General features: G+C 48.7%; 3 protein-coding genes across 5 annotated transcripts; 1 reads left to right on the top strand and 2 right to left on the bottom strand.

The window, feature by feature from the left end:
- Window positions 1–23,770: 23,770 nt before the first annotated feature.
- BEND4 (BEN domain containing 4) lies at window positions 23,771–56,198 on the top strand. 2 transcript variants are annotated; one of them, XM_077301830.1, is made up of 5 exons: window positions 23,771–25,020; window positions 39,593–40,156; window positions 43,014–43,105; window positions 45,037–45,206; window positions 51,561–56,198. In XM_077301830.1, the coding sequence occupies exons 1-5, from the start codon at window positions 24,537–24,539 to the stop codon at window positions 51,568–51,570; spliced, it is 1,320 nt and encodes a 439-aa protein (XP_077157945.1). In that variant the 5' UTR covers window positions 23,771–24,536; the 3' UTR covers window positions 51,571–56,198. The 2 variants fall into 2 exon arrangements, with proteins under 2 accessions (XP_077157945.1, XP_077157944.1); XM_077301829.1 differs by having other exon boundaries at window positions 45,037–45,277.
- A 12,480-nt stretch (window positions 56,199–68,678) lies between these two features.
- Window positions 68,679–99,249, bottom strand: SLC30A9 (solute carrier family 30 member 9). The gene is made up of 18 exons (XM_077301828.1): window positions 98,953–99,249; window positions 94,204–94,380; window positions 89,716–89,772; window positions 87,681–87,780; window positions 86,233–86,325; window positions 85,956–86,038; window positions 83,428–83,486; window positions 81,729–81,796; window positions 80,398–80,500; window positions 77,269–77,324; window positions 76,580–76,715; window positions 74,889–74,928; window positions 73,852–73,923; window positions 72,852–72,959; window positions 71,992–72,157; window positions 71,491–71,620; window positions 69,918–70,031; window positions 68,679–69,018 (listed from the first exon to the last, which is right to left on the bottom strand). The coding sequence occupies exons 1-18, from the start codon at window positions 99,068–99,070 to the stop codon at window positions 68,974–68,976; spliced, it is 1,725 nt and encodes a 574-aa protein (XP_077157943.1). The 5' UTR covers window positions 99,071–99,249; the 3' UTR covers window positions 68,679–68,973.
- A 15,730-nt stretch (window positions 99,250–114,979) lies between these two features.
- TMEM33 (transmembrane protein 33) lies at window positions 114,980–127,501 on the bottom strand. Of its 2 annotated transcripts, none has more exons than XM_077301777.1 (7): window positions 127,154–127,501; window positions 124,278–124,372; window positions 122,855–123,042; window positions 121,944–122,011; window positions 120,098–120,234; window positions 117,549–117,632; window positions 114,980–115,421 (listed from the first exon to the last, which is right to left on the bottom strand). In XM_077301777.1, exons 1-7 carry the CDS (start codon window positions 127,484–127,486, stop codon window positions 115,292–115,294), a joined length of 1,035 nt encoding a protein of 344 aa, XP_077157892.1. In that variant the 5' UTR covers window positions 127,487–127,501; the 3' UTR covers window positions 114,980–115,291. The 2 variants fall into 2 exon arrangements, with proteins under 2 accessions (XP_077157892.1, XP_077157893.1); XM_077301778.1 differs by having other exon boundaries at window positions 120,098–120,231.
- Between the last annotated feature and the right edge of the window lie 14,955 nt (window positions 127,502–142,456).

The raw sequence follows: 142,456 nt of genomic DNA, 5'->3' as shown, positions 1-142,456 counted from the left end.
CTCAGATGAGTTTAATTTAAAGCAGAATTTATTTGATCTAGCCTGTTTCAGACAGATACTGCACAAGCAAAACAGACTGTTTGATTTGAGATGTCACAAAGAGGAGACATCACTGTTTTAGGAGAAATCAGACAATATCGATACTCGCTAAATATGAGCATTCTTTTGTTCCTTCACTGTTGATACATCAGGTTATAGGTAGAGTGTGCAAACAGGGTTTTAGGGACATAAACCTGGAACTGCACTTCTTTGAGGGGGGGGCAAGGATCAGAAACAGAAATTCATACTGGCAAGACAGGCGAGGAGAGAGTCCTAGCTATTTAATTGTTCTGCATTCATTCTGCTTGTTGTTCTGTTTTAGAGGCAAGCAGGGAGGAAGTAGGCTCAAAGGAGCAGGAAGCCTCCAGCTGAGCCAATCAAGTCACAGGACAAAGAATTGTGAAGATTCTGGGGGGAGGGGAAGCCATGACAATCACATCCCTGTAAATTCAGTTGTATTCATTCTGATCTCCTATAACAAGCCACACCTGTCTAATGAAGGTTCATGGTATTAGTCGCAGTAGTAGATTTATTCAATCAATTTGACCCATATATTTGATTGATGATTGATTGATTGATTGATTTTCCCACCACTCTCGACATGCAGCTCATGGTGGGTTATAAAATTGATGCCCAATAACAATATAGGTAAAGGTAAAGGTATCCCCTGTGCAAGCACTGGGTCATGTCTGACCCTTGGGGTGACGCCCTCTAGCGTTTTCATGGCAGACTCAATACGGGGTGGTTTGCCAGTGCCTTCCCCAGTCATTACTGTTTACCCCCCAGCAAGCTGGGTACTCATTTTACCGACCTCGGAAGGATGGAAGGCTGAGTCAACCTTGAGCCGGCTGTTGGGATTGAACTCCCAGCCTCATGGGCAGACAGGTTCAGACAGCATTTCTGCTGCCTTACCACCCTGTGCCACAAGAGGCTCTTTCCAATAACAATATAAACCCCAATAAAACCCCCCAATAAAATATAGATAATACTTATGGAAAACTAATAGCCATATAAAATTAATAATAAAGAATAATCATTAGGATAGGATACAAAAATATTACTTACGAAAAGAATAAGAATATTGCCACAATATTAAAACAGGTAAGAATCAAAAATAGATACATTATTGACCACAAAAGGATATTTACTGGTTGATCATATTTTGATCTATATGGGAAAGGTTTTTGGTAGGCTTTTAATGCTGTCGTTGAGTGTTTCTGGATCCTTCTCCATAAATAAATTCCCCCCATGTCCACCTTCAGCATGATAGATTTAACGCTGGAGGGCTTTTCAGAGTTTTCTAAATATAATTTCTGTAGGACTGTTAAAAAATCTGCAAAGGAAAATATTGTCATGCCCATCTTGACAGCGAAATCACCATTTCCCTAGCCTCTGTTCTAAGAATTCAGCGAGACACAGCCAGAAATCAATAAAAACACAAATTGCTCCATCAATAAGTGCATTCATTTATACTCTTCAAGGTTATCTCTGCAGTGCCTTGTGCAGAAGCGCATTTTCTCTGTCATGCATATTAAACCAGGCAGAGTTATGGAAAGGAAACCCTGCCTATCAGGACAAATCTAGCCTAGCACATCCAATATCAGGATGTGCTTGGGGTTTAATTCCCTCTCCACATGCATGTATTTAGCCACGTCCCCCTAAAAAGGGCAGTATTTCGAAACACGGGCAGACTGTTTGATTAGAACTTCTTATCCGCCTCCTTCCATGTAAATAATCAATAGATTTCGAGCTCAACGTGTAATTAGCATGCTATGGGTCGATGTTGGCTTCGCTCGCTCCTTGACACGTCGGATCCAGCCTGTCAATGCAAATGAATATTTCTCAGCCCCTCACTCTTGTGTAGGAATTTCCCCCATAGGCCCAAAAGAGAGAGAGCAGAAAACAATGATTCACAAGTGTGGCCACGTTAAAGCAAAATATGAAAGGATGCAAATCAAGATTTACTTGCCTTGTTAAGGTCCTGGCCAACAAAATATCATGGTGGGTGGAAGACACCTCCAATGTTTTGAGTAAAGCAGAACCCCTTTCCCCTCTCCAGTATAAAGAGAATAAGGAGGTCAAATATTCACATATTCATACTGATTGGTGGCTGCAACACAATCTACCATGTACCCTGTAGTCGCACAAGACCGTACTGGGAAGGGAGCAGGGCCAAGAAGTACATGTGGGAGGTGCTTATGCATAGTGACCACCCCCTGGAACCACGGCTGGTTTGATGCTCATAAAAGTCAATCCATGGCAGCCACCTGAACAGTCCTGATGTAGAGACTCCGGTTCCCAGGGGCACTCCACACAACCCATACAGCCCTCATCTTGGCAGCCTAAAGAAACCTGATCATCGGCAGGGTTGCCAGGGCAACCAAATCAATATCCACACTCGTGTGAGAAGATAAAATCTTGCAAGAGTTTGGGAAGCCTTCTAGGCCATGATTGGCTGGCTTGCATCACTGTTGTCAAGAGAGCCAGAGGGAAGAGGGAGAGAAGGGTTACCTGGGTGAGGTGAGGGAGGTGATGGACCAGTAAGACAGGAGCTTCATTTCGCCCCGTGATGTACAACTGACCCAGAACATATAGCCAATGTTTCTTAAGGACGCTTGAAGAATGGACAGCACTCATGAATAAGCTTTCATGTACCTTTTCTGGCTTTGAGGCCTAGCACTAAAAACAGTTTGTAAAAAAATAAATTCTATTTTGTATATCCTATTGCATTTTCAGACAACTTCTGCTGCCCGCGTTGAAAGCCTGTGGACAGTCTAACTTCCTGTTGGATGATCAATGTGCCCTCGGACTCTTTCCCACTCCCCGATCCAAATTAAACTGAATTCACGTGATCAGATTTTGGGGTTTCAAACTCAACGTGTAATTAGCATGCTGTAGGGGGATGTTTACTTAGTATGCAAAATCCACTGCAAACCCGCCTTGACTAATTTCAGAAGAGGATTCAGCCACGTCTTTGGGGACCCAAAAGTGCAGTCCTGTGCAGAGGAAGTCCTTTTTTCTTTTCTTTTTTTACAGTTTGCAGCAAGATGCCCCTATTAAAAATTTATGCATGAGTTATCAACTCATGGTCCAAGGTGAAAATAACATAGTATTATAAGTACTGTAGATCAGGGTTAGTCAACCTGTGGTCCTCCAGATGTTCATGGACTACAATTCCCATGAGCCCCTGCCAGTAAATGCTGGCAGGGGCTCATGTGAATTGTAGTCCATGAACATCTGGAGGGCCACAGGTCGACTCCCCCTGCTGTAAGGTAAAGGTAAAGGTATCCCCTGTGCAAGCACTGGATCATGTCTGACCCTTGGGGTGACACCCTCCAGCGTTTTCATGGCAGACTCAATACGGGGTGGTTTGCCATTCCCTTCCCCAGTCATTACCGTTTACCCCCCAGCAAGCTGGGTAATCATTTCACCGACCTCGGAAGGATGGAAGGCTGAGTCGGCTTTGAGCCGGCTGCTGGGATCGAACTCCCAGCCTCATGGGCAGAGCTTTCAGACTGCATGTCTGCTGCCTTACCACTCTGCGCCACAAGAGGCTCATCCCCCTGCTTTAGATTGCATATTTACTCTATGGTTTGCTTCTTTGTTTTCTTGGTAGCAACTGCAGAACTGACTGATCTCTCTTCCCCATCACAGAGTGTTCTACTAAAACAACTGTTATTTTGAGGCCCTTATTCTCTTGTATGGAAATAGTCATCTTGTGACCACCGCAATCATCTAACAGCTTCTCTCCACCCCGCTTTGGATTACAAAGTTTTTAGCAAGAAATCCTAGAGCCAGGTGATTAACTCTGATTGTAAAAAGTCCTTCATGTAATAATGATCAAAATTGTTGGTTCTCTTAAGAATTGCAAACGGCTCTTATCTAACAACATTACAATCTTTTTCCCCCCGCTTCCATTTGACAATTGTTGGTTATTATTTTATCAATTTGACCTGGTAGGTGCATCACACTGATATTCTGTCTTAGAACTGCATTACTTGGGCTCTTTCCTTGCTAGACTCTGTGCTGGGGTTAGACCTACTGCCTGTTTTCTCCCTGAGAATTAAAATCCATTAAGTGGAATTAAAATGATATATGTCTGATGGGACAGGACAAGTGGCACACAGCAACACAGACACCGTCACTGAAAGTGCTTTTATTATTATTACTAGCCGAAGAGCCTGCTCCATGCATAAATGTAGCAGGCATTAGCAGGGCAGTGTTTGGTGGAGGGAGGCAGGGCCAGGCAGGTGAAGTGGGCAGCAGTCTCCCGGGCCCTCCAGAACCATACCTGGCTAAAGCAGGGTGGGGACAGCGGCACGGTGTGGGTGGGCAGTCCTCGGGCGGGCTGACAGCAGCAGAAGGAGCACAGGCCGATGGGAGGGTAGCCGGAGATGGCGTGGGCCACGAGGTGCGGGAGCTGATTGTCCCCAGCGGCCCCTTGTGGCGTCCACCTCGAGTGGCGGGCGGGTCTGTGAGGCAGCGGAGCTCGCGGTCACTGCTGCCTCTTTGGTTTCCCTGCCAGCTCGGGTGCATCACCAGGGGCTCTTCCTAGGGCCACCTCCTAGGGCCAGCTCTGGTGGCAGCCCCTGGTGGCAGCAGCGCCTCGTAGCCTCCACCAGCCGCATTGGGCGTGTGAAACGGCAGCCTGTGCTCACCTCGGTGGCTGGTGGTGTGTGTGTGGGCATGAGGTGGTGCGCACCTTGCATCCAGGTTCTGGGGCAGGCACTCCAGGGGCCGGCCCAATCCGGATTGGCCCATGCAGGCAGAAGTGCAGGCCGGACCCCCAGAGGTGTCCCAGACAGCACTCCTCCTAAGATGGCTTTTCACAAATATTAGAGCCAGCTTATGGTTAAGATTATTGATGAAATCCTGAATCATTTTTAAAAGTGGAAAGTGGCTAGTCTCTTTGACTGTAGGAAGCGAACAAAACATGCAGGACTCCAGCAGTGTTAACAGACCTGGGTTTTAAAGTTATTGTACCTGCAATCCTAAGATAACTGTTACAGGAGTGACTCACATTGGATAAAATGGGATTTAACTCTGAGTAGACCTGTTCAGAATTGCTTCCTTAGTCACATCACGAAAATTAGGTGGGATAATTAAATGCCACACTGGCATCTTGGGCTTTAATAGCAGTCTATCAGGAAAACAAATGTGTTCATTTATGAACATCTCGTACTATAGTATTAATTAAAACACCCAAATCAATGTGCAGGAATATATAATAATAAAATTAAAAGACAGCATAAAACTAATATTAAGAGTCACCCAAATAACTGAATCCTGAGTACTCCAAAATTTGGTGAAGCTTAAGAGTAACGTAAAAGGGAAATAACTTTGCAAAAATATCGGTCTTCATTCATAGTATTTCGGCATAATAAATGTAAAGATAATGTCTAGCCATATAATTTGTTCACTGTAATTTGTAGTGCAGTCCTAAACAGAGTTCAGTCCATGGAAGGTAATGGACTTTGAAGGATTTGACTCTGCTTAGAATGGCACTATTAATATACCAGAATCCAAATAAAGAATAATTATACTTTTCAACAATAACAACAACAAACCCAGTACAGATCTTTGTTAAGGAACGTTGGCAAAATAAGGTGATCTTAACAACAAAGCACCTGATTAGATTTGATCTCTCTCCTTTAGGGCATCAGATCGGAAGCAAAAAAACTGCTCAACTTTCATATTGCAGACTTTTTAGGGGGTTCAGTGAGGAATCTGTTTTCAGCAAGGGCTCCCCCTATCCCCCCACCTCAAGAAAGATTGGTAGATAAATTCAAAATCTGGCCAGGAGGAGAAAGGGATGCGTTCAAACATCCCCCCAGGATCAATCATCCATTGATTTTAGTGGCAGTGAGCTCTGCTCCAGGGTCATATTTAGGCTACAAACTGCTGTTATTTTTATACTAGTCTAAATGTCATGATTTCTGTCACACACAAAAAAGTCTGTGAGGAACTAGAGAATCTAAAATCTCTAACTTCCTCACAGTATTATGGTTCCACAGGGGAAAGGGAATAACAAACGTGAAACCAGTTTACACATGGATGATGAAGACCGGCCCAAAATCCACAGCAAAGGAAGCAAAACTGTTGGCAAATAAATCTAACAATGGGTACCATCAAAAATTGTCAGAGCTAGCGGAGCTAAGTGCTTAGTTAGCCTTTCTTCCAAAGGACCTTCGTCCCTATCCCTCCCCCACCCCCTGGCAAAAAATGATATTTCAGAGGCAATGAATGACCCGGTAGCTCTGTTTTCAAGGACATCTCCCAGTTTCAATTTTATTTTATTTTGCCTTGGTATCACCTCAGAAATGCCAGAGAGACAGAACTGCTGATGATCAAGCCAGACAGCAGCAATCAGTCTCCATCCATATGTCTTCATAGCACTCAAGCTACCTTCAAATTGACCCATCTGGTTTGAAATCTTAGGACAAGGGGAGGAAACAATCATATTTAGAACTGAGATAAAAGGTAAAGGTATCCCCTGTGCAAGCACCGGGTCATGTCTGACCCTTGGGGTGACACCCTATAACGTTTTCATGGCAGACTCAATAGGGGGTGGTTTGCCAGTGCTTTCCCCAGTTATTACTGTTTACCCCCCAGCAAGCTGGGTACTCATTTTACCAACCTCGGAAGGATGGAAGGCTGAGTCAACCTTGAGCCGGCTGCTGGGATCAAACCCCCAGCCTCATGGGCAGAGATTTCAGACTGCATGTCTGCTGTCTTACCACTCTGCGCCACAAAAGGCTCATTAGAACTGAGATAGCACATCCCAAATGGTCCAAGTTCTATACAGTTTATTGTTTTTGTTGGCTATGTCTTTAGCCTGCTGGTTTCCCAAGGAGCTCATGGGGAGAAGGGAGGGGGTCTTTCATTTGGTCTTCTCACCCGCCCTGTGAAGTAGGTTAGGCTATGCTGGCAGGGTCTCATGGGAACTGTAGCCCATGGACATCTGGAGAGCCACAGTTTGGCCACCCCTTGGCTATGAGAACATTTTTCTTGGGGCTATGCTTGTTAGTATCCTTCCAGTGTGGCATAGTGCTTAAGAACCATGGACTCTAATCTAAAGAACTGGGTTTGATATCCTTCACAGGAACCTTGCTGGGTGACCTTGGGCCAGTCACAGTTCTCTCAGATCTCTCTCTTCCCCTCCCTATCTCACAAGGTGCCTGTTGTGGGGAGAGGAAGGGCAGGAGGTAGTAAGTTGCTTTGAGGCTCCTTAAGGTAGAGAAAAGTGGAATGTACCCCCAATTTCTTCTTTGTCATCCTATTACAAGTTGAAGGAGCAGGAATGAAGACCCTTGGCTTGCCTAAGGCCAGCTTGGAAGCTCACATCTGTGTGGCAAATTTCCTCTGTTTGCCACTTGTCTTGAGCACCCTATGAGGTCGTCACAACTCGGCTGTGACTTGACATCCCATTCCACCGCACTGCTCAATCTAAATAGCAATCTGGAATGCTTAAAATGGATCCTGACTTGATAACACATCTGTCTGACAGAAATTAGCCTGGGGTTGGAGAACATGATGTATTCCTGGGCTGTGACAATTGCTCTTTTTTAGGATGGAATTTTCCACAGAGATTTTGGAAAGCTGCACAGTACAGAAGAAGCAGAAAAAGAAGAAAAAGAATGAGGAAGAGGTGGAAGACAGTTGGAGTTTATACCCCACTTTTCACGACCTGAAGAAACTTCAAAATGGCTTCCAATCACCTTCCCTTCCTCTCCCTGTGTAGTTGGTGAGGATGATTGAGAGAGCTGTGACTAGCCCAAGGTCACCCAACTGGCTGCATGTGGGGAAATCAAATTCGGCTTTTCAGATTAGAGGTCGCCAATCTTAACCACACCACCACGCTGGCTCCCAAAAGATTATCCAGGGCTACCACTGGTTAGTCAAGGTCACTACAATCTACTCTGACTGGCAGCTGCTCTCCATGGTCTTTTACATGATATTGGCCAGTTTGGTGTAGTGGTTAGGAGTGCGGACTTCTAATCTGTCATGCCAGGTTCGATTCTGCGCTCCCCCACATGCAAGCAGCTGGGTGACCTTGGGCTTGCCACGGCACTGATAAAACTGTCCTGAACAAGCAGTGATATCAGGGCTCTCCCAGCCTCACCCACCTCACAGAATGTCTGTTGTGGGGAGAGGAAAGGGAAGGTGATTGTAAGCCACTTTGAGCCTCCTTTGGGTAGAGAAAAGCAGCATATTAGAACCAACTCTTCTTCTTCTTCAATTCCCAATTTTTTTGAGTACTTACTGGTTTGCAATATTTTGAATTATAGTATGGTTCTGGGTTTTTAAGTGTTTTTGTATCCGGATCTGCTATTACAGTCCATCTCCAGAAGACCAAGATCAGGTCCCTGTAGAAAATGCTGCTTTGGAGGGTGGACTCTATAGGATTATGCCCCCCCCAACCTCACACTCCCCAATTTCCACCCCCAACACCTCCAGGAATCTCCCAACCCAGGGCTGCCAACCCTAGGCACCAAGTAAAGATATAACACGGTCCCCCCCAAAAGCCCTCCCCCCACCACACCTGGTCTGACGTTTATGGCAAAGCTTTACAAAAACTCCAGAGGAGCTGCCATTTCCACTGTGACGTGAATGGGTTACAACTGATTGGTTTTGCCGTGGCATTTTTGAAGTGACATTCCAGCATACCGTAAGCAGAACCTTCAATTAAGTCAAGCGCACAAAGGCATAACTATAGACCACTCTGCAAGCAGACTTTACTCAAAACAAGCCCAGAACAGAGCTGGCTGCCTTTCGTTTGTTTTAATTGGGGTGACATTCGGAAAGGGACCATTTGAAAACCCACAGGTTGCTCTTGTGTTCTGTTTTCCTTTTCTTCTTCTTCTTGTGACCTCACTAAGGCAGGGATGAAACACATTTCAAAGTACAGCTATCAATTCATTTACAAGTAATTATAACAGCCAAACAGTGCAGTAAACGGATCCACCAGTTGTTTTGTTTTTTTCCCCCTCCCTCCCTTTTTAAATATATATTTGGGTTGAAGCTTTCTGATGTTCGCCAGGTGAATTCCATGCATAATGTAAGACTGCAAATGCTGTTTGCATAATAAGCTATTTTCTATCATGGAAGCAGAAACGTTTTATCACTATAGAGAAAACTCAGATTATGAATACATTTCCCATACAGAGGGGTTGATTTATGTGAAAATTACCAATCAAAGCAGAGTCTAGCCATCAATAAAAATGTTTACTCCAATTTAAGGATCTCGTAACACTGGAAATAAATATTTTCCCCCACCCCCACTAAATGCAGGGATTTTAATAGGATGCAATCTGCAAAATGCAACTGCTAAGTGTTCTTACGGTTCAGAGCCGTTTTGCATGTGGCACAAAAACCCAGCACAGAATATCTGTATTAATTTTATCACCAAGCATAGATTTCCACCCTCATGAATATACTGAAATGCTGGGCGGAGCCCCAAAGCAGGCACACACCTGGGTTGTCATTCCAGGTGACTATACATCAACTTCACCCTTTCTTCCAGCTTGGTGTGGTGGTTAAGAGTGGAGAACTGGGTTGGATTCCCTGCTCCACCTCCACATGCAGCCAGCTGGGTGATCTTGGGGGAGGAAGGGAAAGGTGTTTGTCAACCACTTTGAGATACCTGAGGATGCAAAAAAGTGGGGCTTAAAAACCAACTCTTCTTCTACATGGAGGAGTTTTCCAAAGGATTCTAAAGAAGAGACCCATGTTCAGATCCATGTGGCAATGGGTCAGAAAGCTCAGCCCAGACCTCTCATTTCACTGACTAGCGTTTCCCACAAGAAATATTTGAGAGCAATGTCTCAAGAAGTATTGAGATCTGGAGTTTGACACCTTCATCTCACTTATGGTCTACAAGGCAGAAGGTATTAAGTCTCAAAATGGCTTACAGTCGCATTCCCTTTCCTCTCTCTACAACAGATACCCTGCAAGGTAGGTGGGGATGAAAGAGCTCTGACAAAACTGCTCTGGAAGAACAGCTCTAACAGGACTAGCTCAAAGACACCCAGCTGTCTGCATGTGGAGGAATCAGGAATCAAACCCAGCTCTCCAGATCAGAGGCCATTGCTCTTAAACACTACACCAAGCTGACTCTCATAACACAGCCTCAAAATAATTAAATCATTAAACAGTAACTATTAAAACTTGGCCAGGACATAAAAATGTTTAGTAGGCTGTGAGTCTCGTAAACCAGGCTAGTAACAGGCTGTAAAAACACATTTTAAAGATCAGCTCTTGAAGGAGGAGGAGGAGGAGGAGGAGAAGAAGAAGAAGAAGAACTAGAGTTCCTCTCCCCACAACAGACACCCTGTGAGGTGGGTGAGGCTGAGAGAGCCCTGATATTACTGCTCAGTCAAAACAGCTTTATCAGTGCTGTGGTGAGCCCAAGGTCACCCAGCTGACTGCATGTGGGAGAGTGCAGAATCCAACCCAGCTCACCAGATTAAAAGCTGCCGCTCCTAACCACTACACCAAATTGGCTTAGAGGGATAACTTAAAAAAATTGAGAAAGGCTGGGTTGAAACAAAAGAAATGCTTTAGCACCCAGAGGGCAGTAAAAAAGATGCTGGGTGAGCCTCAAGGGGAAGAGCAACCCACAGGTGAGAAGCCACCACCAAAACAGTCCTGTCACTCATGGCCACCTCACACCTGCATGCAGGACATAAAGAGTGGGTCTTGCTTGGCCAGGAAAGCAGAGCAGGCTGGGAAAGTTAACTCTTTCCTTCCCCAGCATTGCAGCCCAGATCCTTTCCCACAAACCAGCCCCCTCCACGATCCCTCCTTGCTGCTAAATCCAACGCCGTATGCCCCCAAGAATCACTTGGCCCGTCGTTTCGCTTTGAGTTCTCCTCTGCTGCGACCACCGGTACCCCCAGAGAGCGACCTGCTCTCACTGACAGGGCTCTGCCGCTTCACCCTCCCATCTCCAACACCACGCTGCAGAGAGGCCGCTTCTGTGAAAGGCAGCGGTTTCTCCGGAAAGGTCAAGGGAACGTGTAGCGCTGGCCATTAATCAATCCGTCCTCTACTCTCTAATTATCTTGACTGGCTTCACGGAATGAAGTGTTGGTTACAGATTATCTATATATTTATTCCCTGTCTTGGCTGCTGCCGCCTCTCTTGGAGATCAGGGGAGACATTTCCGCAGCCAGCTGTTCGGCTGGATCACTCCCCTCCTGTGACAGCGATGGGGCTGCTGGATTATCCACTGGGGCAAAGAGTTTTGCTAACTGAACCGGGGCTTGAACCAGACCATCTGGCACCAGGTTCATATCCAGGGGAGGCTCGAGCATTCGTTGTTTGGGTTCACTTTCTGCTCGCCGGTTGCAAGCAGGGAGCCAGTTTGAAAAAATTAGCCTCAAACCATAGAGTTTTGCCCAAAACCCAGAGTGTCACTTCCAATGGCCCGTGCTGACATCACTTCCGGGTGACATTGGCACATTGGGATGTTTTTCCTGTTCCCAGTGAGGGGGGGGGGTTCAAGGGGGCGAGGATTGCCATGAAAGCCATTGTTTGGGGGGATTTCCTCCTGCTTTCTCCAAACCCCAGCAGCAGTCTGGCATCTCTACCAGGAAGGAATCTGGGACTGAAAGATGACATCACTCATGACAGCCACAGTGTCAAGTGTGGGGACCTGGGATTGGCCGGACCACAAAAGGGGATGGCAGACCTGATTTTAGCAGCAAAAAGGGACACACAGCAGAGAAGCAAATTGTTCATCCCCACCGCCCTCAGCTTGCAGCCTCACAGGACACTGTGGGAATGCTGACCCAGAAGTGCCCTCTGCTGACCCCTAAATGATGCTGTTTTTGGCAGAGCTTAGATGTGCAAAGGGGTGAAACATCAAGCTGCTTAAAGAATCAAATACTTTTATTTAGAAGTGAAACAACTTTTTGTATAGAAGGAGAGATAACTAACTGTTATTTTGTTGCCTGCAGCCACTGAGTCGTTCAACTGCTGTTCAGGAGGCAAGCAGGGAGGAAGTATGCTCAAAAAGCAGGAAGTCTCTAATGAACCAATCAGGACACAAGAAGAGATTATTTGAAAACTATCAGGGGGTTCCTAATCTAACTATGCTAAATGCACATCTCCCCCAATGCCTCCTGCATGATATGCTGTTTTATGCTGTTGAAACATGCACACCAACGATCTCGCCTATTCCAACAGCTGTGTCACACCCAAAAAAAAAAGCAGAACTATTCCCTGAGCCAGCAAAGCTCAGAAAACCCTCAAGGAGGGGGAGCTGCAGGGCAGAAAGCTCACCCTGGGAGTATAGAACACCTCAACCAAACCCAGCACTGGAGTCTTCAAAAGAGCTCACCCTGAACAGTACTGCTCCCTTGCCCCCCAGCATCCAAAGAGCCCAGTGTGAGCCAAACCTCAGAGCTCCACCAGAGATGAGAGGGATGCCTCCTGTGGAGAGGCAAGTCCCCCTGCTGAGACTTAAGAGCCCAGTAGCCTTACCTTGAAATCTGAGCTTCTGTCTTCTGAGTCATCCACGTCTGTTCTCAAGTCTGCCTGCAAAGAAAAGTGCTCAAAGAGAGAAGCTATAATGTGCAATGAGTCCCATGCATGGGAAGCGCTCTGCTCCCCACAAGCCACTTCTGCTGTTGAAATGGGAGAAATGAAACCCACACACACACACCCTCCCCTCTTACTAGATAATTTAAAGTGGTTCCCTGCCTAAAAACAGAGGCTGTACACTATCGTGCTTCGTTTGACTCTCAGTCGTAAGTATCAGGAAAAAGAATTCATTGCCTACTGAAGCCGTAAGAGGACATCCATATTTGGAGAGTCCATCTGGGTAATATTTTCTCTGAAGACACCTCCTGGGGAGGGAGAGCTCTACCACATGTGCCTGTCTGGAGAGTTTGGGATCCTGACCTTTCTGTGCACATCTGCCAGCCCTAACTCAGGAACTGGGCTGACCAGTCGTCTGGTGGGGAGTGGGCAAGCTAAAACTAGCCCCCAGATGAACTTCGGATGGGTTCTACAATCAGTGTTGTGATAGGGTTACCCATGCACAGCCATGGAGCTGAATGGGAGGTGGTGTCGGAGAAGCACACATTTAGGTCTTTGGGGTGTGCATCTGTACACTTCCTTGTCCAGCTAAGGTGGAGTGACACACAGAGGTCTTGCTTTCAGATACGCCTGTTCCTTTAGAGCAGGGGTAGTCAACCTGTGGTCCTCCAGATGTTCATGGACTACAATTCCCATGAGCCCCTGCCAGCGGTTGCTGGCAGGGGCTCATGGGAATTGTAGTCCATGAACATCTGGAGAGCCGTAGTTTGGCTGCTCCTGATATAACTGAAGGTGATGCCAGCATGCGGATACCCAAGCAGTTTTAAGACTACATCAAGCCTCGCCCACCCCAAAAATCAATAGCAAACCCTTGCCGCTCATAACGGCTTCTTGCCCAGTCAAGTGACTCTTACTTTCTCTGGCCAGTTTTTAATTTTTTTAAAGCATTATTCTCCCCTCTCTCTGTCTCCTCGTCCCTAGCCTAGTAGGCTACTAGTTTCTAACTTATCTTCTCACATTGCTGTGTTCTGTGTTCCTTGCTGCACAAAAGTGCCCAGGAATTAGTATTCATCGTTGGCACATGGTTGATCGCCTTGCGGAACAACAGGCAGCTCGTTACACAGATGCCAGATGTCACAATAACCACCAATTCCAGAGTTAATTTGTTTGCCATATGCAAAGGACATCGTCATCATAGTTGTTCTGTCATACAACACACAGACGCCAGCTGACGGGAGGTGGCACGTTTATGGGGGTGTTGTAATGGTTTTCTCAAAGGTAATGTGAGTAGATTCTTTGCTCAGGGTTTCTACATCAGCCTGGACCACTGGGGGAGGATGGGGGGGGGGGTTCCAGAGCCAACCAGGCAAACCCCTGGAGATTTGGAGGTGGATCTTGGGAAAGACAGGGGCCTCAGTGGTGTTCAAGGCCATAGAGTCCACCCTCCACAGCGTCCAGTTTCTCCAGGGGAACTGATCTCTGTTGTCTGGAAATGAGCTGTAATTCTGGGGGATCCCCAGGCCCCATCTGGAGGCTGGCACGACGTCGCCAACATCCAGCATTCAAGCAGCAAACTGGTAGCTACATCTTCCATTTTAAGCCACTAGCTGAGGAATCGCAGAAAGTGGATTCCCCCAACTAAAAAGTGCAAGCTAGAGGAGAGCATCCAGCAAGCCACACATAAAGGAAATGTGTGGAGCCGAAGAAGTGCTATCTCCACTTCCAATTCCTGCCCTTGCACCTGCCTCCCTTCTCCCAGGGATGTTTTTTTTTTTAAGCAAACTGTCTGGAGAAACGAATTGGCATTAAATTGTGCAGGCAAAGCAAAAATAATTCCCCCAGTTAAAACACAAAGCATGCCTCTCTAAAGTCCCCCCCCCAAATCAGGAACAAGATTCATTTTTTAAAAGATTCAAAGGCTTATGATTCTATAAGGGGTGGAATTATAAAAAGCACCATGCATCTATGATTAGATGCATAGGTATTTCAATGAAGAAGTTTTACCTTAAAAAAAATTAGCTGCCACCGCAAGCCCTTTAAAACATGGGGATAGGTGATTGGCTGCCTGGCTTAATTGACATGCGGAGGAGAGTCATGTGTAAAGCATGCCATTTCAAGCAGGCATGCGGAGAGCTAAGAAGCGCAAGAAGGCGGCAGATGAAAGCGAGAGAGCCAGAAGGTAAGGAATGGCCGGAGATGAGTTATTTTTTAACGTTACGCCAGGTGGCGTAAAACTCTTTTTTTTAATGCGCAGAACTGCCCTAGTTATTTCTTAATAGCTTCTGGGCAGAGAGAAAGTGACTAATCCATTCCATGGCAACCCAGGATCTGAACCCAGGTCTCCCTGGTCTCTCCATTATAAACCATTATATCAGCATTTTTTTATCATTCAATGTTAGCAGCCACAAACATCTGGGAAAGGCCGTGTAACCCCTGGGGAGCTCTTGCAGAACCCGAGGGTTTCCCCGGCACCCCAGTAGGGAATCCCTTTGCTACACCATGTTTGCACTGTAACAATCCTCTGGCTCTGGGAGGCCTTCTCTTTAGACACGATGGCGGCTGCAGAAAAGTGTTTGCCACTGTCGTCATTCCATACCTGCTGTTGTGTATGCATGGATTTGCCACATGGATCGGGTGATTTCCCTCCTGAAGAAGCACCAAGCAGCAATTGAGGAGCCAAGCAGCTGCACTACCGACATCCTTATGTTACCCAAATGAGGCGGTGTGCCAGGAGCCAATGAAGGACACAACGGGGAGATTCCAGACATGGGCAAGCACTATATTGCGATGACAGAGAACTCAGCAACAACGGCCAGCAAATTCCATTAGTAAGGCACAAACAAGAAAAAGAATTGGGGTTTTGTCCCCCACTTTCAACTTCCTAAGGGAGTCTCAAAGTGGTTTACAATCGCCTTCCCTTACTCTCCCCATAATAGAGACCCTGTGAAGTAGGTAAGACTGAGAGAGCCCTGAGAGAACTGTGATTAGCCCAAGGTCACCCAGCTGGTTGCTTGGGGAGGACTGGGGAATCAGACCAGGTTCTGCAGATTACAGGCAGGCAGGCTCTTAACCATGACACCAAGTTTTTATACGTTGTAACAAACAACTTTTTAGCCATGCACAGATGTCTGTTGATTACGGCGTACCTTCTTATCAGTATAAGTACATTCAGTTAAATGTCAGGGATAAATATGCTGTGTGATTAGGTGGCATATTTATGGTTTTCTGAAGACTTCACACAAACAAACTCTGTTCCACTTCCAGAAAATTATAGCTCTGCAAAAGTACTTCCTTTATGGACAGTTTTGCTTACTCAGCTAAATGTTTTGCCCGAGAGTCCCGGATCTCATGTCCCCCTAACCCACTTGGCCTCCTCCTGTTTTGACAGCAGTGACCTTTTACATAGTTACTGAAACCAATCCAAACTGAAGGAAAGCTATAAACCCAAGCTATGCACTCACAATAACGGCCTTCAGTGTGCGACCTTGCATATCACTAACAACATATGAATGAGCTGGTTCACACGCTAAGTGCCTCACATGTTATTACTGATAACCTGTGGAATGCCCACACTGCTTGTACCTGGGCCTTACCCTTGACTGCCTAAAACAAGCTCTGCCTCTGGGATCTCAGAAGCCACCTGCCATGGATAGACTTCGCCAGCAGTTTTATAGAGCTCCTGCAAATGTTGCCCCTTCAAGCCTACAGGGAAGCCTGGGGTTCCTGCAGTTCTATCAGAATCCACAACTGAGAGATGTCCCTTCCACAGATCTTCGCCTTCCAACTCCGCCACTGTCTGACATTTTAAGAAAGTTCATTTTGGCTCATCCTCTTCGCTCTCCACCACGCCATCCTCCCTTCAGCCAAGTCCAACTCTCAAGGCCCCAAGCTGCGTTTCATTCACTGTCCTTAAATACAATAGGCTTTTCCCGTATGTTCACAACTGGATCCCTTAAAATATTCATATCCCCCCCACATCTGGTGCCGGGATCATTACTTCTCCCTGCATAGACTTCTATTTTTCAATAATTCATTCCCCCACACATGCGCTCCCAAGGGGACCCTCTTCTCCTTTCTTCTGCATGTCACAGTCTTTAGAAATGTGCATCCGCTGTTTCTCCTTCCATTATTCTCCCTTGCTTTCGTTTACGCCATTTCAGACAGCTACAGTTTTTGCCGAGCCACCCAAGTTTAAGCACACGGTGAGTTATATTTAGTCGGCTTAGCACCCTCCTGTGCCACTGACAGATATATGCCCTGCTCATCAACGAGGAGGGGAACCGTTAAAGATACCACCTCTGTGATTCCTGAGATGTCTCCACTGGACAACTTCCCATACATGAACACCACATTCACCCGTGCAAGGGAATGAGGAAGGAGAATGAACGACGGCACTTCAGACCACATCTCTGAGTCTGAATGAATTAGCATTACAAAAACATTCCATGCAAATGTGTACAAACACGGCACAGGCAAGGAGACCAGACTGGACCCTTTTCTCTTAGCTTTCTGAGCCGGGTTTCGAAGGGGCTTTCTACTTATGCCTCCCCAAATGTGGGATCCTCCATGATCCTCCCCCACCTTCTGCTCTCTCAACCCCACCTATTTCACAGGATGTCCTGCAGAAAGTATAGGCGATTATAAAACACTTTGAGGCCTACTGGGAGGGTGGACTCCAGGATGTTCTGCTCTGCTGAGGGCCCTCCCTTCCCCAAACCCTGCCTTCTCCCACTCCAGGTATTTCCCAACCCAAAGCTGGCAACTGTGCGGATAAAATGGAGACAGGGAGAACGGTGCTGTAAGCCTCGCTGAATCTCCATTGGTTCCAGATCATAACCTTCCGAGCTAATGGCTCCTGTGAAGGATCCAGTTGTTGTCACATCTGGAGTCCCCAATGAAGTCAACATCAGAAACAAACACAGGTCAATCCCGTCCCCTGGGAGAAGACAACGCGACAGAATGGCTGCCTCGATCTCATTTCCTTGTTAAGTTAATTATCATAATTGAGGGCCGGTTTATCCAGCGTGCTGCGCTGGGATGGTGCTGGTCTGTTGAGAGATTCTGGCCTGGGGGGGGGGTGTTTTGCGGTCCTCTTCTCCTTTGGATCCTTTTCTGTTTTGTCCCACGATTCATTAACACAAGCCGCCTTAGCTGGGCATCAGTTAACAAGCTGAAGTTAAGGGTTTGGGAATGAGAAATGCAGCCATTAAGTCTGCTCGAAGAGCACCTTTGATTACGGTGCCATTGATCAGGTTGCCAAATCTAACATTGATGGGGAAGGGGAGGGGGAGGGGGAGAGGAGTGCATTTGCCCTCCCTACCCCATTGCAAATTGCAAAGGGAGGAGAGACTTAGCCCAGGCAGAGAGGTAGAGATTAATTGCTTTTGTTCTGGGGAGGGCCCCCCCCACCTCTTTTGCTGTGTGCTTTGAGTACTGCACCTTCAGACGCTGAAACATTTCATGATTGATAGCCCATGTCTAGACTGGGTATTTTTCGATCTGCGACAAACATGTTCTTCTTCATCATATTTTTGAGAAGGAGGAGGAGGAGCTACGGCGGTGCAGCTGTCTTTCCAGGTTCTCCTTTTCCTTCTTCTATTCTTTCTTTCATTTTAAAAAAAGATTTCTTGTAAAAAATTATGCTCATTTCATGGAAGCAAAATATACCAGGTTGAACATGAAATGTCATTTTCTTTACAATAGCCCACCCCTGTGTATAAATGTTTTATTTGGTGTAGTGGTTAGGAGTGCGGACTTCTCATCTGGTGAGCCGGGTTTGATTTCCCACTCTCCCACATGCAGCCAGCTGGGTGACCTTGGGCTGGCCACAGCACTGATAAAGCTGTTCTGACAGAGCAGTGATATCAGGGCTCTCTCAGCCTCACCTACCTCACAGGGTGTCTGTTGTGGGGAGAGGAAAGGGAAGGTGATTGTAAGCCGGTTTGAGACTCCTTCTAGTAGAGAAAAGCTGCATGTAACTACTACTACACACAGTTTTATGCACCCAACCAGGGAGGTATTCATTCATTCATTCATTCATTCATTCTCCTGGGCTCAGAGTAGTTTACACCAACGTTTGAGATGCACTAAAAGAGAAAAACACAACTGCGAATGTACATATCCAATGGTATAACTTGTAACAGTAGAACAGTTAACATTTAACAGTTCAGCATTCTGACTTATTATCAACAATTGTGTTATTATTAACTGCACCATAGTTCAGCACTTCATCTGCAGGGTGCCGTTTGTGGTGGGAGAAGCCTCAGTGGCTCTGGTTGGTGGAGTGTATTCATTGGTCTCCACTGAAGGCTTGGTGGAAGAGCTCCATTTTGCAGGCCCTGCAGAACTGTTGATATGGGACATCTGGTGCACCTCCTGAAACGGATATGAATACAGTCCAGAGTCCTGCCCCTGGGAGCACATCAGAAAAGGCCAGAAAAGTTGAGTAGGCTGAGGCAGAGACCACGGTGCCCCACAGGGGCCCAGCCAGTGACTGCGAAGCCGGCAGAGGGTGAAGAACCAGCCACGCTGCCTCCTAGGCCGTGGCAGAGGCTGCAGTGCCCCCCAGGGGCCCAGCCATCACCTGCAACACTGGCAAGGGACCAGAAGGCGGCCCCACTGCCTCTGAAGCCGAGGCTGCCCCACCCCCTGGAAGCCCAGCCAACATCTTCAATGCTGGTGGGGGCGAGGAGGTGGCTGTGCTGCTTCCCGAGTCCAAGGAAGAGGCCGCCAAAGGTAAACATGAAGGGAAACAGGAAGGGAAAGAGAATGGAGTCCGTGCACATGTGTGTGTTTGCAGGGGAGGGGCCCTGACCAAGTAGCCCCAGAGTAGATGAGTCCCACAGACCCTCTGAGAGTCAGGCTGTCAGGATAATTTTTTTAAAACTCCGGCAGGGCACTGATCTCTTCTAGGAGCTCGTTCCACCAGGTGGGAGCCAGGACAGAGCAAACCCTGGCCCTGGTCAGGTCATAGACGCCTTGATGGCAATTACCAGAACCTTCAACCTTTAATTTTCCTCACAGCAGTGATCCCAGTGAGGAACATTAGACTAAAAGCAACTGATCTGAGGTCATAGGATTCCCAGGCTCACTGAGAATTCACATCCGCCCCTCCTGGATCCTAATCCAACTCCCTAACCATGAGGCAGTGCAATTTTATGACCGTCCACCCCTTTGTCCAGTGAGTGCCCAGCATGATGTACCCTGTGAGGTGGGTTAGGGTGCACATAAATGGCCCAAGCTAACCCAAGCAGGCTTCGCGGCAAAGCAGAAAATCCGATCCAGGTCCTTCAGACCCTAGCCCAGGGATTCCCAACCAGGGGTCCTGGAGTCAAGCGAGAGTCACTTCCCCTGTTGCTCTACAGGCTGTCCCTTTCTGCACCACATCTGTGAAGGGACATGGCACCACTTCTGGGTGGCCCACTTGAGGCCTGAAAAATACTTCAAGGGATCCTCCGTGGTCAAACAGAGTATCATGTCCAGATCATGGGAAGTGATGATACTGCTTTGCTCTGCTCTGGTTCGGCCTCACTTGGAGTTCTGTGTTCAGTTTGGGGCACCCCAGTTGAAGAGGAATGTAGACAAACTGAAGCGTGTCCAGAGGAGGGGAACAAAGATGGTGAGGGGTTAGGAGACCAAGATGTATGAAGAAAGGTTGGGGGAGCTTGGTCTGTTTAGCCTAGAGAGGAGACGACTGAGAGGGGATCTGATAACCTTCTTCAAGTATTTAAAAGGCTGCCATATGGAGGATGGAGCAGTTGTTCTCTCTTGCCCCGGAGGAACGGACCAGAACCAATGGGATGAAATTAATTCAAAAGAAATTTTGTCTCAACATCGGGAAGAAGTTCCTGACAGTTAGAGCGGTTCCTCAGTGGAACAGGCTTCCTCGGGAGGTGGTGGGTTCTCCATCCTTGGAAATGTTTAAACAGAGGCTGAAAGCCATCTGACGGAGAGGCTGATTCTGTGAAGATTCAAGGGGGTGGCAGGTTACAGTGGGTGAGCGATAGGGTTGTGAGTGTCCTGCAAAGTGCAGGGGGTTGGACTAGATGACCCAGGAGGTCCCTTCCAACTCTATGATTCTAAAAGGCTGAAAAAGTCTGCTCTATGCAGTATGCACAGACACCTCACTCCCCAGGCTGAACACTGAAGGCTACAAGGAATGACCAGAATTTGCTTCCAACTCCATGTGGTAATTCCCCCCCCCCAACCACCCACCCAAATCAGTGGGACTCTAACTAGTTCCTGGTGCTCATCTTTTGATTTGCCTCTAACTCTTCCGTCACGATGCTGAACACTGTAACCCTGGCCAAGCACTTCACATTGAGCATTCATCCAGACAATGAAGCAAAATTACAGGTGTAGCATCTACTGATTCCAAGTATCACCCTTCATGCATTTTTACTGACTGAGCTTTCAAGTTAGTTCTTTCTAATTATCTCCCCCCCCCCCCCTTTTCCCTTTCAGCCTGGGAGAATAACATGTGCACGCCAGAAACCCAGAACTGTAGCTGTTGATCTTGGATATGTGAAGCAATGGAGCATCCATGTTCAAAGGCAATATACCTTACCATGGCAGGTACCGGGGGGGGGGGGGGAAACAATCCTGAAAACTTCCCAGAGGCTCCTGTTTGATTGCTCCACACACAAGGCAGCCTGACCAGGGTTTCTATGTAGAAGGCTGCCAGACAATCCTACAAAACTACACACACACTATGCAATCAATCAATGGCCTCTAGACAATAGAGTGGTGATTAATAAGCATAATCCTTATCCATAGTTTCTGATATATAAGAGTGAAACTGGCTCCAGGGTGGAGCCATTCCGGCTGCCCGAGGTGGAATAGGACCAATCAGGGTGCAGCCAGTGAAGGACTCCTGATTGGCCCACCCCAGACGGCTCCCATCTGTGCTGCTCTTGGGGCCGGGAAGGCCTTTTGCCGCATCATCACAAGAGGCCTTCCTGGGCCCAGGGAAAGCTCTCTGCCAGCTATGCCGGGGGGGGGGGGGCACTCTGCTGCCCCTGAGCCTGGGAAGGGCTCTCACCGTGTTTGCGACGCAGCGAGAGCCCTCTCCCCAGTTCCTCTCGCCAGGGAGCTGTTCTCCACGGCCCAGCTCTCCTTCTGCCGCTGCCACCGGGCCCCGGACGCCAGGAACAGGTAGGCAGGGGAGGAGGGGGCTCTTCTTCTCTTCCCCTTATCCCCTTTCAAAGCCCATTTTTCTAAAATGAGCTTTGAAGCTAGTAAATAAATAAAATAAAATCTATTTGTAAGAGGCAACGCATGCCCACTTGACAAATGAAACCAGCCAGCAGGAGAAGTGTGGGAACTATAGCATATATTCAGCTGTCCTTTCACGGACTGTAAGTTCAGGGGGGGTAGCTGTGTCAGCCTGGAGCAGAAGGGCGAAGTTTGAGTCCAGTGGCACCTTTGAGACCAACAAATCTTTGTTCAAGGTATGAGCTTTCCTGCATTCTTTATCAGAGAGTGAAACAGAATAGCCTCAATCATTACATATAAGGAGAGAGGGGGCTGGAGGGGGTGTAATTGCCAGGAAGGGCTAGCTAGAGTCAAGATGCATGAGTAACCGGGTGATAATAGCTGAGAGGATTAAGGCAGTTGTCAAGATCTGTGAATGGCCGTAAATCAGCATACAAATGCCAGAGCTAATGAACAGATGTGAGAAAAGTCTGAGTCCAGCAAGGTCAACCAAATTCAACTCTGGGAACCAGCAGGAACTGAGAGACTGAGCATGTGCTAGCATGTTCCTTCAGCTACAGATTTCCTTAAATGGTACTCGTAACTAAGGGAGGTTAGTTGATAAAGGTATCCCCTGTGCAAACACCGAGTTCTTGCCGGACTCAATACAGGGTGGTTTGCCATTTCCTTCCCCAGTCATTACCGTTTTACCCCCCAGCAAGCTGGCTACTCATTTTACTGACTTTAGAAGGATGGAAGGCTGAGTCAACCTTGAGCCAGCTGCTGGGATTGAATTCCCAGCCTCATGGGCAGAGCTTTCAGACTGCATGTCTGCTGCCTTACCACCCTGTGCCACAAGAGCAGGGATAGTCAAACTGCGGCCCTCCAGATGTCCATAGACTACAATTCCCATGAGCCCCTGCCAGCATTTGCTGGCAGGGGCTCATGGGAATTGTAGTCCATGGACATCTGGAGGGCCGCAGTTTGACTACCCCTGCACAAGAGGATCAGTTAGTTATCAGGAAGGGCTTGTTAGAGTTCAGATGCAAAAGTAATCAAGCTATAAATACAACTAAGATTGGAAGAGCGCATTTGGTAAGATGTGAAAATAGCAGCAAATTGGCATACAGATGATAAATGAATTAACAGATGTGAGAGCTGAGTCAGACCCCCCCCCTTAAAAAAAAAGACCAACAGATTAAATTACTGGGCATAAGTGAGAAATGAATGATTTAGCATGTGTAGTGAGATAAGATGACCAGGGAGCCCAGGGAGTTCCACTGTCCTGGGTGTTGTACCACCTTGACAAATTGTTGACTGCCTTAGCCAAATTGTTGACTGCCTTAGCCAAATTGTTGACTGCCTTAGCCAAGCATGGTGAAACTTTTCTTGCAGTAAGAGGTGGCCAAAGCAAAACAGTCAGGAGACCCACCTAAGGCACTATGGCATTAACTTTTACAGTAGATCATAAACAGCTTCTGTGTGCAAAATACCTTTTGATTACACCACTTTTTACACATGGCTCTTTACACAGAATATGTCACCACGGGACAGAAATGCAAGAACTAAATACGAAACTGCAGGACATAAAAGCAGACGATTTGCTCCAGGGTCCCCTCCCTCGCTTCGGTCTAAATTGTCTCCAACTCCTTCCCCGCCGCGCCTCCTTGCGAGCTCTGACGTCTCTGGTCTGCCCCCGGCCTGCTCGCACCCGTTTCCTTTCAGGGCCCAGGGACACGTGTGCGTGTGAACGGGGGGGGGGAGAGGCCACCGTCTCGCAGAGCAGCCAGGCCAGCGATGTTTTCTGCCAACAACGACCGTCGATCTGCCAACGAGCCGTCTCTCGCATCCCTGCAAATGTGACGCGCCTGAATTGCAGCCGCCGCCTCGCCCGTTCTCGCTCGTGCATCACGAGCTGGGCGCGCTAATCGGCCCTGACGGCCGCCCTGGACGCCCAACCGCGCGCCCGCGGGCCCAGGCTTCGGCGCGGCGTTAATCAAGCGACCGGCGGAGGCGCTGCCTGGGGCGGCTGGCCCAGGGAGGCGGGGACGGACGGGGGGCGGCAATGAGGCGGCCTGCAAGAGGGACCCTGCCCGAGCGCCCAGGGGAAAGGAGTCCGTCGACGGCGCCCTGGGAGGGAGGGAGGCTCCCGCCCCCCGGGAAGCGCCTGCATGGGAGCGCCGCGGCTCCTGTTCTGCACGCCTCGGGCAAGACGCTTGGGCCGCCGAAGCGCGCGAGGCATGGCGCGCGGCAGGCGCGAGCGGTCAAACTTGAAGAGTTCGCCGCTCTTCGAAGTTCTGCGGCGGGGGAGGCTCTCCGTGTTCGCAGGAGGGAGAGACGATCCTCCGCGCCTCGTCCTCGTCGGGCCGTACTGGGGCCCCGCGGCTAGGATCCCGCGCAGCGCCTTCCTCGCCAGGAGCCTCCCCTCCCTCCTTGGCACCGGAGCCCGCCGCGGGAGGCGCCCTGAGCCGCGGCTCGGCCCCGCCCTCCCTCCTCTTCGCGGCGCTCCCGCCTCCCCCTGCTGGCCCGCTCCCATTAGCGGCGCGGCCTGGGGGGGCTCCCCGGCCGGCGCCTCGCCTCCCTTCTCCCTCCAGGCATTGGCGCGGCCGCCTGTCAATCAGGCGCGCGCACACCCCGAGCCCCGCAAACACGCCTCCCCCAGCGCCGCCGCGCCACGGGGCTGAGCCAAGCGGGGCCACCATCGAGCGCCGCGCAGCAGCCGAGCCGGGCGGGAGGGAGGGAGAGCGGGCGGCCGGAGCGCGATGCTGATGGAGGAGGCGGTGGCGGCGGCGATGCAGGCGGCCGAGGAGGGCCCCAGCGCGGCCAAGGTCTACAAGCAGCAGCGCAGCCCCTACAGCGTCCTCAAGACCTTCCCCAGCAGCCGGAGACCGGCGCTCAGCAAGCGCTACGAGAGACCCACCATGGTGGACATCCCGCAGGTCCGCCCGGGCGTCGGGCAGCCGCCGCCGCCGCATCCCTTCCACCAGCAGCAGCCGCCGCCAGCTGTCGCCTCGTCGTCCTCCCTCGGCGAGCACCAGCTGCCTTACCCGGCGCACAGCTCCTTCCCCGGCGGCGGCGGCGGCGGCAGAGGCTCGCACGGCCCCCCGCCCCGGACGCCGGCGTCGCAGCTGGGACCTCAGTCGGCGCCGGCCGCCTCGTCCTCCTCGGGCAGGTACGGCCACGGCCACCAGGGGACGGCGAGCAGCAGCACCGAGGGAGGCGGCGGCGGCTTGGAGCTCAGCGCAGGTACCGGCGGGGGGGGGGGGGGGAGGGAAGGGGGCGGAAATCTGTGCCCGAGAAGGAGAAAGAGTTTCGGCCGAGCCCGCGTTTTGCACGGCAACTGGCCTCGCCCGCTGGGCGGGGACTCCCATTGGCGACGCGCGCCCGAGCATGTGCAGAGTGCGTCGGGGCCTCTTGGAGAAGAGCGCTTGCCCTCGTGCTCTCTTGAACGCCGGGATCCCCCGAGATGCCTTTGGAAGCCCCGCCGCCATTAATATCCTGATGATTCGGGCGGGGGGGGGGACTGCTGTGGCACAGACCGCAGCTGCCAGTGTGTTTCTTGGGGAAGGTGCGATTCGAAGCCAGCGCTTTCTAGCTCACCCTTAGGGTTGCCGCCTCTGGATTGGGAAATACCTGGGGACTTTGGGGATGGAGGCAGGATTTAGGGCACTTAGGGATGAGTGTAATGCATCCCTTTTCTTCAGGGCAGCTGATCAGTCGCCTGGAGGCTGGCATCCCTGCTTACCGTTAGCCAGTTGGGAGCACCTGAAGTGGTTCTTCTCTGTACAGAAACTACCTGTTGGTGAACTGGGGCCCTTTGTCAATAGTGTTGTCAGGAGAGGGCAGTAGACGAGTTGGTTGTGGTTTAGCCAGGCTGGTCAAACTGTGGTCTGTTTACCTGCTGCTAAAGAACATGGATGTCCTTGCGTCGTTCAGGAGTTGAACTAGATGACCCTTGAGGTCCCTTCCAGCTCTGTTTCTCTGTCTCTGAATAAGCACCAGGAATGAAGTTCTACAAATTGTGTGTTTGGGGAGGAGGGGGAGTCAAAGTCAAACAAGTATCTGTTTGTGCAGAACAGGTGTATTTGACTGAAGTAACCCCAGCAAATGTTCCCAGGGAGGGAGAGTTTGAACGGCCCACCTTAAATGTCTTGGTCAAAAGACAGGAGGGGTCTCTGCCCTCCAAACCCTTGAGTAGCTGATATTGTGGGCATTCCTCAAGACTCAGGGTCATGGCTGGAGAGGGAACTCTCTTGGGGGGGGGGCTGGATTTCTTCAGAACAATCTTGTGGGGAAATTTAGGCTACGAGGCTGGGCCAAGGTCACCCAATTGAACTGGGAGGCCTTCAAACAGGCCTCCCTAATTCAAAACTCTGCACTTCCCCAGAGCTCATTTTTAGTGCTGTGGCCGACTGGGAAGGTGTCGTGGTAAGAAAGAGCAAGCCTCTGAACATGCAGAGTCCCTAGCTGCTGAACAAGCAGCGGCAGGTGCACCACCACTTAGGAAGCATTTCCAAGCCAAAGAGGATTGGTTTTGAGGTAGGCTTGTACCCTGGCATGCCTTGTTTCTGGAGGTAAACAATGGAAACTGAAGAGCGACACAGTGGAGGATGCGATTCCCAGGCTGTCTGTGGGGGGGGGGGAGCAGAAGCCCCCCCCCATGGGATGCTTCAAAGAGGCGATGTGGGAAATGTGCCTTGTTGTAGAGATCCGTCTTTGGCAGTCCTGGGGCCAAAACTGGCCTCTTCCTCCATGTAGGTGCAGCCTTCTCCTAGATCCTAGTCCAGGGTGAAGCAACCGGGCTTTGTAAAGGAGAATTCCTCTGTAGCATTTATCTACTTACCTATCTCTATCATCTATCATCTATGTATCTGGAGTATGTTGTGTAGCCAGGAGATCCAAGGGTTGTCTGGCAACCAGGCAAGCAGTGTTTGGAGAAGAACTAGCACCCAAATTCGTGGGGGTCTCCCATCCAAGTACTAGCCAAAATCAGCCGTGCTTAGTGTCTGAGATCTGATGGGACCAAGCTTGCCGGGGCTATCCTGGTGAGGGCCTTCTGTAGCATCAGGACTTCCTGGTAAGAATGGAGGGGGGATCACTATCCATACCATCCGTGGAAGCTCGAGCAGGGGGGTTAGTTCCAGCCTTTGTGCTGGGAAGAGCGGTCTCTTCTACTGTTTAGAAAAAGCCCTTCGCAGAGGGGCTCATGGTAATTGTAGTCCATGCACATCTGCAGAGCCACAGTTTGGCCACACCCAGTATGATTCTCCAATGTTTTGAATTGGTGGGGTGGGTGTAGCAGCCAAACCATTGCACTGAAATCTGGGCTGCTTGGGTTCAAGTCCTCCCTTTTGCCATGGCAGTGTGCTGAGCCAGTCAGTCACTCTCAGGCTCACAGGGTCGTTGTGAGGATAAAATAGAGGGGAGAACCGTGTTGGCTGCTTTGGGTCCCCATTGGGAAGATGACAAGGGATCGATTAATTTAATCAGCATGTCCAACAAAGGTCTTTACCTCTTCAGTCCATCTTTTGCAGGGATGGATCCTTGTGCATAGATCTGTGGATTGGGGCAGTCCTCTGATGAAGGTGTCAAGATTAGAAAGGGGCACCTGGCTCTCCCTCATAACATCCACAAGTCAGGGGGCTGCATTACTCACCTTATGACAGGTGAAATGTGTGTCTGTCTCACCCCTTGGAACTTTGCATCTTCCCTTCTGGTGTCTTGGGCCTTCCCCAAAGACCAACAGACCCCTGGAGAACCACCGGGCCACATCCTTTATGTGAAGAATCTATCCCATCCTCTAGATTAGGGGTGGCCAAACAGTGGCTCTTCAGATGTCCATGGACTACATTTACCATGAGCCCCTGCCAGTATAGTACTGGCAGGGACTCATGGTAATTGTAGTCCATGGACATCTGGTGAGCCTCCGTTTGGCCACCCCTACTCCTGTATGGTTAAGGTTTCTTGTACTGCTTCCAAATCTACTTAGAGACTGAGAATCTTCTCCCCAGTCTCTGATTTGGACAAAGTCTAGTCTAGTTCATCTGCTGTTTCTCTTCAAACAGATTTGGGAGTGAATTCTGCTGAAAGGACACAGAACCAAACCTTCCAACATGCACATTCCTTCTACAGCTCAACACTCGTGAAATCTGTGCTAGGTCAGAGGACACATGGTTTATGCATTCCGTTGTTATCATTACGCCCCCCTCCCCAAGGAGTTCACGGTGGTTCTGTCTTAAACAATAGCCTTGCAAGGTAGGTTGGCCTAAAAGCGAGCAATTAATCCAAGGTCACCCCCCAGTGAGCTTCGTGGATGGATTAGAACCTGAGGCTCCCCACGTCTCACTCCACACTCCAACGATGCTTATTGCACCCATCCCATTTTGCCTGCTGAACACCTCAGATTCAAGCCAGCATCTCTAGTTCACAGGTTAAAAGATTTAGAAAAGACCTCTGCCTGAGAGCCCCCAGCTTTGTTCACAGTAGACTGTTGCAAGCCACAGATATACAAATGGTCAGCCTTGGCAGAGGACAAGCAGGGCCAGGAATCAGCATTAGAGCCTCTGCTTGGTACGCAGAAGGTCCCAGGTCCAGTCCATGGATCAGGTGGCAGGTAAAAGACCTCCGCCTGGGAGCCTGGAGAACCGCTGACATTCTGAATAGACAACACTGACCACGATAGACCAAGGGTCCAATTCATAGAACCATAGAGTTGGAAAGACCCATGCAGGCCATCTAGTCCATCCCCTGCTCAATGCGGGATCAGCCTAAAGCATCTGTGATAAATATCTGTGCAACTTCTGCTTGCAGACCGCCTATGAGGGGGAGCTCACCACCTCCTTAGGCAGCCGACTCCACTGCTGAACTACTCTAGCTATCTAGCCAGTACCATTTTGCATGTAGTTTAAACCCATTACTGCTGGTCCTAGCCTCTGCTGCCAACAGGACCGCTCCCTGCCCTCCTCCAAGTGACAGCCTTACTTAAGGACAGCAATCGTGTCCCCTCTCAACCTCCTTTTCTCCAGGCTGAACATTCCCAAGTCCCTCAGCCTTTCCTCACAGGGCTTGGTCCCCAGGCCCCAGATCATCCTCGTCACTCTCCTCTGCACCATTTTTAGTGTATGGGAGCTTCATCTGGACATGTGGCAGCAGTGGCCATTTGGTTTCCTGGTAGGGACAGTCTCCTTATTTTTGTATTATCCAGCAGAGAAAGTCCTGCTCTTGTTTTGATCTTTGACCCTTCGTTACTTTGTTCAGAATTTTCATTGAAGGCATTTTTATCTTCTCCGTCATCCTCTTTCCCAAATGGGTTCTGTGTTCAAGACGCTTGTTTTTTCCGTTTTCTTCTGTCTCTGGTTGACTCAGCCTTCCATCCTTCCGAGGTCGGTAAAATGAGTACCCAGCTTGCTGGGGGGTAAACGGTAATGACTGGGGAAGGCACTGGCAAACCACCCCGTATTGAGTCTGCCATGAAAACGCTGGAGAGCGTCACCCCAAGGGTCAGACATGACTTGGTGCTTGCACAGGGGATATCTTTACCTTTACCTCTGTCTCCGGATTTTTCAGAAGAGCAACACGTACTCTTTGCCACTCCCCAAAATAGCAGCGCCGATGGGGTTACGGAGCTTAGGGCAAGAAGAGGCATGAGAATGAGAAGCCACCTTTCAGATCATTATTGAGAAACCAGGACCAAAAAGCCTCCTTAACTCCGCATACAGATCTGTTTCGATTTCCTTCTTATGAAATAAATATCTCAAAAACAAAATCTCCAGGGTGGTATTTTATTGTAGACTGCGATGAAGATCAGATCAAAATATTTTTTCCCTCCTTCTCTCGGAAGGTATGGAACCTCCTAAGATGCTGAACGCATCTCTCCCTCCCCTCTCCCCCCCCCCCCCATGGCTTGGTATTAGATCACACGTAGTTCTTGATACGCTGCCTAAATTTGGCACTAGGAAATGGGAAATTGCATCTTTAAGCAGACTACAATCAAAAATGAATTACAATAAATCCTATATAATTGCATAGGTCATTCTCTTTAATGAGATTTTATTAACCTGACTGTCAAGCTTTTGAGTCAGGCAGATATTTTATCTTCTTCAACTGATAAAAGTGTCAGCTATAAACCACCGTATAAATATTCATAAATCTACACAACTCTGGCAGCCTATCAGCATCATTCTTTTGGACATTAAAAGCATTCTAATTACTTTCTGTCTAGCAGAGCTGAAAGGCTGCCTGTTATACTATGTGCTTGGCGGGCCTGATTGCCTTTGTTTGCCACTGCAAATAACAGCACCCCCCACTCCTAGACTGAAGGCCCAAGGAGATAGTTTGGGGAGGGGGGGTTGGCTGCTGGGGCTGAAGACAGGGACACCAGCAGCTGCATAGGGCATCCTGGGACTACTCAATTTATGTATTTGGGGGGTGGGGAGGCAGGGATGAAAGTGGGGTCTGGTGGTTTTGCTGGCATTTCCCCCTCCCTTCCTCCCCCCCCCCAGCGAATGTGATGTGCTCCTCTAGGGAGGCTTTCACACGTGGTGCATGGGGCAGGGAGGGTGAGACGTGGGGTGGTGAGGGTCACTTCCCGAAGCAACCTCAGGGCGCTGGTGTGGAAAATTTTTGCTCATTCGCTTTCAAACCCATGCCCCCTCCCAGACAGAGAACGTGGGCAGCTCACAGCCCACACGACACAGCCCCGAAACGTAAAATAGATTGTGAAAAACTGATAAGTACAAATGAATGCAATAAAAACGGCATTCTAATGAAAACTCAGCCGTTTGTCAGCTGTGGAATCAATCTGGCCAGCCAGCCGGCACATCCATCCTTTTTTGTTAATTAAAACAAGGCAGCTTTGCATGCCCTAGGCGGCCTTCATAGATCCTACAGGGCACAAACCTGGTTCCATAGGGCAGGGGCAGCCACCAAAAAGGCCCTGTGATGAAGACTGGAGGGGACGGGGGCGGAGTCATATTGAGAGAAGCAGTTCCAAAGCTACCATGTAGTCAGGGCCAGCCATGCAGAGGCTTGGTGTCGTGGTTAGGAGTGCGGACTTCTAATCTGGCATGCCGGGGTTGAATCTGCATTCCCCCACATGCAGCCAGCTGGGTGACCTTGGGCTCTCTCAGCCTCACCCACCTCACAGGGTGTCTGTTGTGGGGAGAGGAAAGGGAAGGCGACTGTAAGCCACTTTGAGACTCCTTTTGGTAGAGAAAAGCGGCATATAAAAACCAACTCCTCCTCCTCCTTCTTCTCCCCATCCTGATCATTGATTGGCTAGAAGTACAGGCAGGAAAGAGCCACACATGTCTAACTTGCATAGGCTTCTTTCGTTTTCATGTGTCCAGATGTATGCTTGCCAAGCCACAGCTCCTATGAAGAAGAAGAAAAAGAAAAGTTGGTTCTTATATGCCACTTTTCCCTACCCGAAGGAGGCTCAAAGTGGCTTACAGTCGCCTTCCCATTCCTCTCCCCACAACAGACACCCTGTGGGATGGGTGAGGCTGAGAGAGCCCTGATATCACTGCTCGGTCAGAACAGCTTTATCAGTGCCGTGGCGAGCCCAAGGTGACCCAGCTGGCTGCATGTGGGGGAGTGCAGAATCAAACCTGGCATGCCAGATTAGAAGTCCGCACTCCTAACAAGTACACCAAACTGGCTCTGAAGAGGAGCTGTTTCTTGGACACAGCCTGTGTTTGGGGTAGGCCTTCTGATGGTAGGGAGATGCATGTAAACCCAAGACTCTCATTCAGAGGATACATGCCACAAATTTGCATGAACCACTCTCAGGTCATGGCCCTACCTATTAGGTCCCTGGTCATTTTCTTACAATATATCTCCACAGGATTTTGGTTTAAGAGTTGTTCCTGCTCCATAAGGGATTGTTTTTGTGAGAGGGACAAACTCTCCATGTCCCAAAGCACTGATAGTGCCAAATGTTTATGTTTAGAGTCCTTGGATTCCAGAACCTTTCTGGACTTGTTCTGGAGTTGCATGTGGTGATATTCATGACTCGGCGCTTTCTCCTGAGGTGGTAGGCTCTGTAAACATATTTTTAGATCTAAATGAAAACAGGCCCCTTCTTCTTCCAGTTGTAATCTCTGCCCTCTCTTTGAAAACTGTTTAGAGCCCTGCTTTCCACCCCACCCACCCCCCAACTTGGGTGTCATTCTGCTGCGTACTTGCCATGTCTATTATATAAACGGCTTTCCAAAACACGGATCTGTATTTTACTTCGATGCCCTCCGGGGAACTCAGATCATTTGGACACAGGAGAGGGTATTATACTCTTTCATTATCAAAACATGTTTTCCAGGGTGGGGAATGCCCTTCAGAAGACATTTAACTGTCTGGTAAATAGGATTGGGTACGGAATGTGATTGCTTTAGAAGCTCCAACTAACGTCAGATATAGAGAGGCAAGCTAAGAGCAGGATGTATTGGGAAAGCTTTTTCATGGGGGAAGGTGTGTGATACCTGCCGGAAAAGGGGTACAAATGTTCCAGCCGCCGTGTTTGTCTTTCCAGAGCAATGAGAAGGAAGGGATGGCTGGGTACCAATGAGATGCATTAATGAGGCTAAATATTTTAATCACTTTCACAAACAACATAGGACAGGGGCCGGTAGCAGAAAAAACGCCCGCTGAGAGAGCGCAAGAAATAGAGGGAGAGGGTGTGTTTATGGAATTCACAAGGCGTCTCAGGCCGCAGCCATCTCTTGCAGTAGGCGAAATCCTTTGAAGGAGAGGGGCTAACGTCCACTTTGGGTGAAGCCCTTCCTTCTTCCCACATGCAGGAGGTGAACAGGATTGCGCCTTCTGGAGAGCCAACATGCTGTAGTGGTGAAGAGTGGCAGCTTCTAACCTGGAGATCCAAGGTTGATTCCCCACTCCTCTGCATGCAGCCAGCTGGGCCAGTCTCAGCTCTCTCAGAGCTCTCTCAGCCTCACATACCTGGCTGTGGAAGGGAAAGGAAGGCAACTGTAAGCCTCTTTGAGACACAGGAGGTCCTGCTGGGTGACTTTGGGTCCTCTACAGTTCTTTCAGAGCTCTCTCAGTCCCACGTATCTAACAGTGTCTGTTGTGAAGAGAGGAAGAGAAGGTGATTGTCAGCCACTGTGAGACACATGAGGCCTGCCTGGGTGACCTTGGACCAGCCGCTGTTCTCTGAACTCTCTTGGCTCCATTAACCTCACAGGGTGTTTGTTGTGGGGAAAGGAAAGGAAGGCAATTGCAAGCCACTTCTTTAGGTAGTGAAAAACAGCTTTTCTTCTGGCCTTCCTGGGCACACCTTTCCTACTTCCAATAGCTCTGAATATCCCCACACGGCCATAGCATAAAATTAAAATAGAATCAGTCAATAAAACCTCAATAAAACAAGTTTTAAACTGATTAACAAAACCCTCCTCCCCTCCTGCCTCCGTTCACCATTCAGGGTTGTTTATTTGTTGGTGGGGAGAGCCAGGATGGAAGAAAAAAGGAGAGAAAGGGGCAGAGAAAGGAAAGAGGGCACCCTATCAGATCATGGCCGCCGTGGCTACCACCATAGGCCTGGCCTAAGAGTGTCATTTTGCAGGCCCTGCAGAACTTTTGACAGTTGGTGTACTCATGTGACAGAAGCCGAAATCTTTCTCCTCAGTAGGGTCCTAAAGGGGCTTGTTTCTTTCCCTTCTCCTCCATTTTATCCTCACAACAACCCTGGAAGGTAGGTTAAGCTGAGATTGTGTGACTGATTCAAGGTCACCTGGCCAGCTTCCATGGCAACGGGAGGATTTGAATCCCAGTTTGGGGTGGGACGGGTACACCCGGTATGTGAGTAGAAGAATGAGCCTTTTATAAACTCGTAGGGAAACAATCTGTGTGGTACATCTTTGCTCTGTCCTTCCTTCTGGGTGACTTCCCCAGCTCTTCCTTTCCTCTGTTTTATCCTTACAACAGCCCTGTGTGGTAGATTAGATGGATGGTGATGGGCTGAAGGTCAGCTGATCCATTCTGTGGCAGAGTAGGGATTTGCACTTGGATCCCCAGAGCCACCTGTCCTTCAACCAGGACACTACTTGGTTCCCATCCAAACCTCTGAAATCAACCACTGAGTGAGAATGTTAAAGGATATTCTTCTGCTCCTCTCCATTCTCTTTCTGCCCAAATACAGGCTCCCAATACAGAAGTAAAAAGAATGTCAATCGCTCTTAAAAAAGAAGTCTTGCCAAAGTTATCGGCTGCAGGCAAGAGGCAGGACCTGTTCCACAAAAAACATTCATGCCCTAAAGCTGTTATCGTTGACAAGCCTGATGAATAGACATGCAGCATAAAATAACCCTATAAGGTAGGCCAGAGTTATGAAGTGCATATTACAGAACAGGGCCCAGGGCTGCACGTCGGAGGTTCCGTGACCAAGCAGAAATTTGAACTGGGAACTTCCTGGTTAAGGCACTGCACTAGCCGTCTTCTGATTCGCTGATACTGCTGAATGGAGTCTGTCTTCTTTTAGGCATGAGAACCTGCTTACCTGATAGTACCCTACCAGCCACTGAGGCTGAATTCTGCTGTGGACGATGCTATTTGTGTGCACGTTGCATTTAAGAGCCAAGTGCTGCTCTAGCAGCTTCTTAGGTGAGCATGCAATCTGAAGCCAAATGCACGCGTTGTCGGGGAGTGCGCTTTTTAAGGCTCATGTACAGAGAAGGGCATGGACTCTACCCCCCTCCCTGTGAGATGTGTCAGCGGCCTTCACAATGCTTGAGCAGCATTCCATGGGAAACACTTTGTGTGGTCACCCATTGCATGTGTTTCCTGATGTGCAAAAAAGCCAGGGAATGCGACTTTCTTCCTCCTAATGTGCAGAGCTTTCTTCTCTCTTAGGGAGGGGCGATATCCAGAGATGAAGTGGTCTGTATAACTTTAGGCTGCTGGTGGAGGACTTTCCCTGCATGGAAAAGTGTAGTGAGACAGAAACAGGGATTTCAGCCTAGCCTAGACAGGCTGGAACATACAGTCCTCCAAATGCACATAGCCAGTGAGCACCGTCAATAGACCACATCAAATATTTTTTTTCTGCATGCTTTGATCAGATCCTTGGGCCAGTGAAACTTCACTTGGTGGCTGAAAAGTTTTGAGTTCAATAAATGTCTGAAGAACCCTGTGTGCACATGAAAGCTTACACCTTGAATAAAACTTGGTTGCTCTTAGAGGTGCCACTGGATGCAAACTTTGTTCGGCAGCTTCAGACCAGCACGGCTACCCACCTGGATCCTTTTGCTCTGTGGGTCACTCATATGTCGTTCCCCCGAAGAGCAATGATTTTGGAACAAGAGCAGTGCTTAACAGTTCTCCAACATCTTCCTCTGAGGCCTCATTCCCTCATGATTTGGCAAGGGGGGGAGGGGTAGTCCGTGCAGGACCTTTTCCACAGTGGCATGAAGACTTGGTGATGCTCTCTGCTAGGGCGTTGCACTGTGCCTGACCTCTCCTGGCTTTCCAGCACCGAAGAAAGGCCAAAAGGCTTTGGGATATTCTGATTGAATTCTTGCATGGCGGTAGGGTTGTGGGTGGTGTCCGAATCGTCCTGGAACGGCCGATTCGGACACCGCCATGCACAACCCCAGTGGTGATAAGGGTGACTCCTGCTCCTGTTAGCTGCTCTTTTCCTCTGTAGCATTGATAGTTGTTTTGGTGGGATTTACATTTTGAGTTATTTATTAGCTGCCTCATACATTGCGTTGCCTGAAAGGCTGGGCAGAAATATTGTTACTAAATCCACTTCTGGTCTTCATTCAAGTGTTGTCTCTGGTGGGGGAAGGGGGGGGGGATAGGGAAGGGATAGAAAAGGAAAGGAACGTCTGTACATAGAGGCTCTTCCTGATTAAAATGCACCCAGTAAATACAGCTTCAGGTCCAGAATCTGATTATAGGATTAACACGACTGAAAAACTGCCGTGCATTTGAATCACAAAGTTCCAATCAATATCCTCCCTTTGATATTTTTTTTCAAAAGCGGAGCGGGGTGGGTGACGGCAACCTTTAGACTGAAGCCTCTGCTTTAAATTTCATGATCCTTTTATCGTTTAATCCGAGCGTTCGCAGGGTCCCTAGCTCATTTGGCGTGAGTTTCTGTCCGGGCAGTGCCGAGGCGCTCAAGGAAGCGGGCGTCCGCATAATGTGTCACAGACAGGGGTATAAAGCTGTCTGGTCTCATTTGGTGAGCATGACTGACCCGGCTGCACAACCAGAGCATGCTGTTGCTGGAGGAGGCGAGGCTGTGTGCAGTCCAAGAGACAGACAGAGAGAGACCCTCCTTGCAGAGGAAGCTGGGCTGCAGCACTGTCCTGGTAGCCTCTGCATGATGTGATTCACACCCACATTGTTAGTGTCCTCTTTGATTGGTGGGGCCAGGCCTCAATACCTCTGTGGGGGGAGGGCATTCCTGCAGATCGCCCCCCCCCCCTCCTCAGATCTTAGATCCAAATAACTTCTTTGGGCAGGAAGAAAAGAAGAGCTATTTGTTGGGGGGTTTTCGCACCCTGATGTCACTACCCAAGGTAGTCTCAAAGCAGCTTACTACTGCCTTCCCTTCCTCTCCTCACCACAGACACCCTGCGAAGTAGGTGGGACAGAGAGAGCTCCCAAAGGACTGTGACTGACCCATGGTCACCCAGTTGGCTCCATGGGGAGGCAGAGTTGGTAATCAAACCTGGTTCTCCAAACTGGAGACCGCCACTCATGACTACTACACCAAGCTGGCTCTCAAGAAAGAGTTAAGCAGGCCCAAGGAGTAGCAGCAAAGGGGTCTTAGGTCAAGCTACTTGCTGCATTGAGGATCCCTCCCTAGTGGAGAAAGCAGAAGGCACCATTTGAGGCTACATCGTAGTCCCCGGTAGCAGTGTCCCCCACCCTTTACATTCTGTGTAGCTGCTCTTCACAGGCATCTGGCAGGCAATGGGGAAAGGAACAGGACACCTTTTTAAAAAGCTTCTGTCCTTCACAGCCCTCCGTTTCTAACATTTATCTGGCTTTCCAGATTAACTTCCAGGGTGCAGCGTGCAAGGGGTTCACCTCAAGAGGTGGCAAAGAAAAGCAAGATGCCATTCTGTATTTTCCTTTTTAGGACACCTTTCTCGCTGGCACTGCAGACTAATTAGAAAACATTAGAAAGCCAACAGCTTTGAAGGTACATGGGACTTTTCTGGCCCTTTCGGTCTAGGATTTGGAGATTTGGAGGGAGAAAGAGTGTGCCTGGTGTCTTGGGAGCTGTTCATGGTGCTGAAATGCCCCGGGCTGATCAGAAGCTCCCTGACATCTGCGCCAAAGTAAAAACCATGGGAGGCTGCCTTTGGGAAGAGAGGAGGAGTGGGGGGTGGGAATGGAGCTAGCAGAGGCATTTGCAGGGTTGTGAGCTGTGGCATCCAGCAGGGGTAGCAATTTGGAAATAGCTACTAAGAAGATTAAACATGTCTTAGAGCCACCATGAGGTAGTGGTTAAGAGTGGCGCCTTCTCATCTGGAGCAGGGCTAGTCAACCTGTGGTCCACCAGATGTCCATGGACTACAATTCCCTTGAGCCCCTGCCAGCATTTGCTGGCAGGGGCTTATGGGAATTGTAGTCCATGGACATCTGGAGGACCACAGGTTGACTAGCCCTGATCTGGAGGACCAGGTTTGATTTCCCCACCCCACCCCACCCCAGTCACAGTTCCCTGGGAGGTAGGTCAGGCTGAAAGACTGGCCCAAGGTCACCCATTGACCTTCCATGTCGCAAGGGGGGATTCGAACCCAGGCTTTCCAGATTCATCTTGTTGCACACAAAAAGGGGTGCTCCCTGCTCTCCTAGCCAAACAGAGCAGAAGGAGGAGAAACCATTTGAGTAGGAAAAGGGTTAAAATATATCTTGCTAGCAAAGGGAAGAAAAAGTAACTTTACAGTCAGGCAAAAAACAATTTTTCCTCGACAGAACGATGATAACTGCTTTGTTTTATCCCTTCTGTTCCACTCCTTGCCCCCGTGTCTCATTGGATTGGATACAAAGTTAGGGCATAACCCGAGTTAACTATGCATGCATGAGTTTCTGCATTACATCAGCTCATTTAGGATTGGCCCCTGATCTCGTGTGTTCCTTCTCTCCATGCTGTCTGTCTTGTGCCGGGAAGACAGCCAAACCTGGGTGCGGCCTCCCCCATCCCACGCTGGGAAGTCTACAGCTTTATACAAGTGAAGTCATTCCCATGATGGGAGGAATTCTCTACATGTTCTTATATCTTACATCCTACAGGGCCTCCAATTCCAGTCTGACACTCTTAACTGCTATGCCACAAAGATCCGTGACCTTCCCCTGCACTTGGGTGGTGTACAGATTCTACCATCCATACAGAATTAGCAGCTTACACCCTGCTTTTCACTACCTGAAGGAGCCACAAGCACACTTCCCCTCCTCTGCTCACAACAGACACCTTGTGAGGTTGTTGGGGCTGAGAGAGCTCTGAGAGAACTGTGATTGGCCCAAGGTCACCCAGCTGGCTGCATGTGGAGGAGGAGTGGGAATTCAAACCGGGTTCTCCAGATTAGAGTCTGTCCCTCCTAAACACACTTGACAAATTAGGAACCGCTACAGGGCATCATTCTACATGTGTTCTACATGCCAGTTTGGCTACCATGTGGTCGACCTGCATGCAAATACAGTGCCCTGCCTCTCCATTGAGATCTGAAATTTGTCCTGATGACAGACCGAAGTAAGATGTGAGCTGAAGGACCCTTCCTACTAATGGTGAGTTGCAGAAGAAGAAGGTTTGCTGATCCCCCCCCCCCTGGGGCTCTCTGATCCTGGGGGGGCCTACTGAGCAAAGAGGACACGATGGGAGAAGGAGACACAGACATGTAGCTTCTATAACAAGGGTGGCCAAACTGTGGCTCTCCAGATGGCCATGGACTACAATCCCCATGAGTTCCTGCCAGCTGGCTCATGGGAATTGTAGTCCTTGGACATCTGGGCAGCTAGATTGGCCACGTCTGCTATAAGATTTTTATTTTGTTTGTTTCCCTGAGGGCTGTGTTACCATAACTTAGCAAATCTTGAGAGCTGAGTGTCAGCATTAGTGAGAGCCAGCCTGGTGTAGTCGTTAAGAGTGACGGCATGTCACTGGATTTGATTCCCCACTCTTTCTCCACAGGCTAGCAGCTGGGTGACCTTGGGCTAGTCACAGTTCTCTCAGAGCTCTCTAAGCCCCACTTACCTCACAGGGGGTCTGTTGTGGGGGGAGGAAGGGAAGGTGATTGTAACCTGCTTTGAGACTCCTGGTAGTAAAAATCAGGTTACAAAAACAGCTCTTCTTCTATTCCGGGGACTTGGTGGGAAATAATGGAGTGTGTTTCCTTCCTTATCACTTCCTCAATCCCATTTACTTTTCTCTAAGAGGCTCTTAAAAAGGGGCTGTATCTGCCTGCCTTCCACGCCTGGTTTGAATAAAGTCAGTAAATGAATGAAAGCAGGACAATAGTCATTGTAGAGCATCCCCTTCCTTACATCAGTGAACTGCAGGGCACACTCAGGTTACTGGGACTCACTTCTCCCAGGCCTGGCAGATCTCTGAGATCCCACCAGATCTTGGAAGCCAAGCAGGGCCAACCCTGGCTAGTACTTGGATGGGAGGCCTCCAAGGATTTGGGTGGTAGTTCCACCAAGGAACACCAGGGGTCCTCATGACACGGAGGCAGGCAGTGGCCAACCAGCTCTGAACATCCCTTGCCTGGCTGCTAAATGATCCTCAAATCCCCCAGCTCCACTACCCACGCCGTAGGAGAGAGAGACCACTAAAGCCCTCCTTCCGTTGCAGAGAGCCGGATGATCCTGGATGCCTTCGCCCAGCAGTGCAGCCGGGTTCTCAGTCTCCTCAACTGCGGCGGGAAGTTGCTGGACGCTGGTCGGTCCCAGTCGTTGATTTCCTGCATCAAGCAGGAGGGAGCCGGCTTCGGCGAAAGGCCAGAGCCCTGTCAGCTTGGCAAGATGGTCCACAGTCAGACCTCAGACCACTTAGACCTCGAGCTGCAGTACCTCCAAAAGAAACAGCAGACCTCGGCCTTCCTGAGAGTCTTCACCGATTCCCTTCAGAACTATTTGCTTTCCGGAAGCTTTCCCTCCCAGAACGCTTCCTCGGCGAGCGACTTTGGCCATCTGGCAGACGTGGACCCGCTTTCTACCTCTCCGGTGCACACTTTAGGGGGATGGACGTCCCCGGCGACCTCGGAATCCCACGGTCACCCATCGTCTTCTACTCTTCCGGAGGAGGAGGAAGAGGAGGAGGAAGGCTACTGTCCTCGTTGCCAAGAACTGGAGCAGGAGGTGATCTCACTGCAACAAGAGAACGAGGAACTTCGAAGGAACCTGGAGAGCATACCAGGTAAGCTCACGTCCCTTTGAAACCTTCACTGTGTGAGATGTTATCAGACAACAGCCCAGATGCCTAACCTGTAAGTCCCACTGGGATGGAGAGATCTTGTGTTTTGCCAACAGACAGACATTGCTGCCCGTCAGAGGTTCTGGGGGTTGCAGGGATTTTTCTTTCTCACCAGGGAAACCTGGGCATTGAGAGGGGGGCAAGAAGCTCTAGCAAAGAGCCGCCAGGACCCTCATCCGCACGTCTTGGGGGAGGCTGCAAGGTTTATCTTGGTTTAACATGCAAATGTGAACACAGAGTTGTGTATTGTGATGTAAATGGCCCAGCCTCTCGGAAGCTAAGGAGGATCAGCCTTGGCCAGCATTTGGATGGGAGACCCCCCAGCGAATGCCAGGGTTGCTATGCAGAGGCAGGGAATGCCAACCCCACCCCCCACTCTCATCCCCAGAGTAAGTCAGATGTGACTCAATAGCAAAAAGCCACAACAACAGACTTTTCAGTTTGGTGTTGTGGTTAGGAGTGTGAACTTCTAATTGGGCGAGCCAGGTTCGATTCTGCGCTCCCCCACATGCAGCCAGCTGGGTGACCTTGGGCTTGCCACAGCACTGATAAAGCTGTCCTGACCAAGCAGGAATATCAGGGCTCTCTCAGCCTCACCCACCTCACAGGGTGTCTTTTGTGGAGAGAGGAAAGGGAAGGCAACTGTAAGCCACTTTGAGACTCCTTTTGGTAGAGAAAAGCGGCATATAAGATCCAACTCTTCTTGTTGAGATCCTCACTCACTGCACCTGGTATGAAGGGAGATGCAGTGGAAACCCTGCTCACAAGTTACAGTGAATGTGTATACAGTTCCTGGGCGTAGCACACTTGATTTCTCTTTATGCGTGGCTTGGGCAAGGCTCCTACTACATTCGACTCCTGTACAGCTCAATAAACGTGTGATTTAAACTCCATGCTTATCCAAACGTTGGTCCTTGGGTCAACTTGTAGTGCTCCTGGCATATTTCTAGGTACACTGGGAACCTAAAGGTTGAGCTGCAAGAAATTTGTTTTAATTTTAAAATCCAAATATTTATTGTTCAAAAGCCACCACTCTCAGCTCATGCAAAGTGCATTCTCATGTGTTTAGCATGTCTTGTCAGATTGGGGGTTTGTTTCCCTCTTTGGTTGTTTGGTGTTGTGGCTTCTAATCTGGTGGGCCAGGTTTGATTCCCCATGCCTCCTCCGCATGCAGCCCATAGGGTGACCTTGAGCTGGTCACAGTTCTCTCAGAGCTCTCTCAGCCCCACCTTCCTCTCAGGGTGTCTGTTGTGGGGAGAGGAAGGGAAGGCAATTGTAAGCTGCTTTGAGTCTCCTTTGGGCAGTGAAAAGCGGGATAAAAAACCACATAGAAGATGCCAGTGTTCCTCTCCTTATTTCCTTAACACTGGCATGAAAGAAATGACCGTTCGGTCTGCGGTCTCACTCTTATTACAAAGTGTTAATTCCCGTGCTGTGCCTTCACTGTCAGACAGGCCTTTGAAAGAGGGAAATACTAGAAAAAACGTGGGTATCTTTCAGGTGTAAAGATGACAAAGCATGGCATGTTCCTTGCAGACAGAACAGCCCATGAGCCTGCCCTATACTGAGTCTGACCCTCGGTCCTTTGAAGTCAGGCTGTCGACTCTGAATGGCAGCAGCCCTCCAAGGCCTCAAGCTGAGATCTTTCACGTCCCCTACCCCCAGATCTTTGAACTGGTCATACTGGGGACTGAGAACCTGGGACCTTCTGCATGACAAGCAGATGTTCTACCTCTGAGCCACGGCCCCTCCCTAATGCGATGCATGAATATGCACTGAAGCAGGTTTGCAGGGCTGCAGGTCCCAGAGCACAGACTGGGGTCAGTATATTCCAGAAAGTACACTGGGTGAGTTCACAGGGGAAGCATTCAGCTAAATTCTTTCCACTCTGATGATTTAGCATCATAGTGGCCTCGTGTACAGCACAGCATAGGTACAGCAGACCAGGTGGGAAGCTGCTGGCTGGCCGGCTGCTGAAGATTCAGCCATGCGCATCCTCAAAGATCCAGGGAGGGAGCGCAAGAGAGGGTGACTTTTACAGGACCTAGAGAGGCTCTGTCCATTCACCTGGTTGGGTCTATCTATGCAAAGAGAATCAGATCCAGTCCTGTCCTTTAGCTTGGGAATGGGAGAGAAGCAAATGTAATGTATTACCAGATAATTAGATATTAAAAAGGCTTTAATAGCTTGGAATAAATTTTGTTCTGTTTCTCAGAATTAGATCTCATTAAAGAAAACATTGGCATTCCTTGTATCAGGGACAGAAGCAGAATCTAATACATGGAAGAGCTGTTTTTTATACCCTATTTTTGTCTACCCAAAGCAACGGGGCTTCCAGTCTCCCTCCCTCCCTTCCTCTCCCCACAACAGACACCCTGTGAGGTACGTGAGGCTGAGAGATTTCTGTGACTGCACCAAGTAGGGTTGGGCACTTTGGCATCCGAAGCGTCTGTTCTCGCCTGAAGCAGCCAGCACCACACCACAGGGAGGCGCGGCATGCCGGTTAGCACGCAGAGCTCTGTGCCTGTGTTTGCGCCAACCGGCGCACCATTGCCCGCACCTTCCCTCCCCCCCTTGGCTGCACAGTGCTGGCTGCTTCGGGTGGGAACAGCTGCTTCGGATGCTGAAACACCCAACCCTAGCACCAAGGTCTCCCAGCTGGCCACCTGTGGAGCAGTGGGGAATCAAACCCAGTTCTCCAGATTAGAGGCTGCCACTCTTAACCACTACACCACGCTGACTTGCCTGGGTATAAAAAGTCAGATGCCCATGTGCAATAACTCATGTCTTTTTCACACAGTGCCCTGCCAGACTGTTTTAGATTACTTGAAGACTGTTCTTCAGCATCACAACCAGCTTATGATGCCACAGCCTGTGGACCAGCCGGCAGAGGTAATACAGGCCGGAGAGAAGAAGCGCCTTTTCTTTTGACAGGGAAATAAAGTAATATGCTCTGGCAAATAAAGGGGTGTGGCATTTAAGACAGGAAGTCTTAATTCCTCACATGTGGTGTCAGGGCACTTAAAGGCTGCTAGGGCTGCTGGTCTATGGCCATTTTCCTGGATCAAAACAGGCCTGGCTCCTGGAGAAGACCCGCTTAGGAACTCCCCCATTTATTGGGTGATATGACCATATATATTCATGTTGACCCCCCCCCCCCCAATGGCCAATTATGGGCCTGGGTGGGAAAGGGAGGGGCCCCAGGTGGGCGTGTCCACAGCTATGTTTCACATGCGTATTCTGAGGAATGTTTCAGGAATTTCTCAAAAAAGTTGAGAAAGGCTGAGTTAGAGTTTCACTGTGGAAAAGGGAGGCAGATGAATTTTATTTATTATTGGATTTTTATACTGCCCTTTCCCCATAAGGGCTCAGGGCTATTTACAATATGGGTTATTAAAAGACATAGATTAAATCTAAATTAAATTATTTGTTAGCCCTGAACCTCCTGTCCAAAGTTCTCTTTGTGAACTCTCTCTGCCCCATGTGTGAATCCAAAGCACCTTTACTTTGGAGAGCTGGAGAATTAAGCTCCTATCAAGTCCTGGCAAGATCCACTGGCAGGCATGGTAGTGTTTGCATTCATGCCAAGTTCATGCATAGTAACATGACTTTTGGGTCTTCTTTGACTTTGTTTTTATTGGCTGCAGAGCTTTTCCCTGTGAACATACAACACCGTGAGATTCTGAGTGCGTTAAACAAAAGGTAGTATGTTAATTATGTAAATAGGTTATTTTAAAAAGGTGACTTCTGAGGGAGCAAGCTGTCAGCTGCCACGAAAAGGCCTGTTTGATCACACTCTTCAAAAGAAATGTTTACACATTTTAATAGATTAAGAGAGAAGATTATATTTAAATAGTTTTCCCCATCGCTGGATCTTGACACTTTTTAATCTTACCTGTGAAAGTAATTTATAAATAACTTCTTTCTCTATAAAGGTGTTCTCTGTAAAGGTGTTTCGTTATAAAGGTGTTCATTACCCCACACTGGTTCCTGTTTTAGAAAATGCACATGTAATTTTAATACATTGCACATTCTCAGTATGAGCAATTCCTTGTCCATGTCAGCCTGTGTTTCCCTGTCAGCAATACAATGTGAATTTCGTGACTTATATAACTTATATCTAAAAGGTCAGGACAAGTCTCTTGCATTGCTTTCTTTAATCTTCTAGTGCTTACCAACACATCACAGTGGATAGAGTGACAAGCCTGTTTCGAATATGTCTTCCTCAGTACAGTTTCATTGGACATACAGGAGTCAAAAACAATTTTTAAGCAGCTCCCCTGTCTTCTGGGACTTTTCATGGCGAAAGCTCTGTGCTGTTTAAAAATTGTGTTTCACTCCTGTATGTCCAATGAAACTGTACTGAGGAAGACATTTTTGAAACAGGCTTGTCACCCTATCTACTGTGATGTGAAACTGTACTGAGGAAGACATATTCGAAACAGGCTTGTCACCCACTGTGATGTGTTGGTAAGCACTAGAAGATTAAAGAAAGCCATGCAAGAGACTTGAGGAAGACATATTCAAAATAGGCTTTTCTCCCTTTCTACCATGATGTGTTGTCCTGTTGGGTATAAGTTATATAAGTTACAGAGTTCACAATGTCTTGCCTACATGGGTCTTTTTTAGTACTGTGCTTAGCTTGTATCCCACCTGTGTCTGTGTTTCACTGTCAGCATTTCACAGCTGCTTAACTTAAAAAGAATTCTTTTATGTGGCTGCTGACAACGACTTCTCCACTCGTCAGCCTTTTTAAAAAAAATGAAATAATGAGGAACACACAAAAAAATTGTTTGCTCTTGTTGCTGATGTCATTGCTCCAGGGCAGCAAACAGTTGCTGAACAATTACCCCGTCTACATCACTAGCAAACAGTGGGACGAGGCCGTGAACTCCTCCAAGAAAGACGGGCGGCGGCTTCTCCGATACCTCATCCGCTTTGTCTTCACCACCGATGAGCTTAAGTACTCATGCGGCCTTGGAAAAAGGAAAAGGTCAGTGCAGTCAGGAGACCCGGGTCCTGAAAGACGTCCTCTGGATCCAGTTAAAGTAACATGTCTCAGAGGTACTGCATCTTTTCACTCGGTGTCCACCATACGCAATCTCATTTCACCACATCAGCTCTCTCTGGCTTTAATAAAAACCTGTTTCGGTCCCCGTAGGGAGCTTGCTGCGGAAACCGCGGGTTGTGGGGGGTTCAGGCCGGTCTCAGATTACAGATTGGTTGAATAATTTGCTTTATAAGAATGGTTTTAGGTAAGCTCAGATTTTTGTGCTAGAGATTTAGTGATGGAGCCAGTGGAGGGCAGGAAACTCAGTGGGGTATAGTGCTGTAGAGCAGGGATAGTCAACCTGCAAATGCTGGCAGGGGGCTCATGGGAATTGTAGTCCATGGACATCTGGAGGACCACAGGTTGACTAACCCTGCTGTAGAGTTCATTCTCCAAAACATCCATTTTTGCCAGGGCAGCTAATCTCTGTAGTCTGGAGATGAGCAGAAATTCCGAGGAATCCTCAGCTCCCACCTGGAGGCTGGCATCCCTTATTTTAAGACTGAGCCTTTGAGGGCAGGATCCTGATCCTGTCAGATACTGGAAGCTAAGCAGGGCTGACCTGGCGAGTAATAATAAACACCTTTATTTTTCTAGCCCACCCTTTCTAGTTGGCTAGTATTTGGATGGGAGACCCTGAAGGATTTGGGTGGTAATTCCTCCAAGGAACAATAGGGGTCATGATGCAGAATCAGGCAATGGTCAACCAGCTTCAAACATCTCTTGCCTGGGGGTTGGACAATCCTCTGGTCTCCTGGCTACGCAACACACACCATGCGATAAACAAATGAGGGCCAGAAAGGGAGAATATCATCAATAAAATAATAAGAAAAAAACCATGAACACTTGAAGCTGCCTTCCAGCAAAGTCAGTATTGTCAACCCAGACTGGCAGCAGCTCTCCAGGACCTCAGGAAGTGGTCTTTCACATCACCTACTGCCAGATCTTTTTAGCTGGAGATGTCAGGGATTGAACCTTGGACCTTCTGCATGCCAAGCAAATACTCTTCCACTGAGCCATACCAAGTTTCCCAAGATTCCTTGGAGGACATGCCCAATTTCCCAAGATTCCTTAGTGAGAAGGTCAGTAATGATATAGAAGCTCCCAAAAACTGGATGCTCCATTACCATGACTAACAGCCATTCTCCTGCAATTCACAACTCCAGGGAAATAATTACATCATCTCAATTGAGGGTATCCACATTAGGCTTGGGCACTTCGGTGGTTGAAGCACCGAACCCTAATCCACACAGTCCCCAGCCAGGATTGTGTTGTGGTTAAGAGTGGCAGGCTTTGATGAGGAGAACTGGGTTTGATTTCCCTCCTCCACGTGAAGCCTGCTAAGTGACCTTGGGCCAGTAACAGTTCTCTCAGAGCACGCAGCCCCACCTGCCTCACAAAGTTGACTGTTAATTTCAGGTGGGTCGCCGTGCTGGTCTGAAGCAGCAGAACAGCGTTTGAGTCCAGTGGTCCCTCTAAGACCAACAAAGTTTTATATGGAAGCACACTTCTTCAGATATAATGCCTCCCTTCTCCACCAATATTTGGTGGAGAAAATTCTGTTCCATTATACTTGAAGAAGTGTGCTTGCACCGAAAAGTTTATCTGGTCCACTTAATATTTCTGGTAAGGCCTTGGAGGAGGAGCTGGTCTCATGGCTTAAGTGCCACTCAGCGTTTAACACCCACTCAGGACAGCTGTCCCACCCCTGAATGCCTCATCCTCCAACCAGCTTGCCTGTCTGTCCAGTGGCCAACCAATCACCTTCCGTCCCCCACCCGACCACCCCCTCCTCCTTCCATTTCCCTGAGGCTCAGAGGCTGCAGATCCCTGCCACGTGAGAGCTGCCCCTGCCAGTGCGTTCCCTAAGAGCTGCCTGCAGCCTTTCCAGGTCCTGGAGGAGGCCGTCCACAGAGTTCTTCCACTCCACCCCCTTAATCTAGCGCCCATTGTATTCCTGAATGCAGTGGGCTAGGGCCCTAGTACCATGAATAAAGCTTTGCCACAGGACTCAAATTTTGTTCCAGCATTGAATATTATGAGAGGGAAAAAAGGCAATTATAAGCCACTTTGAGACTCCCTAGGACAGAAGAAAAGCAGGGTATAAGACCAAATCTTCCATACAATTTAATAGAGAAGAGGAGGCAATCTTTAATATTTTCATTTTCTCTCATTATTACAAAAGAAAAATCATATACATGTTCCTTTAGTCCAAGGTACTGTAGATCAAAAGCTACTTTGATTAAAATTGGCCGATCAATTGACATAACTAAAACTTAAATTACATGCAAAAATATTCTTTAAACCTAGTTTAAATTAGATTGATCTGATGGTTTTACAAGTTTGCAGCCCTGCTTTGGACATGAAGACTATTCCGAATTAGGTCATTCTGGTTTTCCTTTTAATTAATACTTAATACCTGCTTAAACAAAATATGGTCTTTACTGAAACTGGGGAGACGTCTCATTAAAGAAAATAAACTAGAATCATTTCTGAATCCCATTTTGGAGAGACGGAAAAGGAGTCGCAATCTATTTCAATTACGAATAAGCTTGCACTAATAATGATGGAATTTCATGACCCCAGCTGAGCTGTAGTGTACATAATTAGCTTCCATTTGATCAGCGGGGTTTGAACGCGCCTCATGCTGTGGATGCAGATGTACATTTCCCTCACTCACACATGCGCAAGTCCACTTCCATGCACAGATACCCTTTACCTGTTTGGGGCCTATAAGTGTTAGAGCAGGGGTGGGCAAACTGTGGCCCTCCAGATGTCCATGGGCTACAATTCTCATGGGAATTGTAGTCCATGGACATCTGGAGGGCCATAGTTTGCCCGCCTGTGTTAGAGGGTTGTTGCTTTTTTAACACTACATTGAAGTTATTTCCGTCTTCATGCCCTTGCATGTTTGTGTAAGTTCTGAGATGGGATACGCTAAAGCAGGGGTAATCAAACTGCGGCCCTCCAGATGTCCATGGACTACAATTCCCAGGAGCCCCTGCCAGCGAATGCTGGCAGGGGCTTCTGGGAATTGTAGTCCATGGACATCTGAAGGGTCGCAGTTTGACTACCCCTGCGCTAAAGGTATGCGAAGCACCACATTTTTCAAGGCAATTTTTAAATTATTCCTAGTTGCTGCCTCATCAGGACAGGAATTGGGTGTAATGCCATAAACATAGATGCATACATCACAGCTGATTGAAGGTGACCCCAGCAAGGGGCTTTCAAGGCATGTGAGAAGCAGAGGTGGCTTAGCATCACCTTCCCCAGCACAGCCCTCCTTGGCAGTCTCCCATCCAAATGCTGAGATCGGGTGAGATTGGACTATACCACATTGCTTTCCTTCCTAGAAGGATGGCAAGGAGCTCTTCTAATGAAAAATTACACTCCTGGCCCCCAAATTGGCCTCAGCCAGGACGAGAGCCTTCTTGGACCTGGCTCCAGCCTACCTGAATGCTCTGCCAAATGAGATCAGAGCCCTGGGAGACCTTGAACGCTTCCACCAGGGCTGTGGTTGAGGCCAAGAGTCAATGTTATATAGTTTCCTGGCCTCCCTGTCTGCAACCCATCCAGCTAAATTCCATCTGAACAAATATTTTATGACTCCTCCCTCTCTTTTCTCCCAGCTGGGGAAGGAGTCAGCTTTGTATCAACTGTTTTTAATATTTTTGAAAACCTTAATATTTAAAGCCTAATTTTCTTACTTTCTTTTATTTATTTGTATTTATTGTTGTACTTATAGACCGCAACTATCGGCCTGGCCGGTTTACATAAAAACATAGACCTAAAAGCACAAGCCCCAATTAATGTATTTTAATCTTTTTATAAGCCAACCTGAGCCTCCAGGGAAGGGTGGGGGATACATGCAAAAAGGAAAATGAATAAATCCACTAGCTGCAGTTTAGCTCTGGGTGCTTAAAGCAGAGATGCGTGTCCAGCAGGGGACACTGTTAAGATGGGGACACCTCCATGTGTGTCTTAACTTTAGCTGCAACAGAAAAGCCAGATTTAGCATGCTAGACCAACCTTTTTCAACCTCTTGACCATGGAAACGTCCCCAGAAGTGTTGTCAGCTGATCACGCCTCCCTGCCACGCCCACCAGAAGTTACATATCACCAGAAGTGACATCACCACCCGTGTGAACAGGCAGGCTTAAGAAGGTCCCCCTTCCCAGGCACAGAAACCATGAGAGAACTCACCCTCAAGAGTGGAAGCAACTGGTTTCCTAGCTTGTGGCCAAGTTCATCAAGGCAGGAGGGGAAATGCCATGAGCCCCTGGGGGTCCACAGTCCCCGATTGGGAATCCTTGCAATAGACTGAGGCATTTATGAAGCTTTGCTAGTCACAGGTGTGCTCAGTAAAGGAACAAAATACAGCATTCAGATATAAAGAGTTAAGAAAGCCATTAGCCATGGCCCTGCAAACGCCAGTTTTATAATGGGCAGAAACTTAGGGCATGCAAATGGAACCTGGGAGTCTTAGCCAGAAGTGATGTTCTGATGGAGGGTGTCTAAATGTCCCCCTGGTGGCTTCTTGTGACCAGCCAGTACTTTCCATGATTGGCAAGTTGCTGGCTGAAATGGATGGGCCATCGGGTTCTGTACCTCTTGCATTGTCTTGTGAGGACATTGTTATGCCAGAGGACTTTTGCCCACATGACTTGGGCAAGGCTTCGAATAGGTTCCAAGGCTTCGAATAGGTTCGCACAGCAGGCAGGGCCTAGGCAATCACCTTAGGCTTGAGAGAGTTGTTCTTGTTGCTTTGTAGGGATGGAGGGTGGGCAGGCAGCTGGCAAGCCAGTCAGCAACCCCCGGGGCTGCATTCAATGAAATCAGGAAGTGTCATTTTGAAGAGCCCCTTTCTCTGTGGTCTGCTAATTTGGGTCAGCCTGAATGTCTGCAAAGGCACAAACTGGATGCAGATAAATCTGCATCGTGATACAGAACTTACTCTATACTGTGTAGATAAAGAGTTTTCATTCAGACAGAGTGCCCATCCCAAACAACTTTCTCAGGGCACAGATGAAGTTGTACATACATAAGACTTTGTTTCCAGCCATAGGCCATTACAATGCAATGCAATCAATATCATATCAGTTGATGAAGTTGTAGTGGGTCTGGAGTGGGCTGTTGTCTGCCACCCACTGTCACAGAATATATATATTTAAAAATACTGCATCAAGGAGGTTGATACGTGTCATGAGCTGGGTGGACCAGGCTAGCTCAATTTGGTCAGATCTCAGAAGCTAAGCAGGGTCAGTCTTGGTTAGTATTTGGACGGGAGACCACCGAAGAGGTCCAAGATTGCTACTTAGAGACAGGCAATGGCAAACCACTTCTCTTGCCTTGAAAAGCTTATGGGCAACTTGACTGCCATTTCCACCACCTAGTTGATACTATACTTGTAGGAAACAGGCATGGGAGCAAAGTGCATCTTTGTCATTTGTTTTGGTTCATGGCCAAATCACAAACCAATACAAACTGGGTGGTTGTTCATGTCGTTCCTTCACAATGCTTGGAAGCCATTGATCTCTGTGGTCCTTCCATGTTCAGGGGCCAGACTCAGTACATGCTGACAGCCTGTCGAAACTCAAAAAGAGCACAGACCTATAGCACTAAGGGGAGAATTCAGCTTTCAGGCAGTTTGGTGTTTGTGGGCTGGTCTGTTTCTAACCCTCACAACTGCAATGCTTTGCTTGAAATTGTGTGGGTGATGCCTGCTCAGATCTCATAAGCCACTTTCACTGTTTGAGGGGAGTCTTCAACAGCCATCACCCATCCAGGCCCCTCCCCGTGAGAGCAAAACTAGCCTAAGTTGTGTCCAGTAAAAACCAGGTTCATTCTACTTGAAGGTATGCAGAGAGCAAGTTTTCAGCTTTGCTTGGTGTAGAACTTGCCTTTTCCCAGGTGCAGATGCCCTTGACCGCAGTTCAAGCGCACTATTTCCACTCCTTTTGCTTGTTGCACGTTTAGCCGGGTCCTTCAACATCCCATGTGCCTCATTACCTTTCTTCTTCCGTCACTAACCACACGTCATCTAGCAGTCGGAGCTATGCACAGCCATCGTATGCACATCCTTTCAGTTTGCATATATGGCAGTTTCATAACAGACCCAGGCAAGGCGCCATCATTTCCAGTGGCGGCATCAGTTGCATGTGTTAAAGGACAAATGTGCCTCAGCAGCTTTGGGGCATCCCTATAAGGGCTTGCCTGTAAGGCCCAGTCTAGAAGAGCTGAGCGACTTTTTGTTGGCTGGTGAAACAAGTTGATGAACGCCATTTTTCCCCCTGGCAGAATTCATTAGGATGCACTGCACTTCCAATCCTGATTGGTGGATGCCTTCTGAAGAACAGATAAACAAGGTCTTTAGCGACGCTGTGGGACACGCCCGGCAAGGTCGGGCGGTGGGGACGTTCCTCCACAATGGCAACTCCTATTACGACGGGATTGACCAGCACAGCTCGCAAGACGACCTCTTCAGCAGAGGGGTCCACGACGGATCCGGTGACTGATGACGGAGGGGAAGGGAACTTGTGTTTGCGTGAGAGGCAGTGAAAGAGTCCATGCATTCGGTGTCCTGTTTTCGATGTGACTTGAGAATCCAAAGCATGTTCAAAGTCGTATTTCATCCAGGGCCTTCCTGTGAAATTCCATGGTGTGTAAACAGCCAGCCCTGGTTTCCATGTCACAGGTCCAGTCCATTTTCTGTGCTGTCTTTCTTGGGAGGGAGGGGAGCTTACGTGGCTTGATGCTCATCTGTATTGTTTTTAAATACCTCTATTTTAAGAAGGGGAGGGGGGTTGGGCAACAGGCTTGAGCTTTGCTCGCTGAAGTCTAGTTTTCTGAGAGCGGGGTGATACGTTCCTTCATGCGAGCCCCTCTCTGTACTCTGAAGTGGTACAGCCCAAACATCACACTTGCCTTCTCCTCTTCTGTTTGGGAGAACTAGGCCCGTTTTGTAATGAGAATTGCTTTTCATGTGTCAATTCTTAACAGGCCTTCAATACAATTGCCAAATCTGCAATCCTTTTCCCCCTCTCTTGCACACACACTAGAAATATTACTTTTCCCTTTAGAATAAGCTTGTATACAATTTCAGGATGGAACAAAGTAATTGTTCCTTTATACTCTGCTAGGAACATGTAATCATATATTTCATTAAAATGGGGAAGGTATTGAAATCAGAGACTGTTCTGACACTAGAAGTTCTTTGTCTTTCGCTAATGCCGTGTTTATTTTTGTCACTTCAATGACTAGAATTAGCTGCTACTGGATGCTGTTCCAGGAGATGACTGGTTACATTCCAAGTTCGCTCTGTTGCTTTAAAATATAAGCCCGGTTGGCCATTCATTTATTGTTTTTACAGGCCAGAGTTCAACCTGAACTAGAGCTTGGCCCCATTGGCTCCCATCCTGGATTTGATCCCGGGAGACAAGATTGAAGTACAGGGCTTTTCAGTTAGGCTGAGTCTGCTCCTCAGAGCTCTCAGCCAATCACTTTTCTTAGCAAGCAAATGAGATAAATGAAGGTGAAAGGAATGGTCTGTTACGGCAGACCCTCAAATAGACAGGGGCTGACCTAGGCCAGCAAGTGCTCTATGTAAGAGTGCCAGGTCCAGGCAGAATTTGTGGGTGGAGCCTGAAGAGGGCATGGTTTGGGGAGGGGAGAGACTTCATTGGGGTATAACACCCTAGAGCAGGGGTAGTCAACCTGTGGTCCTCCAGATGTTCATGGACTACAATTCCCATGAGCCCCTGCCAGAAAATGCACAGGTTGACTACCCCTGCCCTAGAGTCCACCTTTTGAGCGGTTGTTTTCTGCAGGTGAACATCCCCATCGTCTGGAGAGCAGCTGTAACCCCAGGAGACCTCCAGCCGCCACCTGGAGGTTAGCAACCACATGGCTCCAGACTCAGAGAATTTTTGTTTTTGAGGCAGAAATTTAACATTGGGGAACAATTCAAGAATTTGTTCTACATAAGGTCTTTAGAAGGTCTAGTGCGGACGCTCCTGTTATTGTCCCAGAAAGAAAACAACCCGATAGCGTGGTACTTCTCTACAAGTATCCTGAAAAATTAACAGGCTTTTATTGTTGTTATTACTACTTCAGGAATATTTCACGTTCTTCCTTTTTACTGCGTTTGGCAGGCCGCGTCTTCCAATCGAGTTGTGGATGTCGACACAGCCTGGTCTGGAGGTACCTGCTGCCTGTTTGGCAGACATGTTTGCACTATTTTATTTATCCCACCCTCTCACCCCTGCTCAGGGCAGGGTCATAGTATCTTTTCTAAAAACTGAAACTAAAAAGGGGAGGCATCTGTCTATCACAGCCTCTCTCAACTTGTTTACCCTTGAGAACCCCCTGAAACATTCTTCAGCTTTCGAGAAACCCCAGAAGTGGCGCCGTTGTGCAGAATACGGTTGGGAAGCATAGTTGTGTACACATAGTTGTGTAAGCTGCTGCGTGAGCCTCTGGGAAAGGGTGAGGTATAAATGCTAAATAAAATAAAACCTAGAAAGAGAATATTTTCTTCAGCTTTTTAAAAAGAGCCCAAAAGAGGACAGATGCCAAAAAAAGGAGGACATGTTCTCTAAAAAAAGGACATCTGCTAACCCTAAGTTAATAGATGCATGTATGGTATATCTCTCCAGTTGCATATAATTTTCCTAGGATTTTATTGAATGAGGACGTGACCATACAATAGCTAAGTGTTTTTTAGTCCTGGGGGCTTTGATTGGGCAGTGAAGCAGATGTTCATTTCTTCACCATGCAAGTCATGTGGGACAAAGAAAATTTACCTCAGCTGAGTCATGACCTTTAAACGCTTTCTTCAAGTAAATGCCACCTCTGTCTTTTCATGTTCGTGATATCCCCTGGCATTACCACAAGAAGGCCCAAGGAAAAGTTAGATAAGCATCCTTCCAAAATTACTGTTCTAGCTGTTCAGTGTTGTACTTAATAACATGCGCACATTGAATATCTCAGTGCCAGGGGCAGCGCAGGTGTTGCCGGTGTATGTTTTCTGTGGTGACCCTAGCCGCTGTACTCGGTACAATGTGTCAGATAGAATGCATGAGCCCATGTTCATCCACTGTAAAGTCTCACAACAGTGTATGTTTTGTACAACAAGTATGACATAAAAATGTTTCAGTGTATGAAGTAAAAACACGTGGTTTAAATTATGCACACAAGGATTCATAGTAGACCTCACTAAAAGCAATACCGCTTGGGTTTGTGCTAGGCCTATGGATGGAGCCTCGACAGATTTAGGTGGGAAAGGAAATCCCAGGTTTCTGTCTTGGCCCCTCTCAGACTTGCTAGGAAAGCACGGGAGTTGCTTCGGTACGTTCTGATCCCAGAGAAACCTCCAGGAGTATGCAGCACACAGGTCACTCAAGGGAGATTATTCCTTTGCCTAACAGGGCTATCCATGCCCAAGGAGAGAGGATTCTAGCAGCAGCAGAGTTGGTTTTTATACCTTACTTTTCACTATCCAAAGGAATCTCAAAGAAGGTCACAATCGCCTTCCCTTCCTCTCCCCACAACAGACACCCTGTGAGGCAAGTAGGGCTGAGAGAGCTTGGAGAGAACTGTGTCTGGCCCAAGGTCACCTAGCTGGTTGCATGTGGATGAGTGGGGAATCAAACCTTGAGATTAAAGTTGTCTGCTCTTACACCACCACGCTGGCCCTCAAGGGACCATCACACGCTCATAATGCAGAAGTTTCCCCTCCGCTGATGTCAGCTACCTAATTTAGAGTCTCTCTCATGGGGTACAGAAAGACATATTACAACATAATACAAGGATCAATTTGAGGAATCCCTTCTGCTGTCATGTTATAGCAGCCTGGCAGGCCCTCCAGTGGTCAGATGAGGAAGTTTAGAATGTGGCTTTCCCCCCATTCTGCCCCTAACTTCAACCACCTAGGAAGGAGAGGCACCAGAATTCCTCCACATAGCATAGCTCTTGAGATAGCACTAAACTAGTACATTCGTTAAGGGGATTGTTGACTCCTGCCAATTGGAGGAAATTAATTCAAAAGAAATTCCATCTCAACATTCGGAAGAAGTTCCTGACAGAGTGGTTTCTCAGTAGAACAGGCTTCCTCGGGAGGTGGTGGGTTCTCCATCTTTGGAAATTTTTAAACAGAGGCTACATAGCTATCTGATGGAGAGTCTTATTCTGTGAAGGCTCAAGGGGGTCGCAGGTTACAGTGGATGAGCGATTGGGATGTGAGTGTCCTGCATAGTGCAGGGGGTTGGACTAGATGACCCAGGAGGTCCCTTCCAACTCTATGATTCTATGATAAACCTCAAACCTACAGAATAAGCCCGACCGCAAATCACATGTACACGGACCAATATTTTATTCTTCAGCAGCTTGCAGCACTTTAAGGTGCTGAAGAAAAACATTTTAGACAATGGGATGGATTTTTACAAAGCCCAAGGGTTGGACCATTTCAAAAGCTAGCACAAATGCTAGACTTCAAGATAGATGGGAATCAGATTTCAGACACGTTAGGTCCAGGCATTTTCTATGAAACATGACTTCTCCCATGGAAAACAATTTCCCTCCTAGTTTAATATTAAACCCAGGACAGTCCTGGACATTTAACTCTTCTATAGGGGTGTCAAATGTCCTGTACTCAAAATTATACACATTTCTGGGCTTCAAAACACAATCCTTGGAACAAGGAGCATTTCTCCGTCAATTCAAAAATCTTCAAGGCCTTCATGTGGCAGCAGTAGTGCAGCTGCCTGAAAGAACTGAGGGGAGAGATGGCTAAAAAAATATCAGTGCTGCTTTTTAAAATGTCAGTGGGCTTCACAACCATGCAGTGTTCGTGCTGTCTCAACCCACTGGTAGAATTTGCACAGGGCTGCATATAAGCTGCTTGCCCTACACCAGGGGTAGTCAAACTGCGGCCCTCCAGATGTCCATGGACTACAATTCCCAGGAGCCCCTGCCAGCATTCGCTGGCAGGGGCTTCTGGGAATTGTAATCCATGGACATCTGGCGGGCCGCAGTTTGACTACCCCTGCTCTACACAAATCATTTTTGTGACGTGAAAGACTCTTTTCGCTTAGCGGTCTTTCCCACAGAAACTGAGGGGCATCATGTCTTGTTAGGCCTCATTCACACAAGCATTAGATGAGGGAGTACAAATTTGTTGAACTCTAGTCATGCAAACTACGGGTGGAGAGGATGACCAGATTAACCACTTACAAAACTGGAATATTCAGAAGCGGCCCGGGGGGGGGGGAGCTAGAATTCTGCGCATCATCCCATTCAAGGAAGTCTTCCTGTCATGGTGCTGATGAGATCTAAAGCCACTAGGTAAAGGTAAAGGTATCCCCTGTGCAAGCACCGAGTCATGTCTGACCCTTGGGGTGACGCCCTCTAGCGTTTTCATGGCAGACTCAATACGGGGTGGTTTGCCAGTGCCTTCCCCAGTCATGACCGTTTACCCCCCAGGAAGCTGGGTACTCATTTTACCGACCTCGGAAGGATGGAAGGCTGAGTCAACCTTGAGCCGGCTGCTGGGATTGAACTCCCAGCCTTATGGGCAAAGCTTTCAGACGGCTGCCTTACCACTCTGCGCCACAAGAGGCTCTGAAGCCACTACTTTCCAGTTATCTCCCACGATCACCCTTATCCACCTGTTAGAAGAAGAAGAGTTGGTTTTTATACCCGCTTTTCACTGCCTGAAGGGGTCTCAAAGCAGCTTACAATCACCTTCCCTTCCTCTCCCCCCCCCCCCAACAGACACCGTGTGAGGTAGGTGGGGCTGAGGGAGCCCTGATGTTACCGCTCTATTAGAACAGCACTATCAGAGCTGTGATGAGCCCAGGGTCACCCAGCTGGCTGCATATGGAGGAGGGGCAGGGAATTATATTAGATTATTATTTTTTAATTTATTCCCCGCCACTCCTGGCAAGTTGGCTTCTGGTGGGTTACAGGATAAAACCCCACAATACAATAATTCCCCTTAAAAACCTGGATGTCAGAATAAAAACAAACAAATGAAACTCAGCTTGCTATATTAGAAGCCACCATACCAAGCTAGCATCCAGTAGGCCTCTAAACTGAATCTCTTTGCTAAATGGAGCTACAGCAAAACAGCACCTTATCGTACTGGTCCATGGTTTATTTTCAAGGTCTATATATCGTAGGCTGAATCAGTGACAATCCTTGATTTTAGATGCCACATCCTACCAGTGCACCTCACAAATACCATATAAATAGAATTTTTTTAAACTCAGGTTTGGTCCACCCAAGAGATAAATGTCATTCCTCCCCCACCAACTCTTCCTGAATACCCAGTTTACAGTCAAGCCCCTTCATTTGTCTGATCTGCCATACTAACAAGGAAATCTGAACTGGATTCTAATACTACACACTATTCCCAACACCCTTCTGGCTAAGCAGGGGTAGTCAAACTGCGGCCCTCCAGATGTCCATGGACTACAATTCCCAGGAGCCCCTGCCAGTGAATGCTGGCAGGGGCTTCTGGGAATCGTAGTCCATGGACATCTGGAGGGCCGCAGTTTGACTACCCCTGGGCTAAAGTATCATGGCCTTATCCTCACACTGATTTGAAAAGTTTGCATTCCACTACTGCACACGCAACCAGGACTACATGCCTTCGTTCTCTTTTCTATGACAAAATAATTTTGTGGAGATACTGTGATCGAGAACTCATGCCTCCTAATATTTTTATTGGTATAGTGCTGTTAATTTTATTAACAATTTGTCCTGTGTAGAATAAAAACTAGGGGTAAGTAAACTATCTGATTCTGTACAAAAGTGAATTGTGTAATACAGGCTAGTACGTTTTGGTGAGAATCCCTATAGGACCTGTGGATTGTTTTTCTATGTAACATCAGGACATAACATTTCTTTTAAAGGAAGCAAAAACAAGAGTTAGGTGGTTTTTTAAAAACAGCGATATTTTCTGATCCTAAAAGATGCATTTGTTACTAGAGTTTACTATTTCAGGCATTCAACTTTTATTTAAATGATGGGTTTTATTACTGCATACCTTCAAATCCATGTTGTTCTGTTGCACAACCGATGCACAATAAAATGTTAAGCCTGTCTGGTATGTGTCTGGTATGGATGGATGAGATCCTTGCACAACGCTGATTCAATGCCAAGTTTGCCTGCAGGAGGGAAAGGGAATGTGGAGCAGCCAACCATCTGAGGACTTCGAAGAACAGGATTGTCCCTCTTCCCCAAAAAACTTTGTTCCTGGGAGGCAAAAGAAGGGTTTGCAGGAGGAATTGAAGGCAAGACTGAAGAACAATGGCAAAGCACCTCTTCCCTTGAAACCCCCTTGAAGGATCAACATAACTCAGTGGACACTGGGCAGCAGTTTTTTGATTTCAAGATTTAAATCTTCAAAAATGTGCAACTGGGTATATACCACAAAGTTGGCTGCCCATCTGTCCAGTCATTGCATTCCCGGCAGCGTGAGGAAAATCCAGTGCCTTAGTGTCCTAGCACATACGGTATTCTCACTTCCTGAAACAAATGACAGCCCCTTTTCATACTCTAAGAGAAGAGCTGGTTTTTTGTACCCCGCTTTTTAATACCCAGAGGAGTCTCAGAGTGTCTTGCAATCGCCTTCCCTTTCTCTCCCCACAATGAGTTGGACTTGGAGAGCTCTGAGACAGTCCCAAGGTCACCCGGCAGGTTGGATGTGGAGGAGTGAGGAATAAAAGCCAGTTCTCCAGCTTAGAGGCCACCATGCTTAACTGTGACACAAGCAGGCGCTCTTAAGCAGAGCTGGGGGCTACTGTAGTGGCCAATTCACTGTTTGAAAGGCTGGGGCAGACCGTTGAAACCCTGTCCCAAAGTGTATTGATTTATTTAGAAAATGGATATGCTGCCTCACAGCAAAGAAAACCCAAACTCTTACAACAGGGAAGATCTTGGTAAGCTAGTTGTGGGCTAGAAAGGGTGGCTCGGCTCCTTCACACCCCACAGGTATCAGAGGAGGTAAAGGTAAAGGTATCCCCTGTGCAAGCACTGGGTCATGTCTGACCCTTGGGGTGACGCCCTCCAGCGTTTTCATGGCAGACTCAATACGGGGTGGTTTGCCAGTGCCTTCCCCAGTCATTACCGTTTACCCCCCAGCAAGCTGGGTACTTGTTAGAGGAGACACGTCCACAAACAAGGAGTTCCCATGCAGTTCCTTTCAATACTTGTCTTGACCCAGATTCTTGATGGGCTAAAGTGGGTTCTGGAAGCAGCAACATGGCATCTTCCCACAAGGCCAAGGGCTCTGTCATTACCTTCATAGTACAGGAAGGAGTCTCACTGCAAGCTGACAAAAGGAACCTCAGAAGGACGTGTGTTGTCATCCTATCCAGTAGAAAGAAAATACCACCAGCAGCCAGCTTTCTGACTGAGGTAAATCTTTTATTTGAAATGGGACAGCTACCTGAGGAATTAGCTATCATGCAAAGTGGCTTATCTGTATTGTGACTCACATTATTGGATGACCAAGGAGGAAGACTAAGCATAGTGCGGACAATCATTATTTATATTGACTTTGTACCATATTTTCCAAACTCTGTGGCTCGGAACATTGCCAGAAATGGTATCTTCAGACACCACAGAGTGACTACAGTGGCCACCACTGGGCAGGGTTGTCTCCTGTATCTGGCCAATCGAATCTCAGTGCTTTCCACCAATGTTCTCTGGAAGTCCCAAGACCATCCAACAAAGCCAAGCAAATCCAGAGAAATGCAACCAAGCCCACACAACGGCCATTCCTTCCCAACATGGACTTCACAATGACAACAAGTAAACTCAAGCTGCGGTTTTAACGATTTTACTGAATATTTTACAGCGACCAGATGGTTTTACAACCAAAACTAGAGTTACAAAAATAAGGTAATCCTCATAGGTAGCCTGTGCTTTTTAATTGCTCCCCATTCAAAACAATCATGACCAAAGATGGAAGAACTGACTAGGTTTTAACAGGTGCTGGTGGTTACATAATGGAAACTTTGTCTTTAAAGTTTACTCTTCTTCCTTACTCCTCATCCCAAGCATTAAAGCAGATGCATTTCCTGGTACTTTGGATTTGTAATAGTCAATCATCTTTTCCTTTTAAAAACTAGTTTAGTACTCTGCTACTCATTGCTCAAGATCTATTCATCGGAGGAACTCTGAAGGAAAAGGATTCTTCTGAGAAAATTGGGAAGGAGCCCCTCTGAAATTAAGCAACTGTGTATTCCATTGGCTCACAGAAATTTATGCGGGATCTTACATTTGGCTGACCGTGCCCCCTTCTTTATTACATTATTTTCCATGTGCAAGAGCAATGCAGAGCTTAGTGTTTTAAGGAGACAAGAGTATTCCAGGGATGGTGTTAAGAATTGGAGAAAAACCACATGATTGTTTTATTATGAATACAATATAACCAAACATGCCAACTATCTTGATGCCTCTTTGAAAAGTGAGGTAGCTCAAAATAAAACAAAGACACACCCTGAAAGGATTCTCAAAATCCTGGTAAGTAGACATCTTCAAGTTTGCTGTAAAAATGAACCCGCTTTGGAAAAAAGAATCCACTAGTTTATTTCATCATCACTCCCCAATATTGCAACAGCAACAACTTTCCCCAAAGACCACCTTCAACGGCTATGGCAGTGGGGCAACACATCACTCCACAGCACAAGACCCCGCCTCCCCTTGCGGGTCACCTCTTTATCTAGCCATTTTAGTGCAAAGAGTCCTAAGAGCAATAACGTCTGTATATAAAATTTTTGAAGAGTTCTACAAGTGGGGCGTAAGCGTCTTCACCAGATCTGAGCTGAACAGCCCATGCCTACTCAGAAGTTTAGCCAGTAAAAACAAAACACAATTATAGTGCTCTGAGACTCATGTAGAACAGATCCCAGATTATAATGAGCAGGCCTACACAAGAAGTGATCCACACAGTCAAAAGCAACCCCCCCCCCAAGGGTTTTGAGTACCTGGCAGGCATGCCACATGGCTGGCATGCCACATTCAACTGAGCAAGTCACAAGTGGTACTGACTGTACTATAGCCATTGCTCCATACCTCCCTCACACAGAAACCCCTTGTAGTATGTACATAAGAGCTGATTTCCTTGATTACATCAAGTAAACTCACAGAGTGATTAATGAACAGAGGTGAGTTCTGCTCTCATGGCTGAGTTCAGCATCTCTCATGAAAGTATGTCAAATACCAGCTTAAGTGCAAAATGCTAGTTTGGGTACAACCAACTACTGAGACTGAAAAGGAAAGATCTTTGGGTTACAAATGACAGACTGGTGAAAAAGCTGAATCGCTGTGTAGGATTGGTCAATATTGCAAATTCCATGCTGGGAAATATTAGGAAAGGGATTGAAAATAAAATCGCCAATATTGTAATTTGCCTTTGCAGCAACGGTGCAGTCTCATTTGGAATACTGTGAGGCGTCTTGGATGCCGTCTCTCTAAAAAAGACACTGCAGAGAGCTAGGGAAAGTACAGAAGAGGGCAACCAAGAGGATTAAAAGGCTAGAGCACTTTTCTTATGAGGAAATGCAGACAAGTTGGGGAGGACGGCATGAGGGTGGTTTATAAAATTATGCATGCGATGGAGAAAGTGGAGACAGCTTGTTCTCCCTCTCTATACTATCACCCATTGGCATACAATGAAGTTGGTGGGACAAAAGGAAACGTTTACAATTGGGCAATTCACCGACAATGGATCTGAGGGCGGCCATAAGTACTTTAAGAGGGATTTAAAGTAGGCAGATTCAGAGGAGTGTCCATCAAGAGCCTACGGTGACTAAAAGGAACCTTTGTATTCTTGGTAGGCGAATTCCAATTGTATTCTTTCATTTTCAAACACCGGTGTGAAAAAGCAACATCTGAATGAGCCTAAACTCTATTGCCCTGTTTGCCCTCCTCCAGGGCCACTTGTTGGCTACAGTATGCAATGGGATGATGGACATGAAGAAGGGTTGGCTTTTATACTCTGCTCTTCACCACCACAAGGAATCTGAGAGTGGCTTATGATCTCTTCCTTCCAAATTTGCGAGGCGAGTGGGGCTGAGAGAGTTTTGAGAGTACTGTGATTGGCCCTTAGTCACCCAGCAGGCTGCATATGGAGGAGTGGGGACTCAAACCCAGTTCTCTAGAGAAGAGTCCACCACTTAACCACAGGAGTGGCCAAACCATGGCTCTCCAGATGTCCATGAACTACAGTCCCCATGGTGTGACCCTGCAGGGCATCTCTTATGACCTAAGAGTTACCCTGAAGCCAGTTTAGGGCAACATTTTTAATGGTTTGCCCCATCAGCTAAACCCCACAAACCACTTTGGAGACACCTGCAGTAGCTATTTGCCGATTGGCCCAGAAGGGCTGCTATTTGAGAACTGATGAGTCCCAAACTAGCCATCCCCAGGTACATGAAGCACAGTTCAGAGCTAAGCCATATAGCAATACCACCTCAAGCTACAGAGAGATAAAGCAGCGCTTAGCATAGGGTCGCCAGCACTAGATTGGGAAATACCTGGAGATTGGGGGGGAGTGGGGACTTCAGTGGGGTATAATGCCATTGAGTCCACCTTCCAAAGTTGCCATTTTCTCCAGGGGGACTGATCTCAATTGCCTGGAGAGCAGGTCTAATAGTGGGAGATCTCCAGCCAGCTGGCAAGCCAAGCTTGACATGTTCAGTATTATAAGGAAACCTGGAGGGGGGGGGAGCAAAGCTAGCTGTTCAGAGCATCATTGGCTGCAATCCCACAATCAAGGCTGTAATGACTTGGGAGGGGCAAGAAATGCCAGCAGCAAATAGCTACTGCCACAGAGGGAGGTTCCTGAGCTGTTTGTGATATGGGGTAGGGCCTAGCCGATAGGGCAAGCCATAAAATATTTCCACAAGGACAGTGCCAAATAAAGTTAAACAGGCCAGCCGCAGAACAAATGATGTTGTGGGGAGAGAAATAGAGGAGATGCCATTGCATTCCGTATTTAGAGAAAGTGAACTTAAGAGGGCCCATGGAATTTGGTGAATGGGCAGCTATGTGGGGAAATTTTAGCAGTTTCAGCCTCTTTTGTAAGCAATAGCGGGGGGGGGGGAGGTCTGTGCACACGCATTCATGCGCACAGATTGCTCCTTTCCTCCCTCTCTCCCAAAGCCAGGTCCTCTGACCACATGGATGCCTACCTATTCCAATTCCTGCCTTTCGTTGACTCGATACACTCAGACTGTGACTGAAGAAAGAATGCTGAGACCTGATTCTCAATGGATGAGTAGGAAGTGGGAAACAGCTTGTACTCCCTACCTAGTTTAAGGCGGCCCTCCTCTCTCTCTCTAGGGAGTAATCCTCCTTGAAAAAAACGGGAATCGCTGTTGAGTAGGCCCGCTTGAGTGCTCCCCAAGTGCTTCAAGGTCATCGCATTATCTAAGGCCGAAGCCAAAGCCGAGGAAAATTACCTAATCCTGCATTCAACCTCTATGCAAATGTGAGAGGTGACCTCCCTGAATCGAATAACCCACACAAACGCCTGGGGAAACGGAATGGACATGCAAAAAGAATTACCAAGCAGACACATTTGTATTCAGTTCCATGACATTTTAAAAAACCTGTAGAATGACAATTTCATTTTAAAGGAAGTCGTTTCTAAGGTTTTAACACACTAGATGCAAACTGTTTGTCAAAAACTATGAATATCTAGAAAGTCAGCTTGGTATCATGGTTAAAAGCAACAGCCTCTACTTTGAGGAGTCGGGTTTGATTCCCCACTCCTCCTTCACGTGCAGCCAGCTGGGTGACTTTGGGCTAATCACAGTCCTGTTAGAGCAGTTCTCACAGAACAGTTCTGTCAGAACTCTCTCACCCCACTTACCTCACAGGATGTCTGCTGTGGGGAGATGAAGAGAAGGCGATTGTAAGCTGCTTTGAGACTCCTTCAGGTAGTGAAAAGCAGGGTATAAAAGCCAACTCTTCTTCTTATAACATTTTGTTATAATTGTCCCAAGTGGCATACAAAAATGGGGAAAGAAAAGCAGACAGACATCCTTTCAAAACATACATTTGCACAGAAACCCGATGCCACCACATCTCGCCTACCAACAAAAGCAATCCAAAACACCTAACTTCATCAGACGGTGCAAAATGCTACAATTTCATTGGAGTATAGAGTTTTCCACTTATGACTTTGAAAAATCTGTGTCATCGCATGCCATAAGCCCCGATTGTCATCTCTTTCTTCCAAAAAGGCTATTGTGTTGATTTCCCCATTTGGATGTTGAGTGTAGCCCATGAATCCTACTTGATATTTTCGCTCAATCATGAAAATGGACAATGGAACATCAAGGAACAATCCAGATATGCAATCCCTGGTTATCACTATAGCAAACCAAGGGTCTCCGAACTCTCTGTGACACCAGTGGAAATAAGCCACTGGCATCTACAGAGATGAGGGCAAGAGGACAACAATTCAGGAGTCAACACGACAAGATAAAGATCCAATCATATATACAGGCTGACACAGTGCGCTGGGTCCAGTGATCTGTTTGTGTAAGAACCGCAGACCCACTCCCACTATCACTTAGCAGCCCACCAACCAACATGGCTATTTCTCCACAGCGCTCCATGACCTTGAAATCAACTTTCCCAGTGACGAAGTAGACAGACCTGCTAGGAGAAGTGGGGAACATCAAGGATGACTGGCACGGATGGAGGTAGACTGAACCTCAGTTGCATTTTTTTCCAATTCAGACACTTAAGTGCCAAAGAGTCTTCTCCCTGGCCAACACAGAGGCAGTCTAGACCATGGGTAGTCAACCTGTGGTCCTCCAGATGTCCATGGACTACAATTCCCATGAGCCCCTGCCAGCATTTGCTGGCAGGGGCTCATGGGAATTGTAGTCCATGGACATCTGGAGGACCACAGGTTGACTACCCCTGGTCTAGTCAACGGCAAATGAACTACCAAAATCAGGGTTATTTGATAGCCCTGCATATGCTTCCAAAAACTACCCTACAGATCACTACCAATGTTCCCAACAATCCAGTGTGGCCCAAATATTATTAGCATTTGCACGAACCATGCATTCTTTTCCTTACGTAAGAACGTTGTTCTTTTTTCATTCAGAGAGATTTGGATCTGTTTATTTGGATCCATTTATGTCAAAAGAGTGATGATGAGGGAGGAAAACTGACATCCGCACTACAGTCTGGTTTGTGTTTTTCTTTCTGAACTTGTCTGCCCCCGTCCTGAAATGCTTCTCTGCCAACAGTTTGTTCCACAGTCAAGGACCTAAGAATGGTTTGCTAACCGTGCACTTGCACCCAGCAAACTGACCTTGATGAGGATCAAGTGATGGCAAAAGTAATGAAATGCTGGCCTCAGAAGACAAACCCAGCGAGACATCGCTCACTTCTCTCTAAAACCGCCCACCGAAAGACATCAAAACATTGCAGCAGTTCTTCCTGGGCCAGAGCAAGATGATGGGCAGCATTTCTCTCCAAAACCACATGTGGATCAGGAGGGCCCTCTGCCCAGGACGCTCAGTCTGGCCATCCTGGTTGGTACAAAGAGGAAAGTTCTACCTCCATCAAAATCTTAGCATGTTATGCCCTCAGACATCTGATGTCCACAGGAGGGAATTTCTACAGTTTGAGAACCACCGGTTCCACTTTCACAGATTTGAAGGTCACCACCATACAGGGACACACAGATGCCTTCATTTAGGAAGACAAGATCAGTTTACGATGACAAAGGAGATCAGAGTACCTACTGAAGTTGTAGCTTTATACAGGTATTTACAATCTGCCTTCTTCGTTATGTATTTTAATCATTTACTTGCAGCTATATTTCTAGTTAAGATGCAGCTCCGAGACAGCCTTGTACATAAGAGTTACTAATTTGCCTATCGATAGGTATGTAAATAATATGTGACGCCCCAAAAAACAAAAAAGTTCCCCACCAGGTTGCCTGCCTGGAAATAGTTACATATTACATCGCCAAGCGACTAACAGTACAATCTTATGCATGCCTACTCTGGAGTAAGTCCTAATATGTTCAGTGGCGCTTACTCCACAAGTACGCACAGAACTGTAACAGCACAATCAGGCATCCCCTTTCCTGACCAGAGAAGGGATCCAACGCATACCCAACGAGATGCCCATCTGAATGAACAGAGAACCATTTGCACACGAAAGAAACTCACGTGCATACAGAAGTTTGGTGTGTACAAAAAATGACTAGTTTACAGTGAGCATTACTCAAAATGCAATTGCTCCAGCCTCAGAGTAACTGCATAGCAAGACATGGGATATTTATAATAATTACACATACAGAGGAGGGAGCTGCAAGTATTTAGCACTTGCCCTGGTCAAATCAGGACTTCAAAAAGTAGCTCCTTCACCTTTAAACTTCCGTAACAAAGTCATAGTTACACTAATTACAATATATACAACAACCTCTAAATGCTAGAATTTGGAATGTTACCAGGCTTAAATGCTATCAGTCTTTAAACTGCCAGACAACATGCTCTCTTAAGCTCTACTTAGATCAAAAGTGACATTTTGAAGTATTACAAACCCGGCAGCTGACATTTACGTCTCCACCAGCGTTTCCATCGGCATATGCTGCATCCCATGGCAGGACATCACGGGGCCACGCTGCTCTCAAGGTGACGGCCCTACTGGGAAGACCTCCAAGGATCCACCTTTGAGATACAATTTCACCCCCTATAAGCAACTGAAAGATTCTTAAAGTGCTTTACATGTTTTGTTTGCAAAGTGGATTTTTTACTGCCCCGTCAGTTACTAAGAGCTCGTTTTAAACACGGGTTCTCGTCACTGGGATAGCAGCCTTCCTTGCCCAAAAGAGCTATCACAGAGCACCCCCTAAACAGAACACAGGCATATGACCCCCCCCCTTCTTCTGGTGCCTTTCAAAAGGTCCAGTCATACGTCAAGCCTTAAGCAACCAAATGGCGTGCCTACATGGGAACTGGCCCCAAGGGCTGAGTCAGGGGTAGTCAAACTGCGGCCCTCCAGATGTCCATGGACTACAATTCCCAGGAGCCCCTGCCAGCGAACGCTGGCAGGGGCTCCTGGGAATTGTAGTCCATGGACATCTGGAGGGCCGCAGTTTGACCACCCCTGGGCTGAGTGGTGGAGGCTCATTTTTAGCCAAGGCTACAATCCTCAGAGCTCTTCCCACCAGGTGACACTTCCTCTGTCTTATATTAGGATCTTCCAAACTAAACGGTCTCAGGATTGTCTCAGAAGCCGAAAAATCTGGATTCCTGCTTTTTCACAGGTCCCGTTTTAATTAACACCGAAACTTCAAAATTAGGAAACCCTGGCTCGAAGGTTACCAGAGGCAACTCCCACGTCCAAGACGGCCGTTTTATTTCTCACAGCCAAGAAGTTTCAGGCTCTCAAGCCCATCTAACCGCTGAGAGATGTGACAGCCATGCCAGGTACAAACATATTAAATATCCTGACTGGGATCCCACAGAGCTCAATTTAGCTGCTGCTCCATCAGATTTTTTTTACTGTTTCTGTCATCAAATGGTAGGCCCGTAGCATTAACGTACGCGGCATTTGCCATTCCCCGCCGTTTCAAAGCGTTTGGCTGTGCGGCATGCTGAACCCGGAGAAACACGCATTGAAGACCCCCCCCCCCCTGAAAGCACAGAACTAGCTACCCAGCATTTCTCAAACAAGAGAGGGGGGCAGGGTTTTAAAGCCTTTCTGACGCATTTCAAAGAATGCTCAAGTCCTCCCTGCTGCCTCTGCGACTGACGTAGCAGATGGTGTAGACATGCTGAAAAGAGAAGGGATGCTCAGAGTGAGCACAGGGTGGATCTCAAGCTCATGAAATGGCACAGCCCCATTTCCCACTAGATGCCCCGCCCTGAAAGTTTGCCCGGGGAGGAGGAACAAAGCGGGTCTGCAGTGGGAGGGGTAACATCTGCCAAAATTCTCCTCCTCCACCGCCAACGGAAGTCCCTGCAACAAAACAGCACCTTTGGATTCAAATTTTTAGCTAGTTTGTTTCGTATCTTTCAGTGCCATGTAGTGGATCAGGGGATAAGGTAGCAGGGGCAAAGTCGTCGGGTGGATACAGCAAACGAAGATACAGAAGAGAAAGGAAGCCGCAGCGTAACCCACCATGTCGGCTTCCATGGCACAGCCCTTGCACCGGTTCCCCTCCCTGACGCAACAGGGGAGAGCAGACAGAGCCAGAGAAAGGCTAAGAGCCGGCACAGATTGATAAGGATTTGAGAACGACCTGCAGTCTTGAAGGGGGGGGGGGGGGGGAGGGAGGAGGCAGGAAGGCTCCCAAATCTCTAACTAATGTTAGGAAATAGCAGCCGAACAGGATGTGCAAACTGATTCACAAATGGAAGCTGAACAGCAAATATATAGAGACTATATTTTCAGAAAGTGACGTTTCAATAACTTAAAGTATATAGTCCCTGGAATTCAATCTCCACTACAGATCCACAAGTAGAACGGAAGGCAAGAGCAGCTGTCCTGGGAATCCAGTTCTACGAAAGCCTTCGCTCTTCGGAACAGCAGCTGGCTCCAAGGAACTGGGAGGATGGGACGACGCGGAGTCTCAGAAGCCTGGCCAGGTCAGACGCTGCCCTGCCTCCTCCACCAAGCCGATCCGGAAGGGGCCTCTCTCCAAAGACGACGGCTGCCGAGCTTACAATATCTCCAGGTCTACGTGTCGCACCTCTGGATTCCGTTGCTACAACCAAAGGAGGTGGGGTTTTAATAGCAGCTCAGTCCTGCTCTCTGACCTCTGCTTGCAGGAGTAAAGCCAGGGGAAGCCAAAGGCAGCGCTCACATCTCACCCTCCTCCCACGACCCTACATGCCGTACCCCCAGATGCCGGGGATCCCCAGCTGCATGCGAACATCCCGTGGGCCTTTGAGAAAATTGTTCTGTTTGGCATAAACATTTTGTTTGGGATGAAATTGTGCATGTATGAACTGAAAGCCTAGTTGCTATACTTTTTGACTTACCCTTGTACACTTTAAATCCAGCCTCTCTCAACTTTTTTACCATTGAGAAAAACCCTGAAACATTCTTCAGGCTTCGAGAAACCCCAGGAGTGGCGTGATTGTGCGGAATATGGTTGGGAGGCCTGGCTGTATACATGCCCACCTGGGGCCCCTCCCCTTCCCACCCCCTCCAGGCCCACAACTGGCCGATTTGGGAGGGGGGGGAGGTCGACATGACTGCGTATGACCATATCACCCGATAAATGTTTAACAAATTTAAGAAATATATGAAATTAAATAACTCCCACACATTTAAGAAACCTTTCCAGGGCTGTCAAGAAACCCTGGTTGAGAAAGCCTGCTTGAAATATATAACCCCTTAACCGAGGCATATTTAGCTACTACTTTCATGGAGCTCTGGAGCATTTCTATGCCCATATGGCAGGCTTGGTGCAGGAGAACACCTCAGAGGGTTATGCCCCAAAACCAAAGAGCAAAACTAAGCACGGGAGATCAAGGCAAGTTTTCAAGGCCCTGTTGTAGCTGCTTCTGCACTGGAGCTTCCCAATTATTACAACAAGTAGTGAATGTTCCTGAGAATAATGGGTGGCAAACGTTTAGTTGACCACCAGCCACCTTTTACCTTTAGCTCCTTTTCAAGTCGGTCAACTTCGGCTCCTAGCGTGTCAATAATATTTTCGCCATGCTTAAGCATGAAAATCTCTAGCTCCTCCAGAGTCTTCACCTGCTGGATTTCCTGTCATGAAACGAAGGGCAAAAGGATCAGAGAGAGACACAGAACACAAATAAGTCACTGTCCCTGTTTTGTTTGTTTTTTGTAAAACGTATAGAACATAACCTGAGCTCCACAAAGAAGATCTGGATTGTTTGGAGAGCCAGCGTGTTGTAGTGGTTAGGAGCGGCGGCTTCTAATCTGGTCAGCCAGGTTTGATTCCGCTCTCCCCCACAGGCAGCCAGCTGGGTGACCTTGGGCTTGTCTCAGCCGATAGTGCTGTTCTGACTGAGCAGTGATATCAGGGCTCTCTCAGCCTCACCCACCTCACAGGGTGTCTGTTGTGGGGAGAGGAAAGGGCTGCTTTGGGTAGAGAAAAGCGGCATGTAAGAACCAACACTTCTTGTTGTACCCCTCTTTTTGCTACCCAAAGGATTTGCAAAGTAGCTGACAACTGCCTTCCCTTCCTCCCCCCACAACAGACACCTTTGTGAGGTAGGTTGGGCTGAGAGAGCTCTGAGAGAACTGTGAATGGCCCCAGGACACCCAGCTGGCTGCATGTGGAGGAATGGGGAATCAAATTCAGTCCTCCAGATCAGAGGCCACCGCTGTTGCTTGTTTACTACTTCAACCAACCTGTAACAACTATCCCCCTACCAACTACGAGGCAGAAAACAAGCAGGACGATCAGTTTAATATCTATCCTAGACAGGATACGTACAAGAAGAGTCGTATATACAAATCTGAATGTAGTTAGAGTTCCAGGGATTCTGCACAGGTGCAGAAAAGCCGCAGGATCTGGAGAATCTAAGCTTTAATATTTTAAAGCAAAAATGAAGGAATATTGTGGCAAACGTCACTCAGTTTTCTGCAGCTGCCGCCCATGAACACGAGAGGACGTAGGAATGTATGTGCAAAATAAAAAGCATCCAGGACAAAGCAAACTTCCATCCATCCATCCCGCCAACTCCCACGGAGGCTCATGATGGCTAACAATGAACATAAAACCCCCAATAAAACCCATAAAACAATTTAAAACCATCTAAAATCCAACCAATCAACCTTAAACCATCCAATACTCTGCAGCAAAATAACCTAATTCTACCCCCCAATACAGGGGTAGTTAACCTGTGGTCCTCCAAATGTCCATGCACTACAATTCCCATGAGCCCCTGCCAGCTTTTACAGGGTGTCTGCTGTGGGGAGAGGAAAGGGAAGGCGATTGTAAGCCGCTTTGAGCCTCCCTCGGGTAGGGAAAAGCGGCATATAAGAACCAACTCTTCTTCTTCTTCTAGTCCATGGACATCTGGAGGACCACAGGTTGACTACCCCTGCCCTAATAGACCTCTTTCGTCTTTAATCCGCCCCTGGTAGCCCCATAGGGCTCAATGAGGGTGGGGGGGGGCCTTCCTTCCGCAAGGGGAAGGAGAAACATGCAGTTCAAAAAACCAAGAGAAATTGACAGCGTATCTCCGAAACATACTTGCAGCAGCTGCTCAATGTCTTGTCTCTCCAAGTAATACCGAGTCACGACCCGTCCGTCAAAGTCTACTTCTGCCTTGAACCTCACTTGGCTCATCCCCATGTCTGTGGCTTTAACATCATGAATTGCTCTGAGGGAAATGTTTGGAGAGGTGGGATGAAGCGAGAAAAAACAAGGTGCTTCGGACTGACCCAAGTTGGCCGTCCGACAGAAACAGTTCATTTAAGAAATAGAAGTTCCCTAGAAGCTTAACAGGAAACATCCACCGAGTCAACCTGTGGTCCTCTAGATGTTCATGAACTACAATTCCCATGATCCCCTGCCAGCAAACAGTGGCTCATGGGAATTGTAGTCCATGAACATCTGGAGGACCGCAGGTTGACTACTCCTGCATTAAGCCCACTACTACCACCACCACATCATCCATTGGTACCCTCACATTAGCTGAACACAGGTGCGTCCTCGGGGGGGGGGGTCGACAAGGTCTGTCGTCGCTCTCACCTTACGGCAGGGTCGCTCTCTAGTAACTCCGTCAGCCTCTGCAACTGCTCGGGCTGAATGGATCGCCCCAGCAGGGCTTCTGTGTTGGTATAGATGAGGAACGCTGAGACGGCTCCCAGTAACGTCCCCACACCCAGAGAGCCCAGGCTGTCGTAGTATGGATTACCTGCAGGATGTACAGCAGAAGTAAAAACACAGAGCTTTTTGTACGTTTGCCTCTGTACTGAGTTTCCTTCCTCTTTTTTGGTGGTGCCTCCTCGTACTCCTTTAGTGATGGAGCCACCCATCTCATTAATCAAGGAGACAAGCCAATGAGCCGTGGGGGAAGGGGAGATACTTGGGAAGTTTTCACCTCCTGGGTTCTGGGGGCAAAGAAAACAGCCACTATCCCATCCCCGCATTTATTTAACCTTATTTATTCTTTAAAGCAGGGGTAGTCAACCTGTGGTCCTCCAGGTGTTCATGGACTACAATTCCCATGAGCCCCCTGCCAGCAAATGCTGGCAGGGGGCTCATGGGAATTGTAGTCCATGAACACCTGGAGGACCACAGGTTGACTACCCCTGCTTGAAACTATTTATACACTCACCTTTCCTGTTGGCTCAATGCGGTTTACAGAAGAGCGTTTTCCTTTTCACCCGCTCTCAACACTCTATGACTCCTAAAGCCTGCTCAATCATCCTCAGGCGAATTTTAGTTTCTTTGGGTGGAGGGAGGCAGTCTCTTCCCTTTTAGTTCATTTTTTTTAAGTCAGTTTCTTTCGACTCTCTGAGTAGTTTGCCAAGTATGTAGAAATCCCTCCCTTTCCCACATTTAATCAGGAATACCTGTACCAAGGTCCATGTGATGCAGATGCTCACCTGTTAAGGATGTCAGACCCATGCACGTAGCCGCCAACATCACTCCCAGAACTGCTGCAGTATCTTCTAGCAACACAACATTCGTACTGGGGTCACGAGCCTGAATGACTGAACAATTAATAACTCATTATGCCGATGCATGACTGCCTTGCACTATGTCTGTCTTTAGTCATATGAAAGCCAGTACACTTAACAGAAACAAGGATCTGCTACATGCTTTACTAGGAGGAGAGATCTGTGTGTAGGGATGAGGGTATATGAGGGTGCCAATTTCACCCTCCTACAGCTGCCCTCCACACTTCCCCAACATTTCAGACTGCCAGGGGGTGAGGAAGGGGACGGGACATGGACACACAGGCAAAGAAGTAACACTTTAATGCCGAGATCTTTCTGACATGATGCAGCCCAGTAAATACTTCTACTTACTTCTTCAGGTCACTGGAATTAAGGGGATATATACTACAAAGAGTACTTAAGAGCCATTTCCTTAGCTGCTACAAATAAGTTGGGGACTGTAAGGACTTGGGCAGGGGTGAGCAACACGGCAAGTTCCCTTCTTGCATCCAAATCCCTCCCTCCCACGGTAGAACAGCACTTATAAGTCAAGTGAACAGCCAAGATTGGGTGTGCTAATCTCTTAGCCTGCCCTCTTTCAGCAAAGCTCCTCTCTCCGAATCCCATGAATCCGAGGGCTCCATGATCAAGTTCTGTCTTCATCATCAGACAGCAGGGAGCAGATCTTTCCGTTCACAGAACACTTTCCCACCAACTTGGCAGGGAGGGGGCCCCCGGGAACACAGAAGCCCCAGTCTACAGGGGGCCCCTTTGCTCGGCCTTTCTGACTGGCACTCAATACTAATTGCTATTCAAGGGGACAAGGTTGGGAAGCAACAGGAAATCAAGAGGATTTCTTCCCCCCCCCCCAAGGTTAACTGCACCCGTTCAAAAGAAGAAAAACACAGGCAAAATTAGCAACCTGCCCCATTCTAAGGGCACATACCATATTGATAGAAGGACAGCCCTTTGGCCCGGGCACTTCTTCGGATTTCATTGATTGCCACAAGAAGAGTAGCTAAAAAACAAAATGAAGACAGGAAAATCAAAGAAGCAAAACAGAGGGGACAACAGGGGAAGCAGGAAATCCATTCTGGTTCCCTTTCTAGCCCAAAGTCCCTTAATATGGGTTCAACATATCAGTAAGATAAAAAGAGCTTTTTGGGGACCTCGTGTTTTACTACCTAAAAGAGTCCCAAAGGGGCTTGCAATCACCATAACCTTCCTCTTCCCACAACAGACACCCTGTGAGGTAGGTGAGGCTGAGAGTTCTGTGAGAACTGCAACTGGCCCAAGGTCACCCAGCAGGTTTTATGTGTCTCAAAGTGGCTTACAATCACCTTCTTTTCCCCACAACAGACACCCTGTAGGAAGGTGGGGCTGAGAGAGTTCTACGAGAACTCTGTGGGAACAGCTCTAGGGAACAGCTTTCTGGCCCATGGTTATCTGGCAAGCTTCATGTGTCTTTAAGCAGCTTACGACCACCTTCCCTTCTACTTCCCAGAACCGGCACCCCCTCTGAGTAGGTGGGACTGAGAAAGTTCTAAGAGAACTGTGACTGGCCAAGCTGCCTGTATGTGGAGGAGGGGGGGAATCCAACCCTGTTCTCCAGATTAGAGGCTGCTGCTCTTAACCACGACACCACGCTGCCTCTAAAGTGTGCTGCTGCCATACAGTCCAGCCAGTATAGTCTTGGATCAACTAACGCTGCAGCTTTGTTAACATTTGAGCCTTTGCCAGCCAGATAAGCGAGTGGAAGGGAGGCCTCCAGAGCCTTATGGAAGCAGCTCTGGACCTTCCAGAGGGAAGAGAGGGATGCGAGGATAAACAAACACACACTCTTAGGCCATCGTGTAGCCTCTTGGGGTTCCCTTTGCATTCTAAGCCTTAACACTTGAAACATGAAAATGCTTATGCACTGGGCAGCAGGAGTCCACATGTTTTGCAAAAAGGCAGACGGCAAAGTGATGGCAGTCAACATACCTCCTTCAGATACCAAGGACCCTGCTAATATACAATAGGCCTAAAAAAAGGGAGAAAGAGAGAATTTAGTTCTATGTACAAAAAACAACAAAGTCTTGAAACTGACACCAAACATAAAAGCAGCCTCCTGTGAGTCAGATCAAATGGCTCTCTTCCATTAACTCAGGAACCTTCCACTGGGCTGAAAGGGGCGGGGGGGCATGGGAGGGCCAAGTCCTTCCTCTCTTAGCAGCAAGGAATGGTGGGATCCAGCCCTATGGCTGCCCCACAAAAACAATGACTTAAACAGGTTTGCTGGCACCACAAAGGAGAAAAGCTTGTTGGCCAGGCTTGCACAGTTCCCCATGTTCCTCCCCCTTTTTCTTGCATGCAGAGCTTGAATGAAAGCAGCAAGCTGGTGTGACACCCAGCAAAATGGGATCTCCTCCCCCAGGTTGTTCAGAATTCCTAGCAGCAGTGGGGAAGGACGGGGGGCACTCCAAATTTGACAAGGTGGTTGTATTTGGACATCATGCTAGGTAAGCTGAGGCCTACTTCCAACTGGGAAGCGATCGGTTCAAGTGCTCCAGATGAGAGGGAAATGAGAAGAGTATTGCAAAGTCCTGTTCATGAGCACACCAATGAGCCTCTAATTCGAATTCCTCATGAGGTCTGAACACAGTCATTATTGCAGACTGGACAGGTACAGCATTCAAAACTATAAACCGGGGTCCCCAATGTGCTCCCTGTGACGCCTTTCCCGGCATGCACCAAGGGCTTTAAGGAAGTTAGTGGAGCCAGGTGCAGCTTTTGCCCCTAGCAAGGCTTATGATTGGCTGTGTGGCTTTTAAAAACATTGCCTTGGCGGCAGCTGATACAATACCGTGGGGAATCTTCATTGTGTTGCTGAAGGTAAACTGTGGCAGCTACTTTGTATCTGGTCTGTCTCCTGTGGCCGCCATCTTGTGCCTGTACTCCCCACTGCTGTATCGGAATTCCAAAGGGGCCTCCAGGCTCAAAATACCTGGAGACCTCTCTTAAACTACGTTAATTGGGGAAAGTCCACTTATGCATTTTCCAAACATTGGCTTGCGTACACAGAGTGAAGACCCTTGTGCTGTCACTCGGGAAGAAGAAGAGTTGGTTTTTATACCCTGTGTTTTACTGCCCGAAAGAGCCTCAAAGTGGCTTACAATCACCTTCACTTCTCACAACAAGCACCCTGTGAGGTAAGTGGGGCTGAGAGAGCTCTGACAGGATTGCTCTGTGAGAACAACACTACCAGGGCTGTGAGGAGTGCAAGATCACCCAGCTGGGTGCATGTGGAGGAGTGGGGAATCAAACCTGGTTTGCCAGATTAGAAGCTGCCATGCTTAACCACACCACCCTAGCCACCAAGGTGCCCATGGGTCAGACATACCCAGAGAAAGGACTAGAGAACCACTCCCCCCCCCCAGGTGGCTAGGTTGTCTCATATGCTATCTCAATTTTGAATCTGAGACATAGATCATAATTTAAAGCACTTGGGCTGGATTATGCAGATCTGCAGTACAAAAGATGCTTTCCCCCCAGGGCCAGAAGCCTTCAGTGAGGGTTAACTGGCTCCTGCATCAGCCAAAGGCCTCTCACTCCAAGGGAAGGTGCCACAATTCGTGGGACAGAACTGCAGAGCCTCACCCCGTCGCATTAAGGCCAGGAAAAGCTCGGCTTACCCAAAGCAGTGATTCTATGGATTGAGGGTGCAGCAAGCCCATCACCCCGTGATACCACGAAAGTCCGGCGCCCATCATGAAAATGCCAACGCCACTGATCAGGGACGCAATGTAGCGCATGTTTGCGAAACCATATCTGGATGGGGAATGGGGGGAAAAGCACTTGAGTAAGCTCTAATGAAAAAGCAGCAGGGAAAACGCCATCCCTCCCCTCGCTTGCAAGCAGCTGGACAATTAACACACCACCACTGGGAACTGTCCTCCAGAAGAGCTTCATGAAGGTCCTGAACATGTTTAGCAAGCAGGAAGAACAACCCAACTGCAGTCGTAAAACTGCTGCTTCCCCACCCCCCACTCCCAAATTAGCAGGAAGCCAACTTCTACCTTTTTAAGGAATGCTTTTCAAAGCAGGCCGCTTATCAGGTGCCGCCTTTGGGAGAGTTTCAGGCCATGTCCGGCTAACCCGCACAAGCCTTTCCAGGCTGAATGAAAAAGCCTAAACTGGCGGGCTTTTCATCTGCTCTTGCATGAGCAGTAGTCAAGAATTAGGGTATGAAATCAGAATCACTCTGAATCAGAATCACTCTGAAGTAAGGACATGGAGGCAAAGGCTGTGATCAGTTTGACCAAAGCAGTAAGAGCCTCAGAAATTAACATTAAATGGAGGGAGGGGGGGGAAGAGTCCTTACGGATGGCTTGAATCGGGAATCCTCACAGACTGGCTGATTCCGAGGGCTAGCAAAGCCTGAAAAGAGAAAAGAGGAGAATTTCTGAGTCTGCCAAGACTATGGAAAAATTTAAAATTTAAACTGCTTGTCAGAAGATTTAAAGTAATGCCTGGGATTAGCCCAGGTTCATATGTAGATGGAGAGCACCAAGGAATATTCAGAGCCGTGGCACAGAGGCAAACAATCCCTCAATGTCTCTCGCCTTGAAAACCACACAGTCGCCGTTCAGTCAGCTGTGACTTGACAGCACTCTGCCACCAAATTTAATCTACTGGTGTAGGCCAAGAAGAGAGTTTAGCTAAAAGAGAAAAAAAGGTAAAGGTATCCCCTGTGCAAGCACCGGGTCATGTCTGACCCTTGGGGTGATGCCCTCTAGTATTTTCATGGCAGACTCAATAGGGGGTGGTTTGCCAGTGCCTTCCCCAGTCATTACCGTTTACCCCCCAGCAAGCTGGGTACTCATTTTACCGACCTCGGAAGGATGGAAGGCTGAGTCAACCTTGAGCCGGCTGCTGGGATTGAACCCCCAGCCTCATGGGCAGACAGCTTCAGACAGCATTTCTGCTGCCTTACCACCCGGCGCCACAAGAGGCTCCAGCATCTCAATAGCCCTTCCCCAAATCTGCGCAAAACATCCTCCTTAAACAAAATATTATTATTATTATTCTTTCTTGGCCACCCCTCTCTAACAACACTCTTGGGGCAGCTCAAAACAGTTAAGAATTCATACAATAAGTAAAACCATAAACATTTAAAACAGTTTAAAGGAGTAACAAATAATCCAGAAAGCATGCCCCGTCACGAAGACCTGGGGTAGGACAGATCAGAGTTTGCCCGGGGTTGGATGGGACAGAGAGGGAGTGGCGGGTCAAAAAGTGTCAGCCCTGGCCTCAACCATATGTGTGGTGGAAGACTGCCGTTTTGAAGGCCCTTTGAAACACTCTGAGCGCAAATTTATTCTGTCGTTTTAGAACTCCAGCAACAGCATGAGACCAGCCACTTAACATGTCTTGGCTTTAAAAGGCCTCACAAAGAAAGGAGTGCACAAGAGCTATGTGCAAAATGTCAAATTCCTGGTTTTGCAAGCTGTGTTTTTTTACAGCCATATGCAATCCCTAAACACACAAAAACAGCATGTATGTGCAACCTCATCAAAATATCCTAAAGTTCACAAAGGCTTCCATAGAGAGACTGTGCATGGGCCCTTGTGAAACAAGCTTCTTAAAACTCATCTTCGCAGTGTCAGGACTGCGTTAACAAGGTCCCTGAACTATCCAGTTTACAGCGTGCACCATCAACCATGGCTGGTCCCGACCACCGAATCGTGTCACTTGCTGCTGGGATTGGAGACATCTAGGAGGGAAATCAGGCAGATGGATGCCTTCCAAAATGAAACTGAAAACCCCAGGAAAGTGTTATTTTGGTATTTTTTTATTGCTATGCCTGTTCTTCCACCTTGCTCCGAATTTCAAAGCCTTCTCTCATATACAGCAGCCAAAGTCAGTGAACGCAGATCCTGGTATCTCCCTTTAAGGAACTTGAGACCCCCTTTTTATTGTGGCCAAGCTGAGCAGACAGCTTTCCAGAGATCCTCAGCTTTAAGCCGTCATCCTACAGCTCTGAACCTGTCAGCATTTTCGCTCCTACAACTGAGCAGCTAGGGCTCGCAACATGAAATGCTCATCACTTAACGCTCCTCAGACCCAAAACGAATTTTTTTTCCCTTGTTGTAGTGGGTAATTTTGGAGCAGAAGGCCATTGCTTTGGAAAAGTGCAACACACTTTTGAAAGGAAGCCACAACATGCTCCTTGCAGCCAGCAGGAGTTGTTCAACTCCAGGGAAGGCCGGACAGCATGTTCCTTCTGGAACCCCAGAAGTATTCTTCTCAAGGCCTGTAGATCAGCCTCTCTGTCAGAACCCCAAGGTTTCTGCCATGATTTATCATTGTACTTTGAACCTACGTGTATCCATTCTGAAATGTACTCCCATTTCGTCTTCTGTATCGCTCTTAGAATTAGGCGGTGTTCTCCAAGGTCACCGTAGCTGCTTGTTATCTTGTCTGGCTGGCCTCCCAGGTCTTGCACCTGCATCTCTAACTATTGTGTCTGGGTGTTATGTGAATCTCAACGGTCTGGGAAAGGCAGGAAACTGCTGGGGTAAGAGCTGGGGTTTGACTTGTACTCGTCGGATTCGTCCATGTAAGTCCAGGGAGATCTGCTTGAATAAACTACCATTTTTTGCACAGTGGAGTTTTACTTACAAGTCTGTAATCCTGATATTTCTCAACCAGGGTTTTGTGTAAACCTGGGGTTTCTTGGCAACCCTAGGAGGGTTTCCTGAATTGTTGGGAGTCACTCTTTTTTAATTTGTTAAACATTTATCGGATGATGTGACCATACATGGTCATGTCGAACCCCTCCCCCCATGGCCAATGATGGGGCTGGAGGGGCTGGGAACGGGGGACTGGGGGGGCGTGTTCCCAGCTATGCTTCCCAAACATATTCTGCACGATCGTGCCACTTCTGGGGTTTCTCAAAGCCTGAAGGATGTTTCAGGAGGTTCTCAATGGTAAAAAAAAAAAATTGAGAAAGGCTGCTGTGAGTGGTGAAAGCCCAAGCAAACTGAGAATGGCTCCAGAAGGAACCCTCCAGACATGGAAAATGGACAGCAAAATGGCAAATCAGTTTGCTTGAGGCAGGTTACTAAAATCTATGAAACAAACACCTGCATTTGTACACGGGAGCCGGGCCCTGCTGAGACTCGTTGGCAGGCATCCTTGCATCTTTGCAGACAAACCTCCACTTTATATGCCAAGGCAAAGTTAATGCTTTACAGGGCTTTGCACTGAGGCACAAGCAGGAAACCAGTCTGGGAAGTAGACCGCAGTTACACAAAGAGCACAGTCCTCTGCAGTCCGCCCTCCAGCTGATGGGAAGTAGACCGCAGTTACACAAAGAGCACAGTCCTCTGCAGTCCGCCCTCCAGCTGATGCCTGCGGATTTAGACCAAGAGGAGTAACTCTATCCAGCAGAGGGCCACAGACTGCCGGATGCAAAAAGGCAGGATTGGAAAGGGGAGGGGGGGCTCACCTGATTGCAAGTGTCCGCCAAGGAGTGAATGGCTTCGGAGAACATGCTCGCAGAACCCGTGTAGACCCAGGCGAGAAGCTTGAAGAAAAAATTCAAGCCGTTTCTGGAAGCGAAGAACACGGAGAAGTGAGGGAAATGCAGAAATGTGAAATGCAGTACACCAGCTTCTCCAAGGGTTTTTACAAATGGGGGGGGGGGGAGAGGATAGAAACCCAGGCAACATGACACCCACGGTGAGCCATTTGTAAAACTACAGATAGGAGGTGGAACCAGGTCTTGGGCTCCTGATAGTTTTCCTGTACAAACTACCTCCAGGGCTTGCCGTCTACTTTCTATTGTGTCAACATCTGCATCAGTACAACACATAGAGAGAAGGAACCTGGTCAATATTAGCTATCTGAGTATGCAAATCCACTCTGGGACCCAGGTTGCAAACCCTGAATAAGAGGGGGGAACCTGATTAATTCCAATGCAGACATGAATGATACCCCCATGATTAAAGCAATCAATGGAAAGGAGGGGGATTTTCCAAGCCCGGCATACTCCAAATCTCCTAAGCACTACGTCTGCGTTTGTGACAATAAAACTGAACGGACACCATGAATTGCTCCTGAACAGGGCACGCAACTATCTACTAGAAACATAATCAATTGAAAACAAGGAGGTGGGACAGCTACACCATAACCCCAGTGTTTCAATAATTTAGGAAAGACAAAGGGAATTTCTGATATTCCTTCAGACTTGGTTCCATTGCATAATGACTCTAGCAAGCACTGCCAATCTTCAGAAGTCAGGTCCATTTCAACACCTGTGGCTCTTGCTGCAGCGGCACCAGTGCACTTCCTAGCACCCACTTACTTCTTCCCTAATGCGCAGAGCTAATCCTGGCTTTCCGCCATTTCATCGGAGAAACACATGGTCCGAAAGAGACTTTGTCATCCATATGGACCCCCATTTTGAATTCACCACCTCCAACATAGGAAGATGTTTGGCCTGCAGCTTCCATGATGATTTGCAAGTCTCCACGGCAGCCATTTTGTGACTGGTCCCACCTCACTCATGACAGCCATTTTGTAACGGTGCATGGAACCTGTTTTCAGCATTCAAAAAAGAACCTGCCCCCCCCCCTCTTCTCTGTGGCCGAAACCTTGGGACCAAGTCCCTACCTCCAGGTTCCCCTTTCATTGAAATGCCTTCAGCTGGGTTTTCCAGAATATAAATGCAAAATCCACCTCTGCGGAATCAAACTACACAAACTTTAGTCAGTCTGCATGCATCGCTAAGTATCTCATTATGCAAAAACGTACATCTTTGGGGGTGGGCGGACTTACATGCAAATGGCCACCATCACCACTTTTCCCGGTCCCCTGAGAAAAATAGCTGAGGCACTGGACCGCGGCTGGAAAAAAAGAAAACCCCAAAAAAGAGAGTTTAAAATAGATAGCCTGCAAAGATAGCCTTCGACAGCATACTGTTAGGCAGGTAGCAATTCTACGTACTATAATTATAACCTGATAATTAAAAAACCATAAGCAAAATAAGAAACCATAAGCAAAGTGATATAATTCTGAAGGGGATCCCCGAAGACTGACAATCAGCCCCCCTTTCCAGGGTTCAAAGGAATTGTTCATACAACTTGATGCTCATCCTTGCATGCAGTGGGTAGGATGTGGGATGGCTGAGAATCTTAATTTATTATCTTAATTTATTATTTATTTATTTAGATTTTAATACCGCCCTTCCCTATGGCTCTGGGCGGTTAACAGCAATTATTCTTAGGACGCTGAACTCCATACTGAGAACTAGAAATTTTGCTGTCCGTCTCCACTGTCTATTTCGAGAACAAGCTCACCCCAAACCTCTTCTGTTCTTTAATGCAGTCATTTTTCTTTAAAAACTGTGCCCTTACCCTTAAAGTTCATCTTTCACCTGATGTGAACCTAGAGCAGGGATTCCCAACCAGGGGTCCATGGAAGCTCCAGAGGAGGGTCTGTGACCTTTCCCCTCCTGCCTAAATGGACTTGGTCACAAGCTAGGGAACTATCTGCCCCCATCCAGAGGGCTTGGTGAATAGAGCGTGGGTGTAAAAATCAAAGGTGGAGGGGAGTCAGTTGTGACACTGTATGTCTTTTCAGCTCCTGCCCTTCTTTCTGGCCTACATGAGCCAAAGCCACCTTAGTAATAGTGAAGTTGGATGAAGGGAGTGAGAGAAGGGGAAAGGGTACAAATGGTTCCACCACTTCCTGGGGGTGAGACAGGGAAGTATGGCCAGCTGACATCACTTCCAGGGGTCCTTGAAGACTGAAAATATATTTCAGGGGCTCCTCCATAGTCAAAAGATTGAAAAAGGCTGACCTAGAGGGATGATCTGATCTATGAAGGCTGCTAGGTTGCTACTGACAGACTGCGATTGGATGCACATTCATCAGGGAGTAAGGACCGATGCACAAAAGAGGATTTACTTCCAAGGCAGATATGCAGGGATTAGGCTGCAGGAAAAAAGGGCACGGATCATCTTCCAAGTGACAGGAAATCTCTGCTTGAGCCAGAAGAATTCACAAATATTTGGAATTTGGCATCTAGCTGAGTATGAGAGCTTGGAAAAAGATGAGATTACACAAGGCATAAAACAACTGATTCTCAAATAGCAAAACTGGGGGGGGGGGTTTCAATCCCAATCCACAGCACGAGTTTTCCTAGGGCTTTTCCACATTCTTGTTTCTTTACTTGCTAATTCCTGTTTCTTTGGGAGATGCAAAGCAGAGGGGGGTGTTCTGTTCCACACATGTTTTGCTACAGCTTAAATCTGCAGGGAGATATGGTTTAATATTGAATCAACCACAAAAGTGATCAAAACATGCGCCGAATAGAGGGAAAACAAAACTAAGAGATGCATACTAGCAAGGAAAATTTGAATATGGAAAAGTCCCAGTAGTCCTGCAAAACCCTACTGTGCTTATAACACAAGCTGCATAGTAAGGAGCAAGTCATAGATGAATGGGGGGGGGGGGGGAACCCACATTATCTCACCTTAGTTTCTCCTAGGAAGTCTTTGTATTCCTTCAACAACTTTTGGTTTTTGAACAAGTCTGTAAGTGATAAATATATTAGAGCTTTTAAGCAAGTAAGGAAACCGATGAAACTCGGCAACGAACAGCAAAACTATGCCATATCATCCTGTAAAAGACATTAGACCTCCTCTTTAAATTAACCTTCAAGGCTATACGCATCCTGGGTCCTGCCTACCTATGGGACCGCTTGGTTGCTTATGCCCCCGCAGGGCTCTTTGCTCTGCGGGTATGAATCTACTAGTGTTTCCAGGCCCTCGAGACGTTCACCTGGCCTCGACCCGGGCCAGGGCCTTTTCAGCCCTGGCCCCAACCTAATGGAATGAGCTCCTGGAAGAGCTACGGGCCCTGCCAGAGTTGTCATCTTTCCACAGGGCCTGCAAGACGGAGCTCTTCCGCCAGGCATATGGTTGAGGCCAGGGCGGGAGGTCCCGGCATTCGATCTTGGGACTCCCGGGTCCATCTGACTGATCTGGTGCCTCACTCCCATTAGGAGATTAGTAACATGGTTGTCTCCCAGCTGAACGAGGGGTATAGATAGTATTTTTCACCTGCCGCTTTGATACAGATATTAATTGGTTTCATTAGTTTTATTGAGGTAACTATGGGATTTTATTGCAATCTATTTATTCTGTAAACCGCCGTGAGCCCAAGGGGAACAGCGGTATATAAATTCAATCAGTCAATCAATCAATAATAAATCAGATGCTTGTGTGGGGGCCATATTTAACACCACACACCTTGACGGCCAATGTGATTTAATGGCGAAAGTGCTGACAGGACCAAGTTCAAACCCCTGCTTATTGTGAAAAGCCCTGCATGACCATAGACAAACCCCTTTCAGAGAGGATAAAATGGAGCAGGGGAAGAAACCATCTATCCTGCCCTGAGATCCTTGAGAGAAGGACAGGATGAAAAATGCACCACATACATAATTTAATGTGGGTCTAGGACCATCTAATACAGGGGTAGTCAAAATGCGTCCCTCCAGATGTCCACGGACTACAATTCCCATGAGCCCCTGCCAGCATTCGCTGGCAGGGGCTCATGGGAATTGTAGTCAGTGGACATCTGGAGGGACGCAGTTTGACTACCCCTGATCTAATACATACATAAGAAACATAATGAGCTATGGGTGGGTGCCTGGAAGATAGGACTGGCCAGAAATCCTCAATAAGAGTGCACTTTGACAAAACAGATACGGCTAGCTACCAACTAAATGGTCTGGGACTTGTGGGACCGCCTTTTCCCATATAATTCCCCAAGAGCATTATGATCCTCAGATCAGGATCTGCTCAGGGTCCCCCCCAGCCTGAGAGAGGTGAAACTGGCCTCAGCCAGGGCCTTTTTGGCCTTGACCCCAGCCTTGTGGAACGAGCTCTCGAAGGAGTTCAGGGGCCCTGATAGACCTCAACCATTTCCTCAGGGCCTGCAAGATGGAGCTGTTCCACCGGACTTATGATCGAGGCCCACAATAACATCCACCCAACAGCTGGCTTCACCACTAGAAGGAGGAGGAGAAATTAGGAGATCAGCTTCCTTCTAGAGGACTTCCCAGTCTGGGTATTTTAGAGGAGTAGACTCATTGTTTTAGTTTTAAACCATATGTTCATTTTATTAATTTTACCCTCCCTGAGCATTTGGAAGGGCAGGCTACAAATAAAAAATTATTATTGTTTGAAACAGCTCTTGGCACAAGCAATAAACCTGAAAACATGCAGTCCACCACAACCACTGAGAACACAAGCAGGTTAACACTGCCCTCTTTGTGCAATACAGCATTTTAGTGTATATAGTTCTGTCCCAGGACAGGGGAACCCCAGATTCAAATTCCTACTCAGACCAAAATGGGAGGAAGGAAGAACCACAAACTCCATCCTGAGCTCTGTGTGGGAAGAATGAAGTAAATATGGAACTGACCGATTGAGAGCCAGCTTGGTGTAGTGGTTAGAAGTGCAGAGTTCTAATTGCACTCCCCCACATGCAGCCAGCTGGGTGACCTTGGACTCGCCACAACACTGATAAAGCTGTTCTGAGTGAGCAGTAATATCAGGGCTCCCTCAGCCTCACCCACCACACAGGGTGTCTGTTGTGGAGAGAGGAAAGGAAAGGCGAATGTAAGCCACTTGGAGACTCCTTCTGGGAGAGAAAAGCGGCATACAAGAACCAACTCTTCTTCTTCAGTAATATCAGGGCTCTCTCAGCCTCACCCACCTCACAGGATGTCTGTTGTGGGGAAAGGGAAGGCGACTGTAAGCCGCTTTGAGACTCTTTCTGAGAGAGAAAAGTGGCATATAAGAACCAACTCTTCTTCTTCTTCGACGGGTGTGGTAACAAGCCAGGAGAAATGTCAACCCTGGTGGGGATATCGCAGAATTCATTCTGATGCAGGTATATTGTTGCTTTCCCTCCCCTCCCCCCCCCCCCCCCAACGTGATTATTACAGGGATCAGGATGGTTCAAGCGTTCTCTGGCACGTTCCACACTTACTCTCTCTGTACTCAATTTCTGCTTCTTTACGCCTTTTTCTCTCTCGAGCAAGAGCCTCCAGGCTTCCCCAAACTTCTAGAGACCTGTATTGGGGGTGGGGGAGATCAGAGACAAAACTTATTTTAACTATTAGAGTTTTAGACCGCCTCGCTCCTAAAATGGGCTTGAGGGGGTAACAACGTAATTGAAATACAACAGCATAATTCATTAAGTTACCCGCCAACTGGGACCCCTCCCTGCCCTTCCCGGACTGCCAAAAACCAAATGGTACCCTTACTTTGCCTCCACGTCCGATCTCAAAAACACAGTGAACGCCTCGGTGTCGTCGTGAGGGCTTCGCCGCCTGATTTTCCTGAGCTGATCGAGGTCACTGCAGGAGGAGGGAAACGGTAAGACCAGGACAGACCACCACCATCACCCCTGGGACGTAGGCTAAACACTGGCACACAAGGCTCATTTCTCCGCCCAAGGAACTGGAAGTCGTGGCAGCACCCCTGCAGTCCACAACGCAGGAGAAGGCAAAGAGCCCGGATTACACTGATCATTATCTCCAAGTAGGGCTGTCAAGCTCCAGGTGGAGACCTGGGGGCTTTTTGCACGCCTTCAAAATAGCACAATGGTTGCCAATTGAAAACGCTACTGATTTGCTGTTATGCACAACGTCGTCGACAATCTGCCACACACCTGAAACCAATCTGCAAAAAGCGCTTCCTTGTAGCGCTTTCAGGGAAATCCCCAAAAGTGGATTCACCCTCCGGAAAGCGATACACTCCTGCAACCAATCTGCAACACTAGCGACCTGTGCGTTAACATTGTTGCGGTTTCTACAAAGTCCCTCCCCCTGGCTCTCTTCTCTGATCTTCCGGCGAAGCGATCGCCATTTTTTTTTTCTCCGAGCGAGCGGGGATAAACGCACCAGTGAGCCTCTTTCAGTTTAGAGGCTTCCCCGGCTTCAGTCCCTCCCCAGAGTCACTAAAGCACAAACACAGAGAAGCCCATTTGCTGATGTATTTTCCCTTTATTTTTTACACATTCATTCAGCCGAAAATCGGGCCCGTGAGAGGGGGGGGGGGATTTTTTTTTTTCACTCGGAGGGAGCGTGGCAACGATCAAACGACAGCTCAAACACACTAGGCAGCTGGATGGGTCTCTCCGTTGCAACGAATTAACACAGATTCGTTGCAATGGGTCTGTTTTTTTAAAAAAAACCTTTCTTAAAGGGAAAGGGGCTGTTTGGGAGCATGCTAACGGCTGCCCATTGGCTGCTTGACGGCCAGGGGCGGGACGAGCTTGGCAATAGCGCTTCCTTTCTAGCGATTTCTGCCGAGACCGGAAGCCTGTGGGAAACGCTACAAAACGCAACTGGATTCCATTACAAAGGCAGGTATGCATAACGACGAATTCCACTATTTTAAATGGTGATTTTTCATTCAGTGACCAATTTGCTACAAAGATCCCGGTGCGTAAAGCCCCCTGGAGATACTGCTCTGCAAGTCTAAAGAGATTGCCCTGGAGGGAATTGGCTGCTTTGGTAGGCACACCTAATCCCTGCAAGCTCAATGGCCAGACCCCTCCCTGAAACTGACTCCCCCTGGCCAGAGCAGTCTCCGGGCTGAAAGAATTGGCCACCTGGGGTCCAAAGCACTGCCGCCCGTTCTCTGCTGGCTAGCTTTCGGCAACAGACACACACTTCAGCAAGCCAGCCATTCAAGGGTTTCAGCTCACCTGGACTTAAGACAGAACTCATTTATTGCTCTGACGCCTGTGATGAAATTATTCTTCGTGTACTTTGGTCCGTATTCTCTCTTTTTAAGCACTGCTTTCACTTCAAAAAAGATGGAGGGGAGGGAAAGAATAACAGCTTCAGGTTCAGAAATTAAAGAGGGGGAGCCGCTCTATACATAAATTCTCACATGCACGAAAATAAATGTGTATTCTCTTTCCCCAGAAAATTAAGCAAGCTGTAGACATGTCACAATAATGGCAGAAATACAGCACTGGACAAGAAGTTAATGCCACATCTACACCATGTGCATCTATAGCAGCTCAGGATATCATTTCTATCCACAAGCTTTTTTTAGCATTTGTCATCTTTAACAGGTTTCAGCTCCCCCACCCCAAATATTTGAGACGTTCTCCTCCTTTTTGTATTAAGGGCCGAGGCGGAAGCCAGGTACAGCGCTGATGTTACAGTATTTCAAACGGCCAGCAAAAAACAGAATCATGATTAGAAGTTATTTTATTTTGTGCTGAAGTGTTCTGATGAACCTGAAAGCTTGCACATGGTTTTGTGCCATTTTGGCAGGTCCTGATAAAGGGCGTTACATGAACTTTGCTTTGTTTGTACAGCTGTAAACTTTAGCCTACAACAGAGTTCCTCAACGTGGTGCTGGTGGACAAAATGGTGCCTACCAGTACTTAGTTTGGGGCCCACCAAGCTTTTCAGAAAACAGGCAGGGCTTGTTACTGGCTATCCTTATTCAAAGGAAAGAGGTTTCCACTGCAGGATGAGAATCTGGACTTTCCTTGGTTGTTGTGCAACTCCCTGCCCCATTCAAGATTTTCTTTTTCCCAGGAGGTGGTGAGCGGTATTCCATTTTGCTCCACCTCCCAAGGCAGCCATTTCTGCTTGCCTCCACCCCCTGTGGCAGACATTTTGGGGTGGTGCTCACTGCCTCTAAGAGCCTCTTGTGGCACAGAGTGGTAAGGCAGCAGACATGCTGTCTGAAAGCTCTGCCCATGAGGCTGGGAGTTCAATCCCAGCAGCCGGCTCAAGGTTGACTCAGCCTTCCATCCTTCCGAGGTGGGTAAAATGAGTACCCAGCTTGCTGGGGGGTAAAGGGTAATGACGGGGAAGGGAATGGGAAACCACCCCGTATTGAGTCTGCCATGAAAACGCTAGAGGGCGTCACCCCAAGTGTCAGACATGACCCAGTGCTTGCACAGGGGATATCTTTACCTTTACCTTTTCACTGCCTGTTTCGAATTCTAAAGATGCCCACAGGCTTTAAAAGGTGGTCACCAAATTACAAAAGCAGCTCGAACAAGCCCTTTTTAGTTCTCTGTAATGGGTCAGCAATGTGATGCTTCTTTGTACGCACACTTGGAAACTAAGTCAGCCGTTTCAATCATTGTGCAATTATAACAGCCTTTTTCAACTCTCCCTACATCCTGTCTCTTTTTGTCTCTCTCTGGTGCCACTGAAAGCTGGAAGACTGTGGGTACGAGTAAAAATGGATGAAGACCAAACGCCCATGTAGAGATATTTCAGGAAGACCCCAAAGATCCTTTGGATTTCGGGTTGCTTCCCCATCAATGCATGAATGAAATCCATCACACAAGCCATAGCCTCTGCAGCAGAGTGGGGAAATTCAGTGTATGACTGTGCCACATCTTGTGCTGAATATCCCTAGGAAGCACAGAGAGAGAGGGTTGCTGTTTTCAGCCTTGATGCCATAATGGCTTGGATTCCACCTGGGGCTTAATTTCCCCTCAATTCCCTCCTCCTCCAATCACTCCAAACAGCCTTTAAAATGTAGCTCTTTTGGGACTGGGGACCCCCCACCCATACCCCGGAATAGCTTGGAGAGGAAATGAGGCCTCCTACAGGCCGAATCAGTGGATATCCCCACCCTCCAACCTGTGCCTGGAAATTCTAGGAGGGGTCCCAAGCAATGCTTTGTTCCAGCTGATCTTTTAAAGGAAATTTGTTGACTCCTTCACATGCATCCCAATACAAAAGTGAGAAAATGCCGATTACCTTTTACTTGGATTGCCGGTTGTAGCAACGGTGACACTTGACTGGCAGCTTCGCGGGCTGTTAAACAGAAGAACCGATTAGTGGTGGTGTGGCAGAACCTGTTTGCTTCCTTAGAACAGTAAGACAGGAAGCCATTTGGGGATCTTTTTATAACCAGCAAATTAAAAGCTGCATAGACTCAGCCGGTCCTGATCGATCATTATTTTGCTAGATATAGTAACACCAGCAATTTGGATGTCCCAGAAAAATCAGAATGGGGAATTTGGGGGGAAGTTTTCCCGGGCCCTAAATAGAATATTGTCAGATTTCAAGTGTTTATTTTGACTCAGGGGTGTAGCTAGGTTGGTCTCAAGCAGCAGAACAAAGTTTTGAGTCCAGTGGCACCTTTAAAACCCAACCAAGTTTTATTATGAGCTTTCCTGTGGTTTATATCTGAAGTGTGTTTGCACATGAAAGCTTGTACCCTGAATAAAACTTCATTGGTCTTTGAGGTGCCACTGGACTCAAACTTTGTTTTGTTATTTTGACACTGTTGGTAAGGAAATATTAAAAGTAGCCACCTTTTAAACCTCCTAGTCCAGTAATAAATATTTGAACCATTTAGGAAAAGACATAGAACAAGAGTGGGTTTTTTTAATGATAAAATTTTTATTCAGTTTCAGAAGGAACAATAAAAATACAGGGAAAAACAACAACATAAGAAGCACCAAAGAAACTACAAAGTCTGAAACTTCATTCATGATTCTGATCCATAAAATAACATAATTTCTATTACCATTCAAATCCAATACTCATTGTCTAGAGTCCTCAATTACATTATCATTTAACATATATTACAATCTGAAAACTTATTTAAGTAATTTACCTGATCGGCCCAAACGTTAATGAAATCCTCATTCTTGTATTACTTTAATATTCTTGGTAAATTTTTTCCAAAATCATAAATGGCCTCATTTTATTTCTCCGTTTACCTAACGTAATATTTTCCTGCATTTATCCAATTTGTGGCAATTATCATTCTGGCTGCTACAAGAGTGTTTTAAATAGTCTCTTCACATAAATGCAAAGCTTTGTGTGGAACTCATTTTGATTGGAATACTACCCAGAAACCTTTAAGGAGAAGATGGCATGCGCTCCCCTTACATTTTTTTTAAGCTGGCATGAAAGAATGCCATAATGCAAAATTCTCTAACTCCAACCTTACAAACAGCGTCTCTATATGAAACTGGAGTGAGGAGAAAGAAGTATTCAGAGCTTGCCACAAGGGCAATCAAAAGCCATTTTAATAGAAGAGAGACAAGCTTTCCAATTAAAATAATAATGGGAAAGACCTTCCAAAGCAGGAAGAATCCCAGGCACCTGGAGGAATAAGTCACCAAGACCAGAAATATTCCAGCGCAAACAGAAGCGAAATATTTCGAAAGCCACTAATTTCAACAAGAGAGATTTAACATGACACACATGGTCTTCCTGAACACTGCAGACTTCAATTAACTGTGTTAGCAGAATTAAGTTCTTATGACTCCAATGTAACATAAAGACAACTCTGCTTTGTTCTTTAGATCTGTCCTCTCTATGCATCCACTATCCTTCACTACGAAATAATTTTCACTGAAACTGGAGAAGCTTGGGATAGCCCCCTGGGCTCAATGACAGAACGAGGAAGTTCCGTTTTTTAAAAAATAAAAGACTGGAGACAGGGTGCAAATTACTTAAAAGTTGAGCAGGACACTGTCTGCACAGCAAATCAAGCAATCAGTTCCTGCCTTAACATCTAACACACAAAAATTCGAGTCCAGTGGCACCATTAAGAATAAAAACAAAGTTTTATTCAAGGTATAAGCTTTCGTGTCCATGTGTACTTCTGCAGACATGTGTGCATGCACAGAAAAGCTTATACCCTGAACAAAACTTTGTTGGTCTTCAAGGTGCCACTGAACTCGAATTCTGTTCCGTTGCTTCAGACCAAGACCTTAATTCTAGAACACAGGCAGGCATAATCAAATCTCTCTTCTTAAGCGAGAGAAGGACCTTCCTAGCTTTACAACCCCAAAGTGTCATGTTTTACACTGACAGCTCCTTGAGGAAGGCAGAGGTTATGTTACCTCTGGCAAGCCCACATGAAGCCAACTTCTATTAGGAGGCGCGTCTTTCTTGTACAGCAGACAGCCACAGTAACATTATTTAAGAAAAGGTCAAGCCATAAACTTTGATCAGGAAAAAACGATCTCCGTGAAATGTCAAGATTTACAGCAGAACATTAAGACAGCTCTGTGTGCTGTACCCTTTAAGAGAGAGAATTTGGGTGCCCTCACACACAACGATTAAAGTTCAACAACGTGTAGTGATTGACTTAAGGAAAATCTGACCAACTGAGATGCAAGGTTGTAGGATTAAGCAGGGGTTGAAGATAATAACAACTAAAAGCTTTAAAAATATTACCCGCTGCCAAACAACCAGCAGAAAAGGGTATTGTTTTGTCCACGTGGACAAAACCTTATCTCAATGGACTCAGAGCGGATCACAACATGGTTAAAATCACAAAAAATTCTGAAACAGAAAAATAAATTCTAGTTTGAATTAAAATGTCCAATAAATTGAATTCCTAATTTTGCCCATAAAATCCATCATGGGATTCGGGGGGGGGGGGGGGGGGAGATGGGACATAGTACTGAACCTGCCTGAGGAGTGTAGTTTGGCTCTGATCTCATTCAGCAGACCATTCCACTAGGCTGGGGCCAGCGCTAAAAAGACTTGGTTCTGGTTGAGGCCACTTTGATCTCTTTGGAGCCAGGGATCCTTTGCAGACAACCTTTGCACGGAGAGGGGGGGGGGAACCCCAGTATGCTCAGGTCCGCTGTACCAGGTCACCTGTACTAGGCTACAATGTAAAACATTTCAGGGCTTCCTGAAAATCAACCTGAGGATAACCACTTTAAGCTATCACTTTGTTCCTTAAAAAAAAAAAAAAAAAAGTATGAAGACTAATTTAAACTTGGTGTTGGAGTTTGGCAAGTGTCACCACTTCAGTCATGAAAGAGTTAAACTACTGTTTTGTGATTGACTTACTAAGCTAATTAGCACCACAACTATTAGGCATCAAGGAGAAGTTTCCTGCCAGGAAGGGGAAGTCCTATTCTAATGAAATAGTTTTAGGATTCACTATTGGCTGATCAATGTATTGGATACGTTTTTGGTATCCTGTACACAGGGAATGGAGTTTCAGGTGCAATTTCCTGCTGCTTCTTTCTCTTTTATCCTTTCATGTAATTTTTTTCCTTAATTCTTCCAGTAGTCTCTTTTAAAAAGCTCAGCACACAAGCCTTGCAAGATCATTTTGACACCAACACTTGAACTATAATAACAGAATTCAGCACTTCTTGTAAACACGTTCAGATTCCAGGATTCAAATCAGGGATATTGTTTCTCTCCTTCTTTAAAGCAAATCTCTACTCATTCCTGAACTGAAACACAACAACAGCGATAGGCTTAGCTATCAGGACCACAAGAATGAAAGTGACTCCAGAATTTGAAATGCCAAAGATGGCCAGATGGGTGCTTTACAAAGTAGCACCTACCAAGAACCACCACCAGAAAGTGTCAGAACCCTCTGGTTTCTGTCATGAAAGCTCACATTCCAGGGTTGAAGATTTTATGCTTTTATGATACTGGAGAATGTAGCTATTTGTTTTTGTAACCATATTTCCTGTGCCTGCTTTGAGGATGCCCTGCTTTGACATGTAACCGTTTGGCTAGTGAGTTTTGGTTTTTTAGCATAGGCGCCTGGGTTCTCACTCTGGGACTCAAGATCATAAATCCATTGCCACTTATCGAAGGACCTTGCACCTGCGGACTCTTGGTGTTTTGTCTCTAACTGATATAATTTTGATGGAGGAATCCCAAGGGAGGGGGCCAAGGGTCTGTTTGTTGGTCCTGGCAACTTTGGGTCAGAACTGTCTACATGGTTGTCAATGGAACAGCTCGAATAAACTTCCATCTTGAAACACAGTGGATTTCATTTCAAAGTCTGGGATCTTTACAGAAAGGCGAGAGAGTTTACTACCGGAGTGGGCAAACTGTGACTCTCCAGCTGTCCACGGACTACAATTAGCATGTGCTGGCAGGAGCTCATGGTAATTGTTGTCCATAGATATCTGGAGACCAACAGCTTGGCCACCCCTGGCCTAGTTAGAAACCAGGTAGAAAGAGTGGCAGGAGCAACATCGCCCACTGTGGCAGAATTAAGGATTGCAACCCAAGAATCCTCCAGCTTGCAAGCAGGGTGGCGCACTTCTGCTGCCAAAATGGCCGTTCTAGTCCGAAGCAGCCAGTGCCGCATGCATGCACCAACTGGCACACTGGCACTGCCCCCACCCCCAACACCACAGCGCTGGTTGCTTTGGGTTCAAACAGCCGCTTCGGCAGCCAAAGTCCCCAGAAGACATCTCCAATAAGACCAGGGAGAAAAGGAGGCCAAAGCATGCACACCTGTTGTTGTTCTTGGCACACCTCCTTCGGGGACTGAGGATCTTGTATCAGGTGCTCCCGTGCTGTTTTTCTGGCCATCTGAGGTATAAACTCTTACTTGACTGGTCGGAGAAACAGGCAGATGGTCACACGGCAGCAGGCGGGAGAAACTTCCAAGTCTGACAGGTACCTGCCATCCTGTGGAAAGCAGGAAAGGAAACCACCCCATGTTAGAAAGAAGCCATGTGAAAATAAAATGGTCAATTTTTGCCTGAAGTACTGTTCTCTCCCAAATAACTTGGATATTCTGTGGTCTCTGCATCCAACACATGGCAGGAGAACTCCAGCAGATTCCTAGTGTGGTTGGATTCCTCACTCGTCCTTCACATGCAGACAGCTGGGTGACCTCAGGCCAGTCACAGTCCTGTTAGAGCTCTTCTTGCAGAGCAGTTCTCTCAGAGCTCTCTCAGCACTACCTACTTCACAGAGTGTCTGTTGTGGGCACTTTGGGACACCTTCAGTGGGGTGCAAAAAAACCAGCTCTTTAATGCATACACCATATGGTAAAGTCACGTATCAGAAACTTCAATTACCTTCTCAAGGTTCACTAACAAGCTCCTTGAAGATTAGCCACTGCTATAATAAACCCCACTGGCAGGGACAGAAGACGTTGCACGGCCACGCATAGTGAGGCGTAGCTATTGCTAAGTAGAAGAGCAGGCGGGAAGTCCAAGCTCTGCCTCTTCCAGCTAAAATGGATATTGTGTAATCAGGCTTGGAGAGACCTCTTTGCTTGAGAGATGGGCTGAGCTGCTTCCCCAGCTTGGAGGAGGAGGGAGACGGAGACCCATGGGACAATGTCCCACTCACAAGGTTTCAAGCCCTGCTAGTGGATCGATATACCTGTGTGAGGAGTGTCAGGGGCTACAATGGAATGGCCATATGCTTTGCCTGCAGAAGGTCCCAGGTTCATTGCCTGACATCCCCAGCTAAAAAGATCTCAAATTGTCTGGGTTGGTGAAAACCTCTCCCATTCTGCCCCTTAGAAAGCAATTATGGGTCAGAATAGACCAGGTTGCCACGATGCCTAGAAATTTCACTGTGGCGCCTAGACTTTTTAAGCCATGATGTTATCGCAGTGTCTCTCAATAAGAAGTGCAAAGCTTATTTTATCATTTCACATCAGAGTAAGTTCTGCTGCACAGCATGAAAATGCATGTGCATGAAGGCTTCTTGATGGTTTACAGGTTAACGTTACACCGTTCAATGGTGGTCGATTAATTCATTACTATATCAGTCGCTTCCTATACTGGCTCTGATATATAATTAAAACTGAGCTTTTAAAGCAAACACCCAGGGCTATCCCTTCTTTTATGAACTACTCTTTATCCCACAAACATCGTGGAAGTAATAATTAGAAAGTATGGTAATTAATACGCAAAAGTCTGAAGACTGAAGAACAAGTCTGCTGCTGACTTATAGGTAAGGACTTGGGCTTTTACAGAATATGCATTTGAAAACTGGAACAAGTGAATAGCAACTTTGATAACTTCCCTTTAGATATGGACTATGTCCCTGTAGGTCGAATATAGAAGCATATATAATGAAAAGTAGAATAAGACATTGCAGAGGTGTCAAAGAATGTATTTATTTTATTATACAAGGTTTATAACAATTCTATGTAATTTGTACATTTATGTTTCAGAGTCACTTATGAAGGCTTGCGTTGAAAATAAGCAATTTTGTGCCGGGGTTCAGTTTGGCTTCGTGCAATTGATTCATCAGTGAAGAAGAATACATTGTGTTCATACCATCATCAGCTTGATTTTTCATCTTTCTGGCTATTCTACAGCCGACGGGTCCGTCCTTTGGCCTAAATTGTGGGGGCTGATTCCTAGAGCCAAAGATGTTGTGCCAAGAACTACTAAAGACAGCTTCAGGTACACCTAACTACAGACCTAAAACCAGCCGTTCATATTATGAACATGAACATTTACATATTTTTTTCTTTCCCCTTCAAGCTGTTTACATTCCCCAGATGACTCACGATGGGATATGTCATGCAGGCACGCCAGCAGAAATTGTGTGTGTGTGTGTGTGGGGGGGGGGGGCTGAGCTATGAACTTTTCTAGACTATTTACAAGCCTAAGGAAAACAGAGCAGCAGCAGGTTACCGGGGGGATGTTTAGCATGATAGAAAATGATTAGAACTGCCAATATGTTATTTCAATGGCTTAGGGCACTGAGGCATGTACTTCCTTGCTTTCCAGTAAGAACAATACATTTCACTGACCGTACTATAACAGAATATCCTTTACAGTCAAGAACCTAACGCAGAAGTCCCCTCAAAAAGGTAAAAAACACAGCATCTCATGAAGGAAGTAGAAGACCTGACTCAGTGACAACAAGCAAAGAAATGCAAGGAGCCATATCAGGGCCCTTGAGGGGACAAACTATTCTAGACAGCCCGGAAGCAACGAATTATGCAAGGCAGAAGGAAACACGAGCATTGTTTGGTTAGACAAGAATGCAGCCAACCAACATGTGCAGCAGGGGAAACGGATGCCACTCAATTAAAAGGGAACAGCCTGAGGGTCAATGTTTCGATGCTGGAGATGAAGCTTAAAAAGAAACTGGCTTTTAAAATTATCCATGCATCAAGATAAATATATGCAAAGGAGATTTCCCTTCCCCACCCCCATCTCCGACACAGGTATCAATCTCATTAAAGTGAGATTAAAGGAACATCTATGGCCCAGTCCTTTCACACTATTTTAACACCTGGGATTTAACGTGAAGCAGATGCTTATTTGAAAGCCACACACACGCAGAAGCTTGCTAAAGATCAAAGGTGGACTGTAATTTCCAAATGGGGTTCTTTCACCTGCACAGTCCCTCCACCCAGAATGAAATTCAAGGCTGTCCCATTTCAGAAAATGCCAATACTCTGATAGTTTAAGAAATAATATACCCAGAGTTTTGGCACAGATACAACAGAAGATAGTCCTTTGTCTATGCAAGAAACATCAGATGTGCGATTGTAGTGCAGTTTCAGGTGGGGGGCAAACTGGCATACAGAAGGACAAGAACTGGTTTTTATAAACTTTTCACTACCCAAAGGAGTCTCAAAATGGCTGACAACCATCTACCCTTCCTCTCCCCACAACAGACACCCTGTGAGGTACATGGGTCTGAGAGAGCTCTAAGAGAACTTTGACTGACCAAGGTCACCCAGCTGGCTTCATGTGGAGGAGTGGGAAATCAAACCTGGTTCTTCAGATTAGAGTCCACTGCTCTGTAACATGCCGGAGGGGGCCAGATGTCAGCTGTCTTGTACACAAAAAGTCCCACTAGCGTCTCCAATTAAGAAAGTTCCAGAAAGCAGCATGGAGAAAAAAGACTGGCCAAGATGGTCCCCAAGTCAGAGAGCTACTGGTCAAATTAGGCAGTATTGAAGCGACATAATCCAACAGATGGACTTAACATAAAACATCCAACCTCTGAGCACTGGACTATATGTGCTCCAGACCATGAAGCAGCCAGAACTCAGATGGCACTACAAAATAAAGATAGGTGGGACAGAAATACAGACTGAAACCAGCATCTCAATGCCCTTGCACTGTCTCTGCTGAAATTAAGCCCCATAAGGACTTAAGTAAAGCATTTGTTACCTTTGGAAAAGTGGGACTGGGATAAGAAAGTGGAGTGTACAGTTTTTACCATTACCAGTCTCTCCGCTAGTATAGTCTCTAATCTCCTAGCAGCATTGGCTCCAGACTGGAGACTGTATCAGGTCCAAGGTACTGGTGCTAATCTTTAATATCCTAGTCTATGTCTAGCATATCTACAGGACCGTCTTTCCCTTTATACCAAAAGCGCTAAGAACTTTGGAACATCTGCTCGGGATCCTTGATCCAAAGGAAGTGAGGTGGTCCTTGAACTGTGGAATGCAGTGAGAGAGCCCTGAGAGAACTGTGACTGGCCCAAAGTCCCCCAGCTGGCTGCATGTGGAGTGGGGAGCCAAACCCAGTTCTCCAGATTAGAGTCTGCTGCTTTTAACCATAACACCAAGACTTCAGCCCCAGCCTGACAGTCAGCAAGACTCACCCTGGCGCAGCCAGGCAGTCTCTGGGCGTTCATTTATAACCTCCCCACCCTGTTGATAAAGAGAGCAGCTTATCACTCCCCGGCCAATGAGGTGCCACTGGCCGGGATAACAGAGGAGCCAGGGCATTGCAGAGCTCCCAATTCAGGACGCCAGCTTTCAGGTGGGACCGGCATCTCTAATCCAAAGAGATCAGTTCCCCTAGAGAAAAAGGCTGCTTTGGAGGGAGAGCAGTGGATGCCACCCTCCAGGTGGGGCCTGGGGATCCCCTGGAGCTACGGCTCATCTTCCCCTGGAGAAAAAGACTGCTTTGGAGGGAGAGCAGTGGATGCCACCCTCCAGGTGGGGCCTGGGGATCCCCTGGAGTTATAGCTCATCTTCCCTTGGAGAAAAAGGCTGCTTTGGAGGGCGAGCGATGGATGCCACCCTCCAGGTGGGGCCTGGGGATCCCCTGGAGAAAAAGGCTGCTCTTGGGAGCGGACTCCACACCATTATACTCCACTGAGGACCCTCCCTGCCCCAAGTCCAGCCCACTCCCAGCTCCACCCCAACATCTCCCGGAATTCCCCCGCCCATAGTCGGCAACCCTTCTCCCCCTCGCACCAAGGGACCCCGCGCTCCCCCTCCCGACCCGCAGTCCCGCTCCAGCCGCCGCGGCCACTCACCGAGGGCGCCGGGCTGTCCGCAGGGCGCCCCCGCCGCGCCCGGGCCCCTCCGCCGCAACAGCTGGAGGCGGTAGAGGCAGCCCCATCCCCGGCGCTGGGCGGCCAGAGCCACCAGCATCCTCCCGCCGCTCTCTCAGCTGCCGGGAGCGAAGGGCGGAGGAGGAGCCGCCGGAATCCGCTTCCCGCAGGCACGCCCGGCCCCGGCCGGCTCCGGAGCGGACCCCATTGGCGAAAGCGGAACCGGATGAGCGGAGGACGCCGGACGCTCTAGCCGCAGCTTATCAATGCTCCCCGCCTCCGCTTTCCCCCGACAAGAGTCCGCCTCCACGGGACGGCAGTAGTACGCATGCTCAGGGATTCCCCTCTCCGCCCAGGGCCGGAGAGAAGAAGCGTTCCCAGCTGACTCTCCTCCAATGCCGGCGGGTAGGCGTGGCGAAGGAGACGTCACGCTTTTCCGGTCTTCGCGCCGCGGGGTCTTAGCGCCTCCTTTTCTTAGTTTCCAGCGGGTAGCCGTGTTGATCTGAAGGAGCGCAGAACAAAGTTTGAGTCCGACGGCCCCTTTAAGACCAACAGATTTATTGAGCTTTGGTGCGCACGCGCACTTCCCCAGATACAATGTCATGCACACTTAAGGATGCACTGATTACTTGCATTCCATGACATTGTACCTGAGGAAGTGTGCGTGCACACGGAAGGTCATACCTTGAATAAAACATGATTGGTCTTAAAGGGGCCCCTGAACTCTAAATGGGTTCTGCTGCTTCAGATCAACACGGCTTCCCACCTGAATATATCTTTGTTCAAAGTGTTAGCTTGAATAAAACTTTAACATTTTCATTTCCTTTGCTCCGAAAGGACAACCCAAACAAACCCTTAGAAACTTAACTTGTTATTTCTGTCAGGCCCTTGTATCTTGTAAACGTCTTTACCAGATGTCTTTACCAAATGTCTAAACCAAATCCACGACCCATCCACTACTTATATATGTGGTCCTGGAACCCCCATGTCTGAAGTTTACACCTTCAATAAAACTTTGTTGGTGCCACTGGACTCAAACTTTGTTTCATTTTTTGGCTAATCATCGGGGAGAGTCAAAGCAGACTGTTGCATTTTGGAATGGGGAGGGATTCAAAATGCTACACTTCACAAGAAATAAAATTTTGCAGATTATTTTTGGGAGCTGGGTGAGCTGGGAATTGTTGAAAGTTCAGTAAAAGGAAAGCCTCACCAGCAGGTTGAAGCAGCGCAGTTTATCCTGCTGCTGCAAAAATGGATTAGATCCATATTAAAGACTCAATGAGGACTTGACTAGGAAAAGCCCAACTTGCTTCTGTCTAGAGCAATCTGGACTCCAGTTCTGTGCATATTTACCAGGACGTAATTTCTGAGTCAAGTAGCCTTTATTGGCCACAAGAGTGCTACAGCATTTAGAGACAAAATCATATAACTAATACTTGTCAGATTGAATAATTATAGCATCGTGAAGGAACTTGGCTACAATTTCTGTTATTTCTTGATCTGCATTATAAAGAGAAAAAGAACCTTAAGATAATCGGGAGCAGTCATTTCTGTTGAGCGCAGTGGTATTTATTCAGCTATAAACCTCACTTGATGAGCTAGGAATGGTCACTCTCTCTCATCTCGTCCTACCTCTCAGGATCGTTGTGATGATGATAATACAGCAGCAAAGACACCCATGCTTTCTTGAGCTCCTGGGGGCAAAGGCAGGATAAGAAATGCTGTGCATCCATGGATAGACTTAGACTATACATGCTTGGTGTCAAACTAGTAAATGTGCATTTTTCTGCCCTCAGAAGTCCTATTGAACTCAGCAGATTTGTAGAACAAACATGCCTAGGGCAGGGCTGCTTATTACAGGAGGCTGGGGGACTCCAGAGTTGTCATCAACACACTGAACTGCCTGTACTTTCTATTAGTGCTGATGGCTTTTGTTGTTATTACAATTCAACAAACCATGTTCTGGAGTCTAGGCGAGAAAGGCTGAATGGGTGGAGCCAATTAGCAAACTGATTGTTCATTGGTAAGCACAGAGGACACTGAATGACTCACCCTGGTGATAATTAGCCACTCACATCACTGCTTGCTGAGTCAGAGATTCAAGCTTATTCCTCAGTTAACAAGGATTCGATGGACAGGCGTCCAGCCGGCCGGTGCTTTGTTTCTGGCCGGACAGAAGTTTCAGCCTGGGGAGTAATAGTTTCAATGCTTCAGCTGTTCCAAAATGCACTGGCAGCAAAGCAATTCTTTTTCCAGGGGCCAGGCAGGATTCTGGAGTAGTCAGGAATGTTTAAACCAGATAAAGGGCTACGATGGTAAACCTAACAAACTATTTACGAGGAGAATGACTTCTTGACTTCAATGAATTGTTGAAGGCTTTCATGGCTGGAGTCAGTTCATAGAATCATAGAGTTGGAAGGGACCTCATGGTTCATCTAGTCCAACCCCCTGCACTATGCAGGACACTCACAACCCTATCGCTCATCCACTGTAACCTGCTGTGGTTACCTGGAAGGTTATGCATTAGTTCTATATGTGTGTAGTAACAGGATTAAGACTGACAATAGTGTGGCAAAGTAGTGAGACATTTCAAAGATCTTTTGCAAATCAACTGAAATCTGCACACTGGCAAGTCTAAAGTTTTGCAGGCCAAAACCAAAACTGCCGTCAATGTTTGTTCGGGCCCAAAGAGCTCCTGGCCCTCCAAGGTGTGTCAGCCCCTGCACAGCAGAAGCAGTACAGTGGTGGGAAGGGGAGTCAAGTCACAGGCAGCTTATGCGTTTTCAAGGCAGGCCACATTCAGAGGGGGTTTGCCATTGCCTGCCTTTGTACAGCTACCCTGGACATCCTTGGTGGAATCCCAACCACGGACGAACCAGAACCACCTGTGCTGAGCCATCCAAGCCAGGGTCAGCAGCGGCATTGCACTCTCTATTTACGACTGGAGGGATTCTGTGCTAAGTTAAAGCAGCGGTCATCATGAGCCACCCACCCACCCTATACCCCCCCTCAATGAACAGACCTGACCCAACATTACTGGTCATAGCAGCTTCCTCGCCACTCTGCCAGGCTTACAGTCTGCAAACATCCTGCAGATTAAACTGAGGAGGAGGAGGAGAAAGAAAAGGAGGAGGAGAGCTTTTGGGAGGGGGGGGTACCCTGCTATTTGATACCTTAAAGTCTTAAAGTGATTTACAATCACCTATTCTTCTTGCCCCCACAACAGATGGGCTGTGGGGTAGGTGAGGCTGACAGAGCTCTGAGAGAATTGGGACTGGCTCAAGGCTACCAGGTAGGCCTCAAGGGGCTCACAGTCACCTACCCTTCCTGTCTCCACAACAGGCACCCTGTGAGGTAGGTAGGGCTGAGAGAGCTCTGGGAGACCAGTGACTGGTCCAAGGTCAGCCAGCTGGCTGCATGTGGAGGAGGAGTGGAGAATCAAACCTGGTTCTCCAGATTAGAGGTCCCTGCTCTTAACCACAACACCAAGCTGGCTCTGTAACTTAGCCAAGCTGGAGAGATCCCTGGATCTTTTTGTACATAATAAACTAGCTTCTAGCATATTCCAGATGTTTGTTTCTCTAAGAGGCGGTCCCAGGCAAAGTGTAGCCCTGGGCCAGAATGGCACCACTGTAAGCCTCATACGTGCAGCCTGCCTGCACTAGGAGAGCGGAAGGCTTGCCTGGGGCCAGGGAACTGTCCGTGGTGCTGAAGATTTGGGGGCCTACGGGCCACCACCTTTCAAGTGTCACTTCATTCCTGACCATCTAAAGCCTATGCTAGTAGCTGCAGTTCCTGCTGGTCCTGTGTCTGATCTGCTCTCAAAAATATAAGAGTCCTGTAGGCTCAGAACAAAGGTCCATTTGGTTAAAGTACCTAGATGTCCTGAGAGGCCCCTGAGCAAAAATTTAGAGACCAAAGCTTATTCTTTCATTTGCATTTCAGGCGCATGGGGGCCTGCTGCTGTCGTTCAATTCAGTAAATTAACAACAGTATGCAGGATCTCATATGCCCAAGAGGACTTCAGGCTTTTGTTTCTTGGCTAGCAGCCTCTCCTGGTATGTAGCAAACCTTCTCGAAGCTAGCTGAAGGGGCTTTCCAAAGCGGGCCATTGAGGGAGAAAACCAGCTTTTCAATGATCCTGACCTGGCAAGCCCAACCCAGTCAGACCTCGGAAACGAAGCAAGGTCAGCCCTGGCTAGGACTTGGAATGTGACCTCCAAGGAATAGCAGTGGCCAACGACCCCCGAATGTCTCTTGTCTGTCTGCCAGACCATCTTAGGGTCTCCTGGCTACATTACATAGATGCCACAGGATAAATAAATCAATACATAATGCTGTTTAATGGAGAAGAAAACTCTGTGGGAGATTCTTGGCATTCCGCAAGAGGCTCCTTGGCTTTTGCTTAGTGGTGATGATCCATCCAAATTTTCCTGTGCCAAAGACTGCAATTTTAAACCTACTTGGAAACATGCTTTGCCCTGGCCCGTGGGCTTCTTTTCCAAGGAAACATGTGAGGCATTGAGTTTCAAGCAATGCTGAAACTGAAAGAACAAGCTACTGAACCTCAAATCAAGGTCTTAGTTGTTTAACTGGGGGGTTTAGGCAGGACGCCCTTCGATGGATTCTGGCCAGCAGGCAGAGGAACGTGGGCATTGTTCCCCTCTGGTGTGAAATTAGGCACACCATGTGTTGCATTTCCAGGACCAAAAAAAAAAAAAAAAAAAACCCTGTGCAATTCCAAGAGGGCATTTGTGCCATTTTTTGAAATCATATCTTCAGCATGTCGAAGGCCATGTTCCTCCTGAGCATAGTTACACTCTAAGTCTGCTAAGGGTTGTGCTGTCAACCTAGTGGAATGTAACAGGTATGCAAAGACCAGGAGAACTGACAGGTGTTTTAGGGTGGTGTATGATACACGCAAGAGCCTCTTGTGGCGCAGAGTGGTAAGGCAGCCGTCTGAAAGCTTTGCCCATGAGGCTGGGAGTTCAATCCCAGCAGCCGGCTCAAGGTTGACTCAGCCTTCCATCCTTCCGAGGTCGGTAAAATGAGAACCCAGCTTGCTGGGGAGTAAATGGTAATGACTGGGGAAGGCACTGGCAAACCACCCCGTATTGAGTCTGCCATGAAAACGCTAGAGGGCGTCACCCCAAGGGTCAGACATGACTCGGTGCTTGCACAGGGGAAACCTTTACCTTTTACCTTTATGATACACGCATGATTTATAGTCACATATCCTGGGGTCAAATGAGACGTATCAGCAGGGGTGGGCAAACTGTGGCCCTCCAGATGTTCATGGACTACAATTCCCATGAGCACCTGCCAACAAATGCTGGCAGGGGCTCATGGGAATTGTAGTCCATGGACATCTGGAGGGCTGCAGTTTGCCCACCCCTGATGCAGTGAATCCCTGTTACAGGACAGAGAGGTCAAAGCAGAGCCCTGGAGGGTAGGAGGCATATCCTGAACCATCCCCCCCCCAAAAAAGTCTTATCCCTAAAGCTACTTGTCCTTGGATCCTAGTTACCCCCCTCCTGCAAAATGAAAACTAATTTCCCCCGATTAATTAGGAGATCGCCTATTGGGGTAACAATTAGGTTCAGTGAAAATGCCTCCGGTCTAGTCTGAAGTTAAAATGCTCATGGGTTCCAGCTCCCAACCTTAACGGATGACCACTTTAAAAGGAAGAACAGCATTTCTCTGTAACTGTATTAAGGCAAATGAGAGGATCAGCTTTGCCCTGTAGTATGGGGAAAGGGCATCAGTGCTCACTTATACCCAGAACTGAACTTTGTTGGTCTTAATGGTGCCATTGGACTCAAACTTAGCTCTCTCATCTGTTTCTTATAATTCTTATATTTGTATGCTAATTTGCTGGTATTCACAGAATTTACCAATCGTTTTAATCCAATCTCATCTACACCAGTTTGGCATAGTGGCTAAGAGTAGCGGCTTCTAATCTGGAAAGCCGGGTTTGATTCTCCACATCTCCACAAGCAGCCAGCTGGGTGACCCTGGGCCACTCCCAGTCCTCTTACAGCTGTTCTCAGAGCTCTCTCAGCCTCGCCTACCTCACAGAAATGGAAGGTGATTGCTTTGGGACTCCTTCAGGTAGTGAAAAGCTGAGTATAAAAACAAACTCTTCTTATTGCTCAGTCACTTAAACATTTTGATTTTTCTAGCTAGCCTTTCCTGGCTACTACCCCCCCCCCCCACACACACACACCTATATGTAAGGCTTGAGGAAAACGGTTTCAATGTATTTGAAGAAGAGTGCACACACACGAAAGCTTATATCCAGAATGAAGCTGTGCTGGTCTCAGAAGTACCACTGGTCTCAAACGTTGTTCCGTACCACCAGAGGGCAGTGTTCGGGAGAGAAAGGAACTATAAGTACAGCAGAGCAAGGCTAGTTCCCTCAAGCCAGCTCCCCTAATTGCAAAGTCCATGGATAGGCTAAAACAGGGGTAGTCAAACTGCGGCCCTCCAGATGTCCATGGACTACAATTCCCATGAGCCCCTGCCGGCAGGGGCTCATGGGAATTGTAGTCAATGGACATCTGGAGGGCCGCAGTTTGATTACTCCTGGGCGAAAACAACTATTTAGTTCCATTTTCTTTCTTTTTTAGTAAAAAGCAAGTGCCCCATGAACGGCCTGGAATATCTAAAGCTGCAGCACTGTGGCAATGAAGGGTGTAGAGACCTGCCCAACTGCATGCACGGGAGGTCCTTGAGGGGCCTGTGAGAGCAACAAACCATGTGACAAACAATCTCCCCTCGAAAAATTGTCGAGCCGCATTACAATCAGTGCAATCACGCAAGGCCCTTGCAAACACTGCAGACTTGCCTACCTTAAACCAGGCTGGCGTGGGAGGAGTCCAAATAGAATCAAGCAATGCAATTCTGAAAGGAGGAGAACCAAGTTTGAGTCCAGGGGCACCTTTAAGAGCAGCAGAGTTTTATTGAAGGTAAAAGCAAGCATACTTCTTCTGTAGAACGGAACAGAATTTCCTCTGCCAAACATAGATAAAGGGCTGGTGTGTGTGTGTGTGTGTTAATTGCCAGGAAAGTTTCACTAGAGTTCAGGTGCATAACTAATTCGGCAATTCTAGCTGGAATAGATGACTGCCCAGTTGATTATGCATCTGAACTCTAGCTAAAACCTCCTGGCTACTACCAACCCCAACCCCCTTTCTCTGAGGAAAGTCTGCTCTAATGTATCTGAGGATGTGTGCTTGCCCCTGGACTCCGGCTTTGCTCTGCTGCTTCAGACCAGCACAGCTGCCCACCTGGAACCTACTTTAAAAGAGGGAGTCATGCTTAAAATAACTGCACTTGGCCAGGATCCATCACAAGCAAACCCAAAACAGGTTATGTCGGTCGCTTTCAAAAAGGCTCACCTCTAACCAGCGTGGTGCGTTGGTGGAGCAGAGGTCAGCTATCTATGACATCTTAAAATCAAGGTATATTGGCAGGGTAGAGGGAGTGCTAGAATAACCAGGAAGGAGATGGCAGGCAAAATTAGTGCTGGGGCCAAAGGGATTTTTAAAGAAAAATGTTTGCCAAGAATGGCTGGCAAGAATCTAAGTGCGAACCCCACGGTGATGTATGGAAATATATGAAAACTAGGGGCCAAGCCCACTGCATTCAGGAATACAACAGGGGCTAGATTAGGGGGGTGATGTGGAAGAACTCTGCAGATGGCCTCCCCCACCCCCCAGGGCCTGGAAAGGCTGCAGGCAGCTGTTAGGGAACTCACTGGCAGGGGCAGCTCACACGCGGCAGGGATCTACAGCCTCCGAGCCTCGGACGGAAGTGGAAGGAGGAGGGGGTGGTCAGGGGTGGGGGACGGAAGGCGATTGGCTGGCTGCTGGACAGACAGGCAAGCCAGCTGGAGTAGGAAGCGGTACTCAGGGGCTGGACAGCCGCCCTGCGTGATTGTTAAGCGCTGAGTGGCACTTAAAACATGAGACCAACTCTTCCTCCAAGGCCTTACCAGAAATATTTAGTGGAACAGATAGTTGTGCACAAGCTTTCTCAAGCAGGGTTTCTTGGCGGCCCTGGAAGGGTTTCCCAAATGACTGGGAATTAATTTGTGATATGTTTTTTACATTTGTGAATCATTTATCAGCTGATGTGACTATATATGGTCGTGTCAAACCCCCCCCCTGAAATGGCCAATGATGGGCCTGGGGTGGGAAGGGGAGGGGCCCTGGGTGGGCATGTACACAGCCAGCCTTCCCAACCCTATTCTGCACAATTGCGCCTATTCTGGGGTTTCTTGAAGCCTGAGGAATATTTCAGGGGTTTCTCAACAGTAAAAAAGTAGAGAAAGGCTGGTTGTGCAGGTTGCTCCGGTATTTGTTTATTACTCCTTGTGAAGCCATAGCGTGTGTCCAGACTAAGTTTTCCACTAATTGAAGAGGTGGGGCAACTTCCACTGATTTCCCCCTAACCCCCCTTTCCCTTCCCCTCCCGAGGGTCGCCTGCCTGTTCCACTGGCAGAAATGCCCTGCATAAGCAGACAATTCAGTCTGGATCCAACCCCTTAGGAGGGGTCACTTCCTGACGAAGGACTCGGGACAGCCAGTATGGGGGCCACACAAACCATGCGTCATTAATCAACATGTCAATTATCCATGATGTTAAATTATGTGGTTTCAATTATCCAAATGGGATCTTTTAGACTGGCCGTTTTTTTGACCTCTTGCTTTACATTTTGGCATTTTCTTCAGAGAGAAAAGATTGCTGAATCCTGCCGCTGACCAAGGCTCTGAGAGACTCGAGTTCAAATCCCCACTCTGCTGTTTGGATGACCTTGGGCCAGTCACTGGTTTGGATCCAACCACATTTCCACTGCTAAAAAAAGACTGTCCCCTTGTGGACAATTGAAAACAATTATGCTGCACACCACGGGGCTGGCATGGATAAAAGCTGCATGGCATAAAGGTAAAGGTATCCCCTGTGCAAGCACCGAGTCATGTCTGCCCCTTGGGGTGATGCCCTCTAGCGTTTTCATGGCAGACTCAATACGGGGTGGTTTGCCAGTGCCTTCCCCAGTCATTACCGTTTACCCCCCAGCAAGCTGTGTACTCATTTCACCAATCTCGGAAGGCTGGAAGGCTGAGTCAACCTTGAGCCGGCTGCTGGGATCGAACTCCCAGCCTCATGGGCAGACAGCTTCAGACAGCATGTCGCTGCCTTAGCACTCTGCACCACAAGAGGCTCTCTGCATGGCATAGGAGTTGTGAAAAGAAGGGAGATTTGGTGAGACTGAGCAGAAAAGGAGTTTCATTGAGAACTGAGCTCTCTCTTTAGAGAGACAGCTTGGTGTAGTGGTTAAGAGTGGCAGCTTCTAATCTGGGAAGCTGGGTTTAATTCCCTGGTCCTCCACATACAGCCAGCTGGGTGATCTTGGGCTCGTCACAACACTGATAGAGCTGTTCTGACTGAGCAGTACTATCAGGGCTCTCTCAGCCCCACCTACTTGATAGTGTATGAGGAGAAGGGATGGTGATTGTAAGCCGCTGTGGGACACCTTAGGATGGTAAAAAGTGGGGTATAAAAACCAATTCTTCGTTATCAGGTAGCACAAGTAAGGCATTTGTGCTAACATAGTATAGAGTGCATCCAGTTGCTGCTTTCTGCCATGTACTGGGTACATTTGCCATTTTGCTTGGACAAAACCAAGGCATTTGTAAATGTCAAATTCCATAAATATGGCAAATTTTGCAAGTAAGTTTTGAATGATACACTTTATGTTAGATTCAAATGAGTATCTGTGTTGGTCTGAAGTAGTGCAATAAAATCAGAGTCCAGTGGCACCTTTAAGACCAACAAAGATTTATTCAAGGCATGAGCTTTCGAGTGCAAGCACTCTTCCTCAATATTAGTTTAGGTTTGATAGGACAGTAAGTACTACAGATATTCAGGGTTTCCCCAAAACTTCCTGGAAAATAAATGGGGGAAAGCATTCTTTTCCTCCTAGCTTCAAAATTCAGAATCACAGCCTGTGAATGTAAAGATTTCTGCCTACTCTGCTGCATCACCCGCCTTTCCTGGAATGTTGCTTTCTGTCACTCTGCCTAGTCCCGGAAATGCCAACCTCTCACTTCCCCTGCTTGCCTTTCTCAGGATGCCAACCCCGTCTCTATCCCGTTACCTGCCTTCTGGGGATGCCTCCATCTGTTCTGCAAGCAGTTGTAATTGCGTAGAATTAGAAACCTTCTCCCATCAGCCTAACATTTGGCAGCTAGCTCCGAAATTTCATCTGCATTCCACGGGCCTAACCGCCACCCATGAAACCATCAGGAAGGGAACACGAATGCAAAGACAGGAACTTTCTTTCAAAGAAAAATGAAGGGGAAAGAAAACGACTGCTCTTCCTGTTGGAATCCAGATGGACTTAGGCACCCCTGCACACCCCAGTTAGGCAAAGCATCGGGGGGGGGGAGCAAAACGAACCAGAACTCTAATAACAGGTGCTATTTTGCCACTGAAAACTGGAGAGACCGCTATCAATTGGGGGTAGGGAGGGCAATTTGATTTTGCCGACATCAATAAAAGCAGAGCTGTGACAATCGGGGGGTGGGGTGGGGATGATAATTGCATTTGGGCTGAAATAAATATTAGACATACAGAGTGTGCAGAATGAAAAAGGGTCACTATAAATTATGAGCAAAGACGTTTTGCTCAATCACTGCGGAAAGCCCTTGGTGTTTCCAATTTTGGACCGTCAGATTTATCATTTCTGCTGATTGAAGCAGAACTCCAAACAAATATGGATTCCCGGCGCTTACTTTCACAGGTACGGGCAGGGATAATTTACTGCCGTGATCCGATTTGTAAATCAGCCGGGGCCAGTAAATTGCGGCATAAAAACAAAAGAGCGAATGAGGCCCTTTTTCCTCCGTGTCAGCAGGCTGCGACGATTATGTTTATTAGATTTCCTTGAAAGGGTTTCACATTTTCTCAAATATGCAGGAGAACTATTTCCCCTCTGAGGCCAGCATTAGCATTTCGTGCTTCAGGCTGCGAAGACAGGGAAAATGATGGATTTTTCAATTTACGGTTAAAAATTTATGCTCTGCTCGGTGCCACCTGGGGTGCGGCGACTCTGGAAGACAATCTGCTTCCCCCCCCCACCTTCCCAACGTTTCAGTTACTAAGGAAATACAAGGTTCTTGGTACCAACAACACCCCCCCCCCTCCACTGGAGGTCTTCAATACATTTCAAGTCGATTGATGCACCCTGTCACAACTTAGGGAAACAACATGTGCGGATGGAGGTCCAGGCTCCTGTCAACATAACCCCAAAGCTCGCGGGGGTCACCTTGGGCAAGCCCCCCTCAGCCTAACCTGCCTCTCAGGGTTGCTGCTGTGAAGATAAACTGGAGGAAGGGAGAGCAGTGTTGCCAGCGCCTTTGGTCCCACCCTGGGGAGGAAAACCAAAATAAATACATGAGGACATCTGTGCTCAAATGGGTGATGCGCACACCATTCTCACCCCTCATGCTGTGTCTGAGCAACACTTGAACTAAATTTAAATCCTATCCAATAGCTGTCTGAAGAGGAACTGGATTTATGCCCTTTTACTCTCCTCTGCAAACAGCTGATCGGTGGGATTTTGTCAGTTTCTCTCTCTCTCTCTCTCTCACACACACACACACACACACGGAAGGTCTACTCTAGATGTTCTGTACATGATCTTTTGGACAGGAATCACAATGCAAGTTGAGCCAGCAGTTCTCACAGGGTGACCCGCCAAAGAAAACTGTCCACAAGTCACAACCTCGCAGCTTCTTTTCCTCCAAATACCACCCCAGCCCCCTTTGCCTTCCTTGACAAACTGCGGATGGGTGATGTTTTAGTAGGGAAGGTGTTCTGTCAACAGCCACAAACCCTTCCTAGGAATAAGGGGACTGAGTTGTGTTATTCTGTTACCACCCAAGTTTTCTCCCTTTCTTCTCTTCCCTAGCAGATCAAAAATTAAAGTGTAACCAAGTTCCACACACACTGAAGCTCCCAAGAAGTTTGGGGAGGGAATGGATGCCGTACAGCAGCCTCAGCTCTCCAGGGTCTCAGCCTGAGGTGTTCTGCATCACCTCTGACTGGCGCCTTACGACAGGGGAGGCTGAATCATAGAATCCTAGAGCTGGAAGGGACTATCCAGGCCATCTAGTCCAGCCCACTGCTCAATGCAGCCTAAAGCAGGGGTAGTCAACCTGTGGTCCTCCAGATCAGGGGTAGTCAACCTGTGGTCCACCAGATGTTCATGGCCTACAATTCCCATGAGCCCCTGCCAGCAAACGCGTTTGCTGGCAGGGGCTCATGGGGATTGTAGTCCATGAATATCTGGAAGACCACAGGTTGACTACCTCTGGCCTAAAGCATTCACCGCCAGCGAGGGGAGCTCACCATCTCCTGTGTCTTGCAAGCCCCAAAGTCTACCCGGTAGCCCTGGCCTCATCTTGCAAAGTGCTACTTAAACTAACCTTTCAAATGTAGAAGGCCAATGGGCTTTTATCTGCAAGCCCCTAGGTGTTTAAAGCACATTCAAAGAAAAAGAACTGAGATCTCTCAAAGGCGATCCTCCAAGAGATACAAGTTTATTTAGAGAAAGATCAAAGGAAGCAGCAAAACCAAAACAGGTGGGATGCAACATTGAGCTTGTTCAAGTTAGGATCAAGAAACGTCAACTGGGGAGCAGACGAAACTACTTGACCAAGAGAGAAGTGTGGATCCAACCCAGCTGGAAGTAGCTCGCTGCCAAGACGGAAGGCACAACCAAGGTAACTCACTACTCATTGGCTATTTCTTCCTTTCTCTTCAGTCAACCGTGCCCTTATGCTCAACTGCAATGTTTTGCTTCCAGTTCTATATAATAGTGAAAGACATTCAGACGTTTCATCCCAGACATTCACTTCGTTGCCACTGGAAGTCCATCTATTCCTCCCTTAACTTGTATCAAACCAACCAAAAGAAGGAACAACTTAGAGGGGTGTTCCCGCAACGCTAGGATTCCTGTCTTCTCTACAAAACATGCTTCAAGGAGGACAGAAGAAAGCAGGCCATCAAATTGTTACTTTGGGGTCCGTTTTTAAGGATGGCTGCATCGGCCAATGGCAGGAGGATTAGCAAGCGAACGAAGTGGGTGGGCTATTGGTGACTAATGAATGAGGAAAACAAAGGAGACATCATTTTACGAAGAGGCCCCACTCCCAATTACGGACTGCCTCAAGTAGATCAAACCATGAAGGAGGTAATAAGATGCTGAATGGTGAAAAGACTGGCAGGAACGAAGAGAAAGTCTATGCTAATGACCTCTCACATTCCTAGGAGCTGCCAGGTCTCTCTGGCCCCAGAGGGGAATGGGGGGGGGGGTACAGTTGCCAGATCCAGGCTGCAAAACTCCTGGAGATTTGTGAAAGGAGACTAGAGGATGAGGACCTCAGTGGGGTACAAGGCTAGAGAGTCCCCCCTCCAAAGCATCCATTTTCTCCAGGGGAACTGATCTCTGGAAAGGTGCTGTAATTCTAGGGGATCCTCAGGGGATCCTGGCATCCCGACTAGGATTCCTGAATTGGACAGATCTGCATAAGAAATGCTGACGAGCACAATGCCAGGGGAATCTCCACAGAGATGAGGTTTCCATGTTCGCCCTAAACAAATTGCCCACTGGGCATTACAATTCAAGTCCAAGATGCTCACCAGCACTTCTCCAAGAGGACCACTGGTGTAAAGGGATCTCCCCCCACTCCCAAAATGAACCTATGCATAACAACTTGGGCAAAGCTGACTTCCCGGTGAACAGCCAAAAATTGTACCGTCATGAATGGGGTGGGATGGGGGGGGGGCAAATCTGGCCTATACAAAGAGCTCAGCCCTTGCAGGGGTTGTTCTTATACTGTCCAACTTCAGATTAGTTGGGGAAGTCACTTGGCTGACTACTTTGGTATCTTTAAGGAAATCCTCTCACCTGTTGAAGAGGAAGATGTTAAGGAGAAGGATTCTAGCGCCGACCACTCCCAACATGATGGTTTTCTGCAGGCTGGGACTGTTTTTGGTAGGAGAACCATTTCTGCATGTGCGCGCACATGCACATGCACACACGCAGATGTGGGCCTTCTAAAGTCCAGGAGCACTTTTGGCTTGTGTTGAGTTCCTTGTCCAAATTGGGACTTAAAGGGAGAAGGGAAGCTAGGCAGTGACTCAGATCAAAGGGAATGAATTTCACAGGAATGAATTTATACTCTAGAAAAACTGAACTATGGAGGCTACTCAAGACCCATGTGTGAAAAGGTTAAAATCCCTGTGCAATTTTCCCTTCTAAAATTTTAAAAATTAGAAATTAGCCCAACCTAAAAACAGCCGTGCATCAGTGCTGCACTGGAAATGTGAAAGCTCTTCTTTAAGGAGTGGCAGCTGCAATATCACTTCACAGGCTAGCAACTCCACCCAAAACAGGCCTGATCCTTCACTGTGCGGGCCCAGTTTCCATGGAGGGAGTCAGTGGAGGAAGCGAAAGCCCTGCATCTCCCAAACCATGACCCTACAAGCAGCCCAAGCTGATACGGGGGCTCCGATGGTCCTACGGGAAATCTCCACCAAAGGCAGGCATTTCCATCAGCACGACCCAACTCCCTCATCTCCTCCTCTGCAAGACTAAATGCCCCTTGATCCCCCCAAACTGCTCCATGACACTCAGAAGCAGCATGATGGGCAAACTGGGTGTCTGCAGTGGGAGGGTGGGATATGCAAAAGATCCTTCCAGCTTTCTATTGTTGGGAACTGATCATGGGATCCAAGCTTGTGCCTACCTCATGTATCCTCTGCCAACGCTCCTCTCCTCAGTGGAGAAGCCCAGCTTGACGGGGTATTTCTGGAATGGGGGAGGGCAGGTAAGGTCAGGTGGGTGGAATACAGAACACGAGAGGCACCCTCGGACAGCTCTCCATAAAGGCCTAGCACAAACCTTGCCCACATGCCCATATCTGGATAAAAGAGCACAGGAAATAATCTAGAACGATCTCCCTGTGTGCTGGTGATAGAGTAGGGCCGTGACCATTATTTAGAATGAGCTCCCATGGATTGCAAAGTGTTATGCACGTGTCTGAAAGCAGGTTTAGGATCAGGGCTGCAATCTGTTCTAGGTGAGGTTAAGAGCAAAACCGAAACCATCTGTTTTGAAGTTGCTTAAGGTCATTTCAGCAGGACCACAGTCACTTCCAAGATAACCTGAAGTCCATATCTGCCGACAACAGTCAGATCATTCAAAACTGCATCGAGGATGCGGTTTCAATTCTCCTGCGTCTGGAAGACTGTGATTTGGAAGGGAGATTTTCATTCCAAAAGGCATGAAACAAATCTGAACAAATAACTCGGATGCTCATTTGGGATTTTTCACATTCAGAGTAGGACCCCCCCTTCCGCCGCCACTTGATCTCTATCGACTAAGGACTTATTTAAGATTGAGCAAACTTCTTCCATTTATTGAGTGGAAGGAATACGGGCTCAAGCGTACAGTGTATGTAAACCAGGGATTCCCAACCGGGGCTCTGTGCCCTTTCCCCTCCTGCTTTAATGGACTCAGCTATGAGCATGTGGGAGTTCCTTTGTGGTTTCTGCGCCTGCCTTAGATCACCTCCTGTATCTCTTCCCCTTCAGTCTTCCTTGCGCCTGCCTGTTAACACAGGTGGTGATGTCACTTCTGGTGGCATGACACTTCCAGGAGGTGTGGCAGGGAGGCATGGCCAGCTGCCATGACTTCTGGGGCTCCTCGAAACCTGGACAATTATCTCAGGGACTCCTCCATGGTCAAAAGGTTGCAAAAAGGCTGATGCACCCATTTGTAACCCCCCAAAGAGACTCCGAATGACACGACAGCAACACTTTTCACCTCACTAGAGACAATCCAGTTGGCGCTGCCTTGACATTTTGTGTGTGCATGCAGGGGGGATAGATTATTTTCATTCCAGATTGACAAGAACAGACACAACAGCACGTGGGCCATTTTATACACTGCAGGTGATTTTTTTTCTTTTGCCTTGCAAAGTATCTCATCTAAGATAACAGCCATTCATTGTTCACAAAAGCACAGCAAAAATCTTCTTGAAAATCAAGATTAATATTGTTTTTTTTTCCGTTAAACACAGGATACAATTCACAGGACAGGCTCTCGGAAAGGGAAGCAACAGATCCTCATACAATCTTGACTGAGAAACCGCATTTCTAGAAACACCCCCCCTCTCCTGCCCCGGCAGAAGTACCAGCTGCTCCGAATGTCCGTTAGAGACGCACCCGTCTGCTTCCCAGAAGCCAGCTACGCAACCGTGGGTGCCAGTCTGCTGATGAAGGAAATGCCGCTGAGACAGAGCCTGCGCACAAAGACAGGACACAGCGGCTTCATGATGACGTGCTCCACGACGATCCGCAGCTCCGTGAAGAGAGTCCTGGGGAAAAAAAAAATCCCCCCCGCTCACATCAGAAGAGCGTTTAGCCAGCACCAGCCGTAACGTTGCGCTCGCTGAGGTAAACGCTGCTTTAGAGGCGTGAACCAAACAATCACGTGCTCTGGATTACACCGGCCCATCTTCCGTGGGAAACCAGAGATGCAATGTGGGGTCACGGCAGAGATCGGGAGCCACCGAACAGCCTGAGCCCAGGAATGCCGGGGGCTGTGCCGTGCCTGTCTGGCTCAATGCTTACCCAGGTACATCCATTCTACCATTAGCATTGGTGCTGGTCTAGCTTCTAGCCAGCATGGTGCCGAGGTTCACAGAAGCGGCCTCTAATCGGCAGAACTGCGTTTGATTCCCCACTCCTTCACATTCTGGTCACAGAGCTCTCTCCGCCCCATCTACCTCACAGGTTGTCGGTTGTGGAGAGAGGAAGAGAAGGCGATTGTAAGGCACTTTGACACAAATGAGGCCTGCTGGGTGACCCTGGGCTGTTCCCAGTTCTCTCAGGGCTCTCTCAGCCCCACCTACCTCACAGGGGAGAGGAAGGGAAGGTGATTGTAAGCCCCTTTGAGACTCATGAGGCCTGCTAGGTGGCCTCAGCTAATCCCAGTTCTCTTAGAACTCTCTTAGCCCCACCTAACCCACAGGATGTCTGTCACAGGGGGGGAAGGGAAGGCCATTGTAAGCCCATTCAACAGTAAAAATAGTAAAAAGCAGGATATAAAAACCCAGTTCATTTTCTTCTTAGAATTCTAGCTGTTGGCTGCTGCTACGTTTTCCAGCTATTTCTCTCGTTATTCCGGTTATCTTTTCCCTTACTATTCATTTCCTAGTGAAAACTGCCTCAAGCCATGAGCTAAGGATGCAGCATGAAATGCTTTTTTCAATGTGGACAAGTTCCTCATCCAAAAGGGCACCAAGAGTAACAAGGCAGGCACATTTGAGCCCTTTTTATCCCTTGGTTCCCTCAGTGCACTCCTCCATTTTAAACTCTCATTCATCACACGCATCCATGGGGCAGGAGAGGCCAACAGTACAGTGACTGGCCCCAGGCCCCCAGGCTTTTCATGACGAGGGGGGACTTGAGGAAAAAGCAGGCCCTTTTATCGCCTCTCTCTGATGTACAGGGAAGTTTTCTTCTTGCCTTCTTTTTTCCTTCAGGACAAAATGAGTTCTAGTGGTATTGTCAGCAGTTGACAGTTTACTGTAATTTGATATTTATATAATTTTAACTAATATGTATGAGAACTCAGTAACGTCTTTGCATAGTCTGTATTCACAGACTCCCCTGAAGAAGCCTGCTGGTGAAACACATCGGGAATTCTTAGGAATCTTAACTGACGGAATCAAATACAGATATTTTACTTTATTGTGCACCAATGGCCTTGCCTTGATCTTCGGTCTCTGAAGGGGGAAGCTGAACGCAGGTCTCCTGAGATCCCAGGCCAGCACAGTAACCACTGCACTGCACTGGCTCTTTGCTATGGCTTCATAAACCCACAGAAAACCCAAACGCTCCACCCACCACACCCAAAAACCTCAGCCCTTGAGGGAGAAGCTAATGAGCACCTTCTGAGCGTCTCCCCCTTGTGCATCCTGAAGTCTATGTTGTGTGCAACAGCCCAATGCACCATGTCCACAGTGCACAGTCTATGCCACAAGACACAAGGAGGGAAGAGGGGGCAGAAGACCCAGGATGGCTGACTTCAAGCCATGCACTGCGTTCCAGCCTGGGCCTCAGCTGCAAGGCTCCACAGGGAGGGTCCCCTTTCCCCAACAGGAGGGCTTCTGCTTTCAGGATACTGGTTCACCCAGTTTAGCACGGCCTACTCTCTCCAGAGCCTAGAGCCATTCTGAGCCCCAAATCCAGAAGAGGGAACACCAGGGGACGAAAGCAGAACCTCCGGGGCACGGGGCACCTGCTCCTCCTTTCCCCGGAATTTTGATTTGACCTCGCTCGTCCAAGGCCGATCAAAAAGCAAACTGAGGCAGGGCTTTCTTTTTCGAGATTCACAGCCACCACAGGTGCTGCGAGGCTCAGGGTCCAAATCACCCCCCCCCCCACACACACACCTCTCCAAAGTATGGCAACAATTACAGGGACGAGGGAATTCTTACCGGCAATAAGGATTTCTGCGAGACGAGTACCGGAGTGTGAGAAACCTGTAGTAGATGAAAGGCTGCAGCAAGCTTCCCTGCCCACTGGAAAGAAATGGAGGGAAATTATAAAGGAAAAACTAATTCAAGGATGCAACATATGATTTCTAAACCTTCCACTGCTTAATAAACACAACCAACACTTTCAAACCCAAAACCCAGATAACCACAATTATAAAAAGGACCACAGGGGAACATCCAGCAGCAGCAGCAATGGCTACGTATCAGCAAAAGCTCAGGGAATCCAAGCAATCCCGTTTTGCTTGAATGTCCTTTTTTGAAAGAAGATTCGGGATGATCTTATTAAGCCATTAATTGGGGATCAGAGACCTCCTTATGCATAGAGAATGATCCTAAGATTCGTTTGGCGGGAGCAAAATTTGCCTGAGTCCTTTTATCCCTGGTATCCAAAAAATGAGGAATATGTTTGTCCTGCCCCTCAAGATTTGTAAAACCAACGTCCAGGAGAGTCTGATGCCATCAGATCTCGGAAGCTAAGCTGATCCAACCCTGGCTAGTACTTGGATGGGAGGCCTCCAAGGAGATCGGTGGTAGTTCCGCCAAGGGACACAAGAGGTCAGAATGCAGAGGCAGGAAATGGCCAAAATGTCCAGACGCCCTTGCCTGGCTGCCTTGGATCTCCTGGCTGCACTACATCTGCCATACGATACACTGTTGTTGTTGTTAGTTGCAAAGTCGTGCCCGACCCATCACGACCCCATGGACAATGATTCTCCAGGCCTTCCTGTCCTCTACCATTCCCTGGAGTCCATTTAAGTTTGCACCTACTGCTTCAGTGACTCCATCCAGCCACCTCATTCTCTGTCGTCCCCTTCTTCTTTTGCCCTCAATCGCTCCCAGCATTAGGCTCTTCTCCAGGGAGTCCTTCCTTCTCATGAGGTGGCCAAAGTATTTGAGTTTCATCTTCAGGATCTGGCCTTCTAAGGAGCAGTCAGGGCTGATCTCCTCTAGGACTGACCGGTTTGTTCGCCTTGCAGTCCAAGGGACTCGCAAGAGTCTTCTCCAGCACTAGAGTTCAAAAGCCTCAATTCTTTGACGCTTGGCCTTCCTTATGGTCCAACTTTCACAGCCATACATTGCAACTGGGAAGACCATAGCCTTGACTAGACACACTTTTGCTGGCAGGGTGATGCCTCTGCTTTTTAGGATGGATACATAAGTGATAATAAATGCAAATCCACGAGCCTCCAAAGGGAGAAAAGGAAAGTGAGAGAAGCAACCTTCCCCTGGCCCCACCAGGACCAGCAACCAGGCCCCAAACAAGCAGCTCTCAGGCGGGGATTCTCTCTCTCTCTCTCTCTCTCTCTCTCTCTCTCTCTCTCTCTCACACACACACACACACTGATTGGAAGGCAGGACACCCACAACAGGGCCTCGTAAGACAGCCAGGGGACCGGGAAGGGTTGTGTGAATAACCCCATGCACAGGTTAGCTATACAGCATCTGAAACTGTAATATTCAACCAAGGAAGCAAAGGGGCATGGGCCTCCCGCCAATTAACCTGGCTGCAGACTTCGCCCTACGTGGGAGGGGCAGCCCCACACTTCCCAGGCAGACATTGATGGGCCTGCAGCTGGAGTTTTGGAAAGGGGAATTTCAGCAGCGGACACTTGCTCTTGGGCGGGGGGAATCAGTCGCCTGTTGTGGCCAGCAGCATAAAACAAGCATTTTTCCTCTTCCCCCTTATTCCACCCCCACCCCCATCTCCCAACACACAGGAGGTTTCTTTGAAAAACAACTGAACAACCCTTGTGGGGCTTCTGGGGAAACACCCACTGTGGTTCCAACACGGCAGGCACCATTTCTGAAGAAAGCCTTTTCTTGAGAGCATCTAGGCAGAGCCCGCTGGCCAGTCCCATGCAGAGGGAGGGTGTCACAGCAGTCAGAGTGTGGCCAGTGCCTTTTGCCTAATGCATCCCAACCGGAAACATTTGGGCTGTGCTACAGAGCGGAGCGGAGCTAGCCGCTTATGCTAAACTACACATCAGAGAGTCCCAGGTTTTCCTTCCGGAGAAGGAACCTGGGCTTTCTCCAGGCGCTTGAAAAACTATGCCCTTGCAATAGCAGATGAATACGGACCGCACAAATCTCCCTCTGAGGAGAGGAGCAACCATCTTCCGACTGTTGTGCAGAAAACATTGACTCCGGATTTGGGAGCTCGTCTTGCAACTCAGCCGGCCGCTTGGAGTCAAACCCGCAATCTGAGACTCAGTTCCCACACGATCCAGCAGGCCCGATGCAGGACGCTGCAAGAATACACCCCAGCTACTTTATAGCCTTGTGCATTAAGTCAGGGGTAGCCAACCTGTGGTCTTCCAGATGTTCATGGACTTCAATTCCCATGAGCCCCTGCCAGCATTTGCTGGCAGGGGCTCGTGGGAATTGTAGTCCATGAACATCTAGAGGACTACAGGTTGCCTCCCCCTGCTCTAAGTGGCCTCCAGAATGGCTCGGTCATTCTGAAGAGGTCAAAAGATGGTCCATCGTACCTGAAAAGCATGAACACGGTTGCCGGCATCAAGAAGATTTCGTTGCAAGCTATAAATTTGAGGATGTTCTGCTGATTGGCATTTAATTTGTCCAAGAGGTTTCGTAGGAAAAGAAGACTATTGGAACCCCTTGCCTGCTGGGAAAAGAGGGGGGGGGAAGGTCAAAGAAAAGGTCAAAGCCCCCCGCTCCCCCCCTTCCTCCCAGAACTCCACCAGAGCGCTCTGAACCTGTTGTGGTATTGCAATGTTGCATCGTTATACTATTTATTATATTGTTAATACTGTTATACTGCTATATTGTTATACTGTTATTAATTACTGTATGTTTTTAACGAAGACTGTTTCATGTATTGTTGATTAGTTTAATGTAAACCGCCCTGAGACTTCGGGGAGGGCGGTATATAAATCTAAAAAATAAATAAATAAATAAAAACAAACTGCATTTGCACTCCCATTACATAACTATTCAGCCGCACGGTATTTGCAAATATCTTACGAACACTGGATGCCGATAGTAGTCTCTCCGAATATCCAGTCTAGAGAATAAGCGGGGGTGGGGGAGCGGATGGCTGGAGGCCTTCCCAAATAGATTTCGTGGGAAATTTGCTAAGAAGCACTGTCAGCGTATACACTGGGAGATGCAACCCGTGGCTCAGCTATGAGTCAAGCTTGCCACAAAACGCTTTGCAAGTTGCAATGGAAACATAACAGGCTCCTTTTTAGAAAGGCACGTTTTGGACAGCTGCCACGGAGTGCAACGCAAGATGGGCACGCCCGTCTCCTACCCACATCAAATGGCTCTCACGCGGGTGAGGATCGTCATTAGGGTTTAAAAAACAAATTAAAGCGGAGGGCTAGCTCTGGGAACAAGGACTGCAAATTAAGGTCTCTTGCCCCATTGGAGGGCCGGTGAAACGACGTCTCTTACAATTGCTTGAAGACCCCGGCCACTCAGAAGCAGGGCGGACTGAAAGCGTGGCTTGCTTCGTGGCTGTCCTGTGCTGCAGGGCCCACTGAAAAGAAGGGGCTCTTGGCATGACGCTCCAAGTCCCGACAGTGGCTGCTCAGGCAGGAGGTGCGCCTAGCCTCATGCACACCTCTGTGGTTGCACCCAAGTATCAATCCCTCCCAGTTGCTGATCAGGAGGCCAGCTCTGCTGTGGGCTAGCGACAAAATAAAGTTCGAGTCCAGTGGCACCTTAAAGCTTTATGCACATGAAGTCAGATATCTGGCCTTCCTGGACTCCAAAACTTTGTTCCTGGACTCAAACTTTGTTCTGCCACTTCAGATCAACGTGGCTACCCCACTGAATCCGCCCTGAACGGCAAGGCCTGCCATTTCCTCCCTGCGCCTCGATTCTAGGAAGCTGCATCTCGCAGGCCATAGCCCTTCCTCCCAACCAGGACAGCTGGTGTTTCCAGCCCCCTGTCCTGATAGGGCATCAGCCTTCCAGAGCAAGGATCGCCACTCCCCTTGGCATTCCAGAAGCCACTGCTGACCCCAGGAACCGTTATTCCCACGGTCACGGGATCCACAAGAATTATTAGCAATAGAGATTGGGAGGCTGCCCTGGGGAGGGGGTCAAATCACTCCCTCTGCCCCTTCTGAGAGCTCTCCTGACAAGAGAGGCAGGCATCTTGCCCTCCCTTCTCCCTCCCCACTGCAGCCCCCTAACACATGCTAGACCCTGAAAATAAATGTTCCCAAGGCTGGGAAGGGAGATCCAGGGGCCCAAAGCAGTGTGTTACCCAGACACCCTTCTCTTCCTAGGGGAAACTAGAGGGGGGTTGCCCCTTCAATACTGGGGGATGGGGGTGGGAGAATCATGTGCTCATGTCATACTTACATCCAGGACCTTCTTTGTGTAGGTAGCAGCATGAAGCAAAGAGAACAGCAGAACAGGAAAAATACTCACTGAGGCAGACGATAAGGAAATACGGCACACCTTTTAAACGCACGGTAGCACATCCACATATGAGGTACATTTGTGTACACACTATGGTGTCAAAATGCCTTTGGTCTCCATTTGATGTGTGAGAAGCAAGAGGTTTCATAGCTACTGGCTACCCTGGGGGGGGGGGGTCGTGCACGCCCAGCTCTTGGCACGCGGGAGAGCAATTTTAACAGTGAGAACAATCCACCGACAGATTATTTGGCAGGGCCTAGCATCAAGAGTGCACTTAGGCACTTTCTGAGGCATGCTTTGACCAATGCACCGGAACCAATGGAGAAGAGAGGAGATGATTCTTGCCAATGGAAAGCGAGATCTCACAGGCTCAATCTCCAGTTAAAAGGACCAAGTGGTAGGGACTGGGGAAACCTCTACTGGAGACTCTGGAGAGCTGCTGCCAGTGCTTGAGAGAGCTGGGGTTTGACTCAGTTAGAAGCCAGCTGCTGGCAATCTTCCGTAAGGAGGTCTCAGCAACACACAAATCCACTGGGGCCTTTGAAAGATTTCACCCCGGGAGCTACCGTGTAGCATTTAATCAATTAAAAGACATGTCCAGTTATTTTTAAAAGAACCCTCCCCCTATTAACTGGACACCGCTCTATCTCTCTCCTGCAAAGGACCTCACAGGAGCCCTGTGAGGTAGAGTAGGCCGGGAACGAGCAACCAAAACAAGGTCGCCCAATGAGCTCTGTTGCTGAGAAGGGATCCGAGTCCTTCCCCCCAATCCCATCCCCAAGTTCACACTCAAGCTGCTCTGGAGCGGAAAGCGTGCCGACTCTCTCAAGATCCCGCTGCCGAAAGGATACTTGTGACTGGGTAGGAGTTCACGAAGATGAGGGAATACAAGAGATAGTGGCAGCTGTCCTCCAGCAACGCCTGGGCCAGGAAGGCCCTGCTCAGCTGGAAGTGTGGCAGCCTCTGGTGGAGCCGCAGGGCGCTGGTGAGGGCATTTGCCAGCAAGGCACGCTGATAGAAGCTCGCCGCTTCGTGTAACCTGCAAATTACCAGAGGAGAGGTTACCATGCAGACCGAGCCACAGCTGCTGGCCTCCCTCCCACGAGCATTGCGTCACTTGGCAAGGGCTCTGGAGCTGTCCCAGCATCCCCCCTCCCCAGTCAAGGCCTAAGCGCTGCGTCACCCTGAGACGCCGTCCTTGGGCTTGGGTGCCGGTTCATGCGGGTGCATCAAGGGGGAGGGAGGATCAGGGAAGGCATCATGGGAGCACTTGTGCTTCTTCGGAGAGGGAAGGGGAGCAAGACCATGGCGAACAACCCCAGAATATTTATTTGCTCAAAACGGGCTGTCTTTGGCCGGGATCCAACGGAACGCTTCCGCGGGCAGAAGGATTTCCATCTGTGTGTCGCCGCTTTCTCCCCTCCCCTTGGCCACTGCAACTCAAGATTCAATTCCCAAGCATTTGGGGGAGAACTATAGGAGGAAGGGGAGTGGGAGGGAGGGCTTGCAAGCCACAGACGGAACCCCTGCTGACCACAGAAACCCTCTGCTGGGTCCAAGTTCAAATAGCCAGCGTTGGGCGAAACAGACATGGATCATTATTCCAAAGCAAGACTAGGAATGCTATTCGGGCTACACTTATATGCGCATCTCACAAGTACTACTGCAGAGGACAGCGATCAACAGAAAAGCATATATCATGGGGCTTAAATCAATAAATCAATACTTTATTTATCGTATGGCATGTGCGTTATGTAAAAAAAGATACATGCACTAATGAGGAAACACACCACTGAAAAATTTTGGCCAGCCTTTAAAAGAGAGCTAATGACTAAAAACTGGACATCTTTCATTAAGTGCTTCTGGTACTTTACAGCTCTTTGGAGCTTTTATTGGCTGCTGTACATATTTTAGATGTGTTAAGAGCTGCGCTGGCAAGGGCTCATGGGAATTGTAGTCCATGGACATCTGGAGAGCCACAGTTTGGCTGCCCCTGTGCATAACATAACCTGAACTCACCGAAGGAACATGCACAGACTGCAAACTGGGCCTGAGGGTTATTACATATCAGGAAATATTTACCTATTGATTACGACAGGAGAGATTTCATAAAAGACTTGACAGCCCCATCAAAGCCGGGCAAGGGTTCAACAGTGGCTGGAAAATGCCCATGCTGTCTCTGTCCCCCCTGCTCCCTAAACACATCCGCCACCCTTCCTGGGGTGCTGCACAGCACAAGGGTCCTGCCGCTTTTAAGACCTCTCTCATACGTACCCTAGAAGAGGCAGTACGAATAACGCCGAACAGTAAACTGTGAATATCCGGGACAGCCACATCGCTGTGTCCAGTTTATTGGTCATCAGGAATTGCTACAAAGGAAAGAAAAAGGAAGCAAGGAGGTCAAATATCGGTCACTTCCCGTTTTAAACAAGATATATCCTTGGGCTAAGATATGGTGGCAGATATCCCATCGTCCTCAGGTCTCACCAACGGAGGGCCATGACTTCCTTTATCGAGTCAGTCCATCTTATGCCCGTCTTCCTCTTTCCCCGCCACCTTCAACTTTTTGTAGCATTATTGCCTTTACTGGTGAGTCTGGTCTTATAATGCAATTCAAGTATGACAGCCTCCGTTTAGTCCTTTTAGCTTCTACGGCTCGATTTAATCTAGAGCGGGCTTCCTCAAACAGGTTTCCTGAAGGCTCCAGCCCAGCCTTTTTCAACCTTTAGCCATGGAGGTACCACGGAAGTATTTTTCAGGATTTGAGGTACCAGGAAGTGATGTCAACTGGCCACACGCCCAACAAGTCCCCTAGCTGTGACAGGAGCCTTGGGCAGCAAAAGTTTAAATGGCTGGGCCCCTCTCCTTCCTACCCCCTCCAAGCCCTTCATTGGCCACTTTGGGTGGGGGCGGGTCAACCTGTTCACATGAATTTAAAAAAAAAATTAAAACCCTTTTTCTGCCACAGGGTGGGAGGGCTCTTTCCAAGTACTATTTTGAAAAACCCCATGCCAAGGCACTGCTGAGGGGCCTTCATGGTGCTGCGACTGGGAAACCCAGCTCTAGCCCAAAGGAAGCCTTGTGCTTTGGCAGTACAGAGGAATTCAGTTTGCCTCTCGGCTAGGACATCAGGCAGCTTCTCTGAGCTTTCGGTCTCCCAGCTCTGCAAGCCCAGACAACAGCCATGACAGATTTATTACAGGAAATGCATTGGCACCCCAGAGGAGTGCACCCCAGGTGCTTAGAACTGCGGCAGAAAGTTCCCACAATCAAGTGAAACGGCTGGGGAGACCTTTGCTCTGGGCCAGGGGTAGTCAAACTGCGGCCCTCTAGATGGCCATGGGCTACAATTCCCATGAGCCCTTGGCAGCATGCTGGCAGGGGCTCATGGGAATTGTAGTCCATGGACATCTGGAGGGCCGCAGTTTGACTACCCCTGCAGTCTGGGCCATGCATCACAGACCCCACTGCGGGGGAGGGGGTACTTCTCCCGCCGAACCGGTCAGTGCAGCCTGGGAGATCGCCAAAGGGGCAGATGCCATTAGGACTTGGGACCTCGCTTGGCAGGAGGTGAAATTCACCTCTTCAAACCTGCTCCAACACAATACAAATGCTTCTGACTGTGCTTCCCCAGAGCTACAACTTCACAGCACAAGGTTAGCACAACAAGAAAGATCCTACCACGTGCTAAGGAAAGCGCCGAGTGAAGATCCAGGCCAGGTTTCCAACTTGCCAAGCCACCTTGGGAGGCCTTTATCCCCACCACAAACACACCCTGGAACAAGAAGCTGGCAGTCGAGCCGGGCACATTCTAAAATGCACCCAGATGGCACCAGCAGCTTGCTGTAAATCACCACACAGAGAGACCTCTTCTTTTACTCAGAGAGCAGAAGATGCTTGGGAAGCAATACCCAAAAGGAAAATTTTCCCTGTCCCTGTGTGTTGTGCCCAAAGGCCAGCTGGCCTGATCTATCTGGTTTTCACCCACTCCCACCCACCCCATCCAGGAAAAACACAAAACAGACAGGAGTCCAGGTGACCATATGCACCTCACACACGCCCCATAAGATATGTGAGAGGCAGATGTGATCATCCAAATAGTACAGCCTTTCTCAACTTTTTTACCATTGAGAAACACCTGAAACATTCTTCAGGCTTCAAGAAACTCCAGAAGTGGCGCAATTACGTAGAAGATGGCTGGGGAGGAAAGCTGTGGACATGCCCACCTGGGGCCCCTTCCCTTCCCATCATTGGCTATTTGGGGGGCAGGAGCAGGTAGACATGACCCCATATGTTCATATCACCCAAGAAACCCCAGGGCCGTCAAGAAGACCCGGTTGAGGAAAGTACCCTACACATGCTTAGAGGCACTCACGTGGCCTCGTCAGGTTGCTAGCACTGTTGCAGTGTAAAGTAGTTATCACCCTTGCTCCCATCCTCCCATTCATGAACCTGCAGTCCCACAAAGGCCCCCAACAGGACAGATGGAAAACCGTAACCATTTCCTCCTTCCCCCACCCAAAAGAAAACCTTGGGGACCAAACTTTGAGACCAGGTTTGGGAACTAATTGTTTCCTTCTCACAAGCTCTGGATCAAAGCCGGGAGATCTGAGTTCAGATTCCAACCCTGCCACGGCACCTTGCTGGGTGACCTTGGGCAAGTCACGCTCCCCCCAGTCTCACTTGCACAACAAGCTTGAAAAGAGGACACTGAAAAGGCTGGGGCTTTTCAGCATCATTGAGGTGTATACAACTGGGCAAGGGATTTGGAGGGGGAATAAGTGCCTAATAGGTTTGTCAGCTGTGGGTTGAGAAATACCTGGGGATTTTTGGGCTGGGAGTGGGTGGGATTTGGGGCGGGGAGAGACCTCCGTGGAGTATAATGCTGCAAAGTTGGGGTTTCCATCTTTGGGTTGGGAAATACCTGGAGACTTTGGGGGTGGAGCTGGGAGTGAGCGGGATGTGGGGCAGGAAGAGATCTCCGTGGAGTAAAATGCTGCGGAACCCGCCTTCCAAAGCAGCCATTTCCTCCAGGGGGCCTGACCCCTGCCACCTGGAGAGGGGCCGTAAAACCGGGAGATCCCCAGGTCCCACCTGGAGGCTGGCACCCCTAGTGCAAAACCGCTCCCGGGGCCCCTTCCGGCACTCACCACAGCTCCTCCGCCGGCGCCTCCTTGCATGGGCCCGTTCTGCGCCGTGTCCGCCATGGCCGCGCCGCCGCAGCCCGGGAAGGAGAGAGTTAATCCAACCGGTAGAGAGAGAGCGAGCGCGAAGAGGGGGGCGACGAGGCTGCTGCCGCAGCGGCCGCCCCACGCGCCGCAGAGAAAGCGCGAGCTGCTTCCGGGCGGAAGGGAAGCCGGGGAAGGGCAACGGCCGCCGAGTGCGCCACACGCGCCAGAACCTTCCGGGCGGGCGGGCAGGCAGGCAGGCAACAGGGACCTCGCGGCAGCCCACGACCGGTGTAGCCACTCGTCAGTACGCATGCGCCCCGGGGAAGGCTCATCCGGGGTGTCACGCCCGGAGCATGACGGGGCGTGTAGTCTCCGAGGCGCCGCCTTGGCCTGGCCTCGCCCTGATGCTGCGGTCCTCGAGCCGGATTCCGGGTGGGAGGAGGGGGACTGACAGCAGCCGCGGCTCAGAAAAGCAGGCGGCGCACCTTGCCCTGCGGGAGAGTAAATGGATGGGGAAGCTGCCCTGTGCCTGCCTGCCTGCAGGGGGGAATAGGATCCAAACTGGGCTCCTGTTTAACTACCCTGCATGCAACAGGCCGAGCTTCCCAATGCCCTGCCCTAGTTGCAGGAAAAAGGGGCACCTCGGGTTGCCAGATTCAATTATTTTGAATAATTGATTTGAACAAGAAGATTGTAATGGAACTATGATTGGTATAATGCCAAATACTTTGGAATGGTAACTGTTGTATAAAAAAGATTTCCCATGCAATTCGATCTCAAGTGAATACAAACAAATCCAAACTGCTGTTTTTTTCCTATTTATCTCTGGAATGTGTTAATTGTTTTCTTTGTGCCGTATGTTAATTTACTCTCACTGTTTGCATATAAGTATAAACCGCGTACTTCCATTCCATGACATTGTATCTGAGGAAGTGTGTGTGCACACGAAAGCTCATATACCTTGAATAAAACTTTGTTGTTTTTCAAGGTGTCACGGCACTCAACATTTGCTCTTGGGTTGCCAGCTCTGGGCTGGGAAATACCTGGAGATTTTGGGGGTAGAGTCTGGAGTGGGTGGGGAGGGACCTCAAAGGAGTACAATGCCTCAGAATCCCCCCTCTAAAGCAGGCATTTCTTCCAGGGGAACTGATCACTGTTGCCTGGAGATAAGCTATAATTGCAGGGGACCCCCAGGCTCTACCTGTGGATTGGTATCCCTAGCATGCCCTCCAAAGCAGCCATTTTCCTTCAGAGGATCAGATCGCTTTAGTGTGAAGAGCTATAAATTTTTCCCCCATGTTAATTTTTCTGCCCTGTACTGACAAACAATAGCTACAATTCACCTGTTTCTCAGGTGCTACTTTTTTTCATTTCTCCACAAGCAACTGACAAGACTGGAGAGATCCTACTCCACATTTCCCACTTTCTCACCTGTCCGGGGAAACTGACAGGATGCAGAAAAATCTTGTCAATTTCAGGGAATTCCCAATTCCCTTTACCCCCCCCCCCTTCTCCACCTGTGTCAGTTTCATTGTTGGCCATGGAGATGGAGGAAGTGCAACCCGGAAGGATTGGCTGTAGGAGGGCCTGCAGGTCTACTTGCAGGGAACAAAGGGGAAGGGTGACTCAGGAATAGGCTGGAGGAGGCCTGTCTTGCCCCATACCAGCTGGAGGGCAGGGGGGAACATTTAAAATACGAATATTATAATTTATGGATGGCGATGCATATTATCGAAATCCTGTGAGATCTTCCTGATTGATGTAGAATATCTTTTAAGACACTTTGGTAGTTTTTAGCCAAAGGCTGCAACAACCACGGCCCAGCTGGTGCAGAAAAACGGAGCCGGGTGAACGTTCTCATCGCAGCTACTCAGGGACCTGTTGAAAGCCAGCGTGCTTTGCTAGAAAATGAACGGACGTTAAAAAATTCCCAAACGGCTGTCTAGACTGCAGCCCAGCCATGGCTATTTCCTTAGCTACTGAGAAAAGAGATTTCCCAGTCAATTGTCCCAGAGGGGCAACTGAGACACTGGGCCTTCCAAAGCACAGGCGGAGCCCCTTCAGAATCTGGACCTAAGCCAGTGAACTCTGTGGAGGGCTGCATGGTTCGTGACTCGCAGCAAAAATGCCAAAGACCTTTGCAACACCTACCTTCAGACCGACAACATTTCATTCTACCCTACGCTTGTGTGGACTAGTTGCAGGAGGTTCCCAAATGTTTCCATATGGTGATTCCCCAGGTCCAATGGTTTGTTGTGGTGACCCATCTAAGGCTGGCCCGTGATTTAGGTCCTTGGCCCCCATCTAGTTCAGCATTCCGTTTTCTATGGCGGCTAACCAGGTGATTTTGAGAAACCCACGGACATCGCAAGCCACTGGTCTTCCAAAATGCACAGCACTTTTGCATGTGGCGATGACATTCCAGTGCAGTGATATAATTAAGAGCAGTGACTCTAATCTGGAAAGCTGGGTTTTGCTTCCTTGCTACTCCACATGCAGCCACCTGGGTGACTTTGGGCCAGTCACGGTTCTCATAGAGGTGTTCACACAGAGCAGTTCTCCCAGAGCTCTCTCAGCTCCACCTACTTTACGAGATTTCTGTTGGAAGGAAAGGAGATCGCAAAACTACTTTGGTACTCCTTTGGGTAGTGAAAAACGGGGTATAAATAGCCAGCTCTTCTTCTTCCACCTTCTCCACAACTCATTCTCCCTAAGACTCACTCTGGAAGCCACCAGGACACAGTTTCCTGGATCAGAAGGTATCAGCAGTGGAGAAAACAAGAGAGCGATTGGGAAGGGCTGGCCGGGGACCCTCTTGCAGAGGCTTCATGACCCACTTTCTGTTCCTGACACACAGGCTGGGGGCCAGCGGACAAGAGCCCACTTTGTGGGAGGCCATTAGTAGATCTGCACTCTCCTTGAATCCGCCCTTGCTGCACTTCTGGCCCTGCAGTGTCTTACACCCCTCGCATTCAAAGACTTTAGTGAGGATCCACCAGATTCATCTGAAGATATAAGTTCTAGGCCATGAAATCTTTTCCTTACCTAACTTTTATTTGGGGGGAGGGGGCTTTCTAAAGTGGGAGCTTCCAACCGTGACTTGCCCTTTGTGGCTGTTGGAGTCATAGATCACTGCAGAGGCAGAAGGAGGCTTTGGGTGCTGACCTAATTTTTATCCCACCCTGTCGCCAAGCAACTTTCTGCAGGGTATCCTCACAACAGCCCTGCGAGGAGAGAGAGCAACTGGCCCGTGGTCACCCAGCAGCCTTCTGTGACCCTGTGGGGGAACATCCAACTGAATATTTCAAATGGGGGTGTGGGGTGGGGGAGGAGATGTTTCTGCCTTCTGCCTGCCCCTTGCGTAGAACCTTCTGCTAACTTGAATGGGTGCCGGAGATGGTCTAAAATGCGACCTCTGACCTCCTGGGAAGAAGAAGGTGAAACAGTGGCAGCCCCCATTGTTAATATAAAAAAACCAGTGGTTAATCAAATGTCTCTCTATCATCAAGCCGAACACACAGTTCCCTTGAAAGGCTGACAAGAGAGTTGTCTGAACAATACCAGGGATTCGTTTGAGATGAAGCGATCGAGGACAGAGGGGACGAAAACCAAACTGGGTGACATTGCCTTATTTGACCAGCCGTGCAACCCCAGCAATCATTTCAGCTTTCTAGGTGCATTTTAAGTCAATGCACCCCAAAGAATGCAACTCTGTTTAGGACTGTTCTGGAAGAAACCCAGGCTTGGAGGTCCTTGTACACAATACCAGGGAATTTGTGTAACAATTTGAAAGGGAAAAATGGAGGAGAATCAATAACAGGATATGGGAGAATGACAATATTTGCTGCAGGAAACAAAGGAATTAGATGTCCTGGAACTGGATGAGATGGAGAAAGGCTGGAGGGCTGGAACGAGAAGGCAGAACTGGCAGAGAAAGGTCCAAATCGGCTCTTTAGCTGGGGTTACCTGTAACTAGTAGAAGACTTCCTGTAGACTTTTAGCGTGATTTGAACAAAAACAAAACAATGATTTATGAGTTTGAGGAAGGGGAAAAAATATGGATGTATAGGCAGGAAGTGTTTGTTGGTGCTTTGTGTACTAATATAGTACAATGGATATCATCGACTTGATTTATAAATTTTCAGTCCAGTGTCCATTATAAGACCAGCAAAGTGTTATTCAAGGTAGGAATAAATAAATCAATAAAAACAGTGTTGGGCTTCAAGGTGCCACTGGACTCAAAATTTGTTTGGCTGCTTCAGGCCAACCCCCGTGAATGGACTTATAAATGCTACAGATAAGAAGGGACATCATTATTTTTATTTCTATCTTCTCTCCTTAATTGTATCTTAAAATTCTTAATAAAATAAAATATAATCAAATATTATAGCGCAGCACTGTGGGCCATTCAAACTGGAGGCTGTTACCTACTCGGTGAGTGACGGTTTCAGTGGGTTTCAGAGGACTGGTGAGACTGTTTCCGTGGAACAGGCTGCTTCTCTCAAAAGACAAAACCCCAAAAGCGCAGCCCCAAGGTTTGCAAGCGAGAGTCTGGTCTTAAGAAAAGGCATGCTGGTGGAGATCCCCCGTCTGTGACAGAGTGCAGCGACTCCAGCCAAGATGCGCTTCTCTTTCTCTCTTGCTTACCAGGGAGAGAAAGAGAGAGAATAAAAGGCAGCTCCATTGATTCAGTGGATGAATGCATGCGTGCAAAAAGAAATTGAGCCCAGTGGCATCATGTTTTAAGATCAACAAAGTTTTATCCAAGCTGTAGATAAGCTTTCATTGAATAAAACTTGGTTGGTCTTCAAGGTGCCCCTATAGTCAGACTTTGTTCTGCAGTTTCAGGCTAGCAGGGCTACCCAACCTGTAACCCATTGGAAATGTCAAAAACAGAGCAAGAAGCAGGGAAGGAGGGAGGGAGGGAGGGAGGGAGAGAGAGAGAGAGAGAGGAGAGAGAGAGAGAGAGAGAGAGAGAGAGAGAGAGAGAGAGAGAGAGATCCACACCTGGGCTTTGAACAAAGGCCCAAGAGAAAGAATGTTGACTGGAGCAACTTGTTTGGCAGGTATAAGAAAAGCTCCTGGGGATGAGATTCCCACCTGCCCGCCTGCTCGCCCTCCAGCTAGTCCCATCCCCTGGCTCTTGGGTCACCTCGGTGATTCCTGGCCTCGCTTGGCAGGGTCAGGAACTGACATTTCTCAAGGGGCTGCCCAGGCTGCAAATCCCCTGATGTGACTATTTGGGGTCGATGGGAGGGGTTGGGGGGGGGGACAAAAGGGACGGGAAGCAACCTGACGAATACGTTCGGAGGTTAGCATGTCAGGCCAAGAGAGAAAAGCCCCAAAGACAAGGGGGAACAAAAAGGCAGAGGAGAAGTCAGCGGAAGAGAACAAAGGTGCCTGTCAATTAGGCTAGGTGAAGCCAGAGCTAATGGATCCTCTGCCAGAAGAGACGAAACGTGCAAAGAAAAGAGGCCGGGAGACCCGCACAAAAGGGGTGGACGTTAATGGTGGAGGCCAAGCTCTGGGGGCACGTGCCCCTCCCTCCAATGCAAACACAGGCCACACAAAGGAGCCTCATCGCTCTCTCCTGATGGCCTGGCGCTTGCTCCGTGGACTGCTTGTGGCCATCGGCTCATAGGCCCGAGAGCCTTCTGGCTCACCAGATTTGGGGGTCCATCGAGAGGGAGAAGCGATGCCAGATCAGAGTCTCCTCACAGTCATGGGCAAGGAGGAAGCAAGCCCCCTGAACAGGATGGAGGGTCCTTTCCACACAAGTGTTTTGAGGCTGGTGGGATGCTGGTCTGGCCCCTCTGCTTTCTCTTTCCGTGCTCTGCCTGGGTTCTCCTTGACTCTTCTGAGACCTTTCTCACCTTTGCTGGGATGCTGGAGAAAGATTGCAATGTGGAATTCACTTCCAGAGGATGCGGTGGTGGCCACGAGAGCAGAGTCTGGTGGGTGGCCATGTTGGTCTGAAACAAAAGACCAAAGGATGACTTTAGTGGCACCTTCGAGGCTAACAAAGTTTAATCCTGGAGCTATGCTTTCATGGGCATGAACACAAAAGTGTATGCCCAGAATTAAGCTTCGTAGAACTTAAAGTTGCTGCTGGACTCGTAGTTTCGTTCTATGGCCTCAGGAATAAAGGGGATGACATAGATTCATTGGGGGGAGGGTAGGTCTTTGAGTGAATACCAGCCATAGTGACCGAGGGGAACCTCCACAGTCAGAGGCACTAAACCTCTGAATCCCAGGGACGGGAGGCAGCATCTGTGTAAGGCCTCGGCTTTGATGCTGTGTTGCTGGTCATCCAGGTGAACTGGTTGGCCACTGCAGGATGCTGGAATACAAGGACTGTCGGTTTGATCCAGCAGGATGCTTCTTGTGGTCTGGTGGGATGTCCTTTCTGGAGAGATTCGGGCCCTCTGGGATCTGATACAGTCCCAGAGGGGCTCCGACAGGCCCATGGGTGAGGCCAGGGATTTAATATCAAGGAATGCCGGCCTCCCCGCAGAAGGATTCCCCAGTCATAAAATCCTGATCATGAATTCTTATCTGCCCTCACAGCCGAATCACCTCCAGTGTCATTTTAAGAGGCTGTTTTCAAATAACGTACTAGAGCTACATGTGTTTTAGATATAGAATTATTACTTCTGCATGTTAATATGTTGTGACCCGCCCTGAGCCAGCTGGGAAGAGTGGGCTAGAGAAATGATGATGATGAAAGACTGCAGCAAAGTCGGTCTGGTTGCCCTCCCCTTTGCTATCTCCTCTGCCCCTTTCCCAGCAGCAGCCTGCGCTGCTCCTTGCCTGCCACTAGGGGGCAGGCTTTTATTTGTTTTGTTTAGTTAAGTTACATTTATAGTTTGCATTCCTCCTTGAAGGGACTCGAGGTGGATTACATAAAAGCCCATAAAAGCCCCAATTTACAAAACCACCCACCTCCAGATGGCAGAAAAATAAGGAGAGGAAGCCATTCACAGCACACCCTCCATAACATCCACAAAGGGCCTGATTGATGGTGTAGCAAAAACCTAGGGGGGTGAACAATCCGGACTCAACCAAAGACCTGGTGAAAGGGCTATATTTTACAGGCCCTGCGAAACTTTTACAGCTCTGTCAGGGCCCTCAGTTCTCTAGGGAGCTCATTCCACCAAGTTGAGGCCAGGACCAAGAGTACCTCTCCAGGGCCAGGGACCACTAATAGTAGTTGTTGTTAGTTGCAAAGTCATGTCTGACCCATCACGACCCCATGGACAATGATCCTCCAGGGCGATTATTGCCTTAAATTGGCCCTTGGTATATCGGTCCAGTAGTATAGCTGGGTGTCTATTACAAGTGTGTTTTTTTTTAAAAAAAAGCCTCTCCACCCTCCCTAGCACAAAGGGGATGGCCACTGTGGGCAATGGAAGAAAGCTAACACCTGGAAGCCCCATTGTCATTGCCCTGCATGTAGAGCTGCAGCAAAGCCAGGACTTCCACAGGGAAACAGTGCTGGGTAGGACAGGCCAGTGCAGTGGTCCCCAACCTTTTTTTGGCTGGGTACTGGCAGGGCGACGGCCACACCCACGCAGCACGCATGTGTGGCCGCGTCCGTGCATCACCCAGCTGGCTGCATGCGGAAGTGGAGCAGGGAATTCAACACGGTTCTCCAGATTAGTGTTTTCTACTCTTTACCACTACATCAGGCTTTAAATTAAAATGCCCGGTATGACAATCTGACTTCTGTACCTGACTCTTCCACAGACTTAGAAAGGTGCTTTTCTGCTGGGCCCTGCAGGGAGAGCTGGCCAAGGATTGAGCGGGGGGGGGAGGGGGAGTGGGCAAGGAGTGAGACCCAACCCAAAACCTTGGGCCAGAGCAGCAACCCATCTGCAAAGAATTCTGCCACCTGCCCTGCCTTACAAGTTCACTTGTAAGGGCAACTGTAAGAACCTCAGAGAATCCATGCTGGACCAGACCAACGGCCCATCCAGTCCAACACTCCATGTCTCACAGTGACCAAAACCCAGGTGCCATCAGGAGATCCACCAGCAGGGCCAGAACTCCAGAAGCCCTCCCACTGTTGCCCCCCCCCCAGCACCAAGAACACAGAGCATCCCTGCCCCGGACTCCCTCGATACCTTGTGGCTGGTAGCCATTGATGGACCTCTGCTCCACCCAGCCCCCTCTGGAAGCTGTATGCCTGTAGCCTCAACAGTGGATGCTGGCTGCAGAAGGACTTCCTTCTCTCTCCCCTAAGCCTCCTGCTTATTGTGTCCCCACAGTAAGAAAGGGAGAAAAGAATTTCTTTCTCTGTCTCCTCTAGCCCATGGATCATTTTGTAAACCTCTATCACGCCAGTGTCATTGAGGGTTCACCAAGCTAAAGAGCCCTCACCTGTTTGCCCTCTTTCCATAGGGGAAGGTGTTCCACCCTCTTAGTCATTTTTTGGCTGCCCTTTTAAAAATGCAACAGAGAAGACATTCTTCCTTTTGCTGAGAGTTCTTGGTAAGCATTGCGGGGTGGGGGGAGGACGTGCATCAGGCAATGCGCATGCCATTAGCCCGTAGCAGCCAAAACACTTGAAAATTCCCTGGTGGATTTGCGAGCCCTACGGAAATGGATATTGCTTCTGGAAGGGTTTTTTGTGTTTGTGTAGAGGCATCACATTTTGCAGCCTTCGTGCAAAAGATCCCCAGATTGACTAGAACATCCATTTGATTTGGGCCTAGCTCCTACCTATGCACATAAGCACAAAGCAGGGGGAAAGATAATTGAACACCCAAGAGTGTTTCCCCACTGTAGCCTTCATCCTGTCAGTAACATAAATACCAATCCCAGGAAGGGCAGAAGGTGTCTTGCTTTTCTCTCCTCTCCCCCCCCCCCCCGCCCCCATTAACACAGCGGGGGGGGGGGGGGCAGCTGCTCCATTCTTAGTTTCCTGCTTGTTGGGAATGCTCAGGTGTCCCCAATCTGGATAACACTAGCTGCTTATGGAGCAGCAGAAATCCTTGCTGGACCAGGGGCCTTCTCATCGGGCTCTAGGCGCATGCCCTACCCCAGAAGTGATTGCTCTCCCATAACCCACAAAGTGCATCCCACACACCGCTGGGAATGGATGGTGCAAGAAAAAGCAGCCCACTTTCCCAGCTGCATCTCTGACGGAGCTGTTCACACGTGTGGTGCACAGAAGGCATGCCAGAGGCCAGCTTGGCTTCCTTTCACCGGGCTGTGGTGGAGATCGCATGCAGGGGGTTGTTGTGACCCACCTGGAGGGTCATAATAAGGGGTTATTACTATAAACAAAAGTATAGATTCAAGTGGGTAGCCGTGTTGGTCTTAAGCAGCACCTTTAAGACCAACAAAGATTTATTCAAGGCGTGAGCTTTCGAGTGCAAGCACTGTTCATCTGCCTGTTATGATGGTCAGTTCATAGTCTGAGGAAGAGTGCTTGCCCTCAAAAGCTCACGCCTTGAATAAACCTTTGCTGGTCTTAAAGGTGCCGCTGGACTCTGATGTTATAAACAAAAGTATTATAGTTAATACTAATACTACTAATAATAATCATAAGCTTTCTCCTAGATTTCAGCTCGGGTGAGTGAACACCTCCCTCTAATCCCCACATTTCTGGGGAAACGCCAGACCCCAAGTTCAAAGGGCCAGAACATCTAGAAGGGCCAGAACACGGCGACCCAGGGCCCGTGGGCACCGGAGGTAGGGGGAGAGGTATGGCTTCGGCAGGATCTCTCTCTCTCTCTCTCTCTCTCTCTCTCTCTCTCTCTTAAGGACTGTAGTCCGACCATGTGTCCTGGATCTTATTTGCTAGGAAGCAGGTTTAGGTTTAGGTTTCAAGAAAAATGCAATCTTAGCAGCGGTGTTTCTGCCATGGAATTTTCTTTTTTGGGGGGTGGACTTCTTTGTCTGGGAGAGGATTTTGGTGAGCAGTTTCTTTCCCCTTTCCTACCAACTGGTGTGTGTGTGTGTGTGTGGGGGGGGGGGGGGTTCCGTTGCCCGGCTGCCGCCTGAGGCGGAATGGCAACCGCTTAGGGTCCCACCACAGGCCTCCGGAAGGCGAAATCCTCGCGCGGGGCTTGGCTCTGGGGAAGGGGCTTCCTCGCTCTCGAGGCGTTTCGGTCTTCTCCAGTTCTGCCTCCCGGGAGCCGGGCAAGACGGAGCCGGCCGTGCCCATCCCAAGCGCCATTCCGATTTCGCAGGCGGCTTTTCGGCTCCTGAGCGGAGGCGGGACGAGCCCCCGCCTGCCTGCGCCGCGCGCAAATATTTGGCAGGTTTCGCAGCGGGTTGGGGAGGGCTTTTTGGCCTTGGGGCCGCGGGCACATGATTTTACACTAAAACCACCAGACCCCTGCCAGACAGCCCAGAAACCTCGCCTCAGTCCGTGGTGGAAGCCTTGCCCCATAAGTCCTGGATCTCGGCGCCGTGCGCGCCTTCGCGGTTGGCGCAGGGGAGGTGGCAGTGCGGGCGTCCGTCCGCTAGAGGGCGCCGCTCTCCTCCCTTTCCGGATGGCAAATTGATCCCGGCAGCCGCCCCGGATAATTAGTTTTATGTATATAATATTCGATCATGAAAATCTTCTTTGCCTTAGCCAAGGATGGGGAGCCGGTAATATATGTTAAAGCGGTTAATTCTTTTATTATCTCTCCGAATTGTTTTAACCAGGCCTACCCGCCCCCCCAGTCCCCCCACCCCACCCCAAATTATTGCAGCATCCACTGGAAAGGCAGGCGATGTGAGCAGCGGGGAAATCTAATTTTTTTCTCTTCCCCCTGCGCAAAACCTAATTAGCCATTTTAAAAAAGGGGGGTTAACGCCAGCGCCTGAGCCGGTTTTTGTTTAATAATCCTATTACTGGCGGCTCATCATGTATAAAATGGTGCTGGAGGAGGCAAAATGGTCCCACTTTGTTGGCGGGGGAAATGGCGAAAGCGGACGAGGCCGGTCCGCCGCGGAAGACCCCCGACCCGCCTCGGAGGGAGGTAGGCTTTCTCCCTCCTACTCCCCCCCCCGAGCCCCCCCCCCGACCCGCCTCGACCCAGCGCCGCTTGGCCGGCCGTCCGCACGAACAAAAGCGCGTCTGCTGCGCCTCGGATTTCCCTTTGCCCTCCGGATCAACCCCCCCCCCCCCGGACTTTGTCCCTGTGTTATTGCTCGGGATCTCCCACCGGCTCGAATAGAGGCGTTTGGATCCCCCCCGATCCATATTCGGCGCCGTCGAGGGGGGAGGATCAAATGAGCCGTCCAGACTCCAGGGGGGAATGAAATACAGGAGGGAAGGGGCGGTTGTAGGGCCCGGGGTCCTGAGGGGGCAGCGGACGAGGGGGCGAGCCCAGCTGGTCGGGCCAGAGACGACCGGGACAGCCAAGCCAGAACCGTCGGAAGGGACTGGCCTCAGAGCGGTCTCGCCCGTGTGTGTGCGGGGTGGGCGCTTTCTTGGGGGGGGGGGGTCCAATTATTCGTGGGTTTCAAGCCAAACAGCCAGGAGGGAGGTCTCTCAAACCTGCCGAAGCCGTCGACATGGGGGGGGGGGTCTGGAAACATAAGGAAGCGTCCGGCCTCTGGGGTCCGTCGGGCGGAACAGACGGAAGGCGAGCGGGACAGCCCTGATCGCGGGAGGGGGCGTCGGGAGACCGCGGGAAGGGGGCGGGGTGTCAAAACGTGGTGGCAAAAGGGACTTCTGGGCGGCTTGGAAGTGTGGGGGACCCCCGTGTCCCCCCTCCCGCAATCCCCCCACACCCTTTGGGCGCTCCGAGGTGAAGGGGGAGCCCCAAACCGCGCCGTGGCGCCGCTGGACCCTGCGCCCACCGGCCCAAGCGGAGATGGCTCCCGCCCACGGTGGACAAAGGAAGCGCGTTTGCCCCACAGGGAGGAAAAGGGTGGCCGCGCCCTCGAGTCGGGGGCTGGAAGGAGCCGGGGGCGGGCGGGGCTTCTCGTTGGGTTTGACTGCCTCCTATTACTATTCTCAATTTTGCCCCTCGCAATTTTGCCCCTCGTTTATTTCTTTTTTAATGATCAACTAAGTGCATATTGTTACTGCTGTCTATAATAATAATAATATTAATTATTATTATTAATAATAATAATAACAGTGTGTTGCATTAATTATGTATAATATTGTTATTTTTGCGTCTCATTGCTAATACTGATGTTATTATTAATTACTTTATTATCAATTAGGAGGTGCTTATGATTATTGGGTCCTGTCGGGCGGGGAGGGGGGGATCTCGCGTTTGAGGGCCCTTCCCGCCCCCTCGGCGAAAAGCCCTTCCCGCGTAGGGCAAGGAGCCCGCCGCCGCCTTCAACCAGGGGCCCGCTGGCTTCGGTCTCGTCTTGGATTTGGAAGCCCCACCGCACCCCATCAGGGCTATTTCCACCCCGGCCAACAACGACGGGCGTGTATGTGTGTGTGTGTGTGGGGGGGGGTGACTGCCTGCCTGTCCCCTGCAGGGCGCGGGGAGGGAATAGAAGCGGGCTCCGTCCACACGGGGGAAGGGCATCAAAAAGGCTCCCCAAAAAGGAATCTCAAGCAAAAATCGGGGGGGGGGGGGGGCGAGGGGCCAAGCAACCTGGCCGGGAGGGCAGAGAGGGACCTAGCTGGGAAGAAGCCCGCGGGCCTCCGAGCGCGACATGGCTTCCTCCCGGGCATACGCGTCCGTGTGCACGCGTGCCTCCCTCGAAGTCAGGAGAAACCGCAGCGCTGAGATCGTCCTGACCCCACCGGGGGTTCAGACGTTACGGGCCGAGACACCGCTTGGCCACACGGGACGGAGCAGCACCGTTCCTTCCTCCGGGCGGGAGCTCTCCAGGCCCGGCCCGGGGACAAGGGTGCGTCCAGTCCCGTGGAGCACAAGGGCGCGGGCGTCGGCTTGGCTACGGGGTGCGGCCGCCTGGGCATTTTCCCGGGCCCGGATTGGGGCCGCGCCCTCGGAGCTGCTTGCGGAGCGTTTCTCCCTCCAGAAGGGCCGAGCGCCAGGCCGTCCGTCCGTTCTGCATCGCCCGCGGCTCCTCCCGTGAAGGCCGCGCCGGAGAGGAGGGATCGGGCCCCGGCCTCCAGGCCCCCGGGCGGGGGCTCCAGGAAAGGCGCGGCGGGAGGAAGCTCGGCGGTCACTGGGCTAAGAGACGCCCCCCGCGGTCACCACGGCCGGCGGACCGTCGAGTTTGGCCGGGGCCCTTTCTGCGGGTCCGGGCTGATTTCTGTTCCCGCGGGAGGGCATCCGCACGAGCAGATCGGCCGCACGGTCCCCGCGGTAGTTTCCCCTTCTCACCCCTAGACCCCCTCTCTCTCTCTGTCAACAAAAAAAATGCACCAGAGCGGAGATCTTAATCCTTGCCGCAAACGGACTCGCGTGTCACTAGAGTCCTCCTTCACACGACAGTTCTCGCTCCGTGCAGCGGCGCCTCCGGGGGGAAGAGCGGGGCCTCGGGCGGCCTTCGCACTGAGCCGGAGGCCCTTTCCTCGGTGGAACCCCCCCGAGGGGGACACGTGTCGAAGTCTCGTCTGAAGGCCAGGACATCTGTGTCCACGGAGCTGTCTTCAAAGCGGAGTGGGGGGTCAAGTGCCGGGTTGGGGGGAGCTCCGGCAAACAAGCGCCCAAATAGTCCATGGCCATCTGGAGAGCCCCCACCCCGCCCCCTTTGGCCATCAACTGCTCTAGAGCAAACCCGTGGTCTGCGAGGGACTGGGGCTGGCGCTGGGCAACTTCGCCCGGGGCGGCTCTTGAGAACAGGCCCGAAATTCGGGGTGGCAGAGCAGATGAAACCGGCGCAAAAGAATCAAGCCGGATCCGAATTAACAGAAGTATGAATTCTTCCAAAACCGGGAATCCAAAAACGGAAGGCGGATTTAGCCACGGGACAGCTTTTCAAGTACCGAATTCCCTTGCCCCTCCCCCCCTTTTGTTTTCTTTTTTTGGGTAGAGGGAAAGACGCGGTTTTCTAGGAACTGTTCTTCTATCTAGGGCTTTTTTGTCCTCCCAAAACGAAAGAGAAATAGGGAATACGTAGTTAGACAGGCAAAATTAGTCGCCAGGTTTTTTTAGGGATTAATTGTTTAGAATTTAAACGCTATGAATAAAGAAGAGATGTCTATATGTTTAGAAATATCACCATCATCCTAATTGTTGCTGTTGTTATTACAATTATTTCAAAGCCGTCGCCTTTATCTTGGAAGGCTCTTTTTTAGTCATTCCCTGTCAATGACCCTGAGGGGTCTGAAACGGGGGCGGGGGGGGGGGAAGAGAGAAAAATTACCAAACTACTAATCCGAATTAATAGAACCGTCAGGATTAAATTACTCCAGAACGGGAAATTCAAACACAAAAGACGGATTTAGCCACGGACCCGCTTTCCAAATACCCAACTAAAAACAAAACAACCAAGAACTTGACTTGCGGCTCTGATCCGGGCCCCGCGCCTGCTACTCAGAGTAAACCCCAGTTGAAAAGGGACAGAGGAGACAGTTAGAAGCGCTTTGTGGGTTATGTGAATCGGGGAGGGGGTTTATTTAATCGGTGGAGGGATTTCCCGTTGGGATACCTTCTCTCGGGAAGAAATGATTGGGCATCCGGAAGGCTGTTCACCTGGTTAGAGGCTTCCAGAAAGGGGAAGGGCGGCGCAGGAGTTTCCCCTTCTCCCAAGGACAAATCCCTCCGCCCCCCTGCATCGCCCCCTTTCTTTCCTGGCCCCCGAAAGGCACCGATCCGGAGGTCTAGGTCCCAGGGACATGTCTGGGTTCGATGACCGTCATTAAACCACCGTTCGTGTTGTTGTTGTTATATTAATCCATTCATTATTCGGTGGGCGGAGGAGGAGAGTTAATTCTGCTACCTATTCAGGGACGGGGAGATATTAGTGGATCGGATCCGATGCGGTGGGCTTCCGTCCCCCCCCCCAATCCCCCCCCCAAATCATGCTGGGAAGTCGCGAGGATCGATCTGCTTGTGGAAGGGGGTGGCTGACCTCCCCTCCCTCCCCGAAATCCTCTCCCCACAAACACTCTTCCCATTGATGGGGGAGAGGGGGGGAGGCTGCGAGCCAACGGAAGCTCTACAGGCGGGGGGGGGCAGATTGGAAAACACCCCCCACCCCTTTGCCGGCTTCTCTTTCCCCCCGCCCGATGGGAAGCACCCAAAGGATTGGGCGCCTCCAGAGATGCCCGGCGGTCGTGACTCGGTTCCAGCCCAGCGCCAGAGCTTCGAGCAAGCGCCCTCGGCCGCAGCCAAGCCCCGACGGCTCGCCCCGCCGCTCCGCAATCCCGGCTCCCGCGAGCGACGGCGAAGGTCCCCG

Source organism: Paroedura picta, chromosome 10, assembly GCF_049243985.1.
Source record: "Paroedura picta isolate Pp20150507F chromosome 10, Ppicta_v3.0, whole genome shotgun sequence".
NCBI classification, from domain to species: domain Eukaryota; kingdom Metazoa; phylum Chordata; class Lepidosauria; order Squamata; family Gekkonidae; genus Paroedura; species Paroedura picta.
Note: the sequence above shows the minus strand (reverse complement) of the source record. Positions and strands in the feature narration are given on the sequence as shown.

Excerpts from the sequence above, each read along its gene's own strand:
- SLC30A9 (XM_077301828.1), bottom strand. The coding sequence starts at position 99,070 with ATGCTGGTGGCTCTGGCCGCCCAGCGCCGGGGATGGGGCTGCCTCTAC. Across the intron at positions 86,326-87,680 it reads GAGTTCTGTCTTAAGTCCAG|TGACCTCGATCAGCTCAGGA; the intron begins GTGAGCTGAAAC and ends CTCCTCCTGCAG. Across the intron at positions 70,032-71,490 it reads ACATTGAGCAGCTGCTGCAA|GAAATCCAGCAGGTGAAGAC; the intron begins GTATGTTTCGGA and ends GTTTCATGACAG.
- TMEM33 (XM_077301777.1), bottom strand. The coding sequence starts at position 127,486 with ATGCGTACTGACGAGTGGCTACACCGGTCGTGGGCTGCCGCGAGGTCC. Across the intron at positions 122,012-122,854 it reads GAACTCCTACCCAGTCACAA|TGAGTATTTTTCCTGTTCTG; the intron begins GTATCCTTTCGG and ends CGTCTGCCTCAG. Across the intron at positions 120,235-121,943 it reads ACACAAAGAAGGTCCTGGAT|CAGGCAAGGGGTTCCAATAG; the intron begins GTAAGTATGACA and ends CTCTTTTCCCAG.
- BEND4 (XM_077301829.1), top strand. The coding sequence starts at position 24,537 with ATGCTGATGGAGGAGGCGGTGGCGGCGGCGATGCAGGCGGCCGAGGAG. Across the intron at positions 40,157-43,013 it reads GAACCTGGAGAGCATACCAG|TGCCCTGCCAGACTGTTTTA; the intron begins GTAAGCTCACGT and ends TTTTTCACACAG. Across the intron at positions 43,106-45,036 it reads CTGTGGACCAGCCGGCAGAG|GGCAGCAAACAGTTGCTGAA; the intron begins GTAATACAGGCC and ends TCATTGCTCCAG.